Below are 140,851 nucleotides of genomic sequence, written 5' to 3' on the forward strand. Positions count from 1 at the left end.
TGGTTGCTTAGCAGTAACCAGCAAAACCTAAGACATCAGCACCAAATATTCAAAAAAATCTGTGAACTGAAATAATTAATTTGTAACAATGTGAAACTGTGCGCCATCCTGTGTTCAACTGGAAGGCTCTCAGTGTATATTTGTCCTCTCTCAGGTATGTTCAAAACACATAAATGACATAATTACGACATTCCCAATTTCAACATCTCATCTGGAAGCTAGCATGAAATAGAAAGTACTGAGGTGCAGTTGTTTTGATAATTAAGTCTGATTTTCTTGACGTAATGCAACTACAGAAAGAGGCCCGTTTCTTTGCCATAAGAAATGTCAGCAGTTCTTCTTGAACACATGTATACAAATTTGCTCCTAAGCTGCTATGGGTAAGTCTTTGTATGTCTGTTTCTTCTCCACTCATACTGAGTCAGACAGATCAGACTTAATACTTCTATTCCTCCAGCCAGTTAACTAGTGATCTAGCATTGATGGCTCTGGACCAGCTTCTCCATCATGACGTACAGTAGACTGTAATGTTCCCGTCCACAATTAATTGTTTTAAATTGCTCCATTATGCCTTTCTGTCTCATCACACAATAATGACAGTTTCACAGTTTGCCATTTAAAACATAGCAATCAGTCATCTTGCCAGTTTTTGCTCTGTTTTGAAAAGTTAGTATGTGCTAAGTCCTGTACTACGTGGGTTTTTATAAAAATATTCTTTATATTAATTGATACAAATATCTGGAAATTTGTGAAAAAGATGGAATGCAATATAGATAATACAACTGAACTGAAAGTCCAATACCAATACATGGCTGATATTGATTATTGTTATTATTATAGTTAATCACCTGAAGAGAAATTGCATCCTTCTACATTGTACTGCATTGTACAAGGTGCTTTATTTTGACTTTTTTATGTGTCCATTTAAATGTCAGCTACAAAGTTAACTTTTTGCATCCGCCAAGGTGAAATCATCATATGTGTCATTATTTAGTCATGATTAAATATATTTGGGTTCGGTGCATGCAGACATGGTTGATTTCATTTGTGCCTGCTCCTTATAGAGCTCTTGAGTGATGACAAACAGGACCCCCCTGACATATCTGCTTCCTTTAATATGTGGCCAGAGTCTTTCATGGTTTGATGGTAATGACAAGTTAAGGATATTATGTATGTATTATGAGTAGGCCTCAGAGTTCCTTGATGCAAGTCTGAACTGCAAAGGTAACATCACAAATCAGCGTTTGCTTTTGCAAAGGGGCTGCCAATGCAATGGACTGCTCACATATATAACCATCAAAGGCTGGGGTTTTGGCCTGTACTCTGCCGTTCTGGGAATAAAGCTGTCTTCTGCTTTGCACTCTGGGGCTGTAAATGTTTGGACGGTAAAGCGTGCCTTGCTTTTCAGCGGACTGGACCCGTGTTCCACACCCGAACCCCGGCCCAGGCACACCGCTCCACACTGCAAGGCTTTTATCCTGGCGGGCCGCCATCGTGACTCACTGACAACAAGAAAAGGAAAGGGAAACGGGGGGAAAAAAGAAATTTGTGTTTCCGCATGTTGCTGACTTCTGGAATATGGACTTAACGATAAGTGAAAAAAAGAAGGGAGATACACATGGCCACCACCATTTTTCTTTCTGATAAAGGTGAAGAAAAAAAGCCTATCCCTTCGGTCAAACCCCAGACCTTTATTATTTGGACACTTCTTGTCAAATACAACATAGAGTAGGAAACATAAAATAAGAATTATCGCCATCAAAAAGTCACATGGATTCTCCTACCAAAAAGTCATTCTCAGCTAAAATTTCAAAACCCATATTCAAGGACCTTTTTCTTTCTTCACATTTAGCTAAATGTATTTTTCCATCTAATTTTCTGCCACAGTAAGTCCCACTGTTGCTTCATTATGTCATTTGTCCCTTTACATTCTCTTGTGTTTGATTATGACAAATACATGGATTATCTGAATGTGGGATTTTTAAAATACGTGGCAAATGTGTGCTTTCACGCTTTTTCTTTAATCTTCTGAATATTTAAAATGTATCTCAAGGACAAGCAAAATTGCAGAGGTCGGGATTTCTATGGGGAAGAAGAAACAGTCTTTTCCATCAAACTGTTCAAATTAAGACCAGGATTAACACCAGAATCATGACCATTGACTCTTGGGCAGCAGAAGAAATATTCCTAAAAAGATTGCTGTTAAAAGTTCTGTAATATAATGATATACAGCAATTATATAATTATGTAGTGTGAGTAAAAGTGTTCAATGTGCATTAGATTTTTTTGGACATCTTATCGAGTTTGGCCTCTATCGAGCTCTGCGTTGCACGCTCCTGTCCGTACATTATGTGCTGCTTAATTCCCCTCCTCGAACAGAGTCACCAGCTTAGTGAGCTGACTTTTCTTCTCTGCGACAATGGCACCTGAGAGGGGGAGGTTCGAGTGAGGGGCCCGGAAAAGGGGGGCGACGTGGAAGGGTAGATCGCTCTTCGCCGCACTCCTTGCACTGTTACATTGCCACCTTTTTTCTAATTAGAGCGTGCTGTGTCTTCGAAATTCTGCTATTCTTTTTTCAATATATGTATCTCGTCATCATAACAAGAATAATAGCACATTTGCTATACTTTTCCCACAATAATACATGCTGCTGTGCATTTTTATATTTCATTGTCATCAATGTATTTTGATTATTGTATAAGGGTATTACATATAGTTGCAAATGTATAGTGTTTACAGTGTTCATTTTCCAATACACAGCACAAAATTGTTTTCATAAATTTATATTGTTGTAACAGAAGATGACCGACTCGTTTGTATTTTCAAATGAAGAAAGTACAGCAAAGAAAGCACAGAGTTTTTGAAGAGCCGGTTTTACCTTTAACATTTGATTATCATTTGATGCATTTTTGGTAGTGAAATGTGTGACCTAAAACGAAGAATTTTTTTTTAATTTTTTTGAGGAAAAACAGTATACAGTAGCAGCAGTGAAAAAGGCTTCCTTTAAATGTAAAATAAATGTCTGCAGATGTAAATGAGCAGACTTGAAAATAAAACTCTCTATTACTGAGAAAATACAGAATTTTTGATTTTTTGCTGATTAGAAAGTCTCTAAATGTTAAGATATGATTTAAATAAAACATGTTAAGTATTAGTAGTATTGATTATTACTATGCAAGAAATATTTTTAAATGAAATACAAATAACAACCACTGAGAATGCATGTCATTATCTGATGATATAATTACTTTCATTCATAATTTATCTGAATGAGTTCCTCAATGATTTCCTTCCAAAATAAATTCATATCTGGCAAAAGTTTAGGTTTATTACTTTTGTTTAAAGAACAGCCAACACTAAGCAGTCAGTCCCATGGTTGCTTGAAAGTAATTAATTATTTAAACCCCTCAAATCACAAAAAGAGGACGAACTGAAAAGGGGAAAGGTGTTATTTTATATGTAACAGGGCATATCAAATGCTAGATTGCTACTGTAATAAGCTCTGTTACTGTTAAAAAAAAACTTAATTAGTGTTGGTTTTCAGAATTTAACAAGTTTAATGTATATTAGTTATTATGGATGGCTTCTGCTGTGCTACAATTTAAATTATACTTATTTTCTCAATTCCAAAATTTTTTGTGAAGATGCTTCTTAGTGCTGTATGTACAAAAGTTATCTGATATTTAATATTATTTTTTATTGAACCTGCCTTTTGGTTTGTGAAGAACGTATTTAAAAGCTTATGAAAAACATAGCCTTTTGGAAAAGTCCCATAAACAGATAGGCCTAAATAAAAGCGAAAATGCAGCACGGCTGACAGTGTCGAACCTAATCTACTGATTCCTAGACAGCCTATATGACAGCTCACAATGTCGTGAAAAGTCAGCGTTATTCCTATGGGATCTTTTAGCAAACAAAGGACAATGCTGTAAGATTTCCGATGGGAAATAGGAGTTTGGCCGGAAGATTTGAGCAGGCCGCCGATTGATAATGTCAGTCAGCGGAGATATGAGTGTCATTTTAGTGAAGGCAAGATCAAAAAAAAAGACAGCATGTCATTTGGTTGCTTTGATACAGGATCGGAGTGAAGGATTGGGGGCTGGCAGCGAGCATGGGGTGTGTGTGTGTGTGTGTGTGTGTGTGTGTGTGTAACTTGTGCATGTGTTGGGATGGGATGAGGGGGGATTAAATTCTGTGAAGGACCTTTAGAGCCTTCTTTATAAGATCCAGGGGCGGCTGTACACTTGCTGCTTCCTTGCCCCACCGTGAGTCCCCCCCCTTTTAAAGGCCTACACGTGGATGGGAGAAGGTGATGGAGGATCGTTATGCCTTTCAGATGCCTGCTTTCCACAGGCCGAGCCGAACGCTGGACATGTCCACTGTGTCTCTTCCTTTCTAGAAACAGATGGGCAGAGAAGTGTGACAACCCCCAATCTGTCCACCAGCAGAAGTGCCCTCTGCTCCCTGTACCAGCGGAGTGGGACATTAGCGCAGCCGGCGAGTGGCGATTCCCCGCCTCCCTTCTCCACAGAGATGCTACCTAGCAAGGTCTGAAGGCATGGGAGAGCACCTCTGCCTGCCTGCCAGCCTGCCGCTGGAGTAAACGTTAGCTTGGCCAGAGGTCATAACCTGGGTGTCACTTGTTGCTGCTGCCGCTTTGTGAGGGCAATAGGATGCAACAGGGAAGTGGTTGGGTGTGTGGGGGGGTATTCCCCACATAGAAATAGCATACAAATAGAACAGCGGAGACGAAGGGAAAAAAAAACAACTTTATGCTGCATTATTTATCACCCTTTAATCAAGGCCAGCTGTGTGTGTAAACAGTTTTATGATGCTTTAATGAAACCATGCTGCTGTTCCTTGTGATCCGCCTCGGCAATCAAATTGCATAATTTGTGTTGTACACTCAGCCACCGTCTTGTACCGTAAACAGTGGCTCGGCAAACAGGCTGAGCTTAGAATGTGCCCCTTCTGCATGCTGCTGTAGTCGCACCACCCCTGTCTTGCTGGACGTCTCCGCTTATTTCTGGGCACAAACAGGCCAACTTTTCCGTAGTATGTGCCCCGGGGGTCACGCTCCTAAAGTGTCCTACTTTCCCCATTTGCGGACTGTCGGTGCCCTCGGTGCTGTTTGCCACTTGTTTGCCCTGGCCGGTCTACTTGTAAACACTGTGAGGAATAACTTTTTTGTTCCAGTTGCCCAATGGCCTTATTACGTTAAAAATGGCTACGACTGGGTCTCTGTAATCGTCCAACAATCCGTCATCTTGGGCTCTGAGCAAAATACAAGAAGGACGAGTTGAGAAGCAGTACGAGCGGTGTGTTCTCTTTCATCGGGGACCCAGAAGTGACCCCGTTTGGCATTGGGTTCAACAGCGGGACACTGCGAGACACACACTTAAGAGTGCAGCTTCCCAGGAAAAGCGTGCAAAGTGCATTTTACCCGAAAGCCCTCTGTGTTATAATGTTTTCATAAGTTATTCCTTTTGTGCTTTTTTATTCTTACATTGTGTGCTCAGAAAAGAAGCACTGAGCGCAAACTGTCGCATGTACACGTGAGAGTGATGCAATGCACGTGACGGCGAATAAACACAGGCCAGTGTAAACAATGTGACAGGCCTCTTTTAAATATTTACATTAGGCTGGTCATTAAAACCAACCAGTGAAGGAATGCTAACTAGGAACAAAAGGTGAAACTCGGAGGAACGATAAGGTCATTCCCACTGAATGAACACGGGGCGTTTCACAATCACAAGGCACGCGCATTTATCCTCTCATTACGAAGAGCTGAGTGAAAAGTGCATTTTATACCAAATTACTGTTCAGCTGAATTACCTGTTCGCTTGATGGTTAACGGCACCCTCCACGATAAGTTTGGTGGAAGTGGAAGTGCTAAAAAAAAAAAAAAACAGCTAGAGCGCAATGCAACCAAGGGGAAAGGCGTTGGGGCCTTACTGGACTACCATATCGACTGGACCAGGGCATGTGTGCCTCTTTATGGTAGTAAATGAATCGTCCCATCGCTGAACAAACAAACAAATGGCAAGAACCTCAAAAAATGCAAGAACAAACATTAAAAGAAAAAAAAAACCCTGCCTGTCTAGTCTCCATGTGACCCACCCCCACCCCTCCCCTCAGTACAGTCACTCTCATCTCCATGGAGATGCAAGGAAAGACAAACAAACAAACAAACAAACAGCAAGACAAAAATAGCCCGGGCTCCACATGCTCCTGGAGCTCCCTAGGCGCTCCGGTCTGCGGCGGCTAGGGGGGGTGGGGGGTTGAGGTGGGGAGGGCGGCTGCTTGGGAGCCAGGTACAATCCAGGCATGTCGGTAACAAACAAATACCCTTTATTTCCTCATCTCGGGGTTTGTCTCTGCGAGTCTGAACTGTCCTGCGTTATTTTTGGATGCGTGACTTATGTGGATACGTACACAACTCCAAACAAAACAGAAATTATCAAGGAAGAATGCAGAACGTGAAATGCAGAAGTATTACAACATGGAGAGCGGCTCAAACCAACAGAGGCACTTTTGTATCAGAAAGGTGCTCTTCCCTCCCCTGCAACAAGTCTGTGTGCAGTCAAAGGAAAGGAAAACAAACAAACACTCGCTGGCACTTCAAGCCTGGAAATTGGCAAAGCAAGTCCTTGGTGTCCTCATTGTTACACCTTGGGTGGTGTGGGGTTCATGTGCAGCAGCTCACACTTTTCGTGGAAACTTCTCCTGTCCTGGTTGTCAGTGACAAAGGGGGCTGCGTGTGGCACTCGGTGGACTGGTCCCTGAACTGGAAGACAGGCACTGCCATTCAGGAGCAGGGTCCCTCCAGTGTCTGTCCTGTGTCACCCTAGTGTCTCTCCAAGGCCCCTCCAGTGTCTGTCCTGTGTCTCTCCAGTGTCTGTTCTGTGTCTCTCCAGTGTCTGTCCAAGGCCCTGCCGGCATCTGTCCTGTGTCTCTCCAAGGCCCCTCCAGGGTCTGTCTTGTGTCTCTCCAGGGCCCCTCCAGTGTCTGTCCTGTGTCTCTCCAGGGCCCCTCGCACATCTGTCCTGTGTCTTCTCCAGGGCCCCTCGCGCGTCTGTCCTGTGTCTTCTCCAGGGCCCCTCGCGCGTCTGTCCTGTGTCACCCTAGTGTCTCTCCAAGGCCCCTCCAGTGTCTGTCCTGTGTCACCTGGTGTCTCTCCAAGGGCCCTCAGTATCTGTCCGGTGTCTGCCAAATGCACCACCACAGCTTACAGGCAGTAACTTTATCACACGTCTACATGCTGGGAGTAAATTACTCATGTGCTGCACACAGTTTGGAGGCATCCTGGCTCATACTTCCCCTCACTTTGGACACTATTCTTGTATTTTACAGAAAAGGGCGGAACAATTGAGCGGCAGTTTAAAGGAAAATGCGGCTGCTTGAAATACTGCAATGCTAAATAGCACAATGTGACACGATGAGTTTTTAAAGAAAAGCCGAACTTCACTGGGGTGTGAGCGCCTTCTTTTTTCTGCTCTTCATCGACTAGTTAAATTAATCGCGAGTTACACAGCTCGACCTTAAATACATTAACTGATAATACGACGTTTCAAGCGTCCACACACACTCGCTCGCTCGTCCATTGCCGCGCGCCCTTCTCTGTCCGCAGTTGCATAACGCACCTGGCCGTCTCAAGCACACGACCTTCGTCCTCCCAGCTCGCGCAGCGCAGGCGCTCAGAACGATGCGAGCGCGGGATGCACAAATGGGGCGCGGGAGCGGACGCGCACGTGCTGCCCCGCACACTGGCTCCAGCGTTCATTTACCGCCAGAATGCTGCTGAACATCTCGTAAGCCGTAAAAATGGGAGGACTCAGGATTCGGACCCGGGTTCGACAACCAGCCCAGGGGCCAGAAGTTAACTCATCGTCACTCAGACACAGCCTTTAGAGATCCTCGTTTAACCAAGAGGCTATTTATGTCTTTAATTTCTACTTTAGTCACAGCCCACCGAAACATGAACACTGACTTCATTTCCTCATGCTAAGGGCTTAAAGGATAAGGACAGAGAGACGGCACCCTGCTTTTGACCAAAAAAAAAAGAAAGAAAACGTGTCACTCTTCTATTAACACTGCCCATACTCTGTGTAATTTAATCAGCTAAATGAGCAATGTCTTCCATGCGGATTCATGAACAGTTTATCTTATTATAAAAAATTACAAGTTTTTAAATTACAGTTTTGCATTTTAGAAAAAAATATAACTAGGGCAATTTTTAACTATTAAAACTGAAAAAAATTGTTTTTACAACTGCACTAAGAGTACTATACAAAACAAAAAGTTATACTAAAGAAAATGTTATATGATGTTATTTCCAAGATAATCCGAAAAAGTAAACTGCTTTCGAGGTTTGGCTCTCTGTTTTTTTCCTCCCAACATCTGCTGCGCGGTGGATTTGTGTATTCTATGCAAAAAGAGGTGAAAAGACGAGAGTCCCTCGCGAGCGTCGGTCCGCGCGCGCTGTTATTGTGTTATTGTGTTCCAGCGCGCGGCAGACAGAAGCGGTGAGGCAGCGGGGGGGGGGGGGGGGGGTCGAGGTTGGTGTGTGGTAGTTGAGATTGTCGACGCGCACCTGTTTTAGATGAATTACGGTAGACTAAACTGTCCCCAACACATCTCCAACACAGACACAAGCCGAGTAATTCAACACTGATTTCTCTCCCAACGAGCGAGGGGGACGACACGACATGCCAAAAAGTGGAGCGAGAGCTATCGCCCGGACTTCTGGAAAGCGTACACACTGAATAAAAGAAGAAAGAGAGAAAAGACGAAGAAAGGGAAAAGTGGGAGCAGGGGGAACGGCGAAGAGAGACAACTGAAAGCTGTGTGCGCTTCGCTTTCGAACTTCCCGGAGCGCTGAGCGGCGTGCGGCGCGCGGCGGACATGCAGCCCCGCAGCTAGTGCACCATTGTTGAGAGTCAGCGCAGCGCTCAGAGTCAGACCCACTCCCACGGAGGACAGCGACGGAGCAGCGAGAGGCGGCACGGCAAGAACTCACCGAGAAAAGTGCCAAATGAGTGCGCCACATCGCTCTTAGAGCAACATTTGTGTTTCTTCGTGTTCCTCCTCTTCCTCCTCCTCCTCCTCTAGGCTCTTCTTCACGTTGCTTTTTGGGAATCGTTGGGACAATTCCGCAGAAGCTGGAAGTGAGCAATCCACATGGTCCAGCCGCTGCCGTGAAAGTTGACTTCTTCGCAGTCTCCTAACAGGTTGATACCTCGTCCCTTTCCGATTCAGTCATTAGCACCTCGAACCTCATCACCACACCAACTCTGACAGCTCTCTGCACATGAGCGCATGTAAACTTTTAGCTTTAAGGCTTAATGTTAATTTGTAACTTTTCCCCATTGTTACCAGCGCTATCAGCCATTGTTGTACTTATTCAAACTTTTTTTAGAAACGTACACGTAAAAAGAATTATTCATATATGCTCAGACGCGAGATTATTTGGCCTACTCTTACTTTTTTCAGCATCTTACTGAAATTCTTTAAGCTATTGATATCTGCGTCTTTTGAAAAGACGAAACAGTGCGAGAAGCCAGGCGCTCGGTCACGGATGGTAAGTGAATGAATCACTAAAATGTTTATCTAATTGTAAAGTTGAAACATTGAATTTTCTTTCGAACTGGCGCATGTATTCGGTCAAGTTGAGGCAGTTGAGGGCTCATGAAATTGTGAGTAATGTTGCGGTGCGGGAAACGGGGTGTTAGGGGCCCGTTCGGTCAATGGGGTGTCCATAGCGGGCATGGTGGTGGCGAAGGACGCTAGAGTACCAGACTGTAACATGTGGTAAGTGTGTGTGTCTGTGTGTATCTCTCTCTCTCTCTCTCACTCTCTCTCGCTCTCTCTCTGTGTGTGTGAACTCGGACCGTGTGTCGTCTGAGCTGTGAAATGAGTTTTGGTCGATGGCTTAAAGTCAGAAGGGAACAATGGTACTCCACTGTGAGCGGCACTCCCGGCCCTGAGAAGCAGGCCTTGTCAGTGCGGTGAACGAGCGCAGGCAGAGAGGCAGCCTCGGCACCGGCCTCGCAAACCAGGCACGAACCACAGAACTGCTCGCGCTATACCCCTTCACATATTTCTGTGTTACCATGTATTTATTATTATTATTATTATTATTATTATTATTATTATTGTTATAAATAAAGCCTTTGTCCAAAGTGCCTTGGACTGGAGACAGAGAACTTTACAGATGTATGTACCCGTTTGGACAGCAGAGTACTGGCCCAGTCCAGATACAGATACCCAGACCAGAGCAAGGCAGGGTTATTACAGCAGGCATTGAATCAAACAATGATTGATTGAAGTGACTAGATAATATTAAAAGTTTACTGTAAAGTTGGCAGTTGTAGCTGGCTGCCCGCAGCGCATATGAATGCATTCGACCATCAGCTGTATTAAGGGCAGTTCCTTGAGAAGCAGAACCTGTTTGGGGAACTTTCTTACAGTGCTCGGCGACACAGGTGGTGCCGCTGGCGCGCGGTGCGCGTGGCGGAGAGCGCTCTGCTCACGTGCGAGTGCGGACGGTGCTGAGTTGCGCGCGCTCGGGCTGCGCTAGGCGGGACGAGGGGCCGCTTTTCGAGTGGACGGGAGAACACCGGGTGGCTGGAACAGCCAGAAACTACCCGAAATTAAACAGAGCGACTGCTTTCCGCAGCAAACTAAGATTTGGGTAACTTTACACACACGTTCGGAATCAAAAGTAGCAAGAACGGGGAGTTTAGTTGCTGAACTTCGTGGCGTCCACCGTGCAACGTGAAGCACTTGTACGGGGAAAATAATAGTCGGAGGAAGCACTCGGGGTTACATGATGAATGTCGTAGCCTGGCGCTGAGATAAAATTTACAATAATAGAGAATTAACGGCAAAATACATGTCGATGTAGGTGTGGCGTCGTGTCGGGTTTGAGCGCTTAATTGTGCGTAAACTAGCAGAGATATTTCGTTTCTAATTTTGTATTGTTTGCGTCCAAGAAGTATGTGTTTGTGTTTTTACACGGAAATGGAAGGACTTTCTGTATTCGACAGCACGGGAAAAAAGTGTGAAGCCTTCAGAAATTTCGGGGACAAGTTTTCCCTTATTCCAAACGAAGTAGATCTTCACTGATTCTAATGAGCGCTTCCTTACTAATTTTAACAAACACCGGCGTCAGCATGTGACCATTTCTAAATATGTTTTACCATTAACGTTTGAAATGTTTGTTTTGTTTTTGTTATGCCGATAAGTGTGGCGAAATGCGCTGCTTTATGTATTTGAAGAACAATTTGTTTTATGTGTCCTGTGTGATTAAGGGACACAAAGAAACGTTCAATATAAATAATGCATTTAAACGGTTACAAATATTAAACCGGTAACAGAGCAAAAGTTGTATCATGAAAAATGTCCACCAGCATCTCGTAGGTGACTATATATTTTTTGCTTTCGGAACATTTACACGCGAAGAGCTTTCCGCCTTTTCCCGAATATATTTTACTGTCCTTTCCACTCGGGAAAATGGGAGATAATTCTTTCTTTCTTTCTTTCTTTCTTTCTTTCTTTCTTTCTTTCTTTCTTTCTTTCTTTCTTATTGCTGTGGCGGGAGAAGCTGTTAGCTGCGTGGTTCACAGTCGGGTCGGTATAAGTTCGGGACGTTTCTCGTTACACCACAATTTACCTGCTTCCTATCATCTAGCCTCCCCGACAAAGTTTTTTTTTTTTGTTTGTTTAAAAATAGCATTAATAAAATGTAACGTTAAATGAAGTCCTGTTTCTTTTCAACTCCATGAAATGGGCCGCTATTCCTAAAGGCTGCGTTTCTGTAGCTAAATTTTAAAATACCACTTTTCGGATTTTAGCTAAAATATTTTAGGTGACATTTGGAATTAATTCTGCCGACATTGCTAATACACTCTGACATGGATGTGCACATAACATGAAATATGTCATTTTCATTGCTCATTTGTTGGACATGGACTGCTAAATCACAAGTGAAAAACATCTGTATTTAAAAGTGAAATTGATTTTGATTGTACAGCATCGTCAAGAGTGTTTACTCTACAAAACATTTTCAGCTCCTATGAAACTCCTGTGATTTATTTCCTACTGAGTGAAATTACTGGAAATTAGTTATGTCAGCCCTGAGATTGTCTAGATATTGCAGGTGTTCATTTAAAAGGCATTTAGACATCCCCTCTTTAATTTTTATACTTTTTAGTTTGTTTATGTACAAGTGCAGGAGAGATTGGGAAAAAAGAAAGGCTCAGAGCCACAAATGGTGTCTCGTTCCCTGTGTCTGCGGGAAAGTTTGGGAACACCACTTTCCAGGGACAAGAAGCCCTTCTGCCGAGACACTAAACGGGGTGATGGCAGGCAGGAAGCTTGACAATGTCAAAAAATACCCCTTTCACGCTCTTGTAGTGTTCTAACCGCTGCAAAGAGAAGACCTCACACCTTCTTCTTACTTGGAAGTTCATCAGTTCCTCTTCTTTTCGTCGTACTGCATTACTTGAAATCCATTGCCTTCATACAATTTTTGGGATTCTCTTTCATGCCTGTGGGGTCTAGAGGTGTGTTAATTTTCTCCGTTGAATTGATAGACCATAAAAGGGCACAATCTGTGTCTCTGATAGACCGTAAAAGGACAGACTGCGCGTCTCCCAGGGTCTCTTACAGTGGTTTAAGGGGAAAAAAAGGCAGAGATGATTTATTCATGAAGAACATGAAGTTTAAGTGTGATGGTACACTTGTTTTGCATTTGGACTGGGGTTCTTGGGAGGGGGGGGCTTGGGGCGAAGGGCAAGAGAGCTGATGTAGAGGGAGATGAAGTGAAAGGATTAGATGCTGCATGGGTCACCTGGTCGTCACAGACACACAAGACCAGAATTGGATATTTTTAATCAAGTTTGATAAACCTTTTATCTTTGACACTTTTTGTGTGCATTTCTGGTTAATATTTATGTATTCCTTAAGTTTGGGCTTTAGAAGACTTTTTTCTTTGCAAAAATTAAAATCTCTTTGGCACAATGTTTTCCTATTAAAAGCATTTATGTGTAGAGGAGGGTGTAGTGTGTGTATGTGTGCGCGTGTGTGGGTGAGTGAGTGTGAGAATGAGCTCTCTAATTTCAAATGTGATTCTTTTTTGTTAAGTGCCCTGTACGTGCAGTTTCGGTTATAATGTCCCGAGTTTAATATGGTGAATGCTCTTTAAAAGGACTTGGTTCTTCTGCTGCCTGTCAAACCTTTCAGAAATGATTTTGGAAATTTGACTGAGTGCACTTTCTATATAAGTGTGTATAAAATGCATGTGATTCAGCTGGTGCTGAAATTGACACAGGATATGTATGTCCTCGAGATGCACTACATTGATAATTGTTGTGATGCACCCAGACATGAGAAGTTACGAGTTTTTAAAACTTTCAGATTTTTTTTTGAAAAACTTGGATTGAAATTTTACGGTCCAATTTTTCTTGATTTGTTAACTTTTTCTGTGACCATAAATCCAAGCCAATTTCTTTAAAAGATAATTAAACATTTGGTTTTAATTGAATGTGTTGTTTGGAAACTTGATGGCTGAAATTTTCTTGAAGTATAGATTGTGCATGTTTTTTCATCATTGAGAGCTGATTTTGCTGCTTGCTATCTAGTGGTGTCATTTGCTCCATTGCAAACCTAGGAACCTTAAACAGTTGTATGGCGTAGATGCAAAGATTATGGTGTTTTATTATCCAAATGGAACATTGTGCTTGTCTTAATCTATTGAAGAGACAAGAAATCATCAGTTTGGGGAAAAAGAAAAGATAAAGGAAAAAATAATCACTGTAATCCAGAAAGTACAATTAATCCTATTAAAAAAGGGTTTGAATTTTTTTTCCTTCTTCTAAGGGATTGAAGTAGGACATCTGTAAGGGTTGTAGTTTGGAGAGAAGCAGTGGATACCTTTTTCTAAAAAAAATTTTATTTTACTTATGGGACAGTACTTTTTCATGACTGGACTGCCTTTTGGGAGAGATCAGGGTTGAGGTCATAGCTTATGTGTCAGGAGGATTGTAACGTTTAATTAAGCAATCACATGTTCGAAAAAGATAGATAGATAGATAGATAGATAGATAGATAGATAGATAGATGTCCAAAAAAGTTAGAGGGGCATTTGTTGCATATGTAAACACCTAAAAATTCAAGGGTGAAAATCAGGTGCCTGTACATATTGAAAGAAATATTGCATGTTTTTCAGAATATCCTCTGTCACTGAAAACTTCTGTGTTTGTTTTTTGGGGCGTGGACTACAGGAAGCTGGGCGTAGTGCTGTATTAGCATTGCCTTTCAGTTGGGAGGTGATGAATTTCTTAAAGAATGACCCCGAGCGCTGAGAAAAGAGAGGAAAGACCTATTTCCGATGAGCTCTGGAGGAAAGTTGCTGAAGAAAGGCAGGGTGTCCAGCGGACGGAAATGACACTGCGGAGCCGAGGGTGTTGGTCGTTATTCTTTGTGTCCATTAGCTAAACCTCCCTGGAGAGGGCTTGGCAGGCTGCACTTCTCTTTATGGCTTGTTATTGGAGCTGAAGGTGCGGATAGCAGCTAAGGATCGGCCTTTGCTGGGGACAGCGTGCTGCTCAGATCTGCCAGCGACCCAACAGCCAAGGGGCCTGCTACCAGCAAGGGCAGCAGGAGCTGCTGATTTGTTCCCCTGCCTAAAGAAGTGCCTTGAAGTGGATGGGAGTCCTTACCCCTCCTCCCTGCGATCACCTCCATCGGTCCCCCAAAACAGCCCGCTTAAGTCCCTTGGTGGCCTCTCTTTTCCTCCGGCCCCTCGGCACACAGCCTGCGGTGCCGCCGGCTGCGTGAGGAACTTCTCTGTTTGAGTTGATTTGGCATTAATCAATGCGGAATTCTGAAATGGTGTCTTCTGGGATGGCATCTTCAGCCATAAACTGATCCCAACGGTCAGCAATGCCTCTGCTAACTTTGCATTCCACTTGACAGCTGTATTTGTGTTATGGATTTTCTTTCAATCCGGCTGCCTTATTCCACTCGTTCCCCCCATGCCGCTTCCCTTCATAAGGTCTTCATAACATGGCTTTTGTATATTTTAAAACCCCAGCAGGGAAAAAAATTGACAGCCCAGCACATCTATCAACACAGGGACAGAGTAGCCGAAATCATAAAAGCTCTGTTTTAAACAAAATCTGACAACTTCTTGAAGTGTTTTATATGGCTAAAAATGCTAGAGATGTACGGATGAAGCTGGAGCAAAGCAGTTTTGAGTGCAACTTAACACACCGCATAAACTTGTCAGTGCGGCAACACGTTCCACTTGTCTTAAAACACAGTTCCATCTGTGTCGACAAGATGTCTGCTGTGGAAAAATGATTTGCACTAAAACCTTAAACGCTGTATTTGAATGTAGGGCATTGGCTGCAGGTTCACAGATTGAAAACACTTAAATTTTCAAATTGCCCGAAACATGGAAGTCCAGTAGCTTATTTCCCATTTCAGTCTGTCACGACGAGGTCTGTTTCAGACATGCCATTTGCGTTGAAGGGCTTTACATTCTGTCCTGAATGCCCCCCCTCCCCACCGTGCAAACAGTGAAATTCACATCACAGCAGCCGATGGTGAGGAACCTTGCCTGGTCTTTAAATCCTAATGTGGCCCCAGCGGTCAGAAGGTGCAGGGAGTGCGTTCCACAAGAGCTGCTGGTGCTGCGCTGTACGCCTTGATAAATCCTCATGCTGCAGGGTTGCCATATGAGTAATAACCATATAAATGCATCTCATTTTCATTTCGGTAATCCGGAAAGTATCAGCCGACTTGGATGTATTGGTTCCTTTTATGGTATTAGTAATGGCTAACAAGGGATGTCTGCTTATGTTATTTGCATTTGAAACAGTCAAATGTGATACATCTTCTGACCGAATTATCTCCCATTAGTGTAAAACAAAACGAGATCTGTGTCAGTATTTCAGTTGCGCTTTCCCCCATTTTTATCCACCGTGTTAAGTGAGTGAATACAGCTAAGAGCATTCAGTCAGTTTAGTTTAAAAGATTCTTTGGTGAGTTCCAAAGTTTTTAATTCATTTTAATGATGTGATACTGCCGAAGCTCTGCCGACAAAAGCACTTTCCACCTGTTCTCAGTTCTTTTGTGCGGGTTTGGGTTGAGGTTTCCTAGCAAAGCCCGTCTCGACGCAGCTCTCCGGTGACAGCGGGATGGGGAGCTGTAGCCCTGGCGCTACAGTGGCATCTTGCTTGCAGCAGTTTTGCAGTCTGTCTTCTGGGCTTGAAGTGGATATTGCCCATCAAATGTGTTTATCAAGCAGTGGTGGACAGTGAACATGTGAGCAGAGAGAAAAGTGTCTTATAATAACTTGATGTTGTCTTAGATATCATGAAGGAACTTTGTGTAATTCCAGCATTGCTCAGAATGTTAAAATAATTGCAAAGCCATGATTTGCTTGTAGAGAAATAAGCAACGGAAGTAAAATTCCCTTAGTACCTAAACATGGACACCTGTTCCCAAACTGTACAGTGGACATACTTTGCGCATTTTCCAGAGCAGCATAAATGCAGAATCCTTCATGGTAAAATGTAAATAATTTGAAGCATTTCCGAAAAGAACGTTTTTGTTTTGACATGACCCGAGTCCTTCTTTACCGTGCTTCTGGTGCTTTGTAGCTGTTATGTTCTACGCAGGGTTTAATCTGGAGAAAAGTATGTTTTCCGCTTCCTCCTGAATTTGAATGACCTTCTCTAATGTGTTGCAGTGAACGGACGTGCCAAGAGGCTGAATGCAGATTTATTCATTTATTTTATTCACAATCGTCTCTGAGACTCTGTCTGTCTTGGGGGCAAGCCTACAACTGTCGGGTCATGCTGCTTTTAGCTCCCGACTCACAGCCTGTGGACATTGTTGACCAAGAGACATCTGCCACTATATTATCCACAGCTGTTTTCTGAATAATTGTGTTTTTTATGTCTTTCTTCCTTTCTCTCCTTCCTGCTTAAAGGGAGGTGGCGCAGTGGCTCTGGCATTTTCTTCGGCCCGACGTGTGGGCTGCAGCACACAGATCCTTCCCTGGGGGGATTTGTCCAGTGTGCCGGTGTGTTGCCTTCTCCGGTCACCGGTGGCTGACATTTGTAAAAGGATTTGCTATTGGCATCCCTCTTCCCTGGGAAATAAACTGCCCCTAAACCCCCAGGATTACCGTGTCTATCTACGAGACCTTCAGAGGAGTGAATTAGTCATTTTTAAGAAAGGGTAAAGGGGGAAAAAGTTTTGCGGTGTGATGCAATCTTTGCAGCCTCTGTTGTTTTACGCTTGTAGAGGAAAGCAGAATATGGTGTCACTTTTGTTTCCATCACTGCGGTGTCTTCCCTAATATTCTACACTTTGAGTAGCTCTTCTCTACATTAGGGTGCTCTTCTAATGGGATTTTTTTTTTTTCCTGAAAAAGGTTCAGAAAAACTGAAATATTTTTCTGGTTTTTATTTTTAATTGCCACTGTTTTCTTTGCTAGAGCAACAGTTTTTTGGCGAAAGTATGATGATAAAAGTTGTTAAACGTGTGTCTTGTGGTCATCGTGAAGCAGGTTTGAAATTGCGACAGCCAACAATGTGGATATTCCTCCGGCTTCTGCTAATAAAGGTAGCTGGGCCACTCAGCCTGACCACAGCGGTCTCCTGGGGGCTGTCGCATTTAAATTTTTTCCCCAAAGGGAGCAAGCGGGGAGGAAAAGGAGAAAAAGAAAGGGACGTGGCGCTAGGTGACTAGCGGGCGCTCTCTGATCGGTGCGCACAAGCTCCCTTTTCTTGGGGCTGCTTGTGCTCTCCAGGAGACAACCCCCCCTTTCTTCCCTGCCGCTTTTGCTTTTGTCCCACTGCCTTTTGTGTGCTTCTCCTGTGTTTCCCTCCTGAACCAAAAAAAGGAAAAAAAAAGCTTGAGCACTGGGGCCAGTGAGAGCGCATCTAGTGCGAGACCCATGTTTTGTAGACTGAAACCAGTTTTTCCTCACTTTTTGTGCTGCTGAATTAAACACACTGTTTAAGTGCAGGCTGCTGTGTCCTTTTTATTGTATTAAAACTGAAGGCGGGTTGAAGTGATGCAGCCTTTATCAATTTATTGTAACACAAGGTATTCCTGTGAAGGCACCTTCCCCTTTCTGCTAATTAGCCGCTGCTTCATCTTTCAGTATGTGGTGGAAACGCGCTGAGCGGCTTCATGAAAAGCAGTACTCGTTGGCAAACAATTCATGTTCATTTTTTTGCGGGACTCTCGGAATACGCATGTATTTTTTAATTTATTTTAAAATAAAGTGTGCTTAATTAAAAAAAAAGTTCTTTGTCATACTGCAGTTATCGTTTTAGACATATTTTGCCTGGTTGACAAGGTGTCATAAATATCCAGTAAATATTAAGAGAAGAATTTTTGTTTTTTTTTTTACTTTGAAAATTGTAAAATATCCAAAAGATGTATGAGTAAAGAAAAAATGAAATTGAAGGGGATGGTAAATATGTGTTTTGGGAAACTTTTTAAATTATATGATGGGATTTAGAATTGGTAAAGCAGCCTGTGCATTAAATCAATTTTACCTGTACAGGTTACCTGTAAAATTCCGAAGAAAATACAATTTTGAAAATCCCTGGAATTGGCATTGTAGTATTAAATATAATTGTGTAGTTTAATCCAACCTTGCGTAAATGAAAGCAAAAATAAAATGTTAAAACCAATTTAAATCTTTTTAATTAAATGTTTAAGTGAATTTAATGCCCTTGCTTTATAGAGTGGAAGTAACGGTGAACTTAGTTGCTAATATTTGTCTTTTGGAAAGTTGGGAATGCCATCTTGGGGAAAATTGTGTTTTGAAGCTTTGATTAGGCACACTGAGAAACTTACGGTAGAGGGCTCTGCATTCGCTTCTTTCTTCCTTTCTTTAAACCTCCTTTTTTTCCCCTTTTTTAAAGAGGTTCCTATTGAAGTATTTACAGTCTGCTAGTAATGGAGAAAACACAAATGTAGTTTTCTTCAAGGACCAACGACATTTATTAGAAGCCTTAAAGAAGCCTTCGACTCTTGGAAAACAATATTCATAGTGAAATATTAGAGAAAGCAAGCCCATTGGAGTGTGAAGGTCACTTTTATTTTATGCGATGTGTGTCACTAATTTGCTGCTTCTTGGTTGTACTTATGTTGGAGCGGTGAAAGGGTCAGGAACAAACAGCTCTTGCTGGGTGCGGGGTTACAAGGGTGGGGGCAAGACTTATTGAAAACTTGGCATCCTTCACCACTGAGAGCCAGATGTATTTGTTGAGCATTTTTCGAGGGCTTTGTCAAAGTTTACCGAAAAACTTCCTGACATGTCGGTCGGCATGTCTCCCGGGTTCCGTGCCCAGGAGCCGAACAACATTTGTGTGTTTGCTGCTAGCGTGCTGTCACCGGTACCTAGTGAGGCTTTGCAGTCTCTTCGGAGATTCACTCCCCCGGTCTGGGAGGGGAATATTCCAGAAGCTGTGCCACGGCTAATTTCTGAAAGGCAGTCCTGACTTTTCCCCAGAACGGCGTCTTTTCATCCGCTCCTCAGACGAAATTACGCGGCCCTGTGGAAGATCGTTTTTCAGTGGCTCAACGCTGTGGTTTTGAGACTTCCCCTCATTTATTAGCATATTGTCAGAATGAAACGGCCTTGCATTCTCATGCTTAATGGCTTGTAGGCACTTGTAATGCCACCAATTTGAACCCGAGTGTAAGAGGTCAAGTTCAAGCCTGAGGATGTGTTATATTTTCTTTCCAACCCCAAATTTATTAGTGTGCCCAACAGGGACCGGAATGAAGGTGTAATTTGGCATCCCAAATTTTAATGTCTCTGCCTCTCTCTCTCTCTCTCTCTCTCTCTCTCTCTCTCTCTCTCTCTCTCTCTCTCTCTGTCCTGTCTCTCCTTTCCTCACTCCATCCATCTTTTTTCTCCTCAGGGTTAATTGTTTAGGAAATTGATAGTTCTTTTCAAGTAATTGTGGCTGTGAGAATTTGAGTTCCTGCTGTGACAGGCTGCCGTGGTTCCGATTCCGACAGAATGACAAGTTAGAATGGGGGGTTGGGGCTGAAGTGAGGGGGCAGGGGAGGAACACCATGAGGTGACCGCATTAAAGCTGATGCTGACGTGATTGATTGCAAGTCCTGATCTTCCACGGTGCAATCAGCGCTACCCGATCGTTCGATAAATTGGCTAATCATGATAATTGACGAGGCTCCCTCTGGACTTTTGGTACAGTCACAGATGGTCACTGACAGGGTGCTCAGCCGCGCAGGTGCCCTTGGGCCGTGGAGTGGCACGCACATCATCTACACGGCCCCTCCCAGCAATGCTGCTGGTTTTCCACTGCTGCTGTAACTATGTCCGCTTCTTTCCTGCACTTTGGGATATATAGATCAACATGGTGCAATGCAACGGTACCCAAGCATCCTCTGACCCGAGGTGACATCCCTCCGGCATTGCCACTGAGATGCTTAAGAACTATTTTGTTTTGGTCTAAGTGTCATCTTAGTGTGAGAGTTAGCTCTGAGTGTCAGGAGGTGAAAAGTACAGGACAGCCGATGTTCATGCCAATTGGTGTAAGTGCTAGCGGCCTCAGAGGTCACACCACTGAGATTCTGTCCCCAGCCCCTTCCCAGTCCGCTGTCAGGAGTTTGGGTTTCTCAGTCTTGGACCATGGCCTTAAAATGGAGGGATATCTTTTAGCTTGCTTTAAAAAATAAATAAAATGTGAAATTCTGTCTCAGTATCGCTGAAGCCATTTTTTTATTCAGATGTTTAGTCTACATTAACATTGGGATTAGGTTTATTTGTCAAGGTTGTCTAGCCAAGAACACAAAGGGCAGTATCCATCACAACGTGTTAGCATCCATGACGCTTTGTGCTTCAGCTGGACTCCCAGTCTTGAGAACGATTTCAAGAGAACCTCTCTGGCCTTGCATGACGACAATTTTATTATCTGCTGAAACTTTTCGCAAAGAATTCTGTCAAATTCCCACAGGTCTACGGCAGCTCCCTTCATGTTTGTTACTGCATTAACACAGAATCTCCTAGTAACCTTTCAGGCAAATGAGAGATGGACTGAATTAAGATTTTTAACAACCAAATTCCATGTAGTCCCCCCCCCCCCCCCCCAAATTTAATGTTGACTTTTTGGCCTTCCTTTATAAGTGTGCAGTTAGAGCTGGGGTCGACCTTGCATATAAAAGGAGATTAAAAAATGCTCGCCCACTGTGTTGGAAGTTTTCTGGCCTTGAATCCATGTTCACTGGGGGCCACACCTGGGACCTGATATTGGGGTGCATCTCAGATGCTTGAACCCTTTTTAGCGATGGAAATCTCGTGATAGCAGCATGCAGTGATTTAATTCTATCAGTCCTCCGTCTCTCTCTCTGCCCTCCCTCCTCCCCCCTCCCCGGCCCCCCTCTCTCCCCCTGCTTTTAATGAGAATGTGTTAACGAGAGTGAGAGATCTTTTGGGTATAGCACAATTTATCAGAAAGGCGTGGGTTTGAAAAAAAAAGCCCTTCAAAGAAATTCTATTCTTCTTATTTTTAATGTTTGATGAGACATTGAAAAGTTTTATAACGTCATGCTGTCTGAACAGTGCAGAACACAGGGAAGCGTCTAATCACTCTTCACAGAAAAATGACTTCCAACCAGATTTAATTAACTGATAAGAGGGGCTTCAAATTAATTTTTCAAGGATGTTAGATTTTGATTAAGAAACTCCTAAAAGAAATAGACGAATAATCAATTTTTTAATCAACTTACTCAAATGGTAACTGGTTAATATGGTAATTCTGGCAATTAGGCCAAATATTGTAGAGCAGCAGTTTCAATGCATCCCCTTAAAGGAATTATAATATCTTTACATCTAATTATCATGGTTATTTAATTTTTTTGTGTGGCTACCTCTCAATTTCAGTATTCATTTTATCATCTTCTATTAGAGTTCCATTCAAATGAGAAGTTGGAAACCTTAATAAAATGAAACTTTCTGAAAACGGAAGCCTGAATGGACACTTTCACTAAATCCTTATTGGAGGTGTGTCTGGGGGGCTGGGCTGGTGAAGGGAAAGTGTTTAAAATGAATCTCTTCTCTATTTAAAGCAGAAATTGTTTAGCTTTTTTTGAAAATTTTAATGTTTCTCATAATTTATTCCTCTTCTTTTGTGAATTAATGGGACCGAGCTGTTATTACTCACCGATTATTCAGAATGGGTGTATTTTTGCAAAGCGATATGGAGAAGAAATTCTATGAAAATATTCTAATGAAGAGAAATGCAAAATTCTCCATATGATGATACTGAAGGAAATTTCTACCTTTAAAGAATTCTTTCAGGCACAGCAAAAAAGAAAAGCTTACACAGATTCCCAGTGTCTTGGAAGGGTGCAAAATGGGAGAGAATGTGGTAAAGGTGTTGCTGCCAGCATTCCAGCTCACTCGTTGAGGTGCACGTGACGAACGGCAAATGAAGGACGGCTGTCCAAGAAGAGAGGCACTGGAATGTTAACGCCAGCTTGTGTGCTTCTGTCGGTCTTTGGCCATAGTTTGTCCTCTCCTGTACAGTGACAGGCACTTTGTAAAAATGCTGGTTTCTAGAACATTGTCTGTTCGAGCCTCCAGCATGAGCTGCTGTTGTACCCCTGAGCACAACGTCAGTACATTTCTTGCTATGAAATGGAAAGTGTAGGGAAAAAATAAAAATAGTAATGTCACCTCTGTCACACTGGATAAGAGACTATCAGGTAATTCACATAGTTAATAATAATAATAAGTAATAACAACAGCAACTCCTTTTCAATTTTAAAGCATTTGGATGCCCTTCACTTCTATATGATACAAATTAAAAGGGAATATTCATCTTACACAGATACATTTGGGAACATGAGACACTTAATATTTAGAAAGGCACAGGTTTTAAAGTGTGACATTGTTTTCCGTCTCAATTCACACAAGTGGCTTTCAAATAGCGCACACTGGCAAAAACTCAATATTGAACATAGATATTCAATTAGCTAAACTCATTAGCAAAACTTGGCGATTGTTGTTGTTTTTTTCCCCTCCCTGGCTCTGAATCAATGGTTTTGATATGCTAATTAGTGAGTAATTTAATTTCAAAAGGCCGCAATTAACAGCGGCGTTGTGGACACGATGAAGTTAAGCAGCGTAATCTAATTTGCATTAGTAACGAGCAGGGAGTAATTAGGGGACTAATTAGACACTTCAGACAGCACTTGTGTTTACTTTCTTAATGAAGTGGAGTTTTTCGAGGAAGCCGCCGACATGTGCCAAGCGCCAGAGCCCTGACAGGGAAGCTGGCACTGGAGGGGAGTGGCATATGGGTTACAGATTGGCTCTAATTACACAGCCGGTACCAGTCAGGTTCACAGGCGGCACCATGTGTCGCCGGCCCACCGTTCACTCTCAAGTAGCAATCGAAAGGCCCCTCTTTGGCTCATTAGTAGATGCTGCGTGGACGGGAGCCTTTGACCGGCACACGTGTCAACAGCAGCAGGAAGAGAGAGGGCCGTGCCGCGGAGGCCCGTGTGCTGAGCTGACGCCGAACACCTGACGAATTTTCCTCACGAGAAGTGAAAAGAGGCATTTGCTGCAGGTCAGGTGGACATGGCACTGTGCGTCCTTTTGTAACCGTGTGCTGAAATTTTTACGATGACGTGCACGTTTTCCCCTCGCAGTGCTTTTTTGTCCTAATCCATACAGCAGATGTCCTCTCCATTCTGAGACCATGGAAAGTTTTTTCTTTCTTTTTTTTCCAATAAATTTCCCTCTTTCCTTGTCCCTTTGGAAGGAAAAGCAGCTCTTTGCTGTGGTGGCGCTGAGGAGATGTCGTGAAACGAGGGAAGAGGCCGCCGACACGCTTTCGAGGACTCGTACTTTGTAAGAGCTTGGCTCATTAGATGGAAAGTACCTACTGCTGCGCATACAGAATGATGGTATTCCACCAAAAATGGCCGAGGGAGGCTTTTAGGGTGACTGCTGCCTTCCCTTTTTCTTCTCTTTTGCCTCGGCTGTATATTTTCCCTCTCTTTTTGGGAGCAACGGGACTCTTTGATTAAAGGTTCATGGCTGTTTGGCCATGGGCTCAGTAAACAAGGTGGTCAGTGTTTTTTCAGCCGCTGCGTCAATACGAAACCCTGCTTGTCTTTAGTAACCAGGCAGCTGGCAAACATTCCGCCGCCTTTTCCAGGCTTTGTCCACCAAGCAAGTATAAATTATAGCCTTGCTTTTGTTGGGAATTAATAGTCTTAAAGAGACCATGCACATATTACTTTCTTGGGTGAGAAAGGAGAGTGGAACATCAGTTCAGGAGGGAAAAAAAAAACCAATTGCTTTCCCTCCTACATGGGCTTTTATTTAAAGTTTTATATTTTTGCAGTGTTCACTGAAACTTTGGGTGATGCAAATGGAAGGCTCCATTAAGTTTGTGTGAGGGCAACACGTGAAGCCAAGTGTGCCAGGGAGTTGAAATGGTGGTCACATCACCTCGAAAGGGCCTCTTCAGATATTCTCAAATGATTTCATTTTTGTTTCCGCGTCCAGTTAAACTGAGTGGGTGTGGCTCTAGGTGAAGGAAAGGGCAGCTTTGATGGGCGGGTTTGAAGTGCGTGGGATTAAGGCTCCATATTTGCGAGGGGCTGCTGCCCGTGGATGCTAAAACTCTTCCATATGGCCCGGCAGCAGACCACTACTTAAATAATAGCAAAACTGCTGCCGGTTGTCCCCCACCACGTGCACGTTTGCATCGTAAAATGCTATACCATATTTCCTTATGGCTTTTTTTTTTTTTTTTTTTAATTGTGGTTATTTTTATGTGTCCCTTGGCAGTGGCCCAAAGTGAATTTACATGACACGTCTGATCTGGATCTGAAATTCGAAACTTTCTCGACGGGGCGGCTGTCAGTTTAACCGCTTTTTGAGATGCAGGAAAGTGTGTATGGCAAAGCCTAGGAATCAGCCCACGTCAGTAGTGAGTGGCCGCCGTAGCGCTGACGTGCCTGCGCACGTCGTGACACACACGAGGAGCTCATTAATGTGGCGAGCCATAGCAGCTCCCCAGTTCGAATTTGGCACCCTGGATGCTGCCTACTGTGAGGGGAGAACACACTCGAGGTGGGACTCGCCTTCCTGACACCCAGTACAAATACAGCTCCACATCCCTGCTCCGCAGTTTATGCACTGTCCGTTGCATTAGCTTTGGCAAATATTAAAAGTTTTTTTTTTTTTTTTTGGGGGGGGGTGTGAAAATGAAAATTGCAGAAAAGTTGAAAAGGATGAGGGCAAAAGGGAACTGTTTGTAGCTCTGCATCCACAGAAGCACCACGTGATACATGCTAGCTTGGCTTGCAGTATTTCTCTGTGCAGTAACATGGCAAGAGCCAGGTTAAGAAACAGGTTTACCCTAATGCTGTTAACTGGGCCATGTCCCCTAGTTCCCCTCTTAATGGGAGTCCAATGTGTGCACTGAATAAAGTGCGCCTCGGCACGTATGGGAGTCATAGGTGAAGATACCGAACATTTCTCCAACTTTCTCCTTAGAATAAAAAGGTTAGGGGCTTTGTGCTTTCCTGGAAATAAAAGAGCTTAGCAAATGGGGTCAACTTCCAGGTTAACAGGGCCAATGCGGATTTCATGGAAGTCACAGTGTGCCCTCCCCAGCTTCCCTTCATCCCCTGAATGGATGGCACGTTTTAATAGAAAGGCAAAATGTTATGTCTCTTTTAAGGATTTATACGCACTTGGTAAGTAATTTGAGGAGCTCGATAAATGTAATGTATTCATGTGCTGGAGAGACTGAGCCCTTTCGCCTAAAGCTCCCCCTTGACGATGAACACACACCCTTGCTTGCGCATAGATACTCATGTACACGCGTGCGCTTTCTCTTTTCTTTTTTTCCTTTTTTTTTTTTTAAAGATAGGGTTGGAATTTTGTTATTAATGGTAAACTGTACACCTAATTTTGCAGCTAGTTACAAATCTGCTAACCTTTTATCTTTCCTCCTCGTGGGTTTACAGCTGCTGTGAATGCATTTTTATGTTGCTGATGAATTTCAAAGACTATGAATATTCATTATCATCCAAGTAGGTGCTGTAAGTGGCTTGGTTTGTATTGACTGTTGCGTGTTGTTTAAGTACCTTTTTATTCGGTCAAGTTAAGGACCGCACCCGCTTTTTTGCTTTAATCTGAAGCAATTTGAATGGAAAGTGGTCCTTTTATGTGTGAACTGGTTGTGATTAAACTATCTGGTGAAGCCGCAATGGGCCTTATCGCCATGTTCAGTTCATCCCGACGAAGATAAAGTTTAGCTCGTGCTCTTTGTTGTAGTTTTGATGCTGCGCCTCTTGTCGTGAAGGTATGAAACGAGATTTCAAGGTCGGGCCGTGGAGGGGCCGAGAATATGAAAGGAAGCCTTTATATTTTTTGCGCCGGGATGAAAACGGGAATTTGGGGGGGAGCGGGGGGTTCTCGGCCGATTTTGGAAGAAGATTGTGGGGATTTAATGCGGCGCATTAACCTCTGTGCGCTTTATGGCTCTTCCACTGGCAGCCGAGTGCAGCGCACATGCAGCGTTAATTTATAAACCGCTCACTGGGCTGTGCTGTGCCAAACTTTAAGTTAAAATGGTAGGACATGGGTTCCTGGTGAGGTGAATGAATTACTTTTATTGATTAGCTTAACAGTTTGAGCACGAGCCAGTGTCGTTTCGCGAGCGCTCATGAAAGCGCCCCGCGAGGCTCGAGCTGAGCCCCTCTTGCCGGCAGTGGTGGGAAGCGCAGGCGTGCCTGGCCCCCTGGGAGCCGGAGGTGTGAGCCTGACTCACGGCTGCCAGTAACCTCCTGCGAGTCACAGTGGGCGTACTTGAAACGGCCTCGTATTTCGTGCATTTATGTACATGTTTGTGTATGCATCTATTTAGTGTTTTGTCACAATTTTCATGCAGTCGTGTCACCCACACGGAGAAAGGAGCAGCTGGGTGGAGCCATGTCACATCTGGGGCTGACACATGGGCGCGAACAAATAGCTGCTTTAGTGCACTCTATTATAGCGGAAATCATTTCATTAATATCCCGTTTATTAATGTTCATGCCCCGCTGTGGCTAATAAGCAGGCGAGAGTGATGGCATCTTTACGCTCCCATTAAATTGCCCTGATGCACTGGCGCTGAACAGGCCATTCACGAACCCCGAAACCTGCGCTTGGAGGCCCTTGGAGGGGAAGGCCAAGTAGGTAAAGGGGTGAAAAGTTCACGGGAGCCCAGCAGTGGCGTGACATCAGGTGGGGTGGGGAGACTCAAGGCTGCACCGAGCCCGCCTGCGGTTTTAATAGCTACGGGGCTTATGTTCCGGCCTTGTGCGAGCCCTGTAAGCGGTGGGGTGCTGCCTGGGGGTTCTCTTCATGCTGCCACTATGGAAGAATTGACTGCCAAGTGAACAAATGATTGACAGACCGTGGTCAACACCTCCAAGGCATTCCAGCGTTGGCTCCACACATAGCTGGTCCCTTTAACAAGCTAATTCTTTTATTTTCTTTTCATTTTAATTGGCTGTGCTCTCATTTACAGTTTGTAATAAACGTCTTATCGGCTGGAAAAGTGTTGCTGTGGTGGCTTCCTAGTTAATACCTAAAGTGAATTAAAGCTATCTGCGGGTTTGGACATGCCACAATGAAGGCGGCACACCTATTTTTACACAGGCGATAGCTGCGAACCTGACGGAGGCTCCAACATGCTATCTATTAATTAGCTTTTCTTTGAGTAGGCCCTCATCCGCACGCATTCACGTCGACTCCAGCAGTCATTTCACTTCCTCGCGCTTTAATGTTGGAAGTCTCCTTTGTTCCCTCTTAAATAGCTGCCAAAAAATAAGTTTATGAAAAAAGTGCAATAAATAAAAGAACAAAGCCGAATAGCGGCAGACAGCATAGGCGGCTATTATTTTATTTACACGTTTTTGTTTGGGAGACTACGAGGTACCATCAAACAAATTATCATGTTTCATTATGTGAGAGATACACCCGATTGAGAATTAATTAGAAAACCAGCATCTTAGCTTGCAGGGATTTTCAATTTGTTCATTAGCTATTTTAATAGCTAATTACTGTGTGGGAGAGTGTTAATTGGAATTCTTTTAGATAATATGAACTTTTCTTCCCCTTTCTTGAGTTTTTTTTTTTTTTTTTTTTGCATTTTTAATAGAACACGGGAGTACTTAATGTATTTCTCATAATAGTATGAAAACATTAAAGGGAAGAATTATTTAATACATTTTACATGTACGTGTGTATTTGTGAGCAAGTTTGAAACCTGTATGTTTAATGAGAGCAATCAATTACGAAGGTGTGAAAAACAGACGTTGCAATGAAAAAGTTATAATGGAGTTATGTCGCTGGTCTCTCTCCTCTAGATTAAGTTTTTTCTTTTTGTGATGTATAGGAAATGAGGAACTGTAAAGTTAGTGGGTGTATTTCATGCTTGATGCAGGAATGGTAGGACAGATGTTGACCACCAGAAGAAAAGATAAGGAGAGGGTTCGAAACTCCGGACCAATCAATGGTCACACACTTACGAAGCAAGTTACTGTAAGTTACTGTACTGCTCATATAGCTTTGAAAGAATGCAGTTTGATGTACCTTACAGCTAATAGGGTAGTGGTTAGGGGTCTAGCTTTTGGACACAGAGACTGCAGGTTCAAATCCCAGCTCTAGTATTCTTGAGTAAGGCACTAACCCTAAATTGCTCTAGTAAAAATTACCCAGCTGTGTAAATGGGTAAATAACTGTAGGTAGCTTAATGTTCTAAGTCCCTTTAGAGGATTGTGTCAGCTAAATGGATAAATGTAAATATAAGAGGACAACAAGTGTCCAGCTATGTACGTATTTGAGAGTGCAGAAAATTTAAGTAAATAAATAATGCATTGGAGGAATAAAAGATGCATTATGATGAGCTGTTCTTTCAACTGTCCTGCCAGGATGGGTTGCGGGGCAAGTGAGAGTTTTGGTGAAGGCCTTGTGGCATCAAAGCCCCACAGCCCCAAAATCCTAAGTAATTTTCTTGATCCGCTCAAACCTACTGAAGATATCGACTTCCTTGGCTCACTGTTTGAAAGCTCCTTTCAGAGGAAAAATTATTGCAACAGATGTTTTGTCAGTGTACTGTGTCACATTGCAATGATGTTGTCGATACCACAGGTGCCATTTCAGACTCGTCTGTCTCCACAGGTGACGCGTGCAGTCAACTGTTTGTCGGTGTGAACAATTTTTTTTTTTCCCCTGTGCTCTTGGGAAGGGGGGCTCTGAAGGCTTCTGAGGCTACAGCTCTTTCAAAGGCTGATGCCCAAATCATTTGTATATTTTTGACATGACATAAAAACAGTGTATTAAGTTCAGTGCAAAGATCTTGTTTTAATCTCCACCCTCAGCTTCAGGATCACTTGTGTGAGCACACATACGTAAAACAGGCACGTATACACACATCATAGCCCATTTAACTTCTGAATGAAATGAGGTTCAACAGCATAAAGAGCACTTGAACCGTAAAGATTTTGTGGAGGCCCACAGTAGGTTATCGAGGATTGCCGCCTTCCCTCCGATTCCCATTTCTGTTCAGTTGCAACTCTGGCAGATAAATGTACATGCAGGGAGCTTCAGAGTGGTCACTGCCTCTTAAATGTTTATAGGATTGCCAGCTGCTGCGTAGTCATTTAGTGGCTCAGTTGCTTCTGCCCATTAACACAGTACAAGGGTAAGAAATTGTAATTTAATTAGCCGAGGGCAGGGTCGGAGGTCAGCCGCGGCTTCCAACCTGTCTTCTCCCCCGAGTTTACATTTGTCTTTTTTTTAATATTTATGTAATTTCATGAATCATTAATGCACTTTTTTAAAAGACTTATGGTGGAGAAAGAAAGGCAAGAACAGCGATATTTATGTTGTCTGCACTGCCTTATGTGTTCTCTGCTTTTCCCATGCTCTCACGGAATTGGCCTACTGTACATTGTACTGCACAAGGCCATGCTGCAGTGTGCTCCTTAGGTCTTTCAGCAGCTGTCCAAGGAAGCAAGAAGCTAAGAACTGCAGTTTTTTTCCTCTTTCTTGCAAATCTTTGCATGTATCGTCTGCCTTCCCCACCTTCATCCACACACACACACACACACACACACACACACACACACACAGACACACACACACGCACACACACACACACATACACCCTTTCTGAGCTGCTTGTCTCATCCAGGGTCGCAGGGAGCCAGAGCCTAACCCGGCAGCTCAGGGCATGGGGCTGGGGGGCAGGGGACACACCCACGATGGGACGCCAGTCCGTCGCAAGGTACCCCAAGCAGGACTTGAACCCCAGACCCACCGGAGAGTGGGACCTGGTCCAACCCACTGTGCCACTGTGTCCCCCTCCACCTCCATCCAGTGGTATAAAAACAATTTGGAAAGTCTCAATCGAAAAGTAGAAAATGCCAAAATGGAAATGAATTTTGCTTTGAGACCCGGAAACAAATTTAAGGTGAACCACACTCTACGGTTGGGGCATGTTAGTAAATTGGTTAAAATAAAAAAAAATAAATAAATACACAATGCAAGTGCGAAGAAATGAAAAGCTCTTTGATTTTAATATGCTGCTTAAAATTTAAAATCCGACATCAGCTGAACTAGAATAAAACCAATTAAAAGAGAGCTGATGCCTTCAGTAAATGAATAAGAGATGATACACAATTAAGCCTGAATTAGAAAAGAATGACTATATTCAAACCTGTGACAAACTCATTTTACTTCAATTTGGCTTTCCTGAAGCTGATTGACTGTTTTAGCATTTAAGTCAATTTGATGAGTAGATACATTTTGATGTTTTTACACCTTCATTTATCTTTTAATTCCAGCACCCAATTATGTTGTATTACAAGTTGCATTAGCAAAACTGTAACAAATTCAATTAAAAGTAGTTTGCTTCTCACCTGGATTTGTGGCAAAACCTGCATTTGTTTTTTTTTTTTTCTCCCCCCTTTTCCTTATTTCATATTGTTACTGCATAACAGGCTCTTAGATGGGAAAATACATGGCAGTGGTAAAAATGATTGCCTATGAATAATTTCAAGTTCTTCAAACATTTAGATATTAATGTTAAAAATTGTAACTACGCATGTGCATTGAATTCGGTTTCCATTGCAAGTTGTCAGCGGTCACTTAGGGTAGGATGCAAAATTGCTCTTTTTCCGAAATGCTGGGCCTCGCCGTTTCCCATGGCTTTGCTCTCAGGCCCAAGGCATGTGATTCGCAGCCGACGGCCGGTCTAGCATTTTCTCAGGATAGCTCAAGCTTTGTGTGAGAAGGTAACAATAAGTGTTGGTGTTAATCCCGCCAAAGTCGCCTTCCACAAGTGCCACGAGATCTCCCAAGAAGGCTCGTCACACAGAATGAACCAGTGTGGCTCCCCCCCCCCCCCCCCCAGCCACGGCATGTAAAAAGGAAACCTGGGTCCCATGGGAAAATGAAACGCCCGGGGGATTACTGCTGTCCCGAGGATGGTGTTTGTGAGGCAACGTTCAAATCCAGATTTGTCTTCAGTTATGTGTCTTTTCACATTTCTTTTTCAAAGCAAAGGTAAAATGGATTTGAGTAAATTCATACTCACTGTGTGGTGTTTGAACATAAGTTCTGTGCTTTTCTGGGTAGTTTACATCACAATTTAGTTTCCATAGTGACCTTTTTTCCATAGTGACCTTTAGTTTGTGCATAAGTATAAGGACAGGTATATTTTACCTGTCCAGTCAAATTTTGCTCCTGTCCACTTTTGTAACATATCAGATAGATAAAGATAAGTAAAAGTCTGGATTTAATCAGAATATCACCTGAAAAGAAGCATGCTTACATAGGAGCTTCAACAGTTAAAAAAAAAGAAAAAAAAGCAGCAAAAATAGCCGGATATTGGGACTATTTTACTTAATTTCTTACAAGTTTGGGTCCTTTCTAGGAAGATGATGTTTTTGAAATGAAAATGAAGTGACACGATTAGTGACACTGTGCAGTTTCTTTGTTATAGTGAAAGCGATTGTTTACATTCGCTTACTTAGTTTACAGGTAACAACATGATTTTACCAGTCCAATAGAGAAAATTTCAACACACTACCTGCCCTGGACAGCCAGACAGCTCTTAAGGTCTAGCCTTGGAGAAGTGTTCAGAGTTACACATTTTATGACTTTTTACGTGCTTGTACCTCATACTCAACCGTTGATGAACTTGGATCTGATCTGGGAGTTTCTTGCGTTTGTACCGCCAGTATCGGCTTACATGGGTAAATTACACTCAAATCACTGTAATTGCGTCTTGCACAGCATGGGCCTTTGTATGTCAAGTTGTGGACCAGACCCTTCTCATCCGGCGGCTCAGCACAGTCGAAATGATGTCAGCATGCAGAGCTATTTTGTGTCTGTTTTGATTAGCTTGAACAAGTTCCAACCACTTTTTGTTTTCTTCATTTAAGGGAGAAAAATGAAATGTAGGGGGGTATGTGTGTGAATGCTACCCTTTTTAAACTTTTTTTTTTTTTTTTTTTTTTTTTTTAATGGGTGGAACATGCACAATTCTTTTTTTTGGTCAGCTTTATTAAAAAAGCAATTTTCCTAAGTTTCCTGATCACTTGATGGCAAATCTCAGGGGGAAGTAAAGCAAAAAATACTTTCAGGCTGCAATTTTTTTTTTTTTTTTTTTTTTTTTTTTTTTTTATTTTAACGGCCTAACCCGTATTTATTTTTTATTTGCCTGAGACCCTTTTATCTGTATCGACTTATGTGACTTAGTTTCCTGCATATACACAGCATGAGATTTACTTAGTTTTCCTCAAGCGCAAAACAAAAAAGAAAATCTTCCCCTCAGACAACCTTTAGGATATGTCAGCCCTTTGCCACACTCCTTCAGCTGTTGGACTTACATGTGTCCCTATGGTCTCCTTGATTTATTTATTTTTATTTTTTTTAATTGGTTTTTCACTTTTTCCATTGAGTTCAGTTTGAAGCACAGAATTTTTTTAAACTAATGATCAGGCTGAGAGCAAAAGGTTTCAGTCTCCTGCCATCCGCAGCCACCGTAACTCTTCGGAATACACCCGTATGGCTGAATGCTACATTGCAGGCTGGGCTGCCGTATTCGGACAGTTATTTTTTTAAACCGTAAGCTTTAAACTTCCCAAATGCATGGTAGCGCAGCTTTCTGTACATTCACTACAGGTCCCCACTGCCAAAGTTGACCATTGAAGGGCTGCAAGGGCCATTTGGCTGGTTTGCCTTTGAGCACAATGGGAGTCATGAAATACAATTAAACTTTGTAGCTTGAAGGTTCCTGCAGCTTCTTACCGGATAAAGCTGTTGACTGTGAAAAGAGTGCTGCTCAGTTGTGCTTTACAGCAGTGGTGCCGTCATGGAAGCATCACCTGGACTTGTGATCCAAATGCTTGAAATGCTCGGGAACAAAATGAAGCTATCAGTGTCACGTTGTTTAATTTCGTATGATATGATGTGTAACAAATCATATGAGATGATATTAAAGTGACACCTTCTTCCCCTAAATGAAAACAGTACGTGCTGAATAAGTGCTGCACTACAGTAGCTCATTATTCATTAGGCTTTGGAAGTGCTGCTCCGGGAATGGGATGCAGGGAGAATCCTGTTGCTGAGTGGAGCGGCAGCTCGAAAGGACGGTCCCAATAAAACAGTGGACACCCCCCGCCCCAGCCCACCGCCCCCATTACAACGAAGCGTCGCTGCTTCAAAGAGCCGCAAGGTGGTGGGGACATGTTAATTGGCTGGCACACAAGTGGAACGTGGTTGTGAATCTGTGAACAATTTGATCAAATTTCTGTTAATGAGAAGGGCCTCTGACATTGTCTGCTTTTTTCAGGTAAGCGGTGGATAAATATTATTATTATTTTTTTTTTCCTTCCCCCCTTTCTTCTTTTTAGTAGCGCTGTTATGGTAGAAGCTGTCTCCACATGAGTAGGCAGTGGGGGCAGGCAAATATCAAATTAACCACAGTTTTATTGTGCACCACCTGTGATGGTTTATGTTTGTGAGATGCTAATGAAGTCATTTTTATTGTTTTAATTTGTTTCACAAAAATATATTGCCGTAGGGCAGCTGGAGAGGGCTGGTAATTTGTAGGATCGACATCAATCAGTCATTTTTGGCTAAATGCGTAGTTATCATTCAGTGGGGAAAAAAATCAAATTGTTGAGAGGGCTCATGTTAGAGTAGTGCTATTTTGTTTAATTTAAACTTACTCTGATTATGAGCTATTAAAACATATGCCAGGAAAGCGCAGCGCTATTATGACCCATCCGCTGAGAGCAATTTGAATAGCGGAAGCTATTGAGACTGACAACTCCAAGTGGAGTCCCGCTCTATTTTTCTTACTTGTCCTGCTATTTTCGTGTGTGGGAATGTCAAATGTAGTTTTAGTGATGCCCACCCAGCGCTGGAAACTGCTTTTTTTTTTTTTTTGGTGCGTACCAAAAATGATTTAAGTTTGTAGCCAACTTCCGGCTGCAAGTTTTGCTGTTACTGTCATAGTGCAGGGGTTGAAAGACTGCTGCAGGCCTATGCTTTAGACTTCAAGTCTTTGTTTGCACCAGTGTCATCTTTGCATTTGCGCTTCACTTCTGTGCCTGGTTTGTAAAGATATGGTAAATGAATGTGCTGCTCTCGAGTAAAAGGTGGGGAGAAAAAATGTCCCATACATCGTTGATGTCGGAGGCAGGGCGATGAGCGTGTGGTTCGTGCCACCGTGAAAGCCACCTGGATGCCAGCTGTAGACACAAACACGCTCATGCGCTGCTTTGAATGGCATCTGAAATCTGTCTGATGAGAGCAGGCCTACTATCAGCTTCTTCGTTATTTTCTTCACTTGTTCTGTATTTTCCTTTCCAGAGAGCTATTTATAGACGAGCACTTTTAGTTCAGAAATCTGCACTTTGGGTCCAGGCCCAGTGTGCTGACAGGAGCTGTGTAGCCCCTTCAGCAGATGCAAGATGATTGGAAAACCATTTAATTGTAACAGAAACCAATAACGTGCCACGGTGCCATGTGCGCCGTGCCTCTGTGTGTTTAAAACAGCTCGTAAGTACATCTTGCTGTTCTGCCTTACGTCGCTTAACAAGTTGGATTTTTGTTTAAGGTGCGCACACCGGTGGGGGGGGGTATTGCGTCTTTCAAACGTTCACTTGTGAACTTGCTAAGAAAAATGCTGTTCTTATTTTAAAAAAAAGCAAGTTGGTGGGGGGGTGGGGGAGAGAAAGAAGTAGCGGGACAAAAGCGGTATTGTATCATTTAAATTACTTTTGAGTTGAAAGCTTTAAAACTTCTCCAGAGGGCCAAGTCTATAAAGTAAAGAGACGGTGCTGGCAGTCTGGCTCGACATTCTTCCAGGAAAGGGAGATGTAAAAATCAATTTGCCGTGAAGAAGGTAAACAATCGGAAATGACAAAAATGCAGGTTTTTTTTTCAGTTTTTTTTTTCCATTCCTTTTTTTGAAGTTATTAAAGAGGATGGATGAGAGAGAAGAGAATTCGAAGTCATGGACTCTGAGAAAGAGAGCAGGCAAAATGAGGTGGATCCCCCAGCTTGAAAGTTTGAAGCTGTGCATTTCTGTGTGCTGCAAAATTTCAGTTGTGCACTATGACATCATGGTCCAAACGCAAGGCTTCCAGTGAAACGCGTGTCCAAACCTTCTTTTATGTCACGTTCTTTGTTATTATTTGTGGGGACCTGTCGTGATGGAGAGGTAATCCGTGACTTCTTACATTGCAGGGCTAGATTTCATTTACCGCGGCTCTTAGGCTACCGCTCCTGTGCTCGACGGAGGAGCTTGTAGCACTGCTCTTAGGTGTGGAGAGCAACTGTCTTTCTTGGCATCTCTTCTTATCTTCTCTAACCTCAGATTGCGCCAAGTTGTCAACGAGTGACGAGCCTGTTAATGGAACTGCTTGGAGCCTCACCCATGTTGATTCTGCTGCGGAGCCACGGTGTCCGCTTGGCAGACAAGCGCGGGCCGTTAAATTCAGGCACATTGCTCAGTTGGAGGGGAAAAGGGAAGGTCGCTCTCCTGCATGCTTTAAAACAGCAGAAGGGCTGAACAGGTGCGCGTGCTCAGTGGCCTCTAATCCTGCGGGTGCGGTGAGTGCACACTTTCCTACGCGATGGTAGGGGCCGCAGATGCGAAGGGGCGAGCCGGGGCCTAAGAACATGGGAATTGCGGGACAAAAAACGTTTCCAGTGTGGAATTTTTTTTCTTCTTAGTTTTCTGTTGCGAGGATCATGCACTGACGGCTCTCCTCATCGGAGGACTTCCGCCCCTCGTGGCTGATCGGGAGGCTGCCCACACAGGCCTGCGCATGCTTCTTGCACTAAATCTGGGCCACTCACATGTCCATGACTGACTCGTTTATGTTACATTTACATGTATTCGTTTAACAGACACTTTTCTCCAAAGTGACTCACATCTCGCAGAAAAATACAATCTGAGAATTTGTGCGAGTGTGACTTGTACGCACACAACAAATACTAAGGTTGTCCGCTATAGGGGTTTCCCACTTATAAAATGACTGGGGTCTTAATTTTTTCTGTTTGTGTGTGTGTGTTGTGGGGTCTTCCATCTGAAACTTGTTGCAACTATTGCGAAGTTGGCACAAGGATTTCCACTGTTACCAAACAATTGATAATTGTTGCCATGCCAATTGCAGAGTTTCAGTTTTACAATTATAATACCCCCCAGGGATAGTTTTGCTTGATGAAATCTTTTGTGACATTTTCATATTGCACAATATCTCTGTTAATTGCTTGTTTAATAATAAAAAATGTTGTTTAAGTGATAAAACATTGATGCAGTTTCCTTCAGGTTTAATAAAGTTTCAATGTGTATGATCGTGGACAATACAGGTTTTGGAAAAAGTTGGAAAAATTTCTATTCTGTGTGGGCAGGATGAATCTGGCTTTGGCCATTAAGTTGTCTTTGTCATTTTATATTTTTTGTCTTAAAAGAAATCTAATTTTTCCTTTTTTCCTTTTGCTCTGTTAAAATGTAATATAGCACTTTCAAATACTTGCTGGGAGAAAGTGGGGGAAAAATGAAGATGGGGTGGGGGCACGGGGAGAACCCGTACATTTCCCAGGCCCTAATTAACCTAGTTTTAGTACCCATGGATCTGTTTTCCTTTCTGCCCTCCCACTCCTCTGAAGCCTTTTTAAACAAAACATTGCTCATCATTGAGTCTGCTCAAATCTCAAAGAAAGGAGAGCGTGAAGGACTTTGTGACGAATGTCCGTGCCGAATATGATTGGTTAACGCCAACGTACAAATCTCATATTGTGCCCCTTCAATCTCTGCTCACATGCCATCTCCAGCTTGCCACCACTTACGTTCAGGAAGGCTCTGTGAAAACCGGTGCAATATCGGCCGAGAACGAAACACTCGACACATTTGTCTGTTGTTGTCTTTAAACCAGTGTTAAACTTTGGCTACATGAAGCCAATTTTACAGCTTAAAGCTTGCCCCATGCTGTTAAAGATGTTTTTTTTTTTTTATTCACAATATAAATAAATTTAAACCCGTCATAGCTGTTATGCTGATTTTTATTTGTACATGTTCTGAAACGCTGCATATGGGCGTTTTGCGCTCCCTGCGTGTTTGTGTTTGAGCTAAATAGTTGCACATTTGCGCCTTAACGGTGTTGATGCGCACTTGTTTTGTTTTCCTTCGAGATTTGTCTTCTCTTTGTGTAAGCACAACTGTTTGAACATACATCATGCAAGCTATCAATTGTTAATGGGTTAATCATGGCTTTAAATATTTAGATGCGCTATCTTCGGGGAAATGTTACAGCAACCACAAACGTTAAGTGTGATTTACCCCCCCATCTGCTCCCGCTGAAAGTATGCACATTTTATGAATTGGCCTAAAATTGCAAGCCAATAAGCAGTTGTGAGACAGTGTGCCCATTTTAACTGTCACTGACAGTGTCATGTTGCTGAACGCTGCAGGGCTGGACACTCAGTTGGCCTTGGACGCCTAAAGGGTTTATTGGCCTTCCAGAGTTTTCTTGCCTTTCGCCTCCTTTTCTCCACAGTGATTTTGTGTGTTACTATTGCTAATTGTGGCACGTCTCACTTTTATGAGCATTATTCTGTGTCGCTCACTGCGAGGCAAGCTGTTGGAAAGTACGTGAGACAAAAAAAAGTGCAGGAGTCCATCCTGGCAGAACATGCAGCAGATGAGCCGTGATGAGGAGGGGAAGGTGGCTGCAGCGTGACTGCCTAGCAGAGTCCTCAATAAAAGAAAAATGTCCTGCATTGTGTCCACAATCTGTTTTACGCTTCACTTGCACATTCCATCAGTTTCCAGCTCCTGGCTTTTCCTTTGGTCCCCCCATCCCTCCCTCCCCACCCACCTGCCGACAAGGCAGGTCGCCACCATGCCACGTCTGGGTGCCACAATTTTCTTGAGTATCAGTGGCATTTTGCCGCTTTGCCAGGTGGCGCTCATGAGCAGCTCGGACCAGTGCCTCCCTCCTTGGCAGAGTCTACGGGGCTATGGGGTGATGGGGTGCGCTTCACTGCGTGCACGGCTGACCTGGTTCGCCAGAGGCCTGTGCTGGCGTGATGGAGCGGGGACTGAAACGAAGGAAATGACCCCGCACTTGCCATGGCCGGTGTGTGTGTGTGTGTGTGTGTGTGTGTGTGTGTGTGTGTGTGTGTGTTTGTGTGTGAGAGAGAGAGAGAGAGAGAGAGAGAGAGCTGCCTTCACCCACCGCTCACTTGATGGGCTGTGACGGAGCTGCTTGTTGACGCGTTCGCTTAGCTCGGCCGACGCGTGACATGTATTTTGTGTTTAATTTGTACTCGCCGTCTACCAAGTTCCCTTTTTGACTGTAACACTTTACATAATTTTATAGATGTCAGAGAATGAAGAAAAAAGCTTTGTATAATAACACCATAATGAAACATTAAACCTGCAATACATGACAGGCAGGAGAGACGCATTTAAGAAGAATGTGAAAGGAAGGGTTGGCAGCAGCACAAGAAATAGCACAAGTGAGTCCAGCTTCAAATTGGTTTCCATCGAAGCACAGACTAATGGAACTTGTAACTAGGGTAGGAACAACTTTAAACAAGCAAGAGAGAACTTTAAAAATGCATTCAGATACTTTAACCTTGAATTCTCCCCTTGCAAATGCTGCAGTACTTTTTTCATCTTTTAAATGTTTGAGTGTTTGATAGTTTGAGGTCTATAGCAGAAACCGCTCGGGAATTAATGTCATTCATATGCCCTGCGGAAATTACTTTTGAAATGCATATAATCTAAAACATGCAAATGAGCCTGACTTTATGCACCCTGTTTAATATGAATTATCATTTTCTGAATACCTATTATTACTGCGTACATTTCTCCAATTATATTGTTCTTTTCTGTCATTTTGGCATACACACACGCGCACGCATGCACACATGTACAGAAAAGGAAAAAAGACTGCCGGTTTGTGCATATATTTCCCCCTCAAATGTGCGCGCGGCCAGTATTTTAATGACGCGTAATAAGAATGGTAATGACACACAGGCAGGCCTCTTTGTTCTTTGCCGGAATTGAAAATGAGAGGTGAAGAGATGAATGTCTGAATTTGATTTTAAAACTAAATGCGCTACAATTGAATCGATCCGCTTGTTGCCATTTTATTATTATAATACATTTCAAACAATGGCTGTTTTATGAATATTGAATTATTATGTTTAAATTTGCGTTACAAGTCCTTTCTAGCAGTTCAGCTCTTACTCTGTTGTGTTGTGTTTTCCCCCCTTGTTTTTGTGTTTGTTTCCCTTTTGCGTTTTGTCTCTCGCCATAAGTGCTACAAAATCCCAATAAATGTCTTTTTATGTCCTTGTCTGTATGGATAATTTCTTTTTTTTGACTGAATTGGAAGCTTTCCTCCTTCAAATGAATTATCTTATTAATTTATTTATACTGCACTATAAATTATTCTATTAATATTAGTATGTTCCAAATTAGTACTGCATCTTCCTGTGTTCATTTTACTGACATAAATTAGCATTAAAGTCAGTTTAACAAAGATTTTTCTTTCTTTGCTAAATTATAAAACAGACGTTTTTAATGCACTCAGTTGGATTTTCTCTGCTGTATGAACTATTAATATTTAAGATTTGACCTAAATTGGGGGAGAACATAAGGTAAAACCTGAAAGATTTGTGTAACAATTACTAGGAATTTCAGTAGTATTTGTAGAAGGAATCAGACTTTTTTCTTTTTTCCCCTCGTTTGCCTATAAAGATTTGATTGTCTGCTTTACTGAGGAGGGGCAGCTTGTCTTGCGGAACCACTTTTTTTTGGAAAACGGTGTAAAGTAATTACTCTTTGGATGCCTTGGACCAAGTTCAAAAGTACTAAAATTTAATTAATTTGAAAAGTGGACATGCTATCATTTTCCTCCATGTCTTCACTTTGTCCATGCTTTGTTTTTATTATAGAGTTATTAAATTTTATTTGATTAAACCCACTCTGATCCAATCAATTAATTAACTCAGAAATGCAAAGTGTGACTTGAAAGCAGATGTGTAAAATTATATCATGTCCATTTTTCTTTTTTTGTACTTATTTAGCGAACGAGATTTATTTTTTACACACTTCAGCAGTTTACCAAGTAGCTTGGTTGAAAAGAACATTTTTGCCAGAATAGGATTCTGTTTATTTCATTTAAATAAATTCCTTAAACAGAGATTGCTTGTACAACAACAGTTAACCGCAAAGGCAGCATGTCTGTTTCTGCTGCAGTGCAAATCTTTGCTTGATGCCTTTGAAATGTGAAGACTTCACATGCATAAATGACATTTAATTTTCCCACCTAACTTACCTATTTAAGTGGGAGATACAAACATAAAGCACTGAATTAAATTGTAAATCATCACAGCATCATCAAAAGATATAGAAAAAAATGTAGAGAGGAGAAACTGTTGAAAAAGCTGAAGGTAATAGAGGTGCACTGTGAGAAATGTGAGCATTTATGTACTGGGAGTTGTTCCTGAGTATGTCCACTTTGTTTACTGTGACACACAGGTGCGCACTTAATAGCAGGCTACAGAAGGATGTTTAGTGAAGCACAGGCTGATTACCTTCATACGGTCACAAGGACGTAACACTCAAATTGGCTTGCGAGTGGTCCTGGCTTTGTGAGGAGCCTAGGTGTGTGTGTGCGTGCGTGCGTGCGTGCGTGCGTGTGTGTGTTTGTGTGTAGAGGGGCGGGTAACAGATACGGACGCACTGATTAGGCAGCACTTCCACAACCACGCACGGTACCCACAGCCTTGACTCGGAAACAACATCCGTTGTACGGGCCGCCTGCTCTCAGGAGGGGAGAGCTCTCCGCGGAGCTCGGGCTGCTGGGAAATGGTTTTTTATGGGAGCGGTCACGGTGGATAACAGCTGCATTAGAATGGCTAATCTCCGTTTGACTTCGCTGTAATGGGGCTCTTCCCAGTGGCAGTGAGGGCTTTGCTCAAAGCCTTACATATTGTGTATCTTTAATGTCTGTGACAGGATGTAAACACTATAATGTGTGTTATATGTTAAATAGAATAACGTTGTCATTATTATTTTATTTCGCCGAGGTTTTTGTCCAAGTAGACTTGCAGCTTCTTTGTGAATGCAGACAACCAGGAGCTGGCACCTTGTCACCCTGAGCTCAGGACAACTCGACTTGCACAAAGCATGTACCCTGCTTCCAATAGGTTATGCCACGAGAAACGAGGCTTTGCACGGGACCAGAACACTATAATAGTGGTAGTGGCAGTAGTAGTGATATGTTTTTTGCACTGAGCTATGAAAGGTGAGTGTTAATGTTATGTAAAGATTTTACTCATTCTCCTTCACTCACCATTTTCCCTTTGCTGCTGTAATGACGCACCTTCTCTGACATGAGCAGCTGACTTCTAAGACCTGACCCCTAATTGGTATCTTGGTCTGCCCCCCCCCCCACACACATACACACATTATGCCCCCGCCCTCATCAGTTCCCCGTACTCGTGTTTAGCCTTACAGTAATCCCACTCAGTCATCCCTCAGATTTTATCTTGGCAGACACGGGGTTTTGAAGGTCATGTTCATAAAAGGGCCCGGTGCTAATTGCGCAGCCCGGCAATCGTAGGCTCCAGGAGGCCGTAAAACCCCATCTCTGTTCCACGGCGTTAAATACAATTTGGGTATTAGCTCTTCCACTAGTCATAAGGCTGCCCTTGCCCTGTCATTACCCCCTTAAACTAGGATATGAGAAATGGGATTATTCGTCTTGGTGATCACAGGATAATGCCCAGTGGCCATTAACATGAACTTCCATTTTCCATGGAAAACCATCTTGCTACCGTAGGGTGGGGTGATGGGAGGGGGTGTCTGGATGGTACGAGGGGACAAAGGTCTTCAATTGTATGTATGCGACACTTGTTCTGCGGCTCGTTCATTGAGCTTAGTGGGGCATGAATGAAGACGTGCCTCTGTGCAATAAATAGATGGAAACCGGTCCACCGCAAATACATCAGGTGTGTGTGTGAGTCATGTGGCCCTTCCCCGGGATTTTAGGAAGCTGCTCAGTTTTTGATTGGGATATGCCTCATGTATAGAGATCTCCAGTGTCTTGTCTTGAATTTTTGCTATCTGCTAGAGAGCTGGAAAATCAGTTACGAGCGCAAAGATGTCGGGTGGGTCGGGGGGGCAGCGTTTTGCTCCGAGTTGCATAAAGCCATCGTGGAGCAACCTCATCGCTGGGGAATGCCTTTAGTGTTTACCTTTCACCCACCTGGTGGAGTGACTAATCTTTATGGGCTCTACAAATAGGACTTTGACTTATATAGTATGAAAAGGCAGTTGAGATTTGGACATATGGCGTATGAGTTGGGACACAGGCCTTGTGCTTTATTGTCTCATCCAGTTTGAGGCGGATTTTCTGCTGCTGCTCCTTTGTGGATAGTTTGAGGCTTTCAAGGTCCTAGATAATGAAATTGTTTTTTCCTCTTTTTTAATTTTTATTGTGACCAGTGCTAATTAAGCATATTCATTTAAAGGATTTGTATTCAGTGGAGCTGTTGCTATTTTTAGGTGCGAAGGGTTTAGCAAGCACATGTCTGCGAAGTGAAGCTTGACAACGCTGTGTTAGCTTTACATTAAAGGTTGAGTATTGGTACTGATGTTCCTTCGTCACCTGTGGTGTTGAACGCTTAACTTTTGGTTATTGCAATTAGCAGTCACAGCTGTAGCTGTCATGGTTTTACGTTTATTTATTTAGCAGACGCTTTTCTCCAAAGCCACTTACAGTGTTAAGGTTACAGTTATTTACCCATTTATATAGCTGGGTAATTTTACAGGGTAAGTACCTTGCTCATGGGTACTACAGCTGGAGGTGGCTCAAACCTGCAACCTTTGGGTCCAAAAGCAGCAGCGCTAACCACTACGATAGAGGCTGTCCCATTGTGTCCTCTTTTCGATACATGGATATGTATCACCATGGAAGTCGTACCGTGAAGCAATGTGCTGCTATGTGTTTATTTCTTCCGTACACTGTGTTTCGCCCTCGCCCGTGCGGAGAGGCCTTGAGTTATTAAAGCCAAGCAGAAGCCTTCATTGCTGGCCGCGGTGCTCCTGCTAATTCCCTTTGAACTGGAGAAGTGACTGGAAGTTATTGCTCCAGCTATCGGCTCAGTCATAAATCTCACCTGGATGTGCTGGACAGACTCCAGGTAGTCGTGGTCGGGAGAACTTCGCATTGACTAATTCAGAGTCCATTAGTGGTGCCCGGACTTCTGGCAGGTGAAAGTAATGGGATTTGGAAGTGTTTGTGTGGGTGCATTCGTTTTTTTTATCATATATGTTGAAGAAATGGTGTTTTTTGCGTGACTTTGTGACTGGTGTATCATAACCTTTTTGACCCTTTGTTGTGACGAAGCCACATTTCGAAGCACTGTTAGTATTCGAGAATGAAATGTCTTGGGAAAGGGCTTAAGGGGGGTCACTAACAGGTACATAGAGCTCTGCAGCTGATGAGCACAATGGCTTCGTAGTCCACATCATCAGTTCCTGGTGTAGAAAGGGAAGCAGACTTCACATGATGCTCTTTCACTGAGGGGGGTGGGAGGGTGGCTTTTAAGTGGTCAATGCGAGTAAGAGAAGTAAGATGAAGAGTGGCCCTGCATATCCTTGAGTCTTGGTTCTCTCTGTGCCCCTTAACTCCTTGCCAGGGACTCCACACAGGGGGATGACTTTCACAAATCTTCCTCTGTCATGTCTGGCAACCACTGCCCATGTCTGGTCCACAGCCAAGGCATATGTGAAGGGAAGTGAGAGGTGCCTGCAAGCAGATCACTCCAGAACATTTCCCCAACAGCTCCAACCAAACAGCCCCTTTCTGTTTGTCATCTGTCCTTACTGCCTTCGCTAATATGTCCTTCTAGAGAGGCAACATTATTTGCATTTCTTAGCTCTTCAGTATTCCACTTTAGACATAAAAGTAACTGAAAAAGTAGTAGGGTGGCAGTTATTCTGCTCAGCACTCATCGACTGAAAGTCTTCTGAAACGTATGAATTTTGTAGGGTGGTTAACATACCTGCTGTAGGTATGAACAGATGTGCATCGAAGAATGGCATGTTGAACTGGTAATTAAAGTTCTCCAGTTTGCAATGTAATTAAATAAGTAATATTTCAACCTAATGGCTTCTTGTGGGTTGTGTCAATTTACATTGGCTGTTTTTTCCCTAGAGGGGGCGCGGTGGCGCGGTGGCGCGGTCCTGCTCTCCAGTGGGTCTGGGGTTCGAGTCCCGCTTGGGGTGCCTTGCGACGGACTGGCGTCCCCTCCCCCTCCGGCCTTACGCCCTGTGTTACCGGGTAGGCTCCGGTTCCCCACGACCCCGTATGGGACAAGCGGTTCTGAAAATGTGTGTGTATTTTAAAATGACAGTGACCACTTGTTAGGCATTCAGGAAAGCTTCTGCATTTAATTTAAGTTGTCTGTTATGTTCATACTCCTGGCCAGTGATTATCTTGATCGAGTTATGGTTACAAGGTTAAGAAACGTTACATCATATCAGATGTGTTATTTGTTAACTTTTAATTTCGCAGCTCACCACGGTATCTGATACCATGGCAACACAAGAATGCCAGGCACTGGTCCTGTGGCTAGCAGCAGTTTTATTTTTTCCACCTGCTGGTGTCCACACAAGGGTACCTGAATTAAACCACTTGAAAGGCACGAAAGAAACCGCTTCTCCCAGCACTGGCTTCCCAGAGTCCTCATCCCGAATAAATAACGGCGTTTCGCAGAGGCATATGTGAAATTTGCCACTGATAAACTGTGCACAGTGTGAGGAACTGATACTGTTTTAATAGCCTGAGGGGGAGCACTGATATGTGTTGGCACCATCGCGCCTGTCTCTCCCAATCACGTTACTTTGCTTTGTATTTTTAATAAGAGCATTCTTTTGAGGTGATGCAAGTCTCTGGAAACAAGCTTTTTGGGACTTGTGTAAATATTCCCACAGAAGGCTTTACACGATAAAGAGCTATTAACCTGGTAAACCGCTCTAAAAGTTGAAATGGAAAGCGGGAGAGTGACTGCAGGTGTGCTGAGACAGTCGTGGCAGTGCCACAAGAGTGGCTAATTAAACATTCATTGTGGCAACATCTGGATGTGCAGCTTTTTTCTCCGTATGTGAGGGGTGGACAAAAGGGGAACAATGAATTTTCATGAGCGTGTTCAATTTTGTCGTCATTTGCTATTTTGTCTCAAAGTCGACAGCACTGAAATGGCCTTAGTAGTCTTGAAAGCAGAACTGACAAATTACAAATGCCAAAGAGGTTTGTAAACATTACCACTGTCTTTTGTAAAACAACCTTTTGAAATTTATTTGTAGCAGAGGGTTATAATCTTTTGGTCAGTACTTGACAATATTACAAATCCCGCTTGCTGGCAACATGAATATGCAATTTGTGGCGACAATGGCATATGTGGACGACCATGTGCGCTACTTCATTTAAAATGTTAACATTCATTCCTGCTATGAAGGCTCTGACATAAATTATCCGGGCCACGGTCATTTGTTGCGCACAGCTGTCCTGCATTCCATTTAAAAGGGCTCACAAGTCTGTCCAACAAAGTGCTTTCCCTGGTCTTGATTGTCACACCATTTCATCTGACTTATGGAATTTTGACTTTCTTCTGAGGATTTTGCCCTAGCCTTCCCAAAGCTCAGTGATCCCGTCTAGCCTGCACTCATTTGGAATAGGCCCTTCAGTAGAGGATTGTCCTTTAGATTCCGTTTGTCAAATGCCACGTTGCAGAAAAGATCTTGATCTGGAGGTGCCCTGATCCAGCCCAGCTTGGTTCACACCTGGGTAATCCACCCCTGGCAGTGGGCCAGACTTGCACTGGAAGCCCTAGTCTGTCCCTCTACTGGACCCCGGCTTGAGACCTGGCACCACTGTCAGTGGCTCAGTATGAATGCCATGAACGGTGGTAGGTGCCATCACGGTTGGGACTGCCAGTGTGTTGCTGCCGATGGCCACTGCCTCGTAAGCGTGTCTCCTGTCAGTACACTGGCGCTTGGGCCTGAGTTCACCCATCAATCTACCCAGCAGTGTTGGGCATCTGTACCTGCAGCGCCAGCCTGCCTTCTGCAGCTGTTCCTCTACTTGTTGGGCCACTCATTGGCACAGTTGTCTTCTGCCGTGTAAGAAGAAATCCTAGCTTATTTTCCTTTTTATCATCCAAAAGTAGAATAATCTACTGCATATGGAACTTTATGAATATTTTTAGGACCCTCGAGAGTAGTTTGTATACAGAGTCACTATCTGAAAGCCAGAAACTCACTGCACCAGCCTGCGCAACAGCCCTCCAGTGTACTGGCATTTGGATGTTTTTAGTCCTTCGTGCAAACCTGTTCAGGCCCCCTGAGCAGTTGACTGAAGAGCAGTCTTTCTGTGCAGCTGCTTGTAGAAACAGGACGTTGCATCAAACCTGACTGATGTATGCAAGAAGGAATACCTCAAATCGGAAGAGGGGGGCTTGACAGTATTGCAAAGCCTGTAGTTTTTTTTTTTTTTTTTTTTTTTTTTTTTTAAAAATCTCTGAATGGTTTTTCTTTTTTTTTACCTTTCTGTCCCTGAAGCAAGGGCATGTTAGATCCTATTCTTTTCATTCCAATTAAAAAGCAGAAGTATTTTTATTTGCTTTCCTTAATGAATTCATTATTGCACGCACCTGTAGAAACTAAGGAGGAGTCCCAGTATCCCGGGAGGTCAAAGCTCACTTTGAGGGCAGCGCATGAAGCGATGGGACTTGAACCGGCAGCTTCTGCTGAAAGGAATAAGTTTGTGCTAGCGGTCTTTCAACAGCAATCCAAGGTTTGATTTTTTCAACATACCTCTTTCACGGTACATGTTATAGTACATGTTGCTATGTACACCCAATTACAGGAGGTGATACATCTTCATGGACATTTACACCTAGAGGCTATTGTGGGCTGCAGCATGTTTCAAGGTCTGTTATTCACCCTTTCAGGTCCCGGTAGTGACTACAAGCCATTTAGCCTCTGACATCTTTGTCAGCACCAGTTGCGGAAATACACTGTGCATTTAAAAAAGCAAGGGCAAGAGAGGGGAAAAATGGTTGCCTGAATGTGGTAAAATGTAGTCGCAATGAAAGGCAGTTTATTTTCTGTAGGGATTATGTTCGCCCGTGCTATGAAGTCAATGAGGAGTGAAGTCAATAGGCGGCGAAAGCTCTCTTCGGTATCTTGAACTAAACGTTATCTCTGCTGTAAGTGGTAGAAGGCCTGACTAACCATCATCAAGTGGTGGTTACTCTTGAGAGCAGCGGATTTACACACAGCTGAGTGATCCTTGCATTGCGCTCTTTGCCTCATTCAGAGCATTGAATGTTAAGGTTGGAACTGCTTTCGAACGCTCATACAAAGCCTTAATATCCAGTGTTGGACGTGAGTGACCAAGTCCTGCCCTTACGTGTGACGTTCAGTGCTAGTTTCGGAACGAGAGAGTCACAAAACACTGAAAGGGACGTATCTTTTTTTCTGTGTTCAACACAGAATGAGTTGGTCATGCAACTGGGACAGCCCTACAGCCTCTCCAGGCCTCGAATGTGACCAAGAGCAGCAGAGGGTTGGTTGACATTTCCATTTCCAGGGAGGCTATACTCATACATCCGGGTGGCCGACTGCTGGAGCTGTTCTATCCGGCTGGGCTGCAAACCACACCGTTTATTTCCCTCCTCTGTGCAGTCCCATTCACAGCTCCTGATATTGTACAGAGGGCTGGAAAAGGCGCTGGGCTTGGCCTCAGAACAGCCTGCCATGTGGCAATCGGGCAGGCAGGCCGCCTTCACCCTACTTGCGCTGAAAGACCTTTCGGTGTTTTTGGCAGCCATGCAGGTCTGGGGCCCCTCTTGTGAAAAGGAGTCGCTGGAGTCCCCCCGCAGGTGCCAGCGGCCCCCAATGTCTTTGGCACAGTCTTTCTCAGGACCGTTTCTCACTGTTCCTCAGAAGACACATTGCTAGTGGAATGCCTGCGTGGCTTTTCGCTCCTTGTGCCCAGGGTTGTTGAAACAAGACGGAAGGGAAAAAAGGGAAAACTTTCTGCTTCTCCCGGTTTTAAAAATAAAGGCGACATTGCGCTCATTATTAGGAGTTCAGAGCACGCACGTTTGAAGGTTGTTTTGTACCTTGTCCTGGCAACGTTTCTCCCACGCTGCCGTTCTGCTCTTAACAACCAGAGATGCCTCGGCGTAATTGAACAGTGTTTTCAAAACATGGTGCAGGAACACTTCTGTTTTGTCACCGGAGCGATTTCTAATTAGAGCCCCTAAACTCCCTGCAAATACTTCAAAATGTCTCCCACAAAGTGACTTGTTCGCAGAAGAGGCACACAAAAACAAAAAATTCAACAGTATTACCTCAGGGAAGTGAGAACTTCTGCGTTTGTATTGTTACGCTGCCTTTGCTTCTTCCCAGTACATTCTGCCTGTCTATATTTTGCACCATCCATTTTTTAATCCCAATCTGTTTAATGAACTTCATTCAGAGTTTTCGAATGTGGGATTTGTTTCTCGTGCTTAAATCCAACTTTCCATATGGGGAACAAATTGGCGAGCGCACAGCGCCAGTGTTTTTATGTTGGATGTCTGCTGAAGGATTTCAAAACTTTTATGGAATCCAGTTGAAATTACTTAATTGTGCAAATCATTTTCAATACAAATACATCTTAAGTCACAAAATGTATTTATTTCTAATTTAGCTGACACTGAAAGTGTTTTTAGTCTAAGGCACTTATACTGATATGTCCTTTTATACAGCTAACATAATGGTTAGAACTGCTGCCTTTGCACTCAAAGGGCCCACGGTTGAATCCCACCTCCGAGTGTAGTACCCTTGAGCAAGGTACTTACCCTGAATTGACACCATAAGAATTAGCCAGCTGTATAAATGAGTAAATAGTTTTCAGAAGCTTAACACTGGATTTCGCTTTGGAGAAGAGTACCGGCTAAATTAATAAGTGTACCCAGCTAGGCAATTTTCACTGGAGCAATTCAGAGTGAGTACTTTTCTCAAGGTACTACTGCAGGAGGTGAGATTCAAACCCGGATCCTACAAGTGCAAGATCGAGCCACTCTGCTACTGGCTGCTTTCTCCATATTTCTTTAGAAGTTATTAGGCTAGTACATATTGGCTATGTAAAAGGAATTTTTTTTAATGGCAGAGCAGAATTTTGGTATGTTTGTGGTTGTTGACCTTCAGAAATAGAAAAGTCAATCTAATCTAATTTGTCACCATATCTTCCTGTTTTTAGGTGTCACGTGATGATGGTAGAATCAGCAACTGAGACCATTCGAACTACCCCCTCCACCCAGAATGGAGTGAGCAGTCTGAGCAGCCAGTCGGACAGCGGTGGGAGAGAGGGCAGTTCCAATGGTGACACCAATGGGGAGATCAGCCCCGTGGACTTACTGCACCTCCAGCAGCAGCAGGTGAGCTACACACCCCATGGTGTTTGGTGTGTGTGTGGGCTCTGTGCGTGTGTGCGTGCGCCACTCCCCTTGTCATGGGCCTTGAAAGGAGTTCTGGGGTCCCATTAGCCTCGGAGGGTGAAACTCATTCCATGAATGTGTGGTGTGCGTGCTGGTTTTTCAGAGCACAGGTAGAGTATGAGCACCATCTGTTATTCAGTATCTCTGAGTTACTGGAGAAACACAGTGTGTCAGAGGAAATCTCTCTGAAAGGTTCACATGTGGCCTGGAGTGAGCACAAAATGGTCTAACTGGAACCCCTTAGACAAAGCGAGCGAATTTGCTTGAGTCAGCAAAAGTCAGCAATACATGGGAACCCAACATGGACTGAGTGTGACACTTCTGTGTTTGTGTGCTGTGCTTGAGCAACATGTGACACTTGTGAAGCAAGTGCTCGGGCAAACTGTTTGGATGGGGCAACAAACAAATTTACACAACGCATGCTGTTTCCTAATTTCATAATGCAGGACCGTTTCAGCTCAGCGTAGAGAACGTTTCCAGTTAGTTTAATGGAACCTGTTCGGAAAAAAAGGAACAAAAAATGAGCAAGGCGTTTCACAACTAGGTGTTAATTCTAGCACACAATGAGAACAGGAGTGGAACGGAGGCAGTCGGTGGATGGAAGGGGAGCGTTGTTATGTCTGAAACACTGTTTTAGTCGCAGGAATGTGCCGCCTTCTGCGACACGTCAATAAGCAGCCTCACAGTGCCATGAGCCAGCTTTCCGCTGCTCTCTAGCGCGTCAGCTGGAATTTCCTCTCTTCCCGACATTTGCCTGGCCGAGGACTGCACTCCAAACAGTGCTTTCTCGTCACCTGTTGTTCCCAAACTAAAGGGAGGCAGTCTCATTGATGTCAGCAGTCTCCGCCAATATAAACCCAACGCCCGAGCCAAAACCCGCTGCACTCTCACATAAAATACCCATATCTGCTTTTCTGTGAAATCAGTCAGTTTGGGGCTCCACCTTTTTCCTCATCATTCATTTATTTTTTCTGTGATTTACCAGAATGTTAGCAGGAGGTGCCTCAGACTTGAAGAAAGCATTTTGCCCTTGCCACATAATGCAGCGGTTCAGAAACATAGGGCTGCCAATGCAGTAAATCCTCTTGGTTGCTCCGACCGCTACAGTTCCGCCATCGCTTGTGTCTGACGGCACTCAAAAAATGCAGTTTTTCGTCCCTGGAACAATGTCAACGAGATGTCATTAGAATAGACTTTATAATTATCCTGGACTAATTCCGCAGTCATTCCTGAGGGATTAGGTCAACCCAGCAGAAGAGTCAGATGATCGTCATTATTGGTTCCATCGAACATTTCAGCCAAAGTCTGTTTTTTCCCCAGCTTTTGCCTTATTTGATGAAAATAAAACTACAACAGGTCACACGCGAAGCGTTTAATTTAGTGGCTTGTGTGCGTTTCTGTGTGTGAGGCTCCAAGTCTCAGCACGACTAATAGGGGAAGTAACATTAAAACGGAGGGATATGACATCACTCGCTACTCTGCGTGAATTGTGAGAGAAAATAGCACATGGAAGCAAAGTACAGTAATGTGTGATGTTCATAGGAGGAAGGGTTATCCAGAGCTTTGCCGCTACTAGGATGGCTAAAGTGAGGCGAATTGCATATTCCCCTGTGCTTTTGCAGGTTGTGGTTCCCCAGCTGCACGAGAGTAGTCGTGTGTACTTGGAAGGAAGGACAATTATAATCGAAGGGAATCCCTTTTTCTGTTATGCGCATTCCCAAATTTGTGTTGCCACTTTGCTGTATCCTCCTCTCGTGCTTCCCCATGCCAGTTGGGGGTCTTCTTGCACCTGTGAGCCTTAGTACAGCTTGCCGGCTTTAATTAGCCCAAGACGCTGCTCGTTCCTCGTGCGGCGCGTGCTCTCCTAGCGTCGCATGTGTGCTTGGATGCTTTGCTGTCCGCTACAGCTGCCGCAGCTGGAGCACTGCACCTCGGACGGTCAAAGCGCTTGCTCACTCGCCCGCCCCCATGCTTCACCACAGCCTCCAGCCCCATGTTTCAACTTCAGCCAATTTCTCTTTTCCTTACAGCGTCTGAGCACAATTTCGGTGTCCCGTTGTCATGACAAATGCTACTGAAGGCCTTTGCACCCTTCTCAAGGTGGAAGAGGTCTTTTAAGTTCTCATTTGACTGATATTGGAAGAGATTTGAAACCCAAAACACACCTGCTAATTCTGAATTGCAACATGTTTTACACCCTCTTCTCTTTCATTTATTTATATATAAATATATAAGATGATTTGCGTGTTGGTGAGTTCTTTATGAAACTGAACCGATAATCAGATCTTTTTATGACTTATATTAAAAGTGTGGGCCAGTGTTTGAACTGGGTCTCTTTACAATTTAATATCATCTTTTTATTAATAACTTTTCCTTTTCTGTGTCCCCTGAAACTTGTTCTGCTCTATTTCCTTGGCCTGACTCAATCTGTCATTCGAACCGCAGCGTCTCGAACAGATCCCCTATATCTCATTGTGACTCAGTGGCTGTGGTGAATCACTGGCTGTTTGCGACACCAGCCCCCTGTTCGCAGCGCCCCATTAGGATGCTCTCTTCACTTCACTTCTGTCTGCTTTTTTTCTTTTCTTTTTTTTCCTGCTCCGTGGTTTGGCTTTTAAAAAAAGCTTTACATCTGGTGGCTGATCGGCCCTTTCCCGCCTCGAAACCTCAGAAGCGCTCAGTGAAGACGTGCCTCGCTGGGCATGCGGATCGTAAATATGACATGGCCCCCAGAAGCAGCCGAGATTTAAGGCAGCGCAGTTCCCTGCCAGGGAGAAATTGCAGGCTCTTTTACAATATCACTGGGTGTGCCTTAACAAGAGCCCTTCTTTGCCAGATTTGAAACGTTCATCTCAGCTTGATGAACAAATTAGTGCTTTGTCCATTTCCTTGTTTGATGAAGCAATTTATGTCTGCTCTTAAAGCTAGGTGCTTCAATAAATAATTCAGAAATGGCAAAGTAAGCAATAAAGTGTTTCGGAACGTTTTGTTAACATAATTTATTAACTTTGGTCTGACCATTACTTAATGAGTACTGAGCACAGCTTTTGGTCGGATTGACAGCAGAGGCCATATTTTGCCTGGCTAATGTTTTTTTTCCCCCCCATCTTCCCATCTTTTTTTCCCCATCGTAGCATCCCATCTTCCCATCTATGGACATCAGCATATTAATATTGCTTGAAAGTTTAGTTTAATAGGATTACTTGAAAGTTCTAGGGCTTTCACTCTTGTTACAAGCTGTTGTGGAGCAATAGGAATCTATTTTTTTTTTAAATAATAATAATAATAATAATTAATAATAATAATAATAATAATAATAATTAATCTTATTCAATGACATCGGCAAGTGTGCCCTCCATGCTCCTTTCCTTCCCTGTCTGTTGGATCTCCTATTCAGTACCACCACCACTGCCCCCCCCCGCCCCTACACCCCAAAGAATCCTTCACCTGGAAACCGCTGTGTACCAATAGTGGTTAAACACCCTGCCAGTAACCGCTCAAGCATAGAAAACACTCCTGCTCCTCTTGGCGGGCCGGTGTTGTCAGCACACAAAGCGCTTTCTCCCTGGGGCCCTTGGGAGCCTGGGAGAAATCAGACATCTCGAGACGTCAAAGCCCCGGGTCTTTACCAAACAAACAGAAGCCGCGCAAAACTCCAGAGGTAGGGCGGGGCATGGGGGGGTGCATGTGTGTGAGAGAGTGAGCGGGTGAGGGGAGAGAAAGAGATGAAGAGAGGGAGAAAGTGTAACGCTGAGACGTGTCAACAAAGGGCGCCAGGGGCCCCCCTAAGGAATGTTCCTCATGTGGCCCACACCCCCAACACCAGTGAAAGAGGAGAAAAAGGTGGGGGGTGCTGGGCTGCAATAGTGCACACTAGTGGAGCCCCAACAGAAACTCACCCTCTTGTTACACAGAGCTAGGACTCCGGCCACGTTTTATTCCTGTGAGCGTTCTCCACTTCAGATGTTTCCCGCGTCATCTACCAAGCAGCTCACCTCCTTCCCGGAGAGAGCGTCCTGCTCAAAGCAGAGAGTGGGCAGCCGAGCACTGCTTTGTTGTATTGCGGCCGCTTTCGTTCCCTGCTCATCAAGCTTGAGCAGAGGGCAGCAGGGGCTGGGCTGGGGTGGTGGTGGTGGGGGGGTGTTTGGGGCATGGAGGTCTGGGAAGGGAGCTGGGCACGCTTATCCACCTCCGTGAGCAGCAGGTTAGCCCACATGGCCGCGCACTGGTGCTTCCCGCGCTGCCTCTGAGCCTGTCCAGTATAGGCAGTCCATCAGGACAACAGTTGGGCCCCCCTTGTTTGTTTTAAAAAAACAAAAGGCATTCTGGCAGAACCTACATCCCCTGCGGGAAAACGGCTCTCTCTCACTGCTTTTTTGTGAACACGGGTTTCTCGGCACCCCTTCTTCGGAACGGAGCGGCCGGCTCAAAGAGCCTCGCTCCAAATGCTCCAGGGTGAAGTGTGGTGCTATAAGAAGAACCTTCAGAGGAAGCTCCCTAATATGCCACCGCTGGACAATTAGGACTTTGTTACCAGCTCGCAGTTTTCAGTGTGAAAAATGAGATTTGGGGGAGTGGAGCCGCTGAAGTGTTATTTCCTTCTGAAGTACCACTCGACTGGAGGGGGGGAAGCATCGTCACACACTGAGCCCCACAGAGTCAATACCTCCCGTCACACTGCGCTTCCAGTTTCTCCGAGCGAGATTTACAACACTTTCGGTTGGAGTTTTCGGGGAATGACAACAGAGGTGGGTGGAGGGAACTCACCACAGCTTCTTTAATTAGTTATGAGTTGTGAAACAACGTGCTAGTGTGCGCCAAAGAGGAAGGAGTGCGAGGGGGAAAGTGAAACGATTCTGAAACCAGCATGGTGGCTGAGAGCTTTAGAGGGCAACACCCAAACCGCATGAGCTTCTCAGCCCCAGCTGTCACCGTGTGGCTCCTCAGTGCAGCCCGTGACACCACGCCTCGGGTGATCTGGCCCCAGGTTGGCCCTCCCTGCTTGTGTGTGTGTGTGTGTGTGTGTAAACAGTGTGTGTCGGGGCAGAGTCGTGTGGGAAAAGCGCCTTCCCCTAATTAGCGTGGAAAAGCCGCTTTCTTTCTTTCGTCATAATAATATTTGGATTATAAACGTATTTGTTTGATAACCAGTATCTGGCTGCGCTGCAGTCTGGCTTTGTAGCATGGGACTTAGGGGTGCTGCGGCCCTGACCCCGGACGCGTTCCTGTACGGCTGGCGCATGTCCTGTTCCCCTCCGTAGCCTCGCAGGCTCAAAGTGACCTTTGTCACCGTGGAGCTGACAGTCCTTGCTTTTGCTCCCCGCTTGGTGCGACCGCAAAGAAGCACAAGGTGCAGACAGGCTACAAATGGGCAGTCCGAGTCAAGAGCTGGACACACGGAGCACAAAATACACAGGGGTGTGTTTGAAGCCTTCTGCTGGGGACCATATCTGCACCTGGGCCGCAGCAGCTTCCTAATGGGCTGAAAAATGTGAAATGCTAAGTAGGGTTAAAAATTGTGTGAAAGTGGTGTATCGGTGGTCCGCTGGTGTGGTTGGCCTCTCCCTGGCCTCATTAAGTGTGTGAAATAGCCTCGTATGATGCAGTCAATGACTAGTAATAGCTATATCATGTCCTAATGTGAAATGAAGCTCATTTGACCAATTGCTGGTGACTAGTGTCAGGAAGCAGAGCAGTCATGAGATTACAGTAATGCCTCTGTCATGGAGGAATTTAACAGGGTCGGGGGGTGGCAGAAGGGGGTGCATGGACATCGTCCCTGGTTCCACTGAACGTTCACTTCCTTTCCAAAGGGGACTTATTGCATCTTTCCTTGAGAAATCTTTCGGCTAACAGACAAAAAATTGATGCGACGCACCCTCTGACGATGGAATAATATCCCTTTTAGACGGGGGAGCACAGCGGAGCAGGCGGCGAGTCAACCTTAATAACAGCCCGTAAACGTGACACAGGCGACCTACTGAAAGGTGTCATCACTTAAAAGCATTCCGCAATTTAATTGCACACAGTTGCATTGTGGCCAGGGTCGCGGGGGGGCAAAGGTCAAGCAGGGTCAGTTCGGGAAGGAGGCGCGGTGGCCGCTGCACGGCCACGGGGGGGTGGGGTGGTGGGGGGTTGCTTAGCATCGTGGAACTCCCGCCGCTGTTACCGTGACGATACAAAGAGATCTCCAGTGCACTTACTTCCTGTAGCACTCTTGAGAAGTCCTCCCCTTTTCCCTGCCGCTCTTCGCTGCTGAGCTTAACTTCTCACAAGTAACATGAAAAAGAGGGAAATGGTGAAAGAGGAACGGTCTTTGTACCTTACCGGAAGAGTAGAGGAGGACAACGTGGGGGGAAAAAAGGCCCACTCTAGCATTTGTGAGGACAAAATAACCACACTTGTGGAAAGTGTCACCTATAGCTTTATTTGCAATTTTAGTCCTGAAAACATTTGTCCTGTGAACAGAATAAAAATGTCTTTAAAAAAAAAAACGCTATTGTTCACATTTTATGTCAAATGTATACGAAGTGCTGGAGAACTGTAGAGAACTTGAAAGATGATAATTTCTCTGTGCTGAATGCACATGTACTTTCAGTATAAGTAAAGGAAGTGTGAAGCATAATGCATTTCGCATGTGGCCCTTGATACTCCATAGTTCTCATTTTAATGATTTTTTCACACTTTGAGTCCTAATTCTGGAATGTGGGAATGTCACATTTATGGGAGGCCTATAAAAGTAATTTATGACTTTTTCCAGGGAAACCTTTAAGAAGGCTGTAGAGACCTGGGCATATTGTACTGGCGCTTCGGTATCAGATTCAGAGCACTTCCACGTAACGTCACATCCAGTGGGGCTGGTAATTGAAGTCATACTTCAGGGGGCATGCTGGACTAGGCCCTCCTCTTTCCAGGCTGGTTCCGTCCCTGTTGCCCATCCTTCTGTTTACGTCTCTTTTCTCCTGTTCAAAGGGCCTGTGCTGACAGTCGCTCGCTCCAGTGTTTCTGTGCACCTGGCTCATGGCAGGCTGGGCAGCTCGTTGCTTCTCTCCGCCATAATCACATCCCGTCTTCTTGGGTGTTTCAGGTTTAATAGAAACCTGTGGGGCAGCTGGTGGCGTAGCAGTTAGAGCTGCTGCTTCTCAGTCCAAAGGTTACCGCTTCAAATCCTCCCTGTAGCTGTACTCCCCTTGGGTGACTGAATAGCTTCAGTAAGAATTATCCAGCTGTACAAGTCAGTAAGTAATTGGCATTTAGGAGAAAAGCATCAGCTAAATCTATGTAACAGTGACACACTTTATAGCACTACTGTTTCATTTATTTTTTTTACCCTTGAAAAAAGTGTAAGAGAAATAAGCAAAGCCACTTCTAATGTTAATTTAAGCTGCTTACAATGATTTGTACAGCTGGGTATTTTTTACTGATGTCATTCAGGGTAAGTGTCTTGCTGGAGGGTACCGCAGCAGGAGGTGGAATTTGATCCTGGGTCGTCCCCTAAGCGGAAGGTGGCAGTTTCAACCACAAGCGTCTGCCCATAGTACGCTGCTTGCCTACATACACGATTATGATTCACATGCTAGCAGTACTAGTGCTCAAGATAATGTCATATTAGAAGCAAAATGGGTAAGAAGGGAGGAGCAGTACGTCTCATGTAGCACTTATGAGACTCTAACTACCCGCATATGTATACGCACTGTGTGTGCCGTCACGGGGGACTGTGGCTTGCGGTGGCCTTGTTCTCCAACTGGCGCATCCGCAGCTGGTCTTGTGGACCGTCCTGTCCTGTCTGTTTGCACTTAGGCCCCGTAATCGGCAGTTGAGCGTGTGGGGCTGCTACTGCCCACCCGCTGCCGCCTTCCTTAACAAAAAAATAAAACGCACCGCACGTACACAAATAAATATTCCACGCATGCAGACGTACATGCAAAATGTTGCTTGCATAGAAGTGGAGCGCGAAGAGGAGACTCCCCAGCTGTGAGTGAGGCAGCTGTGAATCAGCTTTGAGTCACCCGCTGCTGACGGCGCGCATCTCAGTCTCATGAAGCCAAACGCATGACTGCTGCCCCGCACCTATGAGTAAAGGGCTTGATCAGCGCTCCTCCAGCACTTCTGGGAAAAAAGGCCCTTTGTGGGGTAAATGCTCCCCACATCAAATGAGTAAGAGAAGCAGCTGAGGTCAACTGCACAGAGTGTGTGCCAGGAAGGCCGAAAGCTGAAGAAGGGCCCCCCACATGCAAGTCGCCCCACAGTTTAAACTGGGGGGGTACAGTGGAGGCTCCAAGGGAAGATTTGAAGCCTGGAAAAACCCCCTGATTTTCACACTGAGGTCAGTGGTGCTTCTATAACTATATCCCGGAGACTTTGGGGTGGTTCGCAGGGTTACGGGGCGTGGGGCATGGGGCATGAGGCATGGGGCGTGAGTAGACTGCAAGGTGATCCCTTTCAAATCAGGGTGCGGTTGGTGAGACGGGGTGAGATGGGGCCCTGCTCTCTTGATCGCCGTCTCCGCACGTCGTTTAAGTGCCCAATGAGACATCCTGTGGGTCCTGGCCTTACGAGGCCTGCTATGCTGCCACATAAATACTGTTGAGTAGTGGGAGGGCTAAGCCGTTTGTCCCACCTTACTTCTACTGGCAGATGCAGACTACGTCCCGTGTGTCTCCACTGCTCTAATTCTGGCCTGTACTGGTGCGGCACAGCAGCAGTGACCTGCCGGTGTTTCCTGTGCAAATTATATCACAGTAAACTTTGGACACTTAAGGGAAGACCTTCCGCCCCCACTGTTGTGAATTGCACCATTGTGGGTCACTTGGGCAAAGGGCAAGCTGGACGTTATGATTCACATGGTGGCGACCGAGAAAGGAGGAGGCAGGGCTGTGTTGGGTCAAGGTTGGGAAAGTAGGAGGGGGAGGGAAACTTGGTGGCCGGACACGACATCTACGTCAGGAAAACGGCTCCCATAATTGACACTAATTGGCATGTGTTTTTGGCTGCCTGAGCACTCGTCCAGGCTGAGCCAGGAAAAAGAAAGCCGGACACAAATGTGCTCCCCACACCACCCCCACCACCCCCCATCCCCCACCACAGTGGCAATAAACTTGGGGGCACATGTGCGCACATGAAAGCAGTGGGTGAGTGGGGTGGAGTGGGGGTTGCCGTGTTGCAGCAGAGGCCCTTCGTGGCTCTCCACTGCTTTGCTCCCCCCCCCCCAGTGAAAAACACCAGCGAGAGATATTCAAACACACCCGGCACCACTCTCCAAAGTTGTTGCCCTGGAAACGGGTGAGGGTGAGGGACTCCAAACAATGGCTGCAGATTTCTTTTTAAGTGTTGCTAATTAGCTTGCCTCTGCTTAGTCTTTGTGTTTGCCATCTTAAAAGGAGATTAAAGTCAACAGGGAGAAGCGGAGGGGAACAGAGGAAGAATGTGGGTTTCTTTTTACATTATGGGCTCATGGTGGCTCTGGGAATCCATAATGAAGGGCCCCTTTCGACCAATTTGACATGCATTTGTGCCACATGCTGCACGATGTTGTAATGGCTTCACGTTGCAAAGTTGCAGATTTTGATAAGAATGCCCTGAGATCACATCAGGCAGCCATTACACCTGTGGATGTTGGTGTGCCGAGCTGATCCAGCGCACCTTCGTGTGGCACAGCTGGATCTACATGTTGGTCATGAGAAACCGAGCTGAAATGCTGTGGGCTGTGGGACCCTCAGCGTGGAGGCTGGGCCGGCTGGGCTAGTTGTGCTTTGGGGTGATAGTGTTTAGAAAGAGCTCAGACAGTGTAGGGTTTTTTGTTTTTTCTCTGAAAACCAACATCCTCTCCCAGTTTCTTCTGAAGAAATGCCCTCCTAAAGACAGGCGCAGACAAACTTTTCAGCTTTTGGAATTGGGATGATGTGCAGTTACGGCTGCTTTCTTTTTTTTTTTTTTAATCTTTCCATTTAATTTAATCATTCTCACAGTTCGAGCCATAATACATCCACGTGCAAAAGCCATTAGTACGTGTGATCTTTTTTGAATATGACAGGTTTTAATGTTTAGCGCCATTGTTTTGCCTTTCAAACCTGCCATTCAACATAAACCTTTTGAGAAAATGAAATTTTTATGTTTTCTAAGCAGGCTTACTTTTGCAAAGCATACAACAAAATGTAGTGGTATAACGTAATTTATTTCATTGCCTTGTCTTTTTTGTTACATAAATACATAAATAAGATTGTTTGCCCTGGTGTGTCCTCAGGGTAGCCATTGTCAAGTGTACTCACAGCCATTTGTGCGTTTCCATTTTTCTCAGCTCTTTGGCTCTTGTTTAGTAACACCTGGCTTTTTCATCTCTACAGGAACTAATTGTGTCATCTAGTACAGTCATTGAAATTAGATTAATCACAAATCATGTCTACCTGCCGCGAGGGCTGTTGATCCCAGTTTACATGCTGTCACGTGCAGTTGGCTGAAAATGGCCATTTCAGGCATGACTAATCTGAAAAGACAATTTGATTAGTTCAGAGAAAATGGCTGCTATTTTTTTCTCTGTTCCACAAGGGCAGAAGTCTGGCTCAACCCCACATCTCACTTGTGTCAGTCCGTTGTGTTTAATAGCTTCTTCTGGAAAGTTCTGGACGAGAACTTGCCGTCTCCCTGACATTTGATGAGGTTGAACAGAAGATTTATTCCTAAGCCCTCAAAATGAAATAAATGTTTGCCTCTCTGTATTGTTTGCATCACGAAGAACAGTAGGAAACGACGTTTCCATGTTCCCCATAGAAAGCGAGAAGACATTTTAAGAACCAATTCACATCCAAATTACCCGGCTGTTGCATGCGCCACCAGTGCACGTTGTACAGTTGAAATGGTGCTCAGGATGAAAGTATCGTTCCTTGCAAAACGACTAAAACCCCTCATCTGTGCTTGTTTGTCATAGTAACGTATTCAGTTCCCTCTTCGGGCATGATTTAAGGTCTGCCGAGAAGGGCCCCCTTTCCCGTCTAGGAACCCCAGATGGAGGAAGCCACAGTAAGTTTGCTTTGCAGCGTCTGGCCACGAAACGCTAATGCTGCACACCCAGCATTGTTAGCTGCAACTGCACTGCTTTTTTTCCGCTGCTCTCTTCTCAAAGTGGACAACGCATTTTTAAGCGCTCGCAGTGACCGAGCGATGCCTGAAAAGCATCGCCCTCCTTCCAAGGGGCCAGGGCATTTGTTTTACCATGAGAGCAGAATATTCCCAAAAAAGAATTTCAGAAAAATTGCTCTTGTATCACAGCGGTGGTCCGCCACGATGGGGTGCAGCCATTGCAGCACTCTTAGCCTCATCTCTCCCTCCAGGAATAAGGACTCTTTACTGCATTCCTTGTGTTTTTCATGTATTTATCTTTTGGGTGGTAAATTTTAAGAAAAACACCCTGTTCTGTGATTCGAAGGTGTGGAACGCACATCTGGAGGAAGGCAAAGATGTGAGAAGCTTGGAAGGGATCCGTTTTGCGGGGAAAAAAGAATATATAAGAAATGGTCAAGGTTTTCAAACATTACAGCATATTTTGAAGTTTTTGAAATTTATTTATTTTTTTATTACTTGGCTCAGAGTGTATTCCTCTGCCTGTTTTAATGGGCAGTGTGAGCCATTGGAGTGCCACTCCAGCAGTTTAAAATTTAGAGCTTTAACATTGGTCTTTATATAGCGGAAACGTTACATTAAATAAGGAAAAATATTTTTAAGGTACCTTGTTGAATTCAGACAGACTCATTTGGTCTCATTTTAGTGCTAGCTCTATCCATTCGGAGTTAAAACAAATGTCAAAAGTTAGGAGCAGAGCAACTGGGAGATGGAGCAGGAAGTGCTAAATTAAAACCAGCACGGGCTGGAGAAGTTAGAGGGAGGGGAAAATCTGGTCAAAAGCGTAGTTTATTTGTAACCCACCGTGAAATTGGCCCCCTTTGCAGCCGGTGGTGGTGCTAATGAGGCAGGGGGACGGGGCTGAAATCCAGAGCCTGTGAATTCGATCCATGTCAGGATCCTACATCACTCTTGAAGGATGACTGAAAGGCCTCATGTGCCTAATAGCGGACATGCCCTGAGCCACCCCGAAGGCACCACCGTGCCTCTGCATTTTGTTTATTTGCTGTCTTTGTACCCATTACTGTGCGTGCACAGTATTAGGTAATCAAGTTCTTATGTAGTATTCACTCCACGGTAAGATGTGCCTTAATAGTGTTCACGGGTACAGAGTTGCTCGCGGCCATTGTTCATACAGTGTATGTAGAATTTTGATTTTTTTGGCATCTGAGCTATGTTGGAGTCCTGCTTTCACACTTGTTTGTCCATTGTCAAGAGGCATTGAGGGTCATAAGCGGACCTTCCCATGCCGCAATGCTGCCGATCAGACGATTCCTCCCCATGTGAAGCACCAGCTGAGGCATGGGAGCTGCAAGTGGCAAAGCAAAGCGGTGCTAACCAAGATGCCTGACAATAGCATGATACGGGTGATAGATACTGAAACGCTCTTCACTTAGACACATGGTGGGAGTTACTGCGATACAGGCAGTTGTCACACCGTTGGGGAATTACTGAGGCAGGATGGTGATGTATTATCTGACCCCCACTGCCTTGAACTGGCATTCCTCTAAAGCCAGCTATATGCATTTTTCAAAATACAACAGTTGACTGGCAATCTGGCTCTATGCTTCGGTTTTGTCTGTCACGTTTTTTTCTTCTCCTTCTTTTACTTAATATAAGTAAATAGAAACTGTTTTACCTTCTTTTTTCCTCTTTTCCAGACTTATCAGCAGAGCTTGAATTGAAATTCCTAAGTCGGAGGGATCGTATTCTCACCTGAAAGGAAGCAGCTCTGCCTTTCCTTTATTTTCCCTTTACGGTTGAGTGGAAACAGTACAAAAAAGAGCCCCCCCAGCCCACATACACACACACACACACACACACACACACACACACACACACACATACATACACACACACACACACTGATCCTGAATCAGCTCGTGCACAGTATGCTGTGGTACAGAGGCACCCGAGTGTGACAGGCACTTCTTACCCTTCCTGTGCTGCAGGAGGAAGAAACTGGGCAAAGCGACTGTCATACAAACTAGACGGGAACTACTCGACAGCCTTTGGGGTTGGGACTTTAGATGATGTGAAATGTTCCCGCTAGGCCTCCCTCTTGCTTCCCCCTCCCTCTTCCATTCTGACATTATCCGCAGCCCACGGGGGATTGTCCTTCTGTTGCGGGCCGTCAAGGCGAGTGGTGCGGCCCTTCTGAGGCCCTTGAAACGTAAGGGCGTACCCTGGGGGGACCAGTCGTTGGCCGGCCTTGAGCTTACCTGTTTGACAGCCAGCAGGACGCCAGCAGGGTGGCCAGAGTCAGGCATATACATCCTATATCCTGCTTTCTTTCTTTTTTAGTGAAACACCAGTCTGGCTCATTTAGCTACTTGTTCTCTGTGGCATCCTATTGTTTTTGCCGTGTGCTGGACGTGGAGAACAGAAGTGGAGAAGGCAGAGCCACGTGCAATGTAGTTTCCTTGCAGGCAGGCCTGGAAGCGAAAGCCAAAGGGCAACCTGGTGTCCCTGGGAGAGTTAATATAAAACACCCCAGACTTGCCCCAAGCCTGGACGTGCAGACTAACCTGGATAACCTTAGCATGTGTGTCAGTACTACAACTGTGCTGGAAATGAGGTCTCCTTCCATTTTGTCCTTGGTCCACATTGCCGTGGGTTCGAGTGGAGGTCAAGGGTATTCCTAGCCAACATGTCAGCCAACACAGCTACCTTTGTTCAGATTGGAGGTAAACATTATGTGAATTTCTACCCTGCTGTCAGTGTGTCCCTACAGTAAGTACTTTAAAGCTAAAGTGGATAAAATGGCTTTTTAAAGGTAATAACAGACAACACTGGAAGCTGTCACTTTATTGTGTTAATCCATTAAATGGATTAACATTGTATTTCCTGGTATTGTCAAAGGTTGAAAATTAACTGAAGAGCTAAGGACATGGACTTCCTATATCTGTAATTGTTTGAAATGTTGCAATGATTCATGTTGTTATAAATGAACTATTTTCACTTCCAGGGTTGTTTGTTTTTGATTTGCTTGTCTTGTAATTGTTAGCTAGCTTGTAATAAAACTTAAAACTCGATTGATTAGTTTTTTCCTTGAAGGATACTACAGTGACTTTGTCATGATCCTGTGAGTACGTACACAAGGGCGTCCACAACCAGTTGCCATTCCACTATTGTTATGTGCACAACGGGTAAGACAGGATGGGGGGGCGTGGTGGTGCAGTGGGTTGGACCACGGTCCTGCTATCCAGTGGGTCTGGGGTTCGAGTCCCGCTTGGGGTGCCTTGCGACGGACTGGCGTCCTGTCCTGGGTGTGTCCCCTCCCCCTCCGGCCTTACGCCCTGTGTTGCCAGGCAGGCTCCGGTTCCCCGCGACCCCGTATGGGACAAGCGGTTCTGAAAGTGTGTGTGTGTGTGTGTGTGTGTGTGTGTGTGTGTGTGTGTGTGTGTGTGTGTGGGTAAGACAGGAGAAAAAGGTGGCTGTGTGTGGCCTTCCACTTGAAATGAGAAGGCTTGTGGTTTACTCGCCTTCGGCTGGTCATCTTGGCATTATAGGTCTATTTTCAAGTGAGAACCTGCTGTCATGTCAACACAGCGTGTGGGCCGGGAAACAGCTCAGCGACTAAGAATGTACATTGATGTGCTGTTTGTCTATAAAAGCTACAGGATCACTGGCAGGAGTCTTTCTAACTGTACTGGTCTCATGAGGATCTGACAGCCAAAGGCTGTCAATAGACTCGTCTGCGTGCTCCTGCGGCCTTAGTAGACAGATCTGAGGGGAAACTTGAAGCCCAGGTTATTCTGGCAGAGCATCCCACCTAAGGGAGCTGTGGAGCAGCCCCCGCTGTCACCACAGTGACTAGAGCAGGTCTCACACACCACACGGTCAGTAAAGAACAAATTGACACTGAAGCTATGACATCCATTCCACTTTGACGCCACGGGCATGGCTATTTGCACCCCACGGGACAGTTCGGGGAGCCCGTGATTTTCGCTGCCCTCACAAGGCCATGTGCTACCATTGTAGCTGTCTAAAGACACACACTGTCTCCATCTTGAGGGCGGCCAGACTTTTGGTAACCTGACTCCTGCTGAACTTTCCTGCCTCCTGCCCCTTGAGAACGACCTCACTGTCCATTGTGGGTTGCTGTTTTTTTTTTTTTTTTTTTTTCCTTGGTCTCCTCTGTGTCAGTGTAGTGGGGACTTGTCAACAATGGCCCTCTGTCAGTGGTGATGGAGCCTTCCAGCATATGGTGCCCACCTGGTCACCCCCAGCCCACCCTCCCCAACTCAAATTTTTCCTGCCACCCTTCCTCAGAAACTGCCTTGGTGAATATTCATCACCTTTGTTTCATTCCTTTTTCTAGTACGTAATTGTTAATGTAGTTGTTTGTTTTCCTGCGTATATCTGCGTAAATGGAATAATGCGACTTAATCGCTTTTCCTTGCTCTTTCTCCTGTACTAGACCAAGCGCTCATTCTCCCCTTTGCACTGTAACGTCTCGAAAGAGAAGACATCTATATGTCGGGTATTTCTCTAAATACAGGCAAAAAAGAGAATGTCATTGGGGGGGGCTGTTCAGCCGTGATGAATTAAAAAATGTGCTGCTGAGGATGTTGTCAGGAGTGCTGATTTACAGCGAGCCCTGATGACAGGCAGGGAGAACTCCCATACTGCGCAGCCGGCTTCCAAGCTGGCCTGCGACCTCCTCACCCTCCCTTCCCCTTGTAATAAAACCTGTCCAGCACACCAGCACAATGGCTCTGTTGTTTGCTGCCCGCTGCCCCTCCTTGCCCACACCCCCCATATTTTCTTTAAAGGTGCAGCAAGCCCAATCGAATGCTGTTGTCGGGAGGGGTACCTTCCCGTAAACTGTGCCTTCTCAGGGCGGCCGTGCAACTCTGTGCTAATGCGTTCTGAACTTGGGGCTGGACAGGAATGGCGAGAAGAAAAGGAGAAGAATGAGTTTTTTTATGGTGTTGCACTGGTGTAAGGAGGCAGGGGAGCCCATGCTGGTGATGTTCATGTGCTTCCGAGCTCATCGGAAAAACTTGAAATGCTATTTTGTAAAAATAGGCAATGCAAACACGACACATGCATGCCTGCCGTGACAAAGGGCTCCATTGTCTACCTGGAGGATGGTGCCAGTTAGATCTATCAGCAAGAGGATCCCTACCCTTCTGTGCGCAGGCAGACTTTTTAAACAACTTTCCCTCCATCGATTTTCTTGTCTCTGCTGACCTGGAGCAGCAGTCATTCAGCACCTCACATTCATTTAGGTACAATTTTAAACCGGGTTCCTTTTAGGCACGAGGAGAAGAGGCCTCACCTAGCCTTAATAGTGCCATTCAATAAACCCATAAATAGGATTTTAATAAAGTGGTAATCAGTGTAGTAATTTCGACAAAATTGCCCCTTATTGCTGCCAGATCTGCGTGGTGTGGTGTCTTTCCGAAGAGTGAAGTAATTTCCAACACATGCACTTGGTGAGGAGCAGGGAGTGGGAGGGGGTGCACTTTCGGCCGAGTTATGAACAGAACAGTGGGCAGATGTTTGCTACTGCTGTGTGTGTGTGTGTGTGTGTGTGTGTGTGTGTGTGTGTGTGTGTGTGTGTGTGTGTGTGTGGACATGCACGCGAGTCATTTTGGTGCGAGTGGTTTTCATTATGCTGCAGATTTTCTCTGGAGAAGCGAAGCTTATTCCTTTTTAACAGTGCTGCTGTTATTTCTGGATAAATGGTGTAATGAGAGCTTCTGGGTACTGCCGTCCCTCCGTGAATCTTTCACAGTTCCACTTGCTAATCTGTACTTTTCATTTGCAGTTTTTCAGCATTAGCCTAGTTGGCATGTTACTCTTGTCGGTGTCCTGCTTGTCTTGGGAAGCGGAAATAACTGCGAATGTTTGTTTTTCCATTTCTGTAGTCACTCTGTGACAAGCACCTATCGGAGCACTGGCTCTACGTCTGTGATCAGGACCCTTAAACTGACCGTGTGCCACATGAATGTCGGCTGGCGCTGGGAAGAGCTGCTACTGCTAGGCACGGCAGAGCGGAGCCTCTGTCGTTCTGAGCTGGAGCTGGCGGCATGACAGCTGGGACACATTTCAGCGCAGTTTACACGAACCTGTGACTTATCAATGCGGCCCTTTGTAAGGCGCTCGTGTTTTGTTTTTTCAGTTGGGCAATTGCAGAAAGGCTTCTCCTAGGACCCAAGGTACATAGTAGAACCTGGCCTCCTTGATTTATTGTTTATGTCAGTTGTTTTGGAAGGGCCCCATTTTTTTCATAAATCTAGTATTTATTTTGAAACCTGCCACTGCTCATAAGCTCGGAACAAAACGTGCGTCTTAGCAAAACAAGTTTACTTCTTGATTTATGGAGGCCCTGGTGTTTTTGTTTTGGGACGATGTGTTACGAAGCTGGACTGAGGCATTTGCACCAAAACATGCCCGTTGAATGCTCCTGCGAGGAATGTTTTTGCTCTTTTTCTCGCTGTGGGTGCACGAAGACATAGTCGAGAGTGAGTCGGCCATGCGGGGTCTTGCAGGTGTTGGAAGAAGGCCGCACTCTCCGACTACGGGGCGGTGAGGACCCTCGCTGTGGGGCGTGTTTGGAATCCACCTGTAAACCCACACGTGTGAAGGCAGAAGGTTGTTGTGTGTGTGTGTAGTGGGGCAGGGTGAGGGTAGCGCCACACAAGCTGCTTTCCTGGAGGTGCCCCATTAATCGTATTCCTCTCACGCTACCACCAAATCGGTGCTGTCATTTTTGGCAAGAAGCTCACAAGTGAAACAGGACTCTGAGACGGGGTTGTAAGAAGGTAAAGGAGATGACATTATTTCGGTTGGGGGTGGTAATGAGAGTGATGACAGTGGCAGATTGCCATTTTCCAGTCTGACTTCCTCACTCCCCCTCTCCGTCCCTTGCCCCCATTCCCCGACTCCCCTTTTCTACTCTCCACTTTAGGCACTGCAGGCAGCACGCCAGTTCCTGCTCCAACAGGCCACAGGGCTCAGCTCGCCCAGCAGCAACGAGGTCAAGCAGACCCCTGTCCAGGTGAGTCCAGATGTCTTTCTGACACACATGATCACACCCACTGGACAATCCCCTGGTGTGTGGTCACGCACATCCTCAGTGCTGGAGAGATTTCCCAGCACAGGTCCTGTGGGACCTCTGATTGCCTCTGTCCACGAGAATCCAGCTGTGAAAAACGGGTAACTTTCTCACAATAACAGTGGTTATTGCTGCACAACCTGCCAGAAGAGTCTGCAGGGTGTGTTTATACAAGAGGAACACTGGGAGGCCCCACACCTGGGTTTCCAGCACGGCCATACAAAAGACCAGTCCACCTGATGCTCTCAGTCTCAGGCGTACTCTCAGTTGACATGTGCGTTGAAACCTTAAAACTAAACAGTTTGTTCCCTACAGGCACCTCTTATTCTTTTGGGTGTGAGTACATTCTGATGGAATTGAGATCCAGAGGTACAGCACTGTCAGAAACTACTGCCTACAGCTTTGTGCCCTATGTTCTGGTGTTTTATTCTAATTGGTCCATTGTGCCATGGCATGGGGTTCTCAGAAGTCCCTCAGGGTCCCATACTGTGCCTTGGTTTTTGGAGCATGCTCATGGACTGCCAGAGCCATTCAGTGTCTTAGTGGAGGGGTATGAATAAATGAGTGAATTATTATTGAAATTTGTTGAGTGAATGCTACCCTTTGCAGGCCTGGGGAGATGCTGGATTCCAGTGTCTCCCACCGTAGACGTAGCAGCTGACCCAAGGGTTCCAGGCACTTGGCACCCCAGTTGGCACAGCCCATCAAACCCCTGCCAGCTGTGTGCACCTGCATTAGTTCTAATTTATTTTTTTGAGCAATATGAACTGAGGTCTCAGCCATGCAGATTTTCTGGTCAGCTCTTCTACAGGCCTGTATTTTGGTGACAGACACTGGGGATGGGGGAGGATTCTGTGCACCCACTGAGACTGAACCATATCGGTATTGAGAGCCTCCATCCAGTAGGTGTTCAGTAGCAGCTCATGGGGCTTTCTTTCCTCAAACCTTGCTCTGTCCCCAGACTTTGGCTGTGTTGCATATTTTGGTTTAATCTCCTTGTGGCCAGGTGTTGTGACAGTCTAAAGCACCTGGGACCAGGACAGTACAGATGCTGAAGGAATTGGACTCCGTCACGTTGCACCCAGTTGCACGTTTTCTCATTAGTGACATCACTCAGTTTTTTTGCCATATGCTTGGTGACTGAGCGCGAGTGACGCTTAACCATGTAATCCCTTAACCACCGCTTTGCGTTGTACAAGAAACAGTTGCCTTTGTCTTTTTGGAGCTGCAACGCTGTGCTTGAAATACTGCTTACAATTGCTGTTTTATCCTAAAATGCCGTTTAAATTTACAATCTGATTTAATCTTCCCAAAAATAGTGCTCCGGCTCGTGCTGCTGCCAGATTTTAATGTTTGAAGGAGATAATGATGCAGAGCGGGTGTAAACCAAGTTAATTTAGACCGGAGCAGAACAATCCGCACAACAGTCTTCACACCTGCCATTTCGAATTTGGGGCGGCAGCATAACCATGCAAGCGCCTCGTAATCTGTCGTTTCTCAGGATGTGCGGCCGATAAGAAGAGGGACGCGCTTCCAGTAGGGAGGCGGCTGTGGAGCTGGGTGTTTGTGTTGGGGCGCTCGGCATGTCAGTAGCAGTGACGATGATGCACTTTGCACATGGCCGGTCGCCGTACCACTCCTTTTATTTTGCCCGGTGCCAGCATCTAACACACACCGCAGTTCGCAGTAAGGGTGTTCCAACAGGAGGAAAAAGGCGTCAGGGGTGGGGGTGAAAAATCGGGAGTTTCATAATCGTCAATATTAAAGGGGAATGTGGGTTGACAGTTTAAATGGCCATGGTGAGAGGTTTTCCCTTCAGGGTAATTAACATTATCAAGGAACAGCAGGTTACCTCGTTAGTGCCGCGTTCATTTAATTAACAAACCACACTAATTAGATTGAACTCTGGGCTGGAGGTTTGTACTACAAGCTTGATGAGGAGAAGGAAGTGGAGTGGAGTGCAGTGTAGCTGTCATATGGTCGCACGTGTCTACTTTTCTGTGTCTTTACACCAAGTTGTACTTGTGCTTTTTGTTGTTGCTGTTGCTACTGTACTTCTGTGGAGGAGGGAAAAAAGAAATCTTGACACATTACAGCCATTTTAAATAAGAGAAGTGGAGCAGGTTTCTGCCAGGCGAACTGCCGCTCCCCCACGTGGCCCCTGTCAGCACTCCCCTTTGTGTGGGAAGTTCAGCTTCGCGAAGGCACCAGCCATGTTAGTAGCCGTGACAATAATGCGCCATCAGCACTCATTCACGAAACCTTCTTCTGAAAATGTTTCCGAACATACCTTTCAATACACAGCCATTCCTCCTCTGTAGAGTGCACTCTCGGTCTGGCCTTTTCTGCCTGCTTGCTCATGGCCCTGCGCCCTGCTCACGCTCATCGCGATCCCCTGCAAAGACCTCATTCTGCACATGCCCAACAGGAGGGTTCTCTTCAATACAGTGACACACATCTTACCCCAAACCCCCCCCCCCCCCCAGCTATATCCCACGAGGGCTCCTCCCTGCCAAGCATCCTGCAGGCTTTTGCAAGTGGTAGCTTGTCTCAACCTGACAACCCTCATGCACACATGCTAGCAATTATTGTTGCTAATTAGTTGCTTGGCTGATGCTTTTATAGATAGCGACTTACACAGTTCAAGCCATTTGTTTTCACTGGAGCGGCTGAGGGTAAATATTTCAGGGGTAAAACGGCAGTAGCTGGCAGTGAGGCTTGACCCAGCCACCTTGAGGATACAAGTACAAGGGTATACCTGCCGTGTTACCTGCAGCCCTTATTTTCCACTTAGCATTATTAAAAGTCAAATTTCCAGCATATGGACTGAGTATGTCCAGAGGCAGTGTGGTCCCTTCCCTCGCGTGGTTCATCCCAAGCCCTAGCTCTGCTTCACAAAGAATCTGCCCAACCCAGTATTCCAAACTGTTTGTTTTGATATAAAAATTAAAATGTACAAAAATTGTGCAGAGTCCCATCCTATGTACAGTAGCTGCCCGTTTAAAAACAAAGGTTGTGGCTTTTTACCGAAATATTGAGTCCCCAGGATCACCTGTAACTCACTGAGTTATGCTGATGGCCTCTCAGCAAATGTCTGTGGTGGGGCTTTAACATTCATGTCCAAAGTCTGGAGCTTCAGTCAATACAGCTGTCTCATGTTGGTCTCATGTTGAAGTTGCAGTGCCATGGCAGGGTAACGAGAGGCTAAGGGTAGACATAGCTAGAGGCGAAGCGCTCTTCTTCTGCTCTCACATGCCTAAAATTACTTCATGTTGCGTTAAATCCTAGTGGCGCCTTTCACACATGTGAAGGAAATGCAGGGAATCTTTTTGCTCAAAGCGAGTCGAGAGTCTCATTAGACAGGATGAGCCCTTGCGGTTTCCCGCTAACCTCCTTTCCGTTGCTGTGGTATTGTGTACCCCTTTCCTCCATGGCCCTGGTCTTGCTCCACTGGATCCCAACATGCTGATGACCTCCGTGTGGGGTGGGACCTGGCCACAGTGTCCCACGAGACAGCCCATGCTTGTTGAAGCCCAGCCGCAGAAGACGTTCTCAGATCTTTTCCATAACATTGCAAAGTCACATTAAGGTTGCTCCGCAGATTTCCTGGCCTGCAGCTCCGGCAGAACCCTGTGGGAGGTGAGGTCTGACCTCTGGCAGCTGCCCAGTGAGTGCTCTCTGAAAGTGCAAGCAACGTTCTTGTAACCGCGCGGTATCAAAATTCGGCTGTCTCTGTGCCACAGCCTCTCGGAGTGAGAGTGTATGACCTGCCCAGGGATTTCCCACTTTTCATGGTTGGTTTTCACAGTTGTATGAGCTGTTTGGTCATACGGTGCCTCCTTTAAAGGTTGCGCAATGAGATAAATTCTCCTCTTCGCAATCGCTGTTTCTCGGTGACTGTGGGCTTTTCACTTTGCCAGGCATCTTCTCTTGCTCCTTGTTCTCCCAGGGGCCCCAGAATGCTTGACTTTGTCAGACATAGAGGCCCCGATATATTGAACAAAGGGTGACCGTGGCTCATTTGGATTGCGCTCAGCTCGTGGTAAAACTGCCTGTCCTACCCCCAGTGCCACGTCCATACGTGTCCGTCTGTTTACCTGTTTTGGCTGCGGCATTACGTCTGTAACCTTCTCTAGTGCGAGGGACCGACAAGTCCAGCTGTAGACACTCGAGGAGGGGTTTGGGGTATGGGTGAGGGGGACATGCCATGGTGCACCCACTGCCCTGCTGTAGCGCCAAGCACTTTACAAACACACCGCTCCCGGCCTTTATCTCTTTTGGAAATTGAAAAAAGTGTCCTCTTTTTTCATGTATTATGGAGGCTCTCGTTTAATTAAAAAAAAATGAAAAGACTCATTAGAGACATGCTAATTAGTTTCCTGCTTTTGTCCCCTAATAGAGGGCCCCGATGCTGCCGTTGCTTTGTGTTTGAGCCACATGACATTTAAATGAGGTGAAGCAGCTGGGTGGGGACCAGAGCGTCTCCACCCAGATGTCCACTCACACGTGGATCCGATGTACTCGCCAGCTGCACCTCCCCAGCACACAGAACCTCGCCTCTTAGTCTGCAGCATGTACTGCCTGAATGTTGTCATGTTTAGCCGTCCTGGCTATTAACAGTTCAAAAATTTAGGGGAACAGTTATTTGTCTGGGAAGTGGAAGTGCTCATTTTTCACCGAGATTCCAATGCCAGGTGTTTTCTGAAATTGAACAATTGTATTACGTTCTGTTTTCTTTAAATCCACTTTTTTAACTTTTTGGAATCATCAACAGTAAGGGTTAAAACAGTTCAGTTTGCCTTTTTTCTACCCCAGTCCAACACCCCCCCATACGCGCGCACACACATACACACACCCACACATCCACACACACCCAACCCCCTTCCCATTTTATCTGCTTTTAAAAAAGTGCTTAGTTGGCATGTTTTGGGGAGATCCTTTAGACAAGGCATGACAGAATGAAAAGAGAAAGAACAGGGCAAAAGAGAACAGTAAGAAAAAAAGAAAAGCGACTGGGTAGTGGGGCTGGTTTCGGAGTTTGGGTCCATGCAGCGAAGTGTGAAACTCTATTTTTTGATTTGAAACATGAGTGAAATGTGTAATGAAGGTGGGTCGATAATAGGCTTTTATATTTCCTCAGTAAAGTAATCTCTGTTGTGTTCCAGTGGAAATTTGTTGTCATTTTTATTCTGGCGCAGTGGGCCGTTAGATGGAGAGAGCGCTGGTGGGGGTGGTGGGCAGGGGAGGGGAGGCTTTATTTCCACTTGAACCTGCTACCCAGGGCATTCTCACGATGCAAGTTTTTCATTTGTCGGGACCCTGTCAAGAAGTGGTCCCTCAGCGGAGTTCTGGACAAGCCTCAGTACTCCGTGAAAATAACACAGTGACAGGAGAAGCCCCTCTCAAATGCCCCCCCCCCCGCACATACACACTCACACACACATTCAGAACTGTCCCTTTGGCCTGAAATGCATTTGCCGGTGCTCTGTTACCATGTGGGAGATCTTCTTACCTTGCTCCACAAAACAGTAAAAAGTAAAAGAGAGGAAAAAAAGCTGTTGCTCTCCAGAGGGCCTGAGCATCGCAGTGAACGCATTGGCTCTGACATGTTCGAACCTTCGCAGACTTGCGTCTTGGAAGAGGAGCAGGCTCAGGCTATGAGACCCGTACGTTCCGGGCCTTTTACCCTGTTCCTTTCTACCTCTTCTTAAGGTAACAGATGCTGTGGCAGCCACCTGGCCGGCATCCGCGTGCGACTTTCAGCAAGCTCATTACAGAAATGACAAGCACCTTTTGGTTGCCGCCTGAGCTCAAAAGACGCCTTCATGCAGGCTAATTTCAGCGAGCTTCTTTGAAGCTTTAAAGCAGAGCAAGCTAAAAGCCCCTCTCCTTTCCCTTACCTTGTGTCCCTCATCAGCCTGGCCCAAGAAATGTGCCCTTTGCCCTTGGCGAGGATTAAGGAGAGGTGGTTTCTTTCTCTCACAATGGCTGTATTTTGGTCTCTATGCCACATGTTGATAAACACGACCCGGTATCAAATAATAAAAGCGTCGGCAGCCGTTCTGACACATTGGTGCCACTATTGCTGGGCCGTCGGCTGAGAGCCAAACAATTGTCACCACGATGTGAATAAATGAATGTTGCCCCCAGGGGTCGTGTGGCTACGGGCGGGGTGACCAGGTACAAAAGGAGGCTCTGTTTTGCGTGTCCATTCAGCATGCCAGGTGAGGCGCAAACCTGCCTCGGCACGTTCCGGTTCCTTCCCTGGGGCAGCAGGCTTTTAAGATGGCCGTCAGCAGTTCTCTGCCGAATTGTATTTATTTATTTTATTTTATTATTTATTTAATTTCGCCAGTTGTGCCGACGCTCCTTGGTAGTTCAGTTGTTTTCTCGTGGGTCAGCCTCCGTTTCTTAATCTGCCAGAAGTGCGGCCCCTCCAAGGACACTGATGTCTGTGGGGGGGTTGACTGCTCACGGCATCCCTGACAAGTACACTGGTGAACTAGTTGTCAGTGTAGTGCTGCAGGAGTGCTTGAGGAGAAGAATGTGTATGTGTCCTTACAGTGTGTGGTTCTTTGAGACTAGAATGAACGGCACCCGAAACACAGCGCCTAACATTTGGTAACTGGGTGGGGGTGGGGTGGAAGGGAGTCACTTGTCCTCCACCAGCTATTTTCGGTGTCATTTTTCTCCCCAGTTATCGGCATCCCTACCGCTTGGCCTCAGCCTCATTGATGGTGGCGCGTGGAGACAAATCATTTAGATAAAGTGCACCGTTTCATGTTTTGATTATAGGTTCCCTTCCCTTGCTGGGCTCGATCTCTGGCGTATGCCGCTTTGTTGCGTCCTTCATGGGCGCTGGCAGAGTGCTTGCACTGCTTGTTAAAGACGCAGCCTTGTGAAAAATTACCCCTAAATTCATTGACGTGTTTGTCTTGCATGGAGAGGAGTGTTTTATACACTGTTACACATGTCATTTTGGTGTTGGTATTTGTTAGTGTTCAGAAATGTGATTTTTTGACACAATTTTTTTTATTTTTTTGGATGGTGAAGTCTCTCTTTTTTTTTTTTTTTTTTTTTTACATGATTTCAACTGTTTCTGATTTTTTTTGTTTTGTTTTTGTTGTAGTTTTTGACCATTTTCCTTCCAGGTGCAATTACATAAGCTTCTTGGTTTTCAAGAACTTGGCCTGTATCAACTTTATATTTATAGATCTGTTTCTTTCAGGCTTTCAAAGTTTCTTATATTATTACCCACTTTATCATCACATATTTTTTACCCACTTTACCTTGAGGGGATTTTTTCTTGTCTGTATCCTTCCTTTGTGTGTGCACACACGCTTATGTTCACTGCAGCAACTATATGTGATAATTACCCAGTAATACGGAATGCCAGAGAAACCTCCAGAGAATGACGAGGTATTAATCATCCATTTATTTAAATACCATAATTTAGTGCATAGCTCATTACTGAGACTCTGACCTTTTTGAAGGAAAAGGACCCCTCTCTTTTGCTCGCTCTCTCTCTCTCGCTGTCTGTATTCTCGACATGATTGTGGCGCTGAAAGAGCCACTGTTTTGTCGCCACGCCATGTGTCCATCTGAACCCCCGAAGTGTGTCCGTCTGAATGCCACCCTCGCAGCTACCCGTCGCCTGCACCTTGACTAGCCTCCAGAAGCACCGCAGTAATGATATTTGGTGTGATGTGGAATATCTTTCCAGATGCTAGTTGAGGGAGCTTGACGCCGATGGAAGCGCTTGGCCGGAGGCTTTGATGTTGGGGGATCCCGGAGTCCCGCACGTTCTAATAACTTCTCCAGCCTCACATAAAAGGACTGGAGGAGGATTGTAATTCGAAGGAACAATGACAGGCCATATGGCCATGCTCCAAATTGAATTATTAGCTAGTAACACTAAGTGGAGGCGGGGGTGGAGCGTCATACGTGTGTGCGCGTCTCCTCTCTGTGTGTTTGCTAGTGTGGAGCAGGAAGTTGTGTTAAAGTAGCCTATGTGTGATCAGACTTGACATTTCAGAGCACCATGTGTCTCTGAGCATTGGGCTCCCCAACTTGAACGTAGAGTTCTTCGGAAAAAGGCAAATGTTGGGGTAAACACATTTTTGGTTCAGTTCAGAATACTGGTTGCGATCCCATTTGCTGTTACTGTGCTGTGTCTGTTTATTGGCACAGGAGTGTTTTGGTGTAACCTTATTGTTGTTAATGAAATTTGCTCATTCGCTTATTGGGCAATGCACGGGACTCCAGCGCGCTCCTTATCCTTCGCCAAGGAAAGTTCCTTTATCTTCTCACGTGTAAATCACGGGCCCATGTCGAGATGCGAGCCCCACCACTGCTGCTTTGCCTACCTGTACTGTTCCATAACATTTAATTATTTTTCTATTAGAGGCCCGGAAACACGGGGGCCCTGTCATTGTGCAAAATTAAAATTCATCAAGGCAAGCCAAACAAGATTAGGACTCATTGAGATGCGCGGTACATCGCGCAGTTTTCCTTCGGAGCCCTTCGGGACAGCAGGCTATCCTACGTTCCCTTTCTTTCCCTCTGCTCTCCCCTTCTCCGTCTCTCCGGCGCGCTCCTCCCGCTTCCCTTTTGTTAATCAGTTAAACTTGCTCTTCAAACAACTCCTCTAATTACTGTTCTTCTCTCTGCAATCGCCTGGCGGTGGCTCGGCCCGCCCCTCCCCCGCCCCCACCCCGCATGCTCGCCTCTCTTCCTCCGTATTGCAGTTGACCTCTGTCAATTACAGAGACCCCTGTTCACGCTTCTGGACTGTGCTCTTGCATCTTAATGACGGTGGGAAGCAGCGGACGCTTCCTCATTAGAACCCAATTTGAGATGCTTATGGCGCCAACTGGGGCGTCGTCAGACCCACCACCCCAAATTCCCAATCACCTCCCACCCCAGCTCTGCTTTCTGCCGCTGTCACATTTGTGTGTGCATGCACACACCCACGCACACACACGTACGCACACTCCTACACGTATATGTCCTCGTACACATGTTCACCTTCAGTCAGCATTAAGAGTATTTTCCCCCTCTCTACACTGCTTGTGATTTTGTAGAAGGCAGTATTCCAGACATGTTACAAAAGCCCATGGGTAACTGTGATTATTTTTCTGGGGTCGCAGCATTTTGTAAGATGACAATAGGCCTTGGAGTGCTTCTGTTTGTGTTTTGTGGTCACTTCACAGGCTGGAATTGATCTGTATTCCCTCTAAAGTGCAGTGTGAATGGTGCTCCATCGAAGACCATGAATGGTGGTCTGAAGGCCGTAACCATGAGCCCCCCTGGAACAGGTCTCCATATTTTCTATGCATATGTCTGTTCTTGTGGCCAGTGAAGATGCGTGCGGTCTCCTGTGCTGTAAGAGAACGTGAACAAACACGAACGGAGGTGTGTGCGGCTGCCTGAGGAACAGCCAACGAAGCTGCGCTCTTTACGTTTCCGCATGTCTGGCAGATATCCGTTTTGAACAGGACACCAGGCCTGTGCCGAAGTCTTCAACAGTCTTGCAGCCTAAATATAAACTGGGGAGCCGAAAGAGAAGAGTTTTTGTCTGCTACCGGTTGAGTGGCGGGGTGAAGGTTGCGGGGAGGGGGCAACCGTAGGATCTCCCTTCCTTCACATTTTGCCCCCTGCTTCTATCTTTGCGGCGCTATCCAGGCTCCTTGTCCAGGCTCCCTGAGCTGCAGTGTAAGATGGAACGTAGCTCAGCATCACAAAATGACTCCGACACTTCGTGGATCAAAAAAAAAAAGAGGATACCTGGCTTCTCAAAATCTCTTCAGTCAAACAACTGTCTGTTGCTCCCAAATGTCCATAAAGGCACATTTCTGTGGCTGCATGTGACAAGGCCTCTTTCACTGGTCCTCCTCTACCAGGACGTTGCTGTTGTCTCCTTCCTGCTAATCGGGCCCTCATCTTTTTTCCCCCCCCTTTTTCAATACAAATTATCATGTGGCGACAAAAAAATGGGGGTTGGAGGACAGAAAAAATGCATTTAATATACGGCTGACTTCAAATCGTTAGGTTTTTCAGGCTCTTCTATTACCCATTCTATTCACATCCAAATGAAAGGGAAAAAGTCATTTATGCCGAGAGACAAAGCGGAATGAAAATATAATTCTGCATTGTGAGACGCTTTTGTTAGTAGCCGTCAAGCTGCTAATGGCGACGCTTTTGTTTTCGCGTGCCGTTCTGAAACCCTAGTGTCGAATTGCATGCTCTGCTCCGGGTATGTAATCGCCCGCCTTTGTGATATTAGATTATAGGGGCAATTAATGGCGTCAAACCTTAACAACTCGGCATTCACCACGCTCGTCAATCCAGCGGCCTCGGAATGGAAGGTGTTATAACTCCAGTAATTATTACGCCTGCAACTTGAAAATGTCAATGAACGTGTGTATAAAATAAAATGTATGGGTTGTCACTTGAAGAATGGGATGCAGAAGAGCAATTAATTACAGGTTTTCATTTCCGAGCGGCGAATGACAAGCGACAGCACAGGCAAATTGGCATGGAGCCAGACTCCCCGCAATCTAGCACCCCCCCCACCCTCCTTTCCCCAGTAACCCCCCACACACCCATTGTCATTTGTTCCTGTAGAGGCCCACATTTTACTAATGTTTTCTGCTACTACTCTTAATATATAAATTGTGTACCTGCATAAATTTCCCCACACGTTGGAGCTATAGGAATAACGTTACAGTCGTTTCCAAATTAGTGCGAGTTGATCAGACCCACACTGCTCCAATTTACCATGTTTCCCACCTTTTCATTTTGCAAGGCGTACCTTCAGACCATGTGCGTCTAAATCTTAATGATTTCACATCATTTCAGTCTCGATCTAAATCGTTGCAGTCAGTTTTGACAATGTGAAAAAACAACCATGTGCAAAAAGGCAAATACTTGTCACTACCGCATTTGCTTTTATTTTTAATAGGAGTTGTTTTTTGTCACTACTGTCTTTCTTATGTGTTCAGTATCATCCCTTTCTCACATTTGTGTGAGGCCGTACGAGAGGGAACGTATGGAGAACGTAGGATTGTTTTCACTACAGATATTTGTGTCGTGTGACGTTTTGCTAGTTTTCCCAAACTAAATACGGCAGGGAAATACATGCTTTCCAGAGCTGAGACTCTGCAGGGGGTGTCCGAAACATGCCGAGATGCTCTCTGACATGTGGATCCTTTCTGGTGACGTGGCTCATTGTAAATTCACTGCTCGCTTGCCCTGACAAGGGTAGCAAGCAAGAGGAAAAGCGCTTTGTGTTCAGAGAATTTGTTTTCAAAAATGTTGAAGAGAAAAGCATAGCAATTACCTCTTATGCTCACCTGCCGGCCTTCATTGTTTCGCACAGTGTTTCGTGGGGAAAAAAGGATGTATAGGAGAACAAAGTGTCCTGTCAGCATTTTGCTTGCTGCGGACGATGTGTCAATAGCAGATGGTGGCGTATTGCTCTGTGGATTTCTCGATGTGACGCTGTCACATGATGAGATGCTGTACAAATACATTGTACAGGTCTTAGAGTGGTTTAATAACTGATAAGCAAAACATTAATTTAATTGAAAAAGTTGTTACCACCCCAGAACCGTTACAGCAGGGAGAATTGCTGTGTTTTTCTGAAGTCTTACTGTATCCCGAACCCTATATTGTTTGAAGATACCTCATTTGTCGTGAAGGTTAAACTGTTAAAACTCTAAATCGTTGTTGTAAGAAGGTCTAACGGTGTAGGAAACCAAGTCGCTCAATTTAAATATATGTATACATTTTTGCTTTGCAGGAATTGAGCCTTTTTTCAGACAGTCAGCAATGCTCCATTGTTCCAGCACTTAAATGAAAAAGCCCAGGAAGCAATGTAAAATTGTCCGTTTGGCCCGCGAGGATAACTGCGCTCCGACAGCTTTCAACCAGTGTTTCTGAGAGAAGCCGTGTCACTTGGAATTTACCAGAAATGCACCTGTTTCGTCCGCTCCAGAGCTACCAGACAATACAAAACCACACATCTCTACGCCTTTTTGCATGGGAAAAAATAAACAGATTGTAAGCCTATACTTTTTAACTCAAATGTAAGTCTGTATTTGAACATCTGTCCCGTAAGACTGTGAGCTCTTTTTTCCCCCTTTTCCCTTAGATTTAATAGCGTTTGAGAACATTAATTGCTGTTCACCTTAAAAAGGGTAATAATAGTGTGTTAAAATTTGTATTTTACAACTGCTCAAACTCAGTGTCTTACTTTGGATATTTTTTCTGGCAGGAGAATTGGAGGTGAGCTTTTTCTGGGTGCATGAACCTGTTGGAAACCTTCAGAAATAACGGGAAACTTTTGAAGAACACTGTAACAGGGCAAATTTGCCGTGCATCACGTGTCAGCAAGCAGCGTGTCCTCGGGCCTTCTGGGGCGGAGTAGCTGTTCGCTGCCAATACGTGGTGTGCAGTTTTTGCAGCGCTACAGCACGCTTGTGAAATTCAGATATGAAACACGATTAGCCGCCGTATGACTCCCCTCTTCTACGCTTTTGAATCGTTTTTGAAATTTCACTGTGCATTCTAGACTGTTGGCAGCCATTTCCTCCAGATAACAATCTTATCGGATGATATTTGTTTTTCCCCCCTCCTGCGATTTGATTCAATGATAGAGAATCATAATAATATGTTTGTTGAAGTACTTTCAAGAAGATAAGACTTTTATTTTCGCGCTTGGGAAGAAACAAGCTGTTTGGCACAACTGCCTGGATTTCACAATGACTGCAGTATGCAGTTAAATTGTGTCAACAATAGCCTTCTTTTGTCATGTATGCGTTTAACAGCTGTAACACTGGTGTCAAGTTATTGTCATCTTTTTCATATTTGAGGAGAGGAAAGTGGTGGATACTTTAAAATGTCCCTTAAGCCATATAAATGTGTAAACAACCTGTGTGTTACAGCTGGAATTTACGGGAAAAAAAAAGATGCTACATTGGAAAAGTATGGAAAACTGGTAAAACTCTAGGTGGGAGACTCTTTGGGAGAAAAAGCTCTAGTGTGTCAGTTTTTTAAATTTTTATTTCTGTCAGTTGGTGACGTATAGCACTGTAAGAATTACATATTAATGTGTAAGCAAAAAAACAAAAACTTCAGTAATAACAAAAGGATGAAATGTCACTGCATACTGTATCCTACCAGGTACCTGTGTCTGTGGCCATGATGACCCCCCAGATGATCACACCCCAGCAGATGCAGCAGATCCTGTCCCCACCTCAGCTGCAAGCCCTGCTCCAGCAGCAGCAGGCGCTCATGCTCCAACAGGTAAGCTCCACCCCTCGCCGCACCTCTATGTGAACCCTTGACCTCCGCGCCGCACCTCTGAAGCACCACCCAACAGCCCCGAAGCAGAGTGCCGATTAGTCCCACCTTCTTGGCTCACAGAAATGGTAATAACACTGGTGAGGGAGTGTGTGTCATCAAGTGCATTTAAATTAGTGAATATTCTTTTATTTTATTACATTTCATACATGTGACTCCCAGCATTCGGTGGTGATCCCACGCTTCTGTATCTACATTTGATTTTTTTGAAGGGCCTCTACAGTTGCATCAGTGCATCCAAAATCACTGCTCTGCACACATTTGCTGATCAGTGTAAGGCATGTTGCCTTGGCCCAGCACGTGCTACTTCAGAGCTGAAGCAGTAGTTGTGCTTTCTCAAGTAGAAGGAGCAAAACCCCTGTGTGTAGCATCTAGCAAATGTTTTACAGTGCATCTCCACCACCCCTCTGACCTTTTCACCTCTCATTCCTTTGGAATGGGGTAATGTCCCTCATTTCCTTCAGATATGTTATTAAATTGCCACAGAGTGTGTAACTTGAATTAGCGCATAGGTATGTACATATATCATGCCCTATAGATATATTACTGTTTATTTATATAATAGATGTGAAAGTAAGTGTGTAAGAGTTCTGGCAGAACTAAAGAAGACAGTTGATTTAATAAGACGGAAAGGAGGTTGCTGCAGGCAAGTATAAATTGTGCGAAAGAGATCTGACAAAATTAATCATGGTGAAAATATGCAGCCTTTCCCAGCACAAAAACACAGAATGTGTTCCTCACAGCCGTTTTACCAGGGAACACTTATCAAGCCAAAATGCTTACTGTGCACGGGGCCGGGCCAGCGTGCCCCGCCCCATCTCGCCTCGCTTCGCCTCGGCAGCATTTATACCTCCACTCCCACGCACTAATGAAGCGTATATTTCGACAGTAGAGCCTGTCAAGATGACCGCGGTACGCATCGGGCCCGCTGCTTTTGACAGCACCCGTTCGCTACAACACTTGCGATCGCAAAGCCATTGAGTAACTGTGATCATTGCTATAAGTCAGCCACCTTCCTGTCTGGTTGGGTGTGTGTGCGTATGTGTACAAAGTGTGTATGTGTTAACCTTTAAGTTTCCTCCGACCTTTAATTACACCACAGCAGACATTCTGTTTTTTTCCTTCTTTTTTATGGGATGAAGCCAAGGTCACAGTAATGGCAATCTTAAGGTGAGTGCTTTTCGGAGCATAGCGTTAATGCGAGAGGGGGCACTGAATCAAATAATTAAAAAACCCATAATTATGCCTTTAATTATTCCGCCAGCAGTTGCGTTCTGTGTCCGCATGAATTAAGGGGGTAATGAGTGAGCGTATTGCCCAGCGGAAAGTGCGTCTTGTCCTGCTTAAGGGGGACGTAGTGGAGCAGGTGAGCAGCGCACACAGTTGTCCACTGCGTTAAATGGGCCTTCAGGCCCTTCCCCCAGACGAGCGAGGGCTCAGCGCCGTAACCCCTCGGAAAGAGCCGGCTCTGGTTTTGATGACGCTGATCAAAATGTGAGTCTGCTCGTGGAGGTCCTTGCTAAAAGTCTGTTCAGCAGAACCATAAATTGAATTGTCCAGAATCATGAGTAGCATGTCACCCATGCAAATAATCCAGCGCAGGCATTCAACTCGGCCAACAGACGACAACGTGGTACTTTTAACTGCAGGTAGCAGGCCACCACACCTGTGCTATAGCTACGCTTAGTGGTACATGACCACCTCTATTCATTTCATTAGGAGGGTGGAATGTTTTAATGGCGCATTTCTCAACAATTATCACCACCATCTTGCCAGTTTTGGTGCTCTGCTACCTGCATCAGTCAGCCAGTCTCACATGCGCACTTGTGTCCTGCATGGGGATGCAGAGCACTAGGCATTATGCATTTGGAGGCTATGTACAGTTGTAGTTGGTGAAGCAATGTTTTCACTGGCTGGAGTGCAATGTCTCTGTGAAGCGCTTGGGTTTACAGGGCGGGGAGGATTCAGGCACGTTCAGCCCAGCTCGTTGTTCGTGACCTGCTTATACGAGTATAGTATATACTTATAGGGAATATACTATACGTGGCTGTGCTTTCTTACAGTTGTATAAATGACTGAAACAAGGCAAGTTAATGCTCTTGGCATAGAAGTATGGAATTTGAATCTTCTGTGACCCCCTGGTAGCCAGTCCAGTTCCTTAGCTGCTGTGATACTGGATGTTGTCATTTCAGTAAGCGCACACTTATGAAGGGAGTATATGCGGCCACAGAAAGCACTGCCATTACCATAAGTCTCAAAGGACCCCCCACAATCTAGCTGTTACGTGAAGATGATTAGGAAGCACCCGGTTGATGGCGCTGTGCCTGATGATACAAAGCTGAGATTTTACAACCTGCAATGAAGCTTAACCCGAACTTGTTCGGCGGAGAAACCCGACTGTTTAAAGGTTTACATTAAAATTATAAGCAGTGTCAATTGGTTTATGTAAAGCAGCCACTGAACAAAAGCAGGCGAAATGAAGAAGCAAGTCCAAGGGCTGCTTGGAGGAGCGTTTGCAGCTGTTCTGTGGAGTAGGCCACGGGAAGCACCCCCTCTTCCGTTACTCTGCTTGTTTTGAGAAGGTACCTGAAAAGGATAAGCCAGCGTGTAAATGGTACGAGCGATAAGGCTCACTGTAATTTTGCCATTTTGTTTGTTTTTTCCCTCCGCTGTTGTTGCCGTTACGGTTGTTAAGATGAGCCGGACAGCATGCGTGTAGGCAGTTGCATCTGTCCGGCCTGCCCTTGTTTTCTCCTTTTTGTGGCCGGCATATGCTTTCCTGCCGGACAGGTCATCCATGCAGAGGGAGATTTTAATCTTAATGGGACTTCCTGAATAAATGAATCATGTGAAAGTAAAGCAAACAAGCAGCACCCTGGGCGGCTCCTGTGGTCCGCAGGCCATGCTGTGTGAAATGTCTAATGGCAGTACTGCTGGGTTCAGGCCAGCTCTGCTCAAGGTGCTGTGAAGCCCTCTAAAGTGGAAAGCAAATAGGGCTACTGCACAGGAAGCAGATTTTTCATTTATTTTTTTAAAAAAAATCTCAAACCCTCTTTCCTTCCCATTTGGATTCCTCTCGGCATAAAAAAGGTGCATTTTAAAACGGCTAATTTACTCTCCCCCTTCAGTGGCCACTGTACACATCAATGGTATCCTTTCAGCTTCGAAGACGGCTGGCGAACTCTAGCGCTCTCAGCGAAATGTGCTGTGACTCAACCGCTGTCCGCGTTCCTCGGCGGCTGCAGCAGCAGGTCCCCCTGTTTGTTGTGCTGTGGAGGTGCGGTGCCACCCTGTACTCCGCACTGTACCGTCATCTTCTCCTCGCTCTTTTCCTGCTGCTGTTTGTTTTTTTTATTTGCGGTAAGGTGAAACAGTGGAAGAATGTAATCTCTGTGCCCATCTTCTGCTTCTTCTGTCGTTAAATAAGCGCAGCTAGGTGTGGCCGGGCCAGATAGCAGGCCGCGTGATGTTTACCTGTGTACCAAGATAAAGCCCCGTTGAGCTGCGAAACTAAATGAATAACCAGAGAGTAAACAATGACTGCGTTCGTTATTAACCAAGCCCATGTGCAAAACATATTTGTTTAGTCAGAAACACAAGGCAAGCACCGGGAGTTGCTAGGCAGGTCGGGGCAGATGTTGCACAAGAGGGCGCCCAGTGCGCCGGTGGCTGCCACACTTGTCCAGAGGGCCGTAGGAGACTTCCTGCTCAATGTCGAGACCGTGTGGTCACTGGCCCCAGTGCCTGACTGCAGCATGGCATCCTCTGCGTGCGCTGAGCAGGCTGGCCTAAAAGCAGCCATGTGTTTGTCTTTCGTTTCGTTTGTCTTGCTCTTGCTGGAGTGACAGCCTACGCTAATGCAACACGTTGCCTTAGGAGCATTGCAGACATGTTACCACAGCGTTGACGCAGGTGTGTGTGTGCGTGCGCGGGGCTTGGGGGTGCTCTTATTGGAGCACACCTTGCTGTCTGTCCACCCCCAGGGCTCAGTGACTCATCTCTGCTGGAGGACCAGGAGCTGCTCTCCGAGGGACTTGGCCCAGTTCAATTTGTGGTCTGCTCCCCTGCTGGTCTCGGAACACCAGTGGCACAAAGAGAGGCGAAGCTTGAGTGAGCCTCCGGTGACTGGTGACCTGTACCGCGCTGCGTGGCTGGTTGACTTGTCCCCCACCACTCCCCACCTTCTGCCAGTGGCCACCCCAGCAGTAACCGAAGGAGTCCATAACTCACGCAGCCTGTCAGCCGTGACTCCCAGGCGGTGGCAGCACCTCGAGGAGGCTGTGTCACACGCCGTGCTCAGGCCGGAGATTTACGGCAGCCCCTTGCCCATCCCTCCCCAGGTGTTTGCGCAAACCTGAGGGGAGCACTAAACACATTTTCTGCGCTGAAAACGGTTTGCTCCCCAGAGGTACGAACGGCTTGTTGGGTCATGTCCTCTGCATTCATTTTTACCATTTTTGCCCCTCGTTTCAACACACCTTTAACTCAGAAGGGAGATTTTCACTTGCTTGGTTGCATGAACACTTTTCTCAGGGGGGCTTTCACACCTCCACGCACATTGCTACGCGGACAAGATGTCTGGTATGAGAAGGAGCCGAATCCCCAGGAGCAAAGAAGTCCAGAGGCCAGACGGTGTGTGTCTTGTGTCCACCGTAGCTGACTGAGCTTCTCCAACAGCTTCCATGCCACCGGCTGCTTTCAAAATTGCGCAATGTCTGCAACAATAGCCTTCATTGTTTCACGGCTGCCAGTAAGAGGCTCTGGTGACTTTGCTTTCACTATGTCACACCGAGCAGGATCATGCTAAAATAGTGTGTCTGTGTCCGCATCCATTTCCCACACACACTCATTCTACACATCACACATTCGCTCCACCTGTAGCCCTTTTCCTGCAGGCTTCATCGTGGTAGGATGGGGTTTTGCTCCAAGCTACTGCAGGGTGCTGCTGCTTGTGCTGATCATCCCACAGGCCAACAGGTGGAGTAACAGTTAGAGTCCACTATGAAAACCTGCGGCTTGTAGATCCTAAAAGAAGCCTTGTAGTGGTACCTGTGAAGCATTCCACCGGAGTTGCTCCAGTGAAACTTTTGGCTGTGTAAAATAGCGCTTCTGTAATTCGGGAATGTCAGTTTTCTAAGGGAGGGTCCATTACACCAGCAAGGAAGTGTTAAAGAGTGCGGGCGAGTAACGCTGCATCTGTGTCCTCATTCAGCTACAGGAGTACTACAAGAAGCAGCAGGAGCAGTTGCACCTCCAGCTTCTCACCCAGCAACAGCAAGCAGGAAAGCAGGCCAAAGAGGTGAGTTATTCCCTTTTCACAGCACGAACACTCTCGCCACCCACCCACACCCATACTCAAACACACACTTCAGAGAGTGCTTTGAAGCACACTTGAAGTTTGAATTGAACTTGAAACGCACCCTAAGGTTTCATGCGGTAATTGCTTTGCCCTACTTGGGGCTGGTTTTAGGAATGCAGCACCCTGATGCTCCCTCCATCGGTACCCCTCCCTCCACCTTCCAACCTTGTCGCTTGAGCAGAGGGTACAGCTTGTGTTCGCTGTGCCACACTTTTGCCTTTCGAAATGTGTGTGTGATCAGTAAAAGTTTCACTCATACCATAGCAGACAGAATGGAAAGCTGAAGTCGCACAGCACTGCGGTGCTCACGTCCAGAGATCCTCACTCCTCCACTCTGTCATCTTCTGCAATGGCTTTGCACCATTTACAAATGCTCCTTATGATACTGTTAAAACCGTATGCATGGCAAACTGCTCTCCACTGGATCAGCTGGCATTGCACAAGTGTATATTGCACGATTAGAAACATGGATTAAGCCGACGAAGGAATATGGATTTTCATTTTTCATTTAATATACTCACAGAATCACTATGGGCGCTGTGTTAATACTTAAGTATTAATTTACACGTCTGTGCTGCTAAGCCCTGCTCGAAAATCCCTATTTATGCCTTTGTGGGTGAATCGTAGCCTCACTTTAATTGTCAATTAGAACAGTGCACACAGACAGGGTGTCTGCGGTAATGAAGATGAACAGGAATCCTGCTGGATCATGGGGATAACTCTGCTCGACTACAAAGGCACGCCCTAATTGGCTGCCTGGCCATTGTGTGAGTCCTAGGACAAGATTAACTCCAGGCTTTGACCCCTTACCAGGACGTGGGATCACCCTTCTCACTGCACCCGCGCTGATCCCAGCTACTGGTTTCCGATCATTTCTTGATCGTACCCCGTTCACGAAACTGTGCCGTGAGAAATGGCCGCACGGAACACAAGCTGGATTTTATGTCATGTTTCCGCAGCGAAATGCACATGGCGCAGCACGCAGCGTGGAGTATTTGAAGCGGCTCAAAGTGCAGACGGTTCGACGGAGCCGCGCGGGGTTGCCACAAGCCGCTCCGTTTACAGTGGTTGCGCAACAGCCCCCAGGCGTCAAAATGATGCGCAGAAGTTGAAGCGCTGACATTTTCTCATGAACAGAAAAGTAAACACCACCCTGGGACCAAAACAAGAAAAGAATGACTGCTATTCAGCACAGGTGAAAGTGCCACAATAGTTTACATGCTCACAGTGTTAACAACATTCAGGGTGATGACTGGAATTTAATTAAAGCGACACACGAACGTGTGTAAACGGATTTTGAGATTGTTGGAAAGGATTTCTTTTGTTTGACTGACTTAGGTGTTGAGGGAGAAAGCAGGTACAGTGACATACTGCAGGATCCTGGTGAAAACAGAGTGAGTCTGTCATAGGGTGGAATGCAGAGCAGTGTACAAATTGTGTCTTTAAGGGCAATTACCGTGACGATCGCACCATGTTAATGGAGAGATACGAGGAACAAATCATTTTCTGGCATAACACAGGTTTCCAATGTCGGCTTCAATTCAGTCTGAGTTATTGCCAACAAAACTGGCTTCCGCTTCTGTGCCAGTCATCGAGCTGGAGTCTCACTTTCTTCATTCACAAGTTCTCCTTCCTCTGCAACACGACTTTTCTTTGATATAGGCATGGAAGCAGGAAGAAGCAACTTCTTACTGTAAAGGATCACACCCTAAACTCTAAACCCTAACCCCAAACCCATGTATATACACATTCCTGTATGTGAGCAGCTTGCACTTTGCCTCACTTTTTTCAGCCACAGATGCCAGGCTACATTAGAATTCCAGCTTCTGAAAAGAGATTTGCTCCCTCATATGCACTCCTCCCCCATTTGGAGTGGGTTGCTGAAACAGGTCAGTACAACAAGCTTGAGTCGAAGCCTCTCAGACCCATCCGAGAAAGAAGGAAAAAAGGTTATTTGCACTCTGTCTTTGTGTTGTCCTCAGCAGGCCTGCGTCAGCATCTCACCTGTGTCAGGAGGTGTTGTAACCGTGTTGCTTATTGAGGCTCATTCCGAGCAATGTGTCAGATGCTTTTGCTTCCATCCCGGTGTCCTATTAACATTCTTATTGACAAGCAATAACAAGGTTACAACGTCTTGCGGCACACCTAGCACTCCGACGCCTCTCGTTCTTCAAATGTCAGGGTGTGAAAGACGTGTCATTGCGCTCTGGACGTTCCCTTCTTAAAATACATTGTCCCGAGCAGTCGACGCTTTTGTTCTGGACAGCCACAAATATGTGTTAAATGTAGTACATATGGGAGAGGAGACTCGTCCCGCCTCCCTCTGCACACTCGTGCGCGTGCACAGACTGTCAAGCGACACCACCAGCCTGATATTTCCACCGAGAACTAGAGGTAGGAGGCGGGTGGTGGAGATGGGGAAGAAGGGAAGAGAAAGAAAAATCAGTGCTAACCTTATTCTTGGCCTCTCGAGTTTTCGAGACATTTCCCTTATTAAATATTGGTGGAGGTACGAAGCAGGCTTTTAAAGAGCAAGGTGCCACATTAAATTAATATCGTGAGGGCAGTGTGCGGCTGTGGGTCGGCTACCGTGCCCGTCCTGGTGAGTTGTCCGGCCTGCCAGAAGCCACGAGACTCTCCAGCTGCGCTTGTTTGTCTTGAAGAGAACCGTACAAGCCTAGCGATGACCTCAGGAACACTTGGGTTCGACAGCTCTTGGTGAGCCGTAGCCAGAGCTCACGGTGGGGTTAAGGACGCGGCACAAGGACTCCCTGGAAGGAGAAGTAAAGGGTAGCGATTAGACATGCTGCCTGTGGGCTCAAAGGATGTGGGTTTGAATCCCACTTCTGCTGCAGAAGCCTTGATTAAGGTACTTATCCTGAATTACCTCAGTAATAATTACCTAGCTGTATACGTGGGCACATCACTGTAAGCACCTTAACCTTGCGAGTTGCTCTGGAGGGAAGTCACAGTTCAATAAATGAATAGATAGATAGAGGGGTAGTGTGGTTTCCCACTCCTTACTCCTGTTGGGCCCCCTACTGGTAAGAGAGTGAGCTGCAAGTGATCACCATGTGAAGGTTCCCACTCAAGCATGTCACAACGCACGTCACACTTTGCATTCCCAGTTCACACTGTTTGTGATACACTGGGCTCCCGGTAGACAAAGAAACATGTTCAGCTCTTATGCTCATTTAAGCTATTTAGACGTGTGTGTGTGTGTGTGTGTGTGTGTGTGTGTGTGTGTGCGCGTGCTGTTCCTCACTGGTGTGCAGCGAGTGCACTGAAAGCCGTGGACTAAATGAAAGCTGGGAGTTGTAGAGAGCGAATCCTTGCTGTGTGAGATCAGTGACCACGTACCCTTCTGCACATCTGCCGGTCTGGAGTCCCCCATCCCCAGCCCCCACCCCATACCCACTCGTCCGTTTCTGAAGCCGCCACCTGCTGGGAGCCTGTAGCTGGGGGTTTATGTGGAGCCCGGCCCCATCGCGGTTCCCCGTGCGCAGTCTCTGCAGACACGCTTCACCGCGGTGACACAGTAAGCCCACAGGAATCTGCCTCTTGTGAAGCAAACAAAGCCGAGGCCTGGCGTAAAAATAGTCTGCGCTGCTCCGATTTCTGGGATGGGCACAGGCGGCCTGCTTTGCTCGGAGGGCTGGCAGCAGAGGAAAAACTGGATGGAATTCCTCCTCGCTGACCCTATCCCCCCCACCCTCCCACCCCCCAGTCTACTTCGAGGATCTCATCCAGGGCCACAGTGTTCATCTGAACTTCATCAAAGTTTCCCAGCGCGAAAGCATCAAGTAAAGGTTACTTTAATTGCTGTCCACATCGCTGTTAGTCAGCAGAATAGCGGCAAAAAAGGAGTTTGGTCGAGGAAGGCATTAGGAAAAAGGAGGACTCCTGGGCTGCGCTGGGCTGTGCACTTTTTAAGAAGTGATGCTTAAAATGCTGGTTTGACGGTTGAGCTGCGGAGTCACCCAGGAGTCAGATTAATGAAGTGCCGCTGTCAGTCCACCGTGGCATGCTGAAACTCTGTTTGATGTGCTCATAAATCAACCTGACAGGCCTGTTACTCCGCTAGCTTTAGCCACTCAACTGCATCTAATGTAAACAGAGCGCAGACACAATGTGTTAAAGAACTTGAACCGTGTCTCTAGGGGCGGGATGGGTGGGGGGTGGGAGGGAGGGAGGGAGGGAGGGAGGGGAGAGAGGCGCACTGAGATGCTCCTGTTCATCTTTTGGGGGGGCCTGTCCTGCCACACACACCCCCCTTTCTTTTCGCCACCACCTCCACCCCCTCACCACTCTCTTTGGAGGCCTTTTCCCTGAAATCCTCACAATCACGTGTCCTCTCACAATCATCTATCTCTCTAACCACACACACAGAGCTGTTGAGGATTCTGAATGAGAATACAGGACTTACATTTGCATTTATTTAATTAGCAGACACTTTTCTTCAAAGCAACTTCCAATGAACTCTATTTAGTGTTATCAACCTACGCACCTTATTCACCAAGGTGACTTACACTGCTAGATACACTACTTACAATGGGTCACTCACTCAAATATCAGTGGAACACACTTTCTCCGTCACTCACCCACTATGGGTTAACCTGAATAGCATGTCTTTGGACTGTGGGAGGAAACCAGAGCACCCAGAGAAAACCCACACAGACATGGGGAGAACATGCAAATGCCACACAGACTAAGCAGGTCACTTGCCCTCATTAGTGGTCCATGTTGTGTCCAGAGAGCTCAGAAGCAAGCCACAGGAGCCTTAGAATATGTGATCTTGAGGAGGTATCCAGATATGATCTGGGTATGAGGAGGACTTCAATACAGTTGTACCTTGCGGAGCAGCAGCTCTGCCCACGTCGTAGGAAATGACGTCATGTCCAGCCCTCCAAACCTGCACCTCCTGAGACAGGAGGTCTCTGAAGGGGAGGACCACGGCTCCGACCCAACAGCATAAGCACTTTTATTTATTTATTTTACTCCCCACCCCTGACTGTGGGGGTCTTATCTCCACTAGATAAAGGCCATCTTTCATTGGTGGAACATCAAAAGTGCATCGCTGGAGCGAGAGCGACCAGGAAGGGGGACATTCATCACGAGGACACGGCCTGACGTTATCGCCAGAGGCCGCGTCGTCCGCACCAGCCATCCCCTGTTTAGATTCCCCATATTTTCACCTCTGTGAGGAGATGGACCTGATAGGAGCTCGCAGAGTGTTTTTCTTCATCCCCTCCCAGCCCGCCCTCCCTACTTTATTCATTTCAGCTGTTCCAGTCTTGGCAAACCTTCAGACGGTTGTCCAGAAGTGCTCAAATTCTACTTTAATGAAGTAGCGAAACAGTTTAATCCAATTTCACAGAAGGTTATGTAATGGCAAATGTGGTCATCATTTCGGGTTTTCTTTGCCATACTCAAGACATGACCTTTGTTTCCTTTGTGGGCATTTTGCTCACCTTGCTCTTTTTCAGGAGAACTGTTACAGAATTATTTGTTTTTGAGTCCAAATATCTCCTTTTGCTCTAGCAGCAGTTGCTTTAACCAGTCAGGTTCTTGACTGGTTTCCTCTCCCTCGCATTTTAACTTGTGGAACATGTCACCTTTCCATCAGCCACAGGTAAGTGGATGAAAAAAGGTTGCTTGATACTCAGTGCATTCTGTTCACTCACTCTCTCTCTCTCTCACACACACACACACACACACACACACACACACACACACACACACACCCTGGTTATACACCCAGCAAAAATAAATACAAAATGAAATCAAAGTGTATCACAGCATAAGATAAATTTGACTGCTTTGACACTTTCTGTTACTCCGGTGAGTCGGGGTGTTTCGCACCCGAGCCTGTCGAACACACTGGCTGGGGAACACCGATGTGATGAATGTTTCCATGTGGACAGACTATACTGCATGAGGTTTGCATTCTGGGTGTGCCTACGATCTGGGGAGGATTACTGGCTATGGCCACTGGAGTGAAGGTGGTCCTTCTGCTTCTGAAAGCACCTCGCCCACCACTCTGCCCTTCCTCATCTCTGCCCTTTCTTCTGCCCTGCACTTAGCAGCAGCTGGGGAACAAACAGCTGGCCTTCCAGCAGCAGTTGATCCAGATGCAGCAGCTGCAACAGCAGCACCTCCTCAACCTCCAACGCCAGGGCCTGGTGGGCCTGCAGCCAGGACAGGGGGCCGTGCCCATGCAGAGCCTCCAGCAAGGTCAGTCCGCACCGTCTTATATCAGACCCCAAACGCACGGCTCGAATCAAGTCATTCGGCATCTACGATCTCCTCGCAGCATTTGGCCACCATAGTGCAACCTTGAGCCAGTTGCCACGAACACATTGCGCAGGGGTGTCCAGCCTTCAGACTAACCGTACTTCCACATACACGCATCTGGCTCCCTCTAGCTTTGAGGGGCAGTACTGCATTTATGGGCTGCCCCCAACCCCCCCCCCCAAGCCCGTAGGCAGGGCAACTGCAGAATGCAAAATCAACCTGACCACCGTGATTTGAACGCAGCCCAGGACCGACTCACATTGACTTCACCACCTCCCCCCGGCATCATCCTCCCAACGCTGTGAGTCCCTCAGAGGCAGAATGCAGGGGGACTGCCTGCCCTCCAAAACTGACCCCTGCAATTGGTGTGAGCGCGTTCAGCTTTTTAATACTAATAATAATAGCAGTAAAAAGTGCAGTGGCGCCCTCCCAAAATCAGCAATCAGCTATCATCCTAATCTGTTAGTAAGAGCTTGTTACCCCCTGGAGGAAACCACAGTCGTGTTCGTCTAGCCACATGCGAAGCTTGTTAACTTAATCAGGTCATAAAAAGATAAAAGGGACAGTTGATTGTTGGTTTTGTGGAAGGCAGTCATTTGGATAATAGGTAAAATATGGCTGAAAATGCTCTGAGCTTTTGGGGGTGGGGAGGGGAGAGGAGGGGAGGAGAGGGGGGTTGCTCTTGGGCAACCCCTTACAGCTGGGCTCCCGCTTTTCAGGATTTTATAGTCTAAAATATTTACCTTCCCTTTTGCTGCTTTTTCTGACTTTGATGGGACTGGGCAGCATGTTAAAATGGAGCTGATTTCACACTTCGAGATGGCCGTATCATATAAACATGTAAAGACATGAAGTTGTAGAATAAAATGAGTAGGAACAACAAGATGCACTGCAGACTTTCCAGTTGGTGAGCTGGCCGTCACGGTGTTCCCACTCATAGGCAAGCCACGCACTTTTATAAGAGCCATTATTTGGCCGTCCTTAGCGTCCACTTGATTATTTCAGTTTAGAGCAAACACAACACGCCTTCCTGTTAACCTTTACCCTACCAGTTACTTTTCTGTTTGTTTCTTCTTCAATTCGGCCGCGCTTCAAGAAGCCTTTTGGCGAGTGTGTTGGGTGGAAAGACTGGCGCAGCGAGAGCAACTGGAAGGCCGCAGGATTGAAGAATGTAATTTTTTCGACAGCTGTAAGCGCTTGGCTTTGGCACCACTCTGGCATCTTCCTCTGCTGATGTCATGGTTCGAGGGGCCCGAGGAGCAGTAAACTGCAGTCTCTCGGAATCCCTGGATGAATCCAGCGACACGGCAGCGTGGAATTTCCCCGCAGTCTCTTTGAAAGAGGCGTTCCATTATGATGGTGCAGCCAGGCGTGCACGTTGCTGTGTCCGGCCGTGCCTGCTGAGAAGAGCTGGAGGGGCTTGCTATTTATCCCTCCTTTGGCGCCGCTTCTCTTCAAGGTCTTCTTAAGTAAGAAGCATTTCAAAAATACAAAGTGCTGTAAACCGTCCTGCAAGCGCTGCAGACCTTGTGTGGCAAATAAACTTCTGTTGATCAAGTTCCCCCTCGTAGACTCAGTCTCCTAATGAGCCTGAAGCAGCAAAGGTCCTTTACATTTGTTTTTTAGCCACACATCTTGTCAATGCAATCCCCCTTTTCACCACTCATTTGCATCATGGGCTGGAGTTTGGGTGGGGGCTGAAATGTGAAATTGCGGGGGTGGGGTGCTGCTCCCAGATGATCCGCCAAAGATGGGGGCAGTGTCACAACAAGCTGATCAGGATCTCTTATATCCACTGCACCCTCTTGTGCATATTAATCAAGGTAAACAGCGATGTGAATATTTAAATAGCTCAATAGAGGCTGCGGACGAGAGTGGGCTGGGCTGGGTTGGGCTGGGGTGGGGCATTGTTTTTTCACTGGCATTTTACAAGGCCACTTTTTCACGTCCCACTCGAGACACTTGCATTGAATCGGTCACATTGGTATTCATGTAGTCTGCATGTTACCTTACTTGCTTCCTGACATTTATCTAAAGCCATTTCCACCGTTACAACACACATTTACGAAAGAGGTAAGACAGAAAATACGGTAATGTGCTCTATAAATAGCGTACATACGTTTGCGCTTGTGGGGTCGCAGTCGGAAACGTGCCGGGGAAATAACGAGCGGTGCTGACAGGGCCGAGCTCTGTAAAAGAGGGAAAGTGCGGCATTAAGCAGTGCCTTGGAGGTCTGCCATCGAGGAATAGGCTCACAAGGGGCCTGTCTTTCACAAGTGCCGCCAATTACACAGCGGTTCACATTAATTACAACATATGTAAAAACACTTTGTGAATATGTGAATCTTACGTACATAATAGGTTCAGAGCCTTTCATGTGCTCCACTTTGGCACATTTGTGCAGTAGTGTGAGCAGCACTTTGTCAGTACCCAGAGATGTGCGTTTTGCTCATAGAGGCCAGGGGGTGTCGCAGAGGCCGAATCCGCCTGTAGCGATTGCCACCGCTCCGGTCCGGTCTCACTCCCTGTCCCTGCGTAGACAAGGCTTTCTGTTTTGGCAGGGCCCGAAGCAGCCATGCTGATGCTCCAGACATAATATTTGGATTGTTAGTAAGACCCCGCTATGCGAGATAGAGCGGCCGGAGCCCAGTTCCCAGGGAACGGCTTGCGCCAGACATTGTGTGTCTTCGGTGTTGGGGGCGGGGCGGTAAGAAAGGGCTAGGAAGGGCTCTCTATACACATCCAAAGTTCAGCTGGATATGGGAAGGGTCATTATTCAGGCTTGTGGTTGACACGAGGAAGCAGCTGACCTGTCGCTGCGACCACAGTGCAGAGCGGCTTTCACATTTTCAGACTCTGCACAAACAGGCCAAAAGTAGCACTCTTCTCCCTCCAGTGTGGATTCACCCTCCTCCTCTGTCTTTTCCCTGCCACTGCAGTCCACCACAGCACTTTCCATCGCAGTGCCTGCTCAAGTGTGGTGTGGCATCCCGGTTGCCTTGTTGGCTGCCTTTACATCCCACTGGTGGCCTCCTTGTACTAGTTGGCTTGGGTTCAGGCCGAAAATGATAAGAAAATCCTCCTATGCTTCCTCCAGCACGTCGCAAGCTCCACCCACTGTAAACCCATTTGCACAAGCTGGACAGGAGAACCCTTCAGTCAGAGCCTAAGAAAGTATAAAAAGCCTTTGGAAATAGACCCCCCGCCCCCCCAGCAAACTTTTGTTTGTAAATGTGCAAACCACAGTGCTGTCATCATGCACCATGGTAATAGCACAGTTGGTGTCTGTGGACAGTGTGATAACCTAAGTAACCCTGAAAATGGAAGTGCAGATGCACTCGTACTCTAACAGTTAGGTAGCGCACAAACTCAAAATACTGGCTCCGCTCACGCTCCTGCCATCTGTGTGTGTGTCTGTGTGTGTGTGACTGCCCTTCTGTGTGCAGCCATGTGCCCCGCCGACCTGCAGCAGCTGTGGAAGGATGTGGCTGGCGTGCCGAGTGCCGAGGAAACCTTGAAGCACGAAGGCCTGGACCTGAGCACCACCAGCTCCAACTCTACCTCATACTCGGCCTCTAAGGTCTCACCTCAGATACCCCACCACTCTCTGCCAAATGGACAGAACTCTGTTCACACTCCAAAGAGAGACAGGTCAGTGCGCCAAATGGCCTTGCCACCTTCCATCGGGTTCTGCTTCTCTTCTTCTATTCTTTTTATGTTCTTTTTCTTTTCTGTTGTGTTGTGTTCCACGTGTTTTTTGTGCAGTCATGAAGGAGCAAGAGGGAGAAACCTTCAGGGAAACACCAAATTGATTGTGTTATTTACTTATCTCAAACTGCCTTCAAATTGCTCTTTGTATAATTGGTCAGGATGCCATGTGCAAATAAATTGTTATCTTTTCCCACACCACAAATGGTTAGTGAAGTTAATTGCTCACCGCAGTGCTGGTTTACTTTTTTCTTTTTTCTTTTTACATATAAATGTCCACATTGGAAGAAAGGGGTCAGAACATCTTCCTGGTTTCTGAAGCTGATGTTTTTACTTGAGTGGCATGCAGTAATGTTGTGTGAGAACCTACAGAGCATGCTTTCTCTGTTGCTGCGCAAGTACACCGTAGCCAGAGTGTGTGCGCTGTGCCGGAGGGTGGGCTGTGCGTGCGTAGAGAAGCTCAGCTTCCTGCTTTGTGTTGGCATTTGTGAGTGTCCTCTGTGTGGGAGTCGGTTTTGGGCGGGGGGGGGGGGAATCTGAGAAAGAGGGCATGGCAGTGTCAGTAGGTAGCGCCACAAGCCTGTCCCGCCCCCATCCCCTGTCGCCCATCCCCCGGTCCTCACGGATTCTCTCCGTTTTCAAGAGCAAGACTCTTTGAGTGGATCTCGTCGTTCTCCAAGGCCGAGCCCGCCGAGGAGCACCTCACGCCTCACTCAAAAGGCGGGTACCTGCAGAGCACCCAGTGAGTACACACTCTCGCCCTGTCATGCTTCACATGGGCCTCGATGAAGTGCCTCGAATTAGAGGCTCGTAGGCTTCCTGGTGCGCATGCGTCAGATGAGAAAAGAGGGAAAAAGAGACAGGAAGCAGGGGCGGGTTTGTGCGGGGCACGTGTGGACAGTGCGGTTGCCAGTAGTCTGTAATGTCTGGAGTGAGAGGAGCTTCTGAATTGTGTGGGCCTCACTGTCGGCTGTTGGGAGCGGGCGAGCGAGCTCCACATCAGAGCCGCCGCATCTGCAGGCAAGATGGTTTGTGTTTGCGCTGTGATGTGGTTTTTGGGACGAGCGCAGCCAGCCCCCAGTTGTGATGCTTACCAGCGCTCCTCCTCAGAACCGCTGTGTTGACTCTGAGACACGTGTTTGACACGTTTGGTCATCGGCTGCAGCCCTTGGCAGTGGCGCGAGGCAGCGCATGACAGGAGGCAGGGACTTGAATCGGAATCTAGATCAGGGCAGGTCATCCAAGCCCCGGACCCCTGATGGGCCGTGATGCTCGGTCCCCAGTGCCCCCTGTCCCTGAGCTCTCCGAGCCTTGGATACGTGCTACCCTCAGCTCCTGAGGAGTTCCATGTGTCCGTGCTGTCAAACACGGGCTGCTGGATGCCAGTCACGGTGATGTAGCTACTAGCAGTTTTGTGTCGTCCCCGTGGAGTTAGGGGAAGGCCACCTAACATAGGGGTGTGTGCCTGCTGTTGCTGAGGGGAGCTCATGGAAACAGGACAATCGAATACAAAGACAGCGAGTGCAGAAGATGATGCAATGTTCTTGCACTTTGACAAAACCTAGGGCAGGGACCCATCTCCTTTTCCTGCATCAGTTCCAAATGAATCCCTTCACCATCGCCCCGTGCAGTGTCTTCGAACCACCAATGGATACAGGCATACTGCAGCTTCTGTGGGTTCTGTGGATTCCTCTGATGGCTCCGTACTAACGGTGAATTAGGTTTCTTCTCAAGAGACTTCTTGAAGTTACTCTTCAGCTTTCTGTCTCTCTACCAGTTGCTAAATGTGTGTGTGTGTGTGTGTGTGTGTGTGTGTGTGTGAGAGAGAGAGAGAGAGAGAGCATGCACGCGCACTTACTTTGGCAAAACTCTAAAGTCCAGTGGGCAGAACTTGTCCGCCTGCTGTTTTCAGTGTTATTTCTTTGGTGTCCAAAGCCATCTGCGTAGCTGCAGTGCAGTAGAAGTGTCCGGACTCGAGGCTCAGGAGGTTAATCCTAGTCTCGCTGCACTGCCTGCAGGCTGTCTGCTGAATACAAATAGCCCTTTCTGCCCAGGTGTGGTCAGAGCAGCTGCTCTTCAGGATGTCTGGATCCACTCTCTGGGCCCAGTTAGGGGACCGCATGGGCTGTCATGTCTGTGCTTGCAATAAATTAGACACCTTTTCTGTAGTTGCCTGTTAGGTCAGCGTTGTTCCGCTTCCTGGGCAAAGAGGGACGGCAGCACTGGCCCACTGGGGCGCTAAGGGTTGGTTAGGTGCATTCACCTGATGCACCTCTTCAAAGAGTGCGAAGAAGGGACCGTGACTCCCACAGAGGGGTGGGCTCTTGTGGTTTATTTGGCAAAAAGTGAGGAAGGTGGTGAAACGTGCCGGGATTGCCTTGGTCCTACTGACCTTTTCAGTTCTCTCTATCCCATATTCTGCAGCTCGTCCCATGAGGAGCACACGGGCTCACACCCTCTGTACGGACACGGCGAGTGCAAATGGCCTGGGTGCGAGGCCCTCTGCGAGGACATGGGCCAGTTCATCAAGTGAGTGTGCCAGCCACCACTGCCACCACCAGCAGCTCCACAGCTCCAGCAGCCTGCAGCAGTGTGGCCCTCAGCAACGCTACACTCAGCTTGAACACACTGCGTCATACTGAACATTTACTGCCCACAGCATTCTAATATGCTCAAGTGCTTTACATATTAGTGGAACGCGTCTTATTTCGATCATGTCTCACACTTTGTGAGACATGATCGAAATAAGACGCGTTCCACTAATATGTAATCATCTCACAGAAGTTTAAACCAATATTAGCTGAATGATGTGAAGAGGAACAAATGAAATGGGGGAAAAAAAACAAGAAGTGCAGGCCTTCAGTGTGACAGCTGTGTTTTTGGTTTAAATTTACACCTATTCGTTCACCTGATTCTTTCCTCCGAAGTAGCTTACAATGATTTACTCATTTGTACAGCAAGCTGATTTTCACTGGAGCAATTGACTCTGCATACCTGGCTCAGGGGAGCTACAGCAGAAGGCAGGGTTTGAACCTGGGTCCTTCGAGTCCAGACAGGGTGGCTCTGACTGCTACCCCACCCAGTGACACAGAGGTATTGGTTCAGGTGCTGAGCGGCCACGGCGCAGAGATCTGTGGTGTATGTGAGAGTGGGGTTGTGAGCATTGCCCATGTTGTTGCGTGTGTGATGTTCAATGCCCGGCCGACCCCCTGTGCTTGTAGCACCGGCAGCCCGTCGTGCACTGATTAGCACACCGCTCCACAGAGCTCTTTCCTTCCATGTCCCAGCACAGCAGCAAAGGGTCAGGCAAATTGTTTTCATGCTTCATTAGTAGTTTACTTAATTAGCTCATTTACAATTAGATCTCTTTGTTTCTCTGACGCTAGCAAAGACATCAAAAAAGAGCCTACCCTGTGCCTGTCGCTGCCCTTCTCTTTCTTTCTGTCTGCGTTTTTGGTCTGTTTGCCATTTTGGAGTCTGTGGGGATCGGGGGGGAAGCGAAGCTTGCTGCTAGCGATAAAGGGAGGAAAGATCTGAGCGAAACAGAGATGTAAACAGCCCATTGTCTTTTGGTGTTAAAATAATTAGACATCAGAATGGAAAGGGCTGACACAGTCCACAGTCACATGGGCACGACTCATGGCTCTCGGCCCCATAGGCCACAAAGCTCACATCGGCCCCCTCCGAGCTTTTGTTCCTCTGTTTATTTTCTTTTTCACTTTTTATGCCCCCACCCTCCCCAGACACCTCCTGTCTCCTGACGCCACGTCTGTTTTGATATCCGCAAGATTCCCAAACCCCAGTAAATGGGAGGTGCCGCAGCCCTGTTAATGAAGACCCAGACTTCTCCTGGTCAGGTCTCTCGGATGGGGAGAGAAGCACTCTTTTAATTGCCCCTGCATTACTTGGAGAAACTGGCAGCCCTCGGGAAGATGGTCAGCCACCCCCCGGGGAAGATCTGAGATGGGCTCGGTGCCGAGAGATCCCCGGCCATGCACCCATGCCCTGGGAGAGAGGATGCTCACTGAGTGGCATGGGGGAACACGGAAGCTGTGGGACACTTTGGGAAAGTTTGTCAGGCGCTTGGCTGTTGTTGGGATGTGCGGCATTTTTGTTTCGCGTCGTTTGAGGTCAGGGTCAGGGTGAGGGTGGGGGGGGTGAAAGAAAAAAGGGTGAGAGATAATGCCGTCAGTTGGCCACACTGCATTGCTGTCAGCCTGAGTCACCACACAGGGCAGGAAGGGCAGGATTTGGGAGGGCGGCCGTCTCCCCAGGCCAACCTGGCGGGAAGCCACTCGCGGATGCAGGAATGCCTTGGGAGCTGTGTGCGGGTGATAAAAACTCCCATTCAGGCCAAATTCCCAGTGCTGCGTGGCCCCCTCGCCTTGCTCGCCCTGCCCTCGCTCCCGAGCCCTTTAATGGGCTTTGGTTTTCTCTGGCACGCCGGAGCTACATGTGTCGGAATACTCGTCCTCTTTGTTCGCCTGGCCTGTGGTTTGGGCGGTTGAAACTGCAGCTAAATCCCCGTTGGGGCCGATGTAAACAGTGCCTCATTGTCAGGTTCCATGGAAAAAAAAAGGAGCTACTGTTTATTATGAGCCATAAAGCATTGTGGTTTGTACTTCTCTTTCGAAAGAGGGGGAATGAAAAAGGTTCGGGATGGGGTGAGATCATTTCTTGTCGTATGGCTTGCTGAGGAACGACTATCAGTTCTTGGGTTTCCAGCAGGGTGACATCATTGTTATTGCGGAAAGAATGCCTCTCTGATAATATGTAGCTCGCCCTAGTCTGCCCTGCTCGGTGACACTTTGGTGGAGACGACCAGAGCAGACGCAGCACACAAAGAAGGCTGTCTTCAGTGTTTTGGGTTCTGATGGAACCACCCATAGTGGGAGTGGCTTCGCGGATAGGGACGGGGGACGGGGACAGGTGCTTGTTTGGCAACCTTCCAAGCCAGAACCCAGGCGATACACAAGGGGGGCTGGCATTACATTTCAGGAGTCTTAGTCATCTAATTCCCCCCCCATCTCTGACCCTGTCGCCTTGTTTGATGTGCAATTCACATGAGTGTAGCTCAGCCGTTTTAAAGCCACTGGGGACTCAAGGCTCCAGTCAGACTGTGCTTTGGTGTGGGGGGTACAGAGCTTCCCAGCAGAGCCCGGGGCTCCAGCTGTTGCTTTGACATGACCTGCACGTCCAGAGATGCCCCAATTCCAAAAACACCACCCACAGAAAATCAAACAGGACAATATGGGCATTTGGCGGTGTCTGCTGGAGAGTGTATTTTGAAATCGAAGAGGGAAAAGTATGTGAGGAGAATGCATGGGGACAAGAAACACTGAAAGCAGTGCTTTCCTGCTTTCCCAATCATGAGATGGTGGCTGTGAACCAGCTGGGGTGGCAGATAGCAGGAAGGCGCATGGTCCTTCCCAGGAAGAACCAAGCCACCACACCCGGTGACAAGGGCTGTGGGAGGGAACGCGGGTCTCCGGTGGCAGCGAGTGTCTCGTTGGGGGGGGGTGTACGGTGGTGGGAAAGGATCAAGAAGTAACAGCAGCTGAGGATCTGCTCACAGGAGCGGTCCCACAGGACCAGCACACTTTTGTGCTCCGCTCCAGCGCCACGTCATCTCGACAGTCCCCATGCATTCTGGAGGAAAACAAGGATTGGATAACACTTGCAAACTTATGTCTCTCAGTAAACAAACACACACACACACATTTTCTGAACCGCTTGTCCCCTATGGGGTCACGGAGCCTAACCCAACAACTCAGGGCATAAGGCTGGAGGGGGAGGGGACACACCCAGGACAGGACGCCAGTCCATCGCAAGGCACCCAAAGCAGGATTCGAACCCTACACCCCCCAGTGAGCAGGACCCGGTCCAACCCACTGCGCTACTGTGCTACCATGCCCTCTCTCTCAGTAAACAGTGTCGTCAAAACAAATGAGGTCATTTCCAGGTGTATTTTTATGTGTGTGTGTGTGTGTGTGTGTTATTTTTTTTAAACCTTTTTTCGTTGCTCCCCTTCTTTAGCCCGTTCTTTTTGTCATGATATGCCTGATGGTTAAAGCAGAAAAGGAGAATAATAAGGCTTGGGGCACCAGTTCATTTGGCTGTGTGGCCCATCCAGTCTCTGTTCTGGATCTCCTTCACCAAATGCATGCATCCAGCACATCATCAGACCATAAGCTTCTTTTACCAATGGAAGATGACAGAATGAGGGAGAAAGCATTTGAAAGACAGAATTACATCACAAACCAGAGTTATGTAGTAATTTTTTTTTTTTTGTTCTTGTAAAGTGAGGTGGTGTGTATGCCTCCTTTGTCCCTCTTACCCTTGACATTCTACATCCTGAGTGTTTATGAAAAAGTTTGACATGTATAGGAAAGCTTTATCTGCTCAAATGTTATAATACAGAACACTCACTCAAGTTTTTCAACAACTTGTCTTTGTCTGGCTTATTGTAGTCCAGAATCCAGGGTGCTGGACTAGAGGTGAACACCCTGGATAGGACATCAGTCCATTGTAGTGTAACTGTACACTCTCTATGCACAATTTAGGGCCACCCGTTGAGCAGAACTGCATGCTTTTGTACCATGTGAGGAAACCAGAGCATCGGGGAAACCTACACAGTCATACCAATTCAAACCTATGTCCAAACAAGCATAGCACTCCGAGGCAGCAGACTAACCGCCGTACCGCTGTACCAGGGCTACCCTTTTATGTCCAAATATGTTTGGCAGGAAATAAAGTGTGTGGTCTGATGACATGTGCTGCTGCAGGTGGAACTGCGCTATTGTGAGTGTTTCCTTTCAATAGAGAGTTCTGTCGGATGAGGCCCTCAAATTGGGCCACAGGAAATGAGAGCTGGAAAAATAAATTTATCTGCAAATTTTTATGTAGACATAGATTTGTATGAGGTCATTCCTGGCTCGTCTAACTAATTTTTTTTCTGCGGCATGTTCCTGCAAGATGGCCACAGGTTTGCGCTGACACGTGGGTGGCGACTGCATTAGGGAACATGTCCAGTGAACAGATCGCCCGTTACCTACAAGGCTACGTGTTTGGAAACCCTGGCAAAGCTTTTCTGTGTGTGTTGGCTGGGAACTTTCCTAGTCTTAATTAGTAGCTGCCTGTAGAGAGAGGATGAAATTGACGACACCAAAAACAGGGTTGACATTATGAGTGGCGCTCTACATTTTCAAAGGATGTATCCTTACACGATACAGCTGGTGATAGGAGCTTTGTAAAGGGTCTGTAACAGGGACCGGAGCATAGTGCCTGGGTTTTTACAAAAAGTGTAAGTGCGTGACATTTTAATGCTGTGACCCCTCTAAGCAGTTGAAGTCCTGCGTCTGTTTCCTGCCCTGTCCTCGGCACAGAGCAGCGCTCTTATGTTAGTCATGAGATATGGACACCCTCTTCTCTGTACGGATTTACGCTGCCTGCACTTAGGTGTGCATTTCCCACGTCTGCAGAAGCAAACGTGCAGAAGTAGTGTAAGCGAAGTGCTGTTCTCGGGGGCGACCGTCAGCACTCTTCCTGGGTTTTGAACAGAGCGCCATCTGCTCAGATGACTCACTTGGTGACCTGAACATCACTGATGCCACGCTTTCTCAACAGGCACCTGAACAGCGAGCACGCCCTCGATGACCGCAGCACAGCACAGTGCAGGGTGCAGATGCAAGTAGTGCAGCAGCTGGAGATTCAGGTAGGTGCTTCTCGGGCCTTGCACCATTCCCAGCCACAGCACACCCTTGCCCCCTCTGGGGTGCAGTGCTTCTCACAGGGGTCAGCAGGACTCTCTCATGGAGGAAAAAGGGTCCTCAAGTAACAGCTGCCTCTGCTCCCATCTTGTGCCGCAGTAAGGAGATGGGCAGCAAGGTCCTGAGCCCACTTCATTGTCTTGGGCTTGGCCTGAAGCTCAGCTCCAGCTGGCGTGCGCGACAGTTGAAGTGATGGCTTTGGAGGGAGGGGTGCTACACTAGGGTCAAGGGTTTGTGGCGGCACTTTGCTGCACCGTCGTCTGTGCTTCTGCTCACAGCGCAACAGACATGAATTAACGCTTCCTCCTCATAATCACAGATTCCTGAATCAGTGGCACAGCTGGGAGTCGCAGTCCACCGCTGTAGCATAATGTGAGAACGTGGTCGGTGTGTGTGTGTGTGTGTGTGTGTGTGTGTGTGAGGGGGGGGAGTGGGTGTTACTTCTCTTGCTATGTGAACATTGGTGTGTAGGTGTGGGTGTACAGTTCAAGTTAACCCATGGTATTTCCGTTATGAGCACCAAACACAGCTCACAGCATCCTCAGAGAGAGGGGGTAATGATAATCTGAGTTTTATTAAATTGCGCACACACACACACACGCGTGTACGTATGTTTATTTATGCTGGGTGTCAAGCACTTCTTCATCCCAAGCTTATGGTTTGTCACAAACGAGTTGTGATTTCATAGAAATTACTGGAGCTTGTAATGTAGAGGAGTCCTGGTGAAACTGCCATCAACTGGCCCCCAATTATAAAGTTTCCCGCCCCCCTCTCCTGCTGCGGGCTCGCAGTGGGGCTGTCGGAGCTGCGGACGCTGTGTCATCTCTAATTAGAGCCCTGATGAGGGAGGTGTTTGTGTGTGTGGGGGGTGGTGTTTTCTTTGGACTGGCCATGACTTAACCCTTCACTCCCCAATACCAACATCTTCACTGCACTCTTGCCACTATCCATCATCCGAGCACAAAAACTCCTAAGAGTAACATTCATGGCTGGAGAAGGAAGCATATACTCCCTGTGTGTGTGTGTTTTATTTAACACAGAAGCATCAACATTTTTCTGGATAAGTAGCAATGTAAAGCACTTAAAGTATCTGAATTGCAGGCAACTCTTAATTGATGAGAGTGTGTATCAGTCTTGGGAAGAATTTAGACCACATGTCCAGTGTTCCATATTTATATTGGCGCAGTTTTTGGGAGGTGAGCACCAAATAAGGGTTTCTCCTACGCTCCAACACGGGTTTTTAATTGGAAGCTGATATGGCATGATATGTAAAAAAAAAACATTCACCTTTACTTGAGGTGTTATCGCACCCACGTTCATGTTGGGGTCCTCCTGTCTTCACCCCCTATGCTAATTTGCTCCTCCATTTTCCTTACTCAACCATGGCAGTGTCAAACAGCAAATGAAAGCATGAGAAGAAGCGTTGGCTGCTGGGAGGGCAGCGTGTTGCGAGCAGCGCTCACTGAGCTGTCTGCGGCCCCTGGGAGACACAGAGTGACGGACAGGCAGCTCAGGCTGTAGCATATCTCAGCACCCAGCACCCATGCCCCAGATCCCCCACTCCGTACTCCTTCAGCGAAAGCTGTTAGATCCAAACCGTTACCAGCATGCCTAGCATGCCTCAGAGTGTCCCCTCCAGAAAAAAGCCCCCCTAGGACCACGTGGCAGCATGGTGGCTCACGGAATGGTGCCGCAGGACTTTTTGTAGAGCTGCACTGCAGCTGCCCCGCAAGCTCCAGAGCAGGAGGACACTTCCCAGGTGTAGGGCACAGCTGGCACACTACAAGGAGAGCTGGAAGAGTAGTGGTTAGAGCTGCTGACTTTAGACCTAGAGGTTGTAGGTTTAGTCCTCACCTCTGGAAATTAATAAATTTCTATGTTGTACTCTTGAGCAAGGTAGTTATCATGAATTGCTCCAGTAAAGTTACCCACGTATATAAATGTGTGAAATAATTGTAAGTTGCTTTGGAGACAAGCATCAAGTAAATGAAGAAATGTAGTGCTTAGTTTCACTTCTTGCTCAGCACTGAACCCCTCAAGGTGAAAGACAGCCCTGCCAGCCCCAACCAAGACCAACCCCATTTATGGCATGATGCTGGAAACAGTGAAAAGTCATTCAAATGGGTTATTTCATTCAGTGAAAATGTAACATTTTTCAAATTAAGCCCAGAGGGATTTGGGAGATGCTATTTTCTGAGGCTAATGTGTAATGGAACTGGGAACGGTTGTCTTCATTAACGCTCCGACTTTGGCCGGAAAACTGCCCCTCTGCAGCATCGTGCTGTTTAATTAGTACCATTAAGTGCCACTTAGTGTCCTCCAGGCTCCGCCCTCTGGTGTCCCCAGTGGACCAGGGGATCAGAACAGGGACCTAGGACCTGCTATGTTTATGAGATCCCCAAGGGCTAAGATTCTTCCACCCACATTGTGGACAGGACTTGTGTGCAGGGGAGACAATGGGACCAGTGAGAGTGGCTCAGCTTCCAGGGGATGGTGACCACAGTGATCTCTGTGGTACAATGACACGGTCTGAGGAAGGAAAGTAAATGGAGGAGTTCTGCAGGAAATGGCACGATGGGTATTGTAATGGTATGTCGGTGTTTTGTGATGTCATTCTCTCGCTCTCTCACACTGTTCCCCTCCTTCTGCTAGCTGGCCAAGGAGAGCGAGCGGCTGCAGGCCATGATGACCCACCTGCATATGCGCCCCTCGGAGCCAAAGCCTTTCAACCAACCTGTGAGTTTCGTCCACGTGCGCATGGCTGTGTCTGGGTGCGTGCCCCGTCACCTTTGCTTTCTAAGAAGTGTTCAGAGAGAGCACGTGTGCCAAGTCTGGAGAGTGCCCTCTGTTGACAAGTTGAGGATGAGGCTCACATCACCGGTGTGATCAGCTCTCTGAAGAAACTGGAGTGTTCTGCAGACCATTGAGCAAGTGTCGGGTGCCAGACAATCCACATGTTCTCTTGTTAAGGTCTGCTAAGAGTTTGGTTTGGGAGCGTGATTGATTGCACGGTTAAGCTGTAGAGCCTTAACCCCTCGAGATCCTGATTGTGATCACTTTGCCCTTTCCGATCGTGTTCCCCCATGTTCAGAAATCCCGTGTACTGTTCAATTCTAGCTTTGCCTCACTCAGAGGAAGCCAGATGCCACAGAAATGAAAAATAACGTGAGAAGCCTTTAGGAAGAATATGGCAGAGGCTGCTGGGGGGCAGTCGGGGGACCCTCCTCTCTATAGCACCTTTTCAGATATTACAAAGCGTTCCCATGTTCCTGAATGGAAATACATTCCTAACAGCCAGCACAGCGCAATTATTAGCTCTCTAATGAATATTTCATCGAAAGATTGATGAGGAGTCTTATTAAAATATGAAGATGTTGAAATTAATTGTCAATTAGAAGTGGAGTGTCTTAATTCAGGGGATATAAATTGCGGCAGCAGAGGGGCGGCGGGGGAAAGTGGGCCGAGTTTGTGGTTTTTCGACGTGTTCAGAGCACCGGCCGCCATTAGCGCCTAATGGGAAATCAGAAAGCGCCTGTGGCATCGCCGGGACTTGTGCAGAACAGATCGCCAGCATTAGGGAGGAGCTCGCAAAAACAAAGATTGCCCTCAATTAAGGTGGTTCCAAGTTGCTATGGTAACTGGCTCTGCTCCAGTGTTAATTAAGTACCTGTTAAACAATTTTGCCCCCTAATTACTTGAGATGGGCCAGGTTCCCTCCTCCGGTGATGGTGGGGGGCCGGCCGAGTTAATTCTCCGCATTAGTTTTCCGTTTCCTCCCCCACCCCCACAGCCCTTGCGCACGTGCCCATGATGGTTTTAATTAGAGCAAAACAAGCAGCCCTTAAAGGAGACTCCCAGTGCGACTGGGACGACTGGTTCCCATCGCTCTTTTCCGATCTACCTAATTGGGCAGAACTGGTCCATGAAGAAAGAGGGCAACCACGGCTGGATCGGCGCCTGGGTCCATCCCCATTCCCATCCCACCGCTGCACTTGTTCTTTGTTTTGTAATCAAGCTGGAGGGGCAGTGCCAGGTTTCGATACAGGGAGCCAGGTGTGAATTCCATCAGTCAAGTACATTCACTCATAATGGCGCCACTGTGCCAGTCTGCTCCCTGGGTACAACTCACAGCAGGCTGCAATAGCAGACATAGTTATATGTTCTTTTAGCATTTGGCCTCCATGCAGCAGGTAACAAATGCACTCATGAAAATGTAGGAGTGTTATTAATGTCTTCCTTGGGCCCTCCATGCAGTGGGGTGTCCTCAACGCTCCAGGTGTTCTTGGGTGCCATGCAGGAGGAAAGTACAGTGGCCTCTTGCTTTTGGCTAGAGGGACCCACACAAAACGTACTCGTATGTGAAGTTTCAGCCTCCTGCTGACCTTGTTGCTACATGCTGTCAAGTGTGTGGCAGCACTCTGGCTAACCCCATCCCTGCCTTTTATTTCCCCTCGCAGCTGAATCTGGCCTCCAGCGCCTCCCTTATGAAGCGAGACACCGAAGCTTACCCGGAAGGGTTACCTCATCCCCCCACCTCAGCGGCGACCCCCATCACACCGCTGCGCCAGGGCCCCTCTGTCATCAGCTCCTCCAGCCTGCACAGTGTGGGGCCTATCCGACGCCGCAATTCAGACAAGTACTGCACCCCCATTGCTTCAGGTATGGGCCCACCATACCTGGGGGCAGAAAGGCATCAGCGTGGTTCATCAGAACCCTCGGGTTTGGGTGTCACCCACGAAGGAACACAGCATGTGGTGGCTTTCAGTTTGTCCTCAGCTATAAGTAAACTGTATTTAAAGGCTAAATTTGGTTCAACTGGCGATTTAATTGGTTCAGTTATGCTGTGAAGGGCTCATATAGAATTAAAACCTGCAGGTACACTGGGATTTAAGACCTCTGGACTAGATGAGTGACCTGGGCCACACAAACATTTAACTAGCTTGTGCACACCATTATGGAGCGGTGCTTATGAAACTGGTCTACACATAGCGTATAGACACACACTAATAAATTAATTTTCAAAGGAAAAAATAACATTGCACATAGCTAAAATATGTTTGACAAGAAAATACAGCAACTAGGGTTTTTTGGTACAACAGCAGGTTCACTTGTAAAACCCATCTTTTGTTAACCGTCGTTCAGCTCATGGAGCTCAGCTGCATTATTTCCTTTCTCGGTCCTTCCACAGAACTTGCGCAGAACTGCGAGTTCTACAAAAATGCGGATGTTAGACCTCCTTTCACCTACGCCTCACTCATACGACACGTAAGAGAGCCCCTTCTTCTCCTTTGTCTCTATAGCCTGCCTGCTCACCCAGGCTTGGGGTAGTGATCCCCAGGCAATGGCTCTTTTGTCCCTTAAAACTGATGGTCTTTGGCAACATTTGGAGCCTGTGCACCAAGCCTCCGCTCATCCACTGTTTCACACTCCTCTGCTGCCTTCTCCTGCAGGCCATCTTGGAAGCCCCTGACAGACAGTTGACCCTCAACGAGATCTACAACTGGTTTACGCGAATGTTTGCCTACTTCAGGAGAAACACGGCAACATGGAAGGTGAGCAGGCCAGCTTGTGTCCGCCTTTCCCAGGATGGGTCAAGAGAAAGCCTATAGCCAAGTGCACAATGACTCTGCCGAGGTGGGCGTGTTCAAACCCAGCTGCTGGATGTTGTGGAGGTGGCAGGTTTGAGGCTTTGTGACATACACACACACACTTTCTGAACCGCTTGTCCCATACGGGGTCGCAGGGAACCGGAGCCTAACCCGGCAACACAGGGCATAAGGCTGGAGGGGGAGGGGACACACCCAGGACAGGACATCAGTCCATCACAAGGCACCCCAAGCAGGATTCGAACCCCAGACCCACCGGAGAGCAGGACTCGGTCCAACCCACTGCACCACTGCACCACCGCACCCCCTTCCCTTGTGACATTCGTTGACATCAATTCTTTTCAGTCTTGGATATGGCCTGTGTACAGCAATCGCTGTACAAACAAACATCTTAGTCCTCCAGCTCCCGTTTCTCCTTCCTTCGTCTTAAGTTGTGGAGAAGAAAGTTCAGCGCAACATAGTGACTTCTTTTCGGTCTGTTTGATTTGTGCCTGTTGATGAACATCCTGTCCATCCACTGCAGTCACAGAAAGTCCCACATCAGAGCACTCTATCGGCCCCCTGCTGCAGGGGGTGTGGGCCACACGGCACCCCCTACTGCTGGGAAGTGTGATCTGCTCCATAACAGTGGCCCTCTAATCTCTGGCCTATTAATTAATTAAATTAATTATTAATTTTTTTTTCCCCACAACAATAACTACACATGCCTTATGGCGTCTAGAGGAGCTGGGGGAGCGAGTGGCCTTCTGGCCCGTGGAACTGTGTACATGCCTTTAACTTGTGGCGGGCAGGCACAAGATGCTCTGTATTCACGCTGTTAAGATGATAGTGGAAGAGCTGCTACCCCATGGATCTTGGACAAATCAGACTAGCTAGATGGTCCTGGAAAGCACATCAGTTGTTGATAAATTGTCTTCTCTGTCCTGTTGTGCTGCCCTCAACTTCTTCCTTGGTCTTTACACCTCTCCTCATCCTAGAGTGAAAGTGCCCCCCAGACCCACCTGGCAGTATCCCCATCAGCAAGCTGCTGCTCACCTTCGAGCCCCAATAGGACAGCTAATGTGCTGTTTACCAGCCCAGTTTCCTCAGTGCCGGCGCTGTCTGCGTGCTGACACAGCCATCATTATAAAGCCAAAGGAAGAGAGTTAGAGGAGGAGGACGCCGCAGCCACAGCCAAACCATAGAGAGAGGTGTTATTATGGGCAAGGCAGAACAGAACCCGCAGATTCTGACAAGGTGTCCGGAGTTGGACTCGCTTAGCAACTGTGCCACCTGTCACCAGGCCTCATTAGAGGTTCGCACTCCACCCCCCCCCCCGTACCCAGCCCCCTGGTCTCTGGCGGTGCTGACCCACTTCCTGGGAAGATTCCCACTAATTTGTATGTCAGCCCCTCTGGAGAGCAGGGCGATGGGCTGGGCTTCTGTCTAATGGCCTTGAACCAGCATGTCGCACACAGCCTGGTGAGGAGAGTGTGTGTGTGTGTGTGTGTGTGTGTGTGTGTGTGTGTGTGTGTGTGTGTGAGAGAGAGAGAGAGAGGAGGGGGCCGCCAGGAATATCTTTAACAACTCATTTCACTTTTATGAAATTTAACAATTAATGTGTGCACCGCTTCCTCTCCTCCAGGACCTCTGCCCCAGCCCTCCCCCTGCGCACATATCATCTCTTCCGCCCGTCAGTCACTTCGGGCCCGTATTAAATATAGAAATGGAGATATATGTTCTCTAACGGCCCTAATGGCCATCTATATTTCATTCACACTCCACATTGCTAAGCGGATGACATCGATCCGCTTGCACTGCACTTACCTGTTTGGAGTTGCGGCGCTTCTTGTGGCGCAGTGTGACCAAGCCATAGGCTTTCGCAGCGCTGAGATGGCTGCTGTGCGTGGCCCTCTACGGCTCGCTTTGGTCTCGTGCTTTCCGACATGTTCGGAGACCAGCACCGCATGCTTCCCACCCTCTGTACAGACACGGTGCAGTTTGCGTCCGGAACCGGAATGACTCAAGAATGCGCAAATCTACAGCAGAGAGAGATAAAGTAAAAACGGTCATCGTAATAAAAACGACAAAGGTTTGTTGCGTCCCCGCCTGCAGCAGCAGAATGTGAGGGTGCCTGATGTCAAGGCCGTGTAATTGGGAACATGGTTTTCCCACAGTTCCTTACTCGAGAGCAAGGCCTCGTGGCGGGAGTGTTTTCGCTCAGGTTACCGCAGCGCTTCAGACACGCTCGCCCTTATATCCCATCTCCTCTTGAGCGTGTCCTCCACGCAGCAGCGGCCCACCCAGCCACCACCGCTACCCCCACCCTTCCTTCCCTTGCCGGTTCAGGCATTTTGTTTGTGTCTGCGGTGCCTGACCCCCTTCAAATTGCCGCTAATGTTTTAACTGGGAGAATTAGTCTTTCATCACGAATGGGAATGCAAATAAAATTCGCGAGGTGGCAGTCTGAAATTGGGGTCAGACTAATTTGCAAAACTAAGCATCATCGCTCCTGCGTGTGGAAATTTATTCAAAGAAGGGAGGCCTCGCCTGATTATGGCACTTGTAATTACGGTTAGGAGTGATTCCAGCATCTGCATCTCTCCCTTACGGATTAAAAAAGCGTGTCAGAAAAAATACACAGGATTTAATTATACACGAATTAAAATTGGTAATGAAATTGGGCATGAACAAACTACAAATAGCAGATGAAAAGGAACGGGCCTCCCTTGGGGGTGTTATTCTAGATAGTGGCTGATTAGTAAAATTTAAAGGGGGGGGGGGGGGGGTGTGCATCTTATTTTAGCGTCAAAAATGGATTTTTTTTTTGTCTTTGGAGATGTTTTGGCACTAAACCGTCAGCTTCCGGTCCTCCAAACCACCAAAGTATGTATATTATTTAAAAAAAAAAAAATCATACAGTATTTATGGTCACTTGTGGGTATGGCAATCAATGAAACACGGTTAAGGGCACAGGCTTGTCGTCTGTGTTGTGCCAGTTCCAGTTTGTGGAACTACACACTTATTGCACCTGGGTGAAAAGGTGAAAATGGATTTATTGAAATATTCAGCTGTACAAATAGTTGAAATTTCAAGCAGTACAGGCCAGGAAAAAGCAGCATCCACAATTATAGGCATTGGGTCAGAGTCACAGGGATGCCCATATGGACGATGACCAGTTTCTGTGATCTGCTCTGTGGAACCACATCCAACTCAGTCCTGGTGATGTTGATGCAACGGAGGGAGTCTGTGCTTAGAATGGAACCCGGGGGGTCACGGGTAGTAACTCCTCCTCCAAATGTGTTACACAGAATGCTGTACGCCATAACCTGAGTCTGCACAAATGCTTTGTGCGAGTGGAAAACGTGAAGGGAGCCGTCTGGACCGTGGACGAAGTCGAATACCAAAAGAGGAGACCACCAAAGATGACTGGGTAGGTACCTCACTGGGGGACCCGCGCTGCACCCCATCTGTCCAAGTCCTCCGCTCCCAGGCTTGCGTTTCAGCGGAGACTCCGCTCCCTTGGCGCTTTGCTCTAGTTGCGGCGCAGTGGCGTGTCTTCCGGAAAGCAACTCAGGGTGATTCACAGGTTCACGGAGCAGGCGCCATCCACAGTAGCTTCACTCAGCCATGCTGTCGTCTCTAGCAGGCTAGCAGCAGGAGGAGGCGGCGGGAAGTGTGTGCATGTGTTGCAGAAGCTGTTGTGGCCTGTCCGCCACGGTTAGTGTTCTGCCCGAGCAGATGCGCGTAAGAAGAGTGCTTTGCTCGCGTTTGTACAGACAGATGTTCCACGGCTTCCCAGGCCTCACCAGAGACAGCTACAGGGTTGCGCAGGGGTTGTGCAGGCAGCTCGGCTGTTCACCACATTTTACCCCTGCTGTGGAGAATGAAAGCAAGCAGACCAGGGCGGGGTAGGGGTTACTTGGGGGTGGGTGGGAATATACACTCAGCCATTTGTCAGTTCTGTTCTTTTTATCTGGAACACAGTTCCAGTGCCACACATGCTCTCAAGGCTTCTCATTTTATGTTTTCCAGAAGCCCCACTCTGGTGAAGAATATGATTTCAGGACTGGGATTCGGATCCCTCAACGCCAGCTACCAGGTGAGAGTTCCCCCCTGCACTCTCCTCTCCTCCCCTCCACTCTCCTCCCCTCCCCATGCCACACACAGAACAGAGCAAATGCACAAGGGCACGGATATCAATTTCCTGTTGTAATTAGCACGTTCCCGAATGACCCCCCCCCCCCCAACTACTCAAAAGCAGCCCCAAATGATTTATAGCATCAAGTATTTGTCAATTAAGGTCATAGCATAAAATTAGTGTCTGTCCTAGAAAATCAGTTTTAAAGAGACAGCGTCAGGTTCTTGTTTTTCTCTGCTTTATGCCCAAAAAAGAACTGCATTGTAAGCCCCCCCAACAGCACCTCCTTCAGATTCTGTTAACATGGCTGGGGAGGAGGGGTGTTCAAGTGTTGAAACGCACGTATCGCAGATGACACCCCCCTTTTGCTGTGCTTGAGGGATGAAGGACCAAGCTTCAGTGTTGGGTCAGTAGGAGGGATCCTGTGTTTCGGTCTCTACAGCTGGAGTTCAAGCTCGGACAGGAGACTACTGTGAACTGACCAGCGGTTCAATGCCCTATGCACATGCAGACAGCCCACCATGGAGAATTATCTTTTCTGTTTATTAAGTCTAATCTTGTGAGAAAGCTTCACGCACCCCCTCCTCCAAGTATAATGCTTTTGTACCACATCTGATCAGTGTGTCCTGTCTGGAAGGCAAATTCTGCCATTGAGGAAGAGCCACAAAGTATGTGTTCTAACATAAGCGTTGCTGTTGAATGGTGTTCCAAGTAGACTGCACACAAATTTACACTTTGAATTTAAAATTATACACTTTATAACAGCACTCACCAGCTCTGCTGTGGATTTGTGTGAAACATCCTTCTTTGCCCTCTCTCTAGTCCCTTTAAAATGCCATCTTGAATGAAGCATACGGGCCTCAAGCAAACTATTAATAAGACATTCTCGCAGACATGAGACATGGCTGAGCACCTTGCTGTGGTTTGGCGGAATTTCGATAGCTGTCCCGAGTGCGGGGACTGCAAGTGCCAGAGGGACCCAGCGACTCGTCCTATGCCCAAACACTCCTTCCCGTCACGCGCAAATGCACATGCGTGCTTTCACGTAACAGTTGTGGATCGCGCTGTCAACGCTTTGCGGCTGCAGGCGACCCCTTTACGGACACGTCAAGTTGAGGCCGGGGGGCCCTTGGTGTGTGTGTGTGTGGTTTTTGTGAAAAGTGGTCGTTTGGAAATGAACTGGCAGATTTTTACAGTTCAACTGTTAGACTGTGAAGCTGAAGACGGCGCGAGCAGCTGTCACAATTAAGCATTAATGAGTGTGACCCACATTTGTGGGCTCGCCTTCACCGCCGTTCCTTCAAACGCAAACGCTTGCACTTTAGTGCTCTTCAGTCCTTCTGCCTATTTCTGGCACCGCTCCTTGTTTTGCATGAAAAGTTACAGCTCCATTCTTCCACATTCAGCAGCCACTGGGCACAAGGAGGAGTGACTCTGTGCCTTTATCTTCTCCTGTTTAACTTCTGCCCAAAGCTTCTTACAGACATTTCAACATTTGCCTTGACCCCAACAGCACAATTTCTAATTTTTAACGCTTTATTAGTTATGACACAATAAATTCCGCTGGACAGAGGACAGAATTCACAACAAGCTACTTTTTTTCCACTTGTGTATCTATCTAAAGCTGTTCATCCGCTGTTGAATGTGCTTATTGTCACCCTGGAATTGCAAGTTGCTTTGGAAAAAAGCATCTGCTAAATTAATAAATGTAATTTAATCTAGCAAAAGACTGAGTTACAAGACATGCAATATCAGCTGTAATTACGTTATAAAGGTGGTGAATGACCTTGGAAGTCAGACTGCTTGAGCAAATCGTATTATGGCATTATTCTAAAAAATAAAACTATTAGCATGAAAGGGGTTGCAAGAAAGGAATAAATGAATGAACGTGAATCTTTTCAAGCGCCCTAGCTTTCCTTTAAGGCATTTTAACACTTTATGCCTACAAAGGGAACTTGGCGGCTCCAGTGGTACAGCTGCTGTCGGCCTGTGAAGTGTGTGACGGAGCAGTGGAAGTGCTGTGCACAGGAGACACCTAGTGGACAAAAGGGGTACATAAACACACACGCACGCACGCACGCACGCACGCACGCACGCACGCATATGCAATCAGAGTTGTGAATGACAGCCTTCTCCCGTGCCTTGAATAAGCATCAGGCTGTATACACCCCCCCACGCCCCTCGGAACCAGCTGTCATTGCCAATCACCTCTGTGGAGTGCACTGCTTTTATGAGCCTGCGTGTTCAGACTCATTTAGGATCTTCTGTGGCCTACTTTTTTTTAACTGCTATAAAAACAACCAAAGGTGTTTCGCCCCACTCTGCCACTTTTCCTGCCTATCCCGATGGAGAAAGCCCCTAAACAAGCAGTGGTTTTCTGGGGGCCCCAATTTCACTCGACCAGAAGCCTACACCCCGCAGCCATCACTGCCCTGGCCTTGGACTCCTTTGTGTGTGCAGTGCCACAGGTTGGCACCTGCTCTCTCCAGCGTACACGTGCTGCTCTGCAGCCGTGGATGCATGAGGAAGGAGGGGCCTGAAGGGGGGGGTGTGGCACTTCTCATCGCTGTCTGGTAAAAGTGACTCCGAGGAAGGGAAGTCGCCCAACCTACTGTGCTAGCTGCTTTTAAAAAAGTCAGTAATTAAAAGGTAACTGGAAAAATGCAGCACACACCTCAGTTCTCTTCATGTCCTCATGTAAGTGGTGTATGAAGTGTGAGCCAGGAAGGGGAAACAGTTCTGTAATTTAAAGGTAGAGATAGGATTACTAACATCTGCCTCTGTGGTGCTTCTCAAGTGAAAGAGCTGCGGCTGCAGGGAGACTGTGGCTACGGCATCGGCGCATCTTGAAGTGTGTGTGCTCCATATGTGCATGTTCAGGCGGCGCTGGCGGAGAGCAGCCTCAACCTGCTCAACAGTCCCACCATGGTGAACACTTCCTCCGGCGGGAGCCTCAACATGCTCCACGTGGGTCACGATGATGTCAGCAGCACCGTGGAGCAGGTTAACAGCAATGGCAGCTGCAGCCCTGGACTCTCCCCCCAGCAGTATGGGTAAGGGGATTGGTCCAGTGGAGCTCAAAACCCATGTGTGTATTAAACCTGTAAGAGTATTCTGGAAGAATAATCAGATTTTTAATTTTACTGCAAAGGGATAAAATCATTTTTAGGATTTTTTAAAATGTAATTTTATTCTTTTATTTAATCACTTTATACATAAGATAGATACTTTATTGTCATTGTAGGCAATACAATAAAACTTTGTGTGGCAACCCTTGAAAAACATCAGGAGAAGAAACATAAAATAAATAAAAGAAAAAATTAGATTAAAACTTTGAAGTCTTCAGTCCTTAGCAGCCTTTGGGTGGGGGAGTCATGGAGACCGCTGCTAGCTCTCGTGATCTTGTAATCGTGACTTTATGGCCTTTTCCTAATAAAGCCTAATTTGTATTGTATTTTCATAGCAGCCATCAAGTCCATGTGAAGGAGGAACCTGCAGAGATGGAGGAGGATAGCAGACCTGTGTCTCTCATGGCAACGGTCTCCCAGAACCTAGCTTTACCTGGTGATGAGCGGGAGATGGAGGAGGAGCTTCCTGCAGAGGAGCTGGAATAAAGGGGTGGGGTCTAAACTAAAGGGGTGGAGCCAAGCATAGAGGGGTGTGGCATGACCATTCCCACCAATGTAAAGTAAATCCACCACGAAAAGAGATCACACAAGGAAAAGTAGAAACAATACAAAATGCAAGAAAATGACCAACAAAAAAAAGCTAACAAAACAGGGTTAGACCTCGTATGTTCTCATTTGCTCTGCAAGTCCTTGGAAAAAAGCTCATGGAGACATTGCTGCAGTTTCTCTTTCTACATAGTCCATTTTTGTTTCTACAATTGCATATATTTGGTCCCCTACCCTTCCATTACTTTCCCGGTATTCTGACACTTTGCCCGAGACATTGACCGCATGTGGATGTGACTTTCCTCTCAAAGACACCCAGTTGCTCTGAGGGTGTGAGCTGCCCACCTCCCCCCAAAACCCCCCCGCCCCCGACTACACATCCAACACAGACAGCGGATACACGCAACCAAGTGTTCGACATTGGAGCCAGAGGGACATTTTGTCAGGTGGAGTTCGGCGTGCAGACAGCAGGTGTGGCGTAGTTGTCAATGCAAGCAAACACACCAAAACATGTATATATTTTGGAAAACGTATCTGAGGTAGCTACCTCTTTTCATGATTCCTAAAAATTATTTTTACCCCCAAAATGCCGCTGTGTTTCGACGTGGAGGGGCAGCGGTGCTTTCTCAAGATTACCTCAGAAATGTGCTCACAAAATGAAATCACTGATCAATATCTGAAACTGAGTTACTCTGTCAAGTGTTCCAGATATTTTTATTACCACCCTTTTTTCATTTCGAGGAGATATCTGGACAGCTGGATTAGGCGCAGATTTCATTTGTTAACAGAGAAACCGCTAATGAAAAAGCAGCAAGAGAACGGTTTCGGGCAGCACGCAGGAGGACTTTCCGATAGACATCCATGTCGTCTGTAAAAATCTTGTTTGTCCACTATTTTTTATCTTTTCATTGCAGGACTTGAAGTGGGGGGGGCCTTTCATTTTTTATTTTTATTTTTTTATTTTTGTTTTTTTTCCTCTCTCCCTGTCTTGGGGCAGTGTTGGCCTTTGTAATTAGGAATTGACTGCTCACATCAGCAAAACCTGTCGAGCCCTCTGTCATGGCCTGTTTCCTTCTGGACCGGCAATGATGAAGTCGCAAGGATTTTTTTCCTTCCTTTTTTGTTTAACAGAAAGAGAGAAAACACTGTTCCCAACACAATGCTCTTGGAAAAGTGAACTTTGGGGATTTCCTGCTCCGTTTCTCATTATTGAAAGTATGACTGGCAAGATTCCTTCCCAAGTAGGCAGACTGTTGAAATAGGAGGGAATGTCTGAGACAAAGTCGACTATACTGTAGGTAATTATAACGTGTGTGGTAGCATTTGGTTTCCTTTTTCCTTTTTTATTTCTGAGGATCACCTGTTTTATGATGGCATGTTTCATGTCCTAGGTGTGTAACACTTTTTTAGTTATCTAAACTGCTTGTTGTCACCATTCCAGTCTGGGGAAATTGTCATTCCAAAAATACTGTATTATTTGCTGCCCCCATACCCTCATCTAGCTCTCTGACTCCTGCTGGATTTTGTACTTTTTTAATTACACTTTACTGAAAAGAGCACTTAACATCTAAGGACGGGAAAGCAGGGAAACTGCGTGAGATCCTAACGCCAAGGAGCACCCGTTTACACACTCCCAAATGCTGTGTGAGGAAAAGTGTAGTATGACCACACTTATGGATCCGTGTGTTTCACCTGCTTGGCAACAAACTAGTTTAGCTGGGTTACCACCCCTACAAGAATTCTCGTAACTTCTTTTTTTTGTCCTTTTTTAAGTAACATCAGCTGCAATACAAAGCATTGCTTTAAAAAATATATATAAAACTGCAGTCACAGAATACCTCATTCCACAAAGATTCCACCTGGATAGTTTTCATTGTACAAAAAACCGTGTAGGGGATTCTTGATGTGGGTAACCAACGTGGTGTCTCTCTTGCTCAATATCAGTTCAAAGTTATGTACTTTATAGATGTATAAAGCTACATGCAATTCACTATGTGAGTTGACTTTATTGGAACATCATGTAAGATTTACTCTTATGCCAGTGAGCACAAAAGCATAAATATTTTCTGCAGTGCCATACCAAATTTAATGAATTTTCTTGTGTATTAGTTTATTATTATTTTTTTATTTTATTTTTTTGGTTGTTTTTGTTTTCCCATTTTTACTTTCGTTACAGGTTACCAAAGAAATGTGTAGTAAACCAAAAACCCTTTCATTTTTTTCCCTCCAGAAATACTGGCCAAATGGATACAGATCTGTAGTTTTAAATTATTATCATTGTTATTCTTTTAAGTTAAATAATTTGTTCATTGCTTACAGTACAGAGCATTCCAAAAACCAAAGTATGTCATGCAGAAGAGCAAGAATTTGGTTGCTTGAAAGCTTTTAAAAAGTTAGTTTTCTGGATGTGAAAGGCCAAAAACAATACAGTATTACCCAACCTTGTGCAGTTCCTAAGGAAAGAAAGAAAGCACTTAGTTTTACCCCTAGTCTCAGGCTACACCAGTGTTGTGAACACAAGCCTAAAAAGCCTCATGGTAAAAGATTGCAAAGACTTCTTTTGCCCTCTTAAGGCACTTGAATATGACCGTACTTGTCCTGTATCTTGACTGGGAGCCAGTGACATAGACTCAGTGTTCATTGTGATAATGCAGTTTTTTTACTGTGAAAACCCAATAAGACATGAAATACCAAAAACAGTGCTTCAGGCACCAAAGGAGAAAACTCAACATAAACATACATAGATATTTGTACACACACCTTTGAATTATGTTGATTAATCTGTAATAGTACATCTTGTCTGTATTTACCATATTTTTAAGATGGCTATGCTCTAATATGAGGCAGTAGAGGACTGAGAAAGTTTCCAAAAAAACTGAAATATTGCTGCATTATTTTGATTTTAAAGTCCAGTTTTGTCAATCTGATTTCCCTCCCTTTCACGATGTAATATTTAAGTAATATGGAGGAAATATTTTATGGAGAACTTACATACATACATCAAAATGGGTGTGTACAGCTGTTTGAAGAAAATGGGTTGTGTTTCTGTTGTGGGAGGTGGGGGGGGCTGGTCACACTCAACTCCCGATCATTTATTTTTACCTTTTTTCCCCCCTACGGAGGAACTGTTCAAATAGCTCAGTGTTACAGAGGTGTGTTTTCATGCCATTAAGTGGCTATTGTAAATGCACTTGAATATGAAACTGCTAATAACATAAGAGCTTTGCAGCTTACAGGCAAGACATTAGGAAGCGAGGCAAAGACCAAAAAGCACTACCTCTTCTAAAAGTCGTTCACAAAGTTAAAGGCCAGTCCTGAATGTCCACATTAAATGGTTGTGTAATTTTTTTCTTTGATGATAAGAATAATAATAATAATAGAATATACCAAAATACAGTTTACTGATTGCAGCATGGTGGGCTGGAAGATGTATCTGGCTATCTGTACTCCAAATTCATGAGCAAGAACAGAAAAAAATGTGTATTGCATTGAAAAAGATGACTACCTCTCCAAATCGCTGAGTTCTGTTAAGCACGAACACAAGTGGTCAACATGTTTAAAAGGTCTACAGAGAATACATATGCGCCATCTTTAAGTGATCTATTAGCATATTCTCTATAAACAGATCCTTTATGTGGTGGCTTAATTGTGTGCTATAATTACATGTGCATAATGAAGTCCAGGCTCACTCCTAGTCAATAAGAGCAATAGAGATGGCTGGTCATTAGAGAAAGCTCAATAGGGCAAGTCAGCAGGGTGTCAGATATGATGATGGGCAGAACTCATTACTGCAGGCGCTTCAGATACACTTTTAGGGTGGCGCTACAAACAGAAATGGAGAAATGGTGGAGCCCTGTTGAAGGATGCTCAGCTGATTCATAATGTTTGCATGTTGACTGTCTGACCCCAGTGGCTGGGCACCGTGGCACGGGAGAAGCAGGGCATTGTCCAGAGGTCCTTGGAGGAGGATGGCCTTGCTGCCAGTCCCTCACAAAGAAAGGGCATCAAGTCCATCAGGCCAGAACACACCAATAGGGGGTTCCTTTCACAGGTGTGACATCACCAACGTCGGCACTGCCAGTCTCTGTGAGATGGCACCGGTGAAAGGGGCCCTCTATTTCACACAGGGGTAAAACAAAACATCCAAAGAGTAAAGCAGAGCTTCTACATTCGTTATACCCACAATATATAGACAGAAAAAAATGTGTATTTAATCTTCACTTTCACAATAAAGGAACAGCTGCATTTACTAAAAAAGTAAAAATCTTCAATTGTGCTTTAAGGTACATCTGTAAGGAAAGTCCTTTTCTAAGATGTAGTTTGACATTGGTTGATGGTATTAGCAGATCTTTAAAACACTTATCGTTACTTTCCAACTTTGTTGTTATGATGTATTATTGTATATTATTGCTTGGCTTATCTCTCCAGGGCATTTTCCCCCATACTTAATTTTGATTTTCTTTATTTTCTGCACCTGTTTAGCTATTGTAAAGCTTTCAGCTCAGAATGCCTATACTGTATTGCTTATGCTAAAATGTATGTATTTATCATATTAAGTGCTGCAGGTATCATGGTTAAATAGTTTTTTCCCCTTTTCCCTTTTTCAGTTTACTTCATAAAACGTCTGGGACGATGATGATGATGATTTTTTTTAAGTGTATTATCTTTAAAAAAAATAAGAATAAAAGTTAGATAAGTGGTTTAGGTAACACACCTGTTTGTATATTTATCTTAGCTAGGTATATTTTGATACTTTTTGTCTCTGTACTGCATTTATGCATTTTTAAGGAAAAAACAAACGAAAACAAAAAAGACAAATTCGTTGTGTATTGATACCTCAGAAGGACTTTTCTCAAAGACAGGACCAAAACCTCAAAAAGAGAGAAAGAAAATTGAAGAAAATATGTAGCCCTCTCTTGCTTATAAGACAGAGCGACGCTAAGGTGTTTCTTTGGTCCTTTTTAGGTGCCAATATGTGTACAAACTCCCTTTAAACTGAATCATTCCTGTATTGACCATTTTGAAGACTGTCTTTCACTAACCAGTGGTAGTTTCGGACTGTTGCTGTATCTCGACATCCCAGAGGACCAGAACGTACCCCTCGAGAGTCAGTTTGTTTGTTCCCTTGTCACATAATGAAACGAGAAACCCGTTTTTGGCCTAATAGTGATGAGTTCTAGTAGTGATTTGAGCAGAACCGACATGCCCTCTGCGCCGCTCCCCGAGCCTCACATCCTCGGTGACATCAGCGAGAGCTTGTTGAAAATCACCCCATTGTGCTCCGTACAGAGCTACAGTGACTCCCCCTCAGAAAAAACACAGATGATTCAGACCCCCAGGATATAGTAAAGAAAGTGAAGGCTTCATCCAATGGTTAATTAATTGTTTTTTAGACTAAATGTTCCTCTCTGACATTATCTATGCTTTCCTTAGCAGTGTACCAAAAGAGGTTTTTGAAGGCTTTCCGAGATACGTTTCACCTTCTGCGACCACCAAAGCTGGTTGTGTGTAGCTGCTTCTTATTCCAAATTTCCCAACGTTTAGCTTACTACAGCCACCGCCAAACAATTGCGTGATGAAGGTGAAAGAAAGGGAGGCGTCCGTCTCGTCATGTTCTCCTGACCATCTGAAGCAGCTGTCATTGTGTATTCCTGAGAACATGACGGCAACACCATGGCTTCGCTGGTGGATTCTATGCCACAGTGGGAACGCTGTAATCTTGGTGAATGGCATGCCACTTTGTGATGGCTTTTTTGTGCTTTTCTAAGTTTTTGGGAAGGAGAAAGTTGTAAGGGAACCCTCCCTCATGGTATTAACTTGTAGGCCAACAAATCGGAACTACCACTTCAGTGCTCCTTTCATTGTATCTAATGAATGTGTGTACATTTTACGCAGTGACTTCCTGTACTTTTGTTTGGGCCTTTCTTTACTTTTTTGAGCCCTGGGGAAGGAGAGGTGGGCAATCTGAGATAAAGTAAAAGAAGAAAGGCAACTAACCACCCAACTTTTTGTTGTCACCTGGGTAGTCCTTTTTATGCCAGTCACTGCCATTTTCTTCATGCTGTATAAAAAAACCACATATATCTGTGTATTTGTAACCTGAATCTTCTCGTGTCTGTTCCTGCAGACAATAAAAAACTGTACAGTAGTTCTAGTTGCATGTAATCTGTACTAATTATTGACAATGGCATTATAAAATGCAATAAAATACTTATTACACTGTCTGAAATGGGGCTTTTTGTGATACTTCCTCCAGCGTGGATGAGGCAAACGAAACCGACTACAAACATCCGCTTTGGGATATTTCATGTTTACCTGTTTCTTACCATAACCTGAAAGGGGGCTTCACTGTTTACTGCTTTCTGACTATTGGAGTTAAAATTTAAAGACTTATGAATTTACTGGATTATGTTCAGGGGGTTCTTCTAGTTTCACAGGTGTTCTGAGATACTGTCTTCACGCAACCCGTGCAACATAACCGTGAAAAAAGGTCAAATGCACAATATGAACAGAATAAACCGTGTGTGTGTGTGTGTGTGTGTGTGTGTGTGTGTGGGGGGGGGGTTAGTGTGGAAATTGAATTAAATTTTACACTTCTGGTGTAACTTTATGAAGTGGTGGTGCTTGCAGTAAGCATAAATGGTGCATAACAACCCTAAATGGCATCACACCTTTTACAAGGCACAGTCACATGGTGTCAAAGTTGTTTCTTAATGTGCTATCTACTATATGTATGTAATTGTTCTGGTTAGTGTGCAGGTCATGAAGGCCATATTTACTCTTTGCTTACTTCACAAAAAATTCTTTTTTCAGTCCAACAATTGACTGCATTCTATTTTGTTTTTGTATTTAAATAAACTTTGAAATACCCCTGCAAAAAATCCTAATCTACATGTCTTAGAATCTTGATTATAAATCCAACAAAACATTTCTTCAGTAGCTCATCCTATGAGAACACTGGGGTAATATTTTAAGAATTAATGTATCTGCAGTAATAGTTTCATGCACCACATGTAAAACTCTTTTGTTTCACTTAGTTTTTATGGTGACCCCATATGGGACAAGCGGTTCTGAAGATGTGTGTGTGTGTGTGTGTGTGTGTGTGTGTTTAAATCTTTGTATCTGCCTTCATAATTAGCTTTCTCATGAAAAGTGTGCTATGTGTAAGAGAGTAATGGAACCAACATTTTAGGTGCATATGCCCCTATCTTCAGGCCATGTCACACCGCAACAGTTAAAACACATTTTGATGCTGATGCTATTGCTTAAATTCATAAAAGCACCAATTTTTGCACTTTGAAGCTGGACTCATAGAACCATGGTGCATTATGATCACTTATGACATGCACAATATCTGGGTGTGTATGTCCTAGCTGTCACCTCCTTGGGGTAACGTTGTGCATGAAGCACCTGGTGTTGACCAGAGCAAGCTGTGAGATGGCTCTCTGCAGAACTTGGCTGTCATTCCACACCAGGCCAATAAAATGGTTCCCAGGCTGCTCTCATGTTTACTCATTCTGCTCTGGTTAAGTGTGCTTCTCTTGGGTACAACTACAGGATCCCCTGGACACCCAACATGGCACCACATTGTTCTTTAATGGCTCAGCATGCCCACATGGAAGTGCTTGTCGCCCCATGGATAGCTTTGTTGTTACTGGGTTAAGCCTGGCCTTTTCTTTACTGCACGTTTCTCTTGTGATAATAGACGATTTATTTAATTTAAGGTGTTTTCACAGCCAAGCCATCGTATTTGCACAGCACCTTATACTACATGCACAAAGGACATCCGTCAGCCAAAAATGCGTTCAAAGACAGCAAGACAAAACAATTAAGGAGCCTTGCAGTTAAGAAATTGAGTCTTTTATGAATCTTTTATCATTTAATTTTCTCACTGCTACCTATAGCACGGCTGTCATTAATCACCCCAATGAGGTATGACATCGAGGGGAAAGGAGCTCTTAATTAGTTTCTGAATTTTACTCTATGTTTCCATATTTTCAAGAACATTTCTGATCGCAAGTGGGATAAGGAAAACACTTTGCTTTCACATCTTGAATCTTAAAACATTCTGTAAATGGTCCTTGTTAATTACATTTATATTTATGCAAAACAGTCTGCTCTGTTTAAAGGAGAGATCACAAGTAATAAAATTTACTGCTGGAGCATTCTTGTAGTAATCCAGAATCTGAGTTTACCCAAAAGGAGGAATGCAGTTTGTGATATACATTTTGCTGTACAATAAGATAACATTGCAACAAGGTCGATTTACCAATGATGTCAAGCTCCTTCTTCCCCTTTCTGTGTGACACCTGAAAAGTGAGCATCGTCGCCACTATCAAAATCCCTGACCTTCTGTTCATCCCTGCACTCAGGGGGTTGGGGTTAGGGTCTGTTTTCACCAAGTCAATAATCAAGCATGATTTGAATCGTTTGGAGGAAATTTTCTGTCTGGAGGTCGACATCTTGTGCTTTTTAGGGAGCGCCACCATTATTTTGAGTGTGAAGGAGAACGCCTGGCTTCTCCTAATTTGCTTCTTTTGAGGATGTGCAAAGTCCCACACCTGCATAAACCGTGGGCCACAACCTACCGGGCTCTACCCCCAGGACCCCCCACAGGGCTTGTCTCGCTGTCGTTTGCTCTTTCTCCGCTAGTAGGGTGCGGCGATCGCTCGCACTGCTGTGCTGCAGGCTCCGTCCACCAGGAGGGGTAAACAAACCAGTCATTCCAGCAGGCGACGGAGCAACAGCACTGACCAGCCCCCTCAGGAAGAGCTTCACACACCACCACACACCACCACACCAAGAGTCTATGGTGGCACTGCTCTTTTTATTCACATTAATGGTGTTGCCTGACGGGATGTTATTTTAACCCATTGGAAACATATCGAGTTGTGTTTTTCTTTCATATTTTCTCTCCCAACAGCTTATCTGATAAAGCAGAAGTGCTGAGATACAGATGTTCTTTCTTTATTTCTTTCTTTCTTTCTTTCTTTCTGCAGAAAAGTGAGTAAGAATTGCTCAGTAAGGACCATTTCAGTTTTCAATTTCAGTTTTTGTAAGTTCCACATTTGAGTTAGTTTTGTGATGAGAAAACCAGTGTCACCCCTCATTTTCTCTCGAGTGGCGTATCAGAGTCCGTGTTACACACCATCCATGCGAATTGCTGCACTGGCCAAAAGAGAAATAAACACGTTGGGGGGAAAAACTACTAAATAGCTCTAACTAGGGCAAAATAATTCTGCGGGGGATATGATTTCTAGAGACAGGGATCAGAAAGTTTTGGCTGGAAAGGTGGGAAAGTGTTTTCACTCACAAGCAAAATATAAATGCTTGGTGCAGCAGCAGTAGTTTCTCATGGACTACCACTTTATTAGCCACCTGAAAAGGGTTTGCGATTCCATTTCTTTCTCTGCACTGCACACTGACTGTAGAAAAGCAGGCAGTGCGCCACGAGCCCCCAAAGCAGTATGCTTACATCGATGTGGACATCAAGAAAAAAGCTTACACTAGTCCATAGACCATAGTCCATCGCGGCCACCGACCGCACAACTGGGCCCGTGTTGGAGAACAAAGGCATCTTTGTGAATGATTGGAACCACGTTTCACTCCCCTGCCTCTCCCTGCTCATGCCAAGCCGACTGGCCCATTGAAAACAATTGGCGTTAAAAGTTTAAAATAATACCAAAGCTCCCGGCAGAGGAGCTGTCACAGCTCACAACGGAACGCCCCCTCCCCTCCCCCGCCATCTCTTCACCTTATGTCAAGTAGCAAGGAGCAGCAAAGGTATTCCAAATGTTTTCACAAAGGCACACGTAGACAAAGCGGTAGTGCGGCATGAGCGCTACGACACAACACTGACAAGACGCGTTTCCTCTTCCTAACGGAGGGAACAGTGTGTCTTTCCAGCTGTCCATATTCGCAGTAAATGCCTCTTCATTAAACTATTTTTATGTTATTTTCGAGCCCCTCTGCCTGATGGTTCTTCTTTTGAAGGAAGCGCTGCTTGTGGGCTTGAGGCCCTACTGCCGTGTGTGTTCAGAAAGTGCTTCGTAAGGTTGTCGGCCTGTTCACACAGGTGTTAACAGTGTCACGTGAGTGTGTGTCTGGCGCATCGGGGGGGCGGGGGGAGCAGCCATTGCTAGCTTCAGCTTGGACAAGTATTGAGTGGATGAGCGGTGACTACAGGGTGGAACCTTGACCTTAGAACTGGGCCACAGGCTGAGACAAAGGCAGGAAAGTTCTCTAACCCTCTAGAGTGACTTTCTGGAAAACCCGAGTATTAGAACAATCTCTTTTTGTCTCCTGAACCATTTCTATCTCTTTTTGTTGCAAATTATGTCCTCTGTTTTCCCATAATATAAATGAAAATAAAAAATGGAGCACATGAGAATGGCTAAAAAAGTAACTGGGAGCTGATGACGAAATACAGACACTTCTCGACTTACGCAAATAGTTCTTATGCAAATGAAAAGTTATGTACGTCGGATTCCCCCTCCTCCTCCATCATTCAACATATTAATATTAATTTTTCCATCTCAGTTATTGCACCATGATGTTTCTTCGTTATTGTTGTTTTCATGCTAGCTGTTCCTTTCACATGCTGCATTATACGTGCAGCATCCTTCACTATTGTATTTATAGTTGATACAGCTAAACCTAGTTCCCATGCTATAGACCATAATCTTTGTCCACCTTCGTACTTCCTTATTATTTTTGATTTCATCTCCAAATTGATTGCTGTATGCTTGCGAGATGGTTCTCGTTTTTCTTACACTTACATGTATTCATTCAGCAGACGCTTTTCTCCAAAGTGATGTACATCTCATAGAAAATACAATGTGTACATTAAATTAGCAGAGACACTTAGTTGCAGACGTGTAATTAAATGCAGTTAGTTTCTTAGCACCATATGAACCAATACAAGTAGTTATAGAAAATATTATCCAAATATCGACGATTCCTTCCTAATATATATATATATGTATATATTATATACACACACATACATATATATAAACATTTATTGTTAAATTACAGGAGTAGTTTGTAGCCAGTAACAACCATGATCTCAAAGTTATAGTGCAGGAGTTTTTATATATTACATGAATTTAGTAGATCATCATCACTGTGAGCCCAGAAGAGCTGAGTTTTAAGACCCTTTTTAAATATGGACAGAGATTCAGCAGTAAGTGAATCCTTCAAATGCACATTTAACACCAGGCACTGTTAATAATGAAATGGGTAAAAAATATATGAAAAACGCACTACACTTATGAGAGGAGCTACATTCATGGCTTAAAACACGCGGGTCCTGGGAAAACGCAGTTTCCTACCTTGTCTGGTTATGCCAACTTGCAGGTAACGTATTTCAGATGTTTTGCGTAAAATAAAAGTGCTATCCGTAAATAATGTGTATGCTGGGAATTTTTTACGTAAATCCAGATTTACGCAAGTCAAATTTACATAAGTAGAGGGGTGTCTGAACGACTCTCCAGTTACCATACAGGCAGTCTCATGGCAAATAAATCTAATGAGTCTGTTGTGCAGCTAAAATCGCAGAGGAGTGTCTCCCACCATTTCACTGTTGTATACATTTTTAATGGGGCTTATTCTTAAGAAATTAGCATATCAAGCACAGTGTATTAACAATTAATGGTGAAAACCTTATTTTTAAATATTTATTTCAACACTGAAACATTCACACATACAGTAATTAGAACAATAATGAACAAAAAAACTATAAACAAGCTTGTATACAACTCTAACCACATTTTTTGACAAGATTTACACATATATTCCACACAAGCTATACAATTCAGACAACTCAATAGTCAGTCTTACTTTCTTATTCTTTATGTCTTATAAAGCCTTAACATTGTTCCAAGTCAGTTTTCTAATATTAACACTAGCATTTAACCATTTTTGCTTGTGCATTTGACATTTGGTGAAAATCAGATACAGATTTATTGAAAAGGACAAATTTTGTTAAATATTAGAAAGACATCCGTATCTGTGAAATTTACAAAATAGTAAAAATTAGCCAACACTTTTTTCACTCAAACGTACAGTAGACTCTAGTTACAGTGAGTACAAATCTGTCTTTTCATACATATTGTCAATCTTACAGCCAATTTGTAAACTTGGCTTTTGGAGCAACAAAATAATAGAGGCAGTCCCTGCCTTACAATGGGGTTACGTTTCGCGAAACCCATCGTAAGTCAAAAATGCATTTAGGGCTTGTTCTCTGATGGGTCTGGGGTTTGAGTCCTGCTTGGGGTGCCTTGTGACAGACTGGTGTCCCATTGTGTGTGTGTATGTATGTGTGTGTGTGTGTGTGTGTGTGTGTGTGTGTGTGTGTGTGTGTGTGTGTGAGAGTGAGAGATAGAGAGAGAAAATGCCCTTAATACACCTTATACACACATCTGTGTTGCAGACTGGGAAATGCGGATTGTTGTCGCTGCTCAGGAAAAAATCAAAATTCAAAATACAGTTTCTACTGAATGTCTATCGCCAGCTCACCATTGTCATGGTGCACACAGGGATTCAGCTGATGGACTCAATCGATGGTGCATTTTTATTTTAGTAGAGGCAGACGAGAGAATGGTTAGAGACAGGCAAGGGTCGGTTGATCTTCCATCATCACTTGGGTGGAGCACGTGCAAGCCAGAGCCAGGAGAACAAAACCAGAAGGTTGAGTAGCTAGGTGAATACTACACAGGAACAAGGGAGGAGGGATCAGGAAGATACGCTGAGTAGGGACACAGAGCGGTGATGAAGAGCTGTGGCTTCTCAAGTCGAGGTTCCACAGTCTGGAGCATCCAGGCAGCCTCTTTATACCCTACCTCCTTGATTAGTCGCAGGTGCGGTCGTTGGGCATGCAGTCGGGGGTGTGACAGTACTCCCCCCACGGGCGGTCCTAGCCGCCCTATGCTGGGTGGAAGGATGCCCCCAAGGATGAGGCGCCAGCCGGTCCAAGTGGTTCTGTGAAAATCAGCAACAAGAAAATGATCCAAAATTTCATGTGCAGATACTCAACCTCCCCTCCGTGAACCGCCACCTTACTGTGGTGGAGGGGTTTGAGTGCCTGAATGACTCCAGGAGCTATGTTGCCTGGGGCTATATGCCCCTGGTAGGGTCTCCCATGGCAAACAGGTCCTGGATGACAGACGAGACAAAGTGCGGTTCAAAAGCCCCTTATGAAGAAACTAAAACCAAGGCTTTCGTTTACCCCGCCCGGTATGGGGTCACCGGGGCCCCACCCTGGAGCCAGGCCTGGGGGGGGGCTCGCATGCGAGCGCCTGGTGGCCAGGTCTATGCCCACGGGGCCTGGCCGGGCTCAGCCTGAAGCCATAACGTGGAGCCGCTCTTCGGCGGGCTCACCACCTGCCGGAGAGACCGTAAGGGGCCAGTGCATTGTGATTTGGGCGGTGGTCGGGGCCGAGTGCCTGGCCGACCCAAACCTCGGGCGCCAACTCTGGTTTTTGGGACTTGGAATGTCACCTCACTGGCGGGGAAGGAGCCTGAGCTGGTGCGGGAGGTTGAGAGATACCGTCTAGATATAGTCGGGCTCACTTCCACTCACAGCTTGGGTTCTGGAACCACTCTTCTCGACCAAGGGTGGACTCTCGGCGTTGCCCAAGGTGAGAGGCGGCGGGCGGGTGTGGGTTTATTCATAGCCCCCAGTTTAGCCACCATGTGTTGGAGTCTACCCCGGTGAATGAGAGGGTCTTCTCCCTGCGCCTTCGGGACAGGGAACTGTCTCTCACTGTCGTTTGTGCTTATGCGCCTAGTGGCAGTGTAGAGTACCCGACCTTTTTGGAGTCCCTGGAGGGCGTGCTGGAAAGCGCTCCCACTGGGGACTCTGTCATTCTACTGGGGGACTTTAACGCCCACGTGGGCAGCGACAGTGACACCTGGAGGGGCGTGATTGGGAGGAACGGCCTCCCTGATCTGAACCCGAGTGGTGAGTTGTTATTGGATTTCTGTGCTAGTCACGGTTTATCCATAACAAACACGATGTTCATGCATAAGGGTGTCCATCAGTGCACTTGGCACCAGGACACCCTAGGTCGGAGGTCGATGATCGACTTTGTAGTCGTTTCTTCTGATCTTTGGCCATATGTCTTGGACACTCGGGTGAAGAGAGGGGCTGAGCTGTCAACTGATCACCACCTGGTGGTGAGTTGGATTTGATGGCGGGGGAAAAAGCTGGACAGACCTGGCAGGCCCAAATGTATAGTGAGGGAACGTTTGGCGGAAGCCCAGGTCAGAGAGGTCTTCAACTCCCACCTCCGACAGAGCTTCAACCAGGTCCCAAGGGAGGCGGGGGACATTGAGTCTGAATGGACTATGTTCCACGCCTCCATTGTCGGGGCGGCGGTTCGGAGCTGCGGCCATAAGGTCTCCGGCGCCTGTCGCGGCGGCAATCCCCGAACACGCTGGTGGACACCGGAGGTAAGGGATGCCGTCAAGCTGAAGAAGGAGTTCTATCGGGCCTGGCTGGCTCATGGGACCCCTGAAGCAGCTGACGGGTACTGACAGGCCAAACGGAACGCGGCTCTGGCAGTCGCCACGGCAAAAACTCGGGCTTGGGAGGAGTTCGGTGAGGCCATGGAAGAAGACTTTCGGTTGGCCTCAAAGAGATTCTGGCAAACCGTCCGGCGACTCAGAGGGGGGAAGTGGTGTTCCACAAACACTGTTTACAGTGGAAGTGGTGCGTTGCTGACCTCAACTGAGGATGTCCTCGGGCGGTGGAAGGAGTACTTTGAGGATCTCCTTAATCCCTCCGACACGCCTTCCGTAGAGGAAGCTGAGGCTGGGGACTTGGAGGGGGACTTGTCCATTACCCTGGTTGAAGTTGCTGAGGTAGTCAAAAAACTCCTCGGTGGCAAGGCTCTGGGGGTGGATGAGATCCGCCCCGAGTTTCTCAAGTCTCTGGATGTTGTGGGGCTGTCTTGGCTGACACGCCTCTGCAGCATTGTGTGCAGCTCGGGAACGGTGCCTCTGGACTGGCAGACCGGGGTGGTGGTCCCTCTTTTTAAGAAGGGGGACCGGAGATTGTGTTCCAACTATAGAGGGATCACACTCCTTAGCCTCCCTGGGAAAGTCTATGCCAGGGTACTGCAAAAGGAGAATCCGACCGATAGTCAAACCTCGGATTCAGGAGGAGCAATGCGGTTTTCGCCCTGGCCGTGGAACACTGGACCAGCTCTATACCCTCACTAGGGTGTTGGAGGGTTCATGGGAGTTTGCCCAACCAGTCCATATGTGTTTTGTGGACCTGGAGAAGGCATTTGACCGTGTCCCTCGTAGCATCCTGTGGGAGGTACTTCGGGATTATGGGGTTTGGGGCTCGCTGCTACGAGCTGTTCGTTTCCTGTATGACTGGAGCAGGAGCTTGGTTTGCATTGTCGGCAGTAAGTCAGACCTGTTCCCGGTGCATGTTGGACTCCGCCAGGGCTGCCCTTTGTCACCGATTCTGTTCATTATCTTCATGGACAGAATTTCTAGGCGCAGTCAGGGAACGGAGGGTGTCTGTTTTGGTGGCCGCAGGATCTCGTCTCTGCTTTTTGCGGACGATGTGGTCCTGTTGGCTTCATCAAGTCAAGACTTGCAGCGTGCACTGGGGAGGTTTTCAGCCGAGTGCGAAGCGGGGGGGATGAGACTCAGCACCTCCAAATCCGAGGCCATGGTTCTCAGTCGGAAAAAGGTGGATTTCCCCCTCCGGGTTAGGGGGGAGCCGTTCCCTCAAGTGGAGGAGTTTAAGTATCTTGGGGTCTTGTTCACGAGTGAGGGAAAAATGGAGCGGCAGGTTGACAGACGGATCGGTGCGGTGTCCGCAGTAATGCGGTCATTGCACCGGTCTGTTGTGGTGAAGAGGGAGCTGAGTCGTAAGGCGAAGCTCTCAATTTACCGGTCAATCTACCCTCACCTATGGTCATGAGCTCTGGATCATGACTGAAAGAATGAGATCGCGGATACAAGCGGCAGAAATGAGTTTCCTCCGCAGAGTGGCTGGGCGCACCCTTAGGGACAGGGTGAGGAGCTCAGTCACCCGGGAGGAGCTCGGAGTAGAGCCGCTGCTCCTCCGCATTGAGAGGAGCCAGTTGAGGTGGCTCGGGCATCTTTTCCAGATGCCTCCTGGACGCCTCCCTGGTGAAGTGTTCTGGGCATGTCCCACTGGGAGGAGGCCTCGGGGGAGACCCAGGACACGTTGGAGAGACTATGTCTCCCGGCTGGCCTGGGAACACCTTGGGGTTTCCCCAGGGGAACTAGAGGAGGTGTGCGGGGAGAGGGAAGTCTGGAGGACTCTGCTCGGACTGCTGCCCCGCGACCCGGCCCCGGATAGTGGAGGAAGATGGATGGATGGATACTCAACCTATGGTCCACAGCCCTCCGCGTCTACCAAGTTTCGCAGAACTCCATGCCGCTTCCGGGAGTTGAGAAGTGCCTGCGTGCTATAATGAGGTCCCTCCACCAGCAGGTGTGGTGTGGAGTGCCTGGAGGCCTAGAGGACAGACATTCTACAAGGCTTAAGCAGGGAGACGTGGAAGGTGGGGTGGATGCACAATCTCGGGGGCAGCAGGAGCTTGTATGTGACTGGCATCATCCAGGAGAGGACCTTGAAGGGCCTGATGTAGCGGGGGCTGAGTTTTTGGAAGGGAGGTGCAGCTTCAGGTCCACGGATAACCACAGCCTCTGTCTGGGCAGGAAGGAGAGGGTACACCGGTGTTGATCTGCCTGCTGCTTGTATCGCTGGGTGCTCTGCCAAAGACATTCCCTGATGGTTCGCCAGGTTTCGCCGCTCTCCTGGTACCAGGCGTCAGCTGCAGGTACATGGCTAGGGCCGGGATGCCATGAGAACAAGGCAGGCTGATAGCCTAACACGTTTTAAGGATGACATACGGTGGACGTGTGGGTGTATTCTGCCCAGGGTAGAAACCTGGTCTACAGGTGCTGTTTTTGGGAACCATAGCTGCAGAGGTACCAGCCGATGTCCTGCTGTAGTCATTGGCTTGGGGGTGGTACCTGGAGGTGAGGCTTACCGACACCCCCAACCTGCTCTAGAAGGCCTTCCAAACCTGTGACGTGGTTCAAGCAGTCCACTGGGCCTTTGGGTTTGCGGTTTTGGCTTAGGAGCAGGTCGTGCAGGCTTCCGTGTACTAAATATTTAATTTTGTCAAGTTTGTTTAAATTTTAATTAAAAGAAATCAGAACTTCCATAAAAAAGATTAAAAGAGTAGAAGCAGGACATCCCCCCGCATAGAGCCTCCTCTGTAGGAGGGAGAGCATCCGGCGAGTGCCCAGATGTCCAGCTGTGGGGGAGTCGTGAACCCACTGTAGGAGTGACGGACGTATTTCTTGCCTTCGGGTTTGTCGGTGGGACTGGGTTTGGCTGCCTGGGCAGCCTGGAGATCTCGAAAAAACTGCCAGCGTACTGGGGCCACAATGCAGTTGTTGGGCAGGATTGGCTCAGGGCATTTGGTGGACAGGTTCGTCGTGAAGGTGCAAAAGGGCATCAGCCTTTGTGTTTTTGAAGCCGCAACGATATGACGTGGTGAACTGGAACCAGGTAAAGAACAGGGCCCATCTGGCCTGGCAAGGGTTGAGCTGGTGTGCAAGCTGGAGATACTCGAAGTTGCGATGGTCAGTCAATACCAGGAAGGGATGTGTGGTTCCCTCCAATCAGTGCCGCCACTCTTCCAGAGCTAATTTGATAGCCAGCAACTGCTGGTTCCCTATATTGTACTTCTGCTCAGCTGGGGCCAGCTTGCGTGAGAAGTATACACAGGGATGAAGCTTAGGAGGATTGCCCTGCCTCTGAGACAGCACAACCTTGATTCCTACTATGGATGCGTCCAGCTCCACCACGAAAGGCAGAGTGGGGTCTGGATGCCGGAGTACGGGTGCCAACGTGAACCTGTCTTTCAGCTCCCCAAAGACGTGTTGGGCCTTATTGGTCCAGGCCAGGCAGGTCTCCTTATCTGCCGTGAGGGCTATGAGGGGAGCAGTGATGGAGCTGAACCTGTTAATGAACCTCCGACAGAAGTTAGCAAAGCCCAGGAACCGCTGCAGAACCTTCATATTCTTCAGCCTCGGCTACTCCAACACCGCTTGGACCTTCTCGAGGTCCATGGCCACCCCTTCTTTGCTCAGGACATATCCAAGAAAGGACACTTAGGGCTGGTGGAATAAACAGTTCTTCCCCTTTATATAGATATGGTTTTGTAGGAGCTGTGTCAGCCCTGCTCGTACCTGCTGCATGTGCTGCTTGCAGGTCGGAGAAAAAACCAAGATGCCAACCAGGTATACTGCGACACATCTGTTGACAAGGACCCGAGGACATAGTTTACAAATGCCTGGAACATTGAGGATGCGTTTGACAACCTGAAAGGCATAACTAGATACTTGTAATGGCCCAAGGTGGTGCTAAAGGTGGTCTTCCACTCGTACCCCTTACGGATCTGGATCAGGTTGTATGCACTCCAGAGGTTGATCTTGGAGAAAATTGTTGCACCATGCATTTGTTCTAGGGCAGCAGTGATCGGGGTAAGGGATGGGGGTACCTGACTGTGATGGCATTCAATCCCCAACAATCTATGTCCCAATGAAGAAAAACCCAGCAGAGGCTGGAGATGTCGAGGGCCGGATGATGCCTGCGTTCAGTGCCTCTGTGATGTAGTCCTTCCTGGCCTTTTGTTCCAGGACAGACAGAGGATTAGACCCATCCACGGGGTGGCAGTGTCTGGGGCAAGAGATTGATGGCACAATCCCATGGCCAGTGAGGGGGAAGGGCTGCTGCCTGGGCCTTGCTGCATACCTCACTAAGATCTTGATACTCAGGGGGAATCACCACCGGTTGTGCCCCTTCTAGGTTGTCGACGGAGGTGGCCTGGCAGGGAAGGAGTAGACATGACAGTGTACACTGCGCACCCCAAGACACTAGCTCCCTGGTACTTCATAGGAATACCGAGTCATGCTGGACTTTCCAGGTGAAGCCCAAGGTAACAGGAATATGAGGAAATTGGATAACAGAAAAAAAAAAAAAAAAAAAAAACGCAAGATCCTCCTGATGACACACTCTGACCGTTAGACGCAGTACTTTGGTGCAAGAATCCACCACCCCACTTCCCAGTGGTTGCCCGTCCAACACGCTGATCCGTAACGTTACGTCACAGTCCCGCTTGGGGATGTTATTAGAGTGAGTGAATCCTGGCATCCATAAAATAACCTGCCAGCCCAGAATCCGCCAATGCAGATGTACAAATCTGGTTCCCCTCCCAGGCTAAGACCACTGGCACAGTTAACTGCGATTCAGACCTACAGGGTATACTGACCTTGCAGTCTGGGCGGGCCTCCTGTGGGGGTTGAACCAGGCAGGCGACGCAGTGACCGGGCGTGCCACAGTAGAGACACAACTTGTCCTGGAAACGGTGTCGTCTCTCATCGGGGGTCAGCCGGCCTTGCTCAATCTGCATTGGCTCTGGGATCTCTCCCACGAGTTCAAGACCGCTGCAGCAAGCCACGGTCAAGGGGTCAGCTCCAGGGCCAGGTTGTTGATTGTAATGGCAGTCTCCACGAAGCAGTCGAAGATCCACTCTTTATCACAATAGGCGAGCTCCGCCTGGATCTGGGGTTGGAGCCTGTTCCGGAAACTGGCCAAGAGGGAGGCAGAGTTCCAGCCACTCTGCTCGGCCAGCGTCTGGTATTCCAAAGAACACTCTGCAACCGAGCGGTTGCCTTGCCGCGATTGCTTGAGGCCCAAGCGGAGAGTGGATAATCAAAAACTGCCTTGAACTGCTTCTTGAACGCTTCGTAGGTGGTTGGGGTAAGGGACCACCAGTCCACCGTAGCCCAACAACATGCGGAACCAGTTAGAAGTGAGACCAGGTAAGCAATATTGGTTTCATCTGCTCAGTAGGTTTGTAGTAAGCTAGAGAACATGAGCTCACACTGCATGAGGAAGTATGAGCAGAGCCATCTTTATTTTGGTAGGGCCATACAAGAGAATGGTCAGAGACAGATGAGGGTCAGTTGATCTTCGATGTCATTTGGGTGGAGGATGTGGAAGCCAGAACCAGGAGAATAAAAGCAGAAGGTTGAGTAGCTGGGTGAATACTATACAGGAACAAGGGAGGAGGGATCAGGAAGATATACAGGGTAAGGACAGAGCGGTGACAAAGAGCTGCAGCTTCTCAAGTCGAGGTTCCACAGTCTGGGGCATCCGGGCAGCCTCTTTATACCCCGCCTCCTTGATTAGTCGCAGGTGGAGTCGTTGGACACACAGTCAGGGGTGTGACAACCATCGTAAAGTCGAAAAAATCGTAAGTGGAACCATCTTAAGTCAGGCACCACCAGTAGGAAGGTGTCCTCATGAAATAGATATCCAGCCTTGCAGCTAAAGCCTATAATAGACATATCAAGGAAATATTACAGAGTCTATTCATGGCAGACTACACCACTCAGCGGACATCGCAACTACACCACTTACGGCTGCGATCCACATGTACAAAGGCGGCTGAAATATGACCTTTCTCACAGTATGCCGACGGCCTGTTAAGACAAAGTAATGCCATGGTGAAAGGCACATGGCTGTAAACTCCTGCTTAATGTTGCTTGATATTTCAGAATGTGATCGATGACAGAGGCCGTCTACTATGACAGCGTTATTTAACTGTCAGTGGAGATGAGCACATTTCTCAGTGTCTTTTACACGTGGAAAGGATTGAGGTGTCCTAAAAGAGGAAATCCTGTACTATCAGCTGTGGCTCCGATATACAGGCCGCCCGCTCTACTGCCAGTTATACGTGTAGCCGCTTTGTTTTCACACACTGTTATGTGACAATGTATGGAAAAACTGATTTGCAGCATGCAATCAGCTGTAACGTGCAGGAATTTTATCACTGCTGTACACAAATCTGATCCATCGTAAAGAAAACAAATCCAACATGTCACACTAGACACTAATCCAATCTCTCGACCTGCATAGCTCATGCATCCAGCCTGTCACACTGCATATGAGTTTGAGGTGTTGCACTGCATTGATTCGTCACACTCGACATGTATCCAGTGCAAACTGTCACTCTGCATATCATAGATTTGCCCTGTAACACAGCTCACAGATCCAGTCTGTCACGATACACTAATACTTGCACCGCTCACGCATACAGTGGGAAACATTAGGCTGCAGATCCCATAGATTGGGCCTGTGTGTGACGCTGTCTTCAGTAGTCTCACAACACGGAAATCCAAATCTGAACCATCCAGTTACATGTGACAGCTATCCATCACTCAGCAACGGTGGCAAGTGAATAACTGTTTGGAAATATTTGTACATTAATGTGAATTGATGTGAGGATTTATGTGCCTATTGAACAGGCCCACTAAACAAGAGTGTGGTGACCAGCAATGGCAGTACAATGATATTGTATTTTCAGACGTTATCTATATTTCATTGGCTCTTACTAAAAGAGGCTGCAGCCAGGGCCACTACTGTTAATAGAAACATTCACCTATCATAATGTTAAAACACATCTCTGAGTGCAAACCCACTCTAACTGAAGGGTTTTCTGGTGACAAGTCTACTTATAGTTCACATGTGTGTTGTTACTTTTGTCTGCCATAACATGTCACTCTCACTATACATGAAGTCCGCATCCCTTCGACACAAACTTTCAGCTTTTTTTTTTGCTCTGTACGTGACCGCAGGAAGCACGCGTACACACACACACTAAGGACGTGCGGTCACAGATTGAACACATTTCTTTGGAGTGTGGGAGGAAACCAGAGCACCTAGAGGAAATCCACAAGAACATGAGTGCAATTTTTCTTTTTTTTAAATTTTCAGTTGTGTTCTACCTTCAACAGAAAAGGCATGTCCTTTAGACCAAGTTCATACAGCAGGAAAACAAACGTCCACACCAAAAGAAAACTGCAGGCCAGAATGTAAAAATGAAGATATGCAATAACTTGTCTGAAAGAATGACTGAATAGATAGATAGATAGATAGATAGATAGATAGATAGATAGATAGATAGATATTTGTACTTTATGACTGTTCTGCTACCTTTGTTGTTGTTGTTGACATCGCCCTGCAGGAGGTGTTTTGTGCACTGAACTGAGTTGATCGCGTCTCCTCCTCCTCCTGCTGTCGCGCTCTTGGAGCTTTTTCTTTTTTTGCATTATTTTGACATTTTTACACGTCGCACCACACTTCATTGCGCTTCTGCACAACTTTTGTGGGCCCAAGGAAATAAGCAGGGCGAGCGGCGCAGCTCCGGCGGCGTGTGGACAACGCCGGCGACGGACGGGGCAGGAGGAGAACGAAGGACAGCGCGGAGGGAAGGGAAGGGAAGGAGAGGGACGAAGAGGGAAGGAAAGGGGAGGACAGCAGCGAGGATACGGGCAGTTGAGCTCCCGCCGAACGAGCAGGGCGAGAACTTAGGCTGCCCGCTCAGCAGGGGTCTCTGCACTGGGCAGACAAAACACAGTTGAGCCGCAGAGAGAGAGAAGTTACGTGCTGTGTGATACTGAAGGTGTCCGAAAGACGGACGCAGGAGTCCGGAGGAGGAGGAGGCTCAGAAGAAGAGCAGG

At 46.3% G+C, this 140,851-nt stretch overlaps 1 protein-coding gene across 4 annotated transcripts; it reads left to right on the top strand.

Annotated features, from left to right (window-relative positions):
- Positions 1-8,625: 8,625 nt before the first annotated feature.
- foxp4 (forkhead box P4) lies at positions 8,626-119,186 on the top strand. Of its 4 annotated transcripts, none has more exons than XM_018758630.2 (18): positions 8,626-9,230; positions 49,942-50,119; positions 68,217-68,306; positions 81,549-81,671; positions 86,941-87,027; positions 93,171-93,321; positions 96,828-97,032; positions 97,733-97,831; positions 99,490-99,618; positions 104,716-104,803; positions 107,511-107,594; positions 109,316-109,517; positions 110,047-110,123; positions 110,309-110,410; positions 113,755-113,876; positions 114,479-114,545; positions 117,465-117,637; positions 118,048-119,186. In XM_018758630.2, the coding sequence occupies exons 2-18, from the start codon at positions 49,952-49,954 to the stop codon at positions 118,196-118,198; spliced, it is 2,118 nt and encodes a 705-aa protein (XP_018614146.1). In that variant the 5' UTR covers positions 8,626-9,230; positions 49,942-49,951; the 3' UTR covers positions 118,199-119,186. The 4 variants fall into 4 exon arrangements, with proteins under 4 accessions (XP_018614146.1, XP_018614148.1, XP_018614147.1 ...); XM_018758632.2 differs by having other exon boundaries at positions 99,514-99,618; XM_018758631.2 differs by having other exon boundaries at positions 93,174-93,321.
- The last annotated feature ends 21,665 nt before the right edge of the window (positions 119,187-140,851 follow it).

The sequence above is a fragment of the Scleropages formosus genome, chromosome 2 (genome assembly GCF_900964775.1).
Source record: "Scleropages formosus chromosome 2, fSclFor1.1, whole genome shotgun sequence".
NCBI classification, from domain to species: Eukaryota; Metazoa; Chordata; class Actinopteri; order Osteoglossiformes; family Osteoglossidae; genus Scleropages; species Scleropages formosus.

Bases quoted from the DNA above. Each gene is read 5' to 3' on its own strand.
- foxp4 (XM_018758630.2), top strand. From the start codon at position 49,952: ATGATGGTAGAATCAGCAACTGAGACCATTCGAACTACCCCCTCCACC. The intron at 81,672-86,940 runs GTAAGCTCCACC...GTCCTCATTCAG, and splicing joins AGGCGCTCATGCTCCAACAG to CTACAGGAGTACTACAAGAA. The intron at 97,033-97,732 runs GTCAGTGCGCCA...TCCGTTTTCAAG, and splicing joins CACACTCCAAAGAGAGACAG to AGCAAGACTCTTTGAGTGGA.